The sequence below is a fragment of the Macrotis lagotis genome, chromosome 1, assembly GCF_037893015.1.
Source record: "Macrotis lagotis isolate mMagLag1 chromosome 1, bilby.v1.9.chrom.fasta, whole genome shotgun sequence".
In the NCBI taxonomy this organism is placed as follows: domain Eukaryota; kingdom Metazoa; phylum Chordata; class Mammalia; order Peramelemorphia; family Peramelidae; genus Macrotis; species Macrotis lagotis.
The window spans coordinates 782,604,492-782,714,658 of record NC_133658.1 but is presented as its reverse complement, the minus strand read 5'-3'; the positions used below and the strand labels follow the sequence as shown (position 1 = coordinate 782,714,658).

The 110,167-nt window shown below is 35.0% G+C and overlaps 1 protein-coding gene, 1 long non-coding RNA gene and 1 pseudogene across 5 annotated transcripts; 1 reads left to right on the top strand and 2 right to left on the bottom strand.

Moving 5' to 3' along the window:
- Window positions 1-26,308: 26,308 nt before the first annotated feature.
- Window positions 26,309-98,543, bottom strand: ELMOD1 (ELMO domain containing 1). Of its 4 annotated transcripts, XM_074216608.1 has the most exons (12): window positions 98,266-98,543; window positions 75,374-75,476; window positions 56,653-56,798; window positions 56,463-56,491; window positions 54,484-54,581; window positions 49,920-50,049; window positions 42,440-42,573; window positions 39,641-39,709; window positions 39,025-39,048; window positions 35,911-35,961; window positions 35,059-35,192; window positions 26,309-27,670 (listed from the first exon to the last, which is right to left on the bottom strand). In XM_074216608.1, the coding sequence occupies exons 2-12, from the start codon at window positions 75,388-75,390 to the stop codon at window positions 27,498-27,500; spliced, it is 1,005 nt and encodes a 334-aa protein (XP_074072709.1). In that variant the 5' UTR covers window positions 75,391-75,476; window positions 98,266-98,543; the 3' UTR covers window positions 26,309-27,497. The 4 variants fall into 4 exon arrangements, with proteins under 4 accessions (XP_074072709.1, XP_074072710.1, XP_074072707.1 ...); XM_074216609.1 differs by lacking the exons at window positions 75,374-75,476; window positions 98,266-98,543 and adding an exon at window positions 64,691-65,792; XM_074216606.1 differs by lacking the exons at window positions 75,374-75,476; window positions 98,266-98,543 and having other exon boundaries at window positions 56,653-58,092.
- On the top strand, window positions 33,727-102,121 carry LOC141508209 (uncharacterized). Its single transcript, XR_012474362.1, has 3 exons — window positions 33,727-34,197; window positions 84,882-85,027; window positions 101,868-102,121. It is a non-coding gene; the product is annotated as an uncharacterized LOC141508209 (long non-coding RNA).
- A 1,119-nt stretch (window positions 102,122-103,240) lies between these two features.
- LOC141488301 (small ribosomal subunit protein uS5 pseudogene) lies at window positions 103,241-104,083 on the bottom strand (annotated as a pseudogene).
- Window positions 104,084-110,167: the final 6,084 nt, after the last annotated feature.

The following is a 110,167-nucleotide window of genomic DNA, read 5'->3' as shown; positions in this document are numbered from 1 at the left end:
CTGTTCTAATTCACCACAGTGTGTTTATTTTTTTCAACCCTTAAGAATTCATTATTTTCTTTTTTATGTCATTTTTGTCAAAATGATGTGTGTGAGGTAGAAACTCAGAATTGCTTTAATACATATTTTTCTAATTACTTATGATTGGAAGTATTTAAACATTTTGTCATTGATAGCTTGAATTTTTTCCTTTGAAAACTACCTGTTGATAACCTTTGATCATTTATATATTGACTCATGTTTTTTTTTCTGAACTTGAAGCAGTTCTTTGGATATATCAGCATACTTCTGAAATAAGATTTGAACATTGAAATATATTTCCTTAAGGTCCTTTGAACTTACTTCCTTCTTTCCTTCTCTCTCTTTTCCTTCATCACCCTGACATTTCAGTTGCCCTAAATATGTTTACTCTAATAGCATGGGAGTTAAAACTGTCTTTAACTGGCACTCTTTTCAATCCAAGACTCTTTTATCTGCAGCCAATTGGCTCTCCAAAATAAATATGCATTCTTTCCAACTTCTTGAGCTACTGTAAAAAGTAAGTCTCTTAGTTTAAGATATACAAATACATGGGCATTAATCCACAGGATTCTGCAATAAAGTACTTCAATCAAAAAGTGATAGGATTTAGGCACAAAAAAAAAAAAGGAAATTTGAGTCCAACGTAATGGAATGCCAATTCATTGGTCATTTGCTGATTTATTGGCCATTGGATTTGCCATTTAAAAGGTCATTGGTTATGTTGGAGAAAGTAGTTTCAGTTGTACCATGAGATTGGAAGCCAGAGGGGTTTAGAAGAAAGTAAAAGAAGAAAATTTGGAGGTAAAAAGTATTAGTTTTTCTTAGAAATTTTGTTGTAATAGGGAGAGGAAATATAGAACAATTTCTTGAGGGAATGGTAGATTTGGTGGGGCCAAGTAATTTTTTTTAAAGGAAGTTAAAGAGTATAGATAACCTTTTCTTTTTTCTTTCAGATTTTTTTCAAGGCAATGGGATTAAATGACTTGCCCAAGGTCACACAGCTAAGTAAATATTAAGTGTCTGAGGTCAAATTTGAACTCAAGTCTTCCTGACTTCAGGGCCAGTGCTCTGTCCACTGTTCCACTTAGCTGCCCCTAGCTAGTCTTTTCTAGGAATTTGACTATGAAAGAGAAAAGGGATTCAGAATAATAGCTTGAGGGAGGTGGTAAAACCAAAATTTTTTTTTTTTTTTTTTAAGGCTAGGGGATAGGAATTATAATCTGTTTTCAGGTCTACATTCAGAGTTTTTCTAGCTTAGAAGAAACTTTCAGACCTTACTCTTAACTGGAACAGCCTCTATAATAAACCTTTGTAATTTCAAGGAAAAGTACAAAGAATACTAATATACTAATTTGGAGTCAGAAGATATGTGTTCAAATCTCAGCTCTATTATTTGCTACCTGTGTGATCCTGGACAAGTCATCTATTCTCTTTGGACCTCAGTTTTCTCATCTGTACAATGAAGGGACTAGATCAAGGATTCTTAAATTTGGATACTTGAACTAACTAGGTGATACTATGAATAATATCCCAAAGAGAAAATAAATAAGGGGGAAAGACCCACCTGTACAATAATGTTTATAACAGCTCTTTTTGTAGTGAAAAAGAATTGGAAATCGAGGGGCTCATCAACTGGGGAGGCTGAACAAATTATAGTGTATAGATGTTATGAAGTACTATTGTTTCCTGAGAAATCAAGAGTGGATGAACTTCAGAAAAGCCTAGAAAGACTTGCATGAACTGATGTTGAGTGAAATGAGGAGAACCAGGAGAATATTGTACACATTAACAGCAACATTGTGAGATGATCAACTATGATGGATGCAGCTCCTCTCAGCATTCAATGATCAAAGACAATCCTGAGAGTTCTGAAAAATACCATCCACATCCAGAGAAAAAAACCATGCAGTTTGGGTGCAAACTAAAATATATTATTTACACTTTTAAAAATCTCTTTCATGTTTTTTTTTCTTTCTCATGATTTCCCCCCCTTAATTCTAATTACTCTTTCACAGCATGACTAATATGGACATGTATTAAATACAATTGCACTTGTACAACCTATATAAGATTGTTTGATGCCATGTAGGGATGGGAGGGTGGTAGAAAAATGTGGAATTCAAAAACTTGCAAAAGAATGAATGTAGGAAATTACCTTTGCATGTAATTATAAAAAGTAAATAAAATTATAGACAAAAACCTCCTGTAATACTTCTCTTGGTTCTCCTCCTGGATACTTTTCTATTTCTTCTATACCTTTCTTATCATTTCTTTCTAACTATGTATTTCCCCCTAAATGCTCTAATCTCATCACCCTCTCCTTTAGTGAGGAAGTTAGGGCTTAGTGGAGAGATTTGGAGTCAGAGGACCTGGCTTCAGATCCTGCCTTTGATAAGACTGTAGATAAGGCATAACTTTTAATGCTCTAATTTCCTTATTTGCTAACCAGATAACTAGATACCTTTTAGATTCCCTTACAACTCTAAAACTACAATGTAAGCTCCTTGAGAGTGGCATTGCTTTTTTTTTCTTTCTGTATTTATTTTCCCAGTGCTTAGAACAATGCTCAGCATAGAATAGATATTTAATAAGTGCGTATTGATGGATGATCCTGTGATCTTAATTCTCATGGTTTCAATTATTACCTCTATTGGATGAAAAGCTACCTAGCCCAGATGAACTACATTCTTGAGTAATAACAATAGCAATGACAATGATAATATTTATAGAGAGCTTTAAGTTTTATGAAATACGTTAATGTCTCATTTGATCTTTATTACAATACTGTAAGGTAGATGCTATTATTATCTCCATTTTACTGACAGGGAAACTGAGACTCTAAATGGTTGTGACTTGTCCAGATTCACAGCCAGTAAGTATGTGAGGTTAAGATTTGACCTCAGATCTTTGTGGATCCTGAGTTCACTGCTCTAGTCATTATGATGCCTAAAATTACCAGATTTGATTGATTAAACCATCATTAGAGATCTTGGAAAAATTATGGAAAATGGAAGATTTAGTGCTGGATTGGAGAAGAGCAAATGTTGGACTCAATTTTTGAAAGCTACACAACTACTCAGTGTCAGAATTCGGATCAGGATCCAGTTCTCCTGGTTCAGAATTCTTAGATTAAGTTACTAAATGACTATGTTTGTTGTGGAGCTCATCTAATTGAACCCCCTCAATTTCCAAATGAAGAAATGGAGACTAAATGACTTGCCCAAAGTTCCATCACAGAAGAAGGAGCTGGGACAGGATGTCAAGTCTTTCCCTACAATGCCAGTACTTTTCATTTGCTTTTTTAACATCACCAGAGGACATCAGAAAATTGCATTGGTTGGAGGGGGAGGAAGAGAAGGGAGATGAATCTATCTTCACAAATTGCAGGTGCTAAAATTGTTAGCTAGTGGCTGGTTTCTATCCCCTGCCTCCCTTGCTCTCAAGGAATATGATCTAAATGCGAACCATTTGGAGCTCTATAGCCTTGGCCAAGCATGCTTCCCGGTGAAACAGTATCTTTCCCCTTAAGGAGCCAAAGAAATTCTTTCCACAGCTTCCCCTTACAGATGAGTGGAAAATGAACTTGACTGCCAGAATGAAGTCTCACCTCTCTGTTGACACTTCCCTTCCTTTCACCATGCAGAACCCAGGGATCCAATCAATCCTGACCCTGGCCTGCCCTTAAGCAAGAAGATAAGCAAGTAGTTTGGAGCAACCAAGATGACACTGAAACTCGAGTGAGGAAGGCCCAAGTTCATGTCTAACCAGACATTTACTAGGGGTGTGACCCTAAGCAAATTACTTAACCTTTGTCTGCCTCTGTTTCCTAACCATAAAATGATGGTAATAATAATTTTACTTCCCAGGATTGTTGTGAGAAGATAGTATGCACTGTCTAAATGCTACCTATTCTTGTTATTAATTAAGGACAAGCTTTTTTTGGCACAAGTTTGATAGGGGCAAATTTACCATTTAATTTATATATTAGAAAAATCAAGCTGATTTCCAGATAGCTTGGAATATACTTTCTGGAAACTAAATTTATTCCAATAAGCATCTTCTATGTCTAAGGAATTAAAAGACAGTATACTGTAGTGGAGCAGAAATAGTCTTCAGAATCTGGAAGACATTGGTTCAAAAATTCTACCCCAATCCCATGTTAATTGTTGGGACCTGGACAAGTCACTTACCCCTTAAGAATCTTAACTTGTTATATGATCCAGACGAGTCTCTAAGTTAGTGAATTGATGATTTACCTTGGGGGAGGGAGTTTCTTATATCAATGATATCAGAGGTCATATTCCCTCCAACATGTGGGTGGTACTGAGGATAAAAAGACAAAATGAAAAATAGTCCTTTTACAATTCTAATAGTTCCCAACCTCAAGGAGTCCAGATTGTATTGGAATGTAATTTTTTCACCTTGTTTTCTTAGGACTTTGCACTATTCTGTTTCCATCATGTCCAACTTTTTGTAAGTTCTTTTGGAATTTTCTTTTTGTTTTTTGTTTTTTTGCAAGGCAATGGGGTTTAAGTGGCTTGTCCAAGGCCACACAGCTAGGTAATTATTAAGTATCTGAGGTCGGATTTGAACCCAGGTACTCCTGATTCCAGGGCCAGTGCTCTATCCACTGCACCACCTAGCTGCCCCTTTTTGGAATTTTCTTGGCAAAGACAGTGGAGTGATTTTCCATTTCCTTTTTTCATCTTATTTTCCAGATAAGAAAACTGAGATAAATAGAGTTAATTTACTTACCCAAGGTGACACAGCTATTAGAAATCAGATTTGAACTCAGTTCTTCTTGACTCCAGATCCTGCCCTCTATCCACTGCACCACTTTGCAGTATTTACTTTGGACCTGTTTAACTCTCTTCTTCATGCTTCTTTTTATCTGTTTGCCTCTGTTCCACTTGTCCTGCTGGGTCTGAAAATAATCCTTTTCAAAGCCCTGTCACTCAGCTCAGAGAATGATTAAAAAACCCAAACATAAAAACAAAAGAACCCCAATCCTCTATTGCAGTTATTAACCTTCCTCTACTTCCGAGCTCGCACAAGCTGTCAATTCTTGTCAAAACAACTACAGGGAATCTGTCGTACAATTCTAGCAGGAATAAAGAAGAAAAAAAGAACTAGTTTCTGCAGAAATTGCAAAAAGTCTGTAACTGGGTCATCTCAGCTTCTACTTTTTGCACTTAAAGACACAGTATAGCTTTATTTTTGCTCCAAGTGCACAGTATGCCATTTTCACTAAAATTTTATCTATTGCAAAAGTATGAACACAGTATTTATGAAATGTTGTTCACAGAACACTGTGCTAGCTGTCTAGGGAGATACAATCTAATGGGATAGTGGTGTGGGAAGAGCAAAGGATCTCATGTGAAATAATCTTTCTTGGTTACCTCACCTTTGAGATAGTCATGTTTTCAGGTTGGATCTTCAAGAAGAGTACTTTTCTCCCAGATGCCATGTTTTAGAAGTACTCTATGGGTCTACATTCCTAAAAACTATAGTTAATGCACCCCTCACCATTATATTTATCTTAGTAAAGCAAAGACCTTTTCTAATAGATACATAATAAATCCTCATAAAATCGGGGTACACTTCCCTAGTATATTTGCATATATAGTAACAATTAGCCCAAAAGTCACAAATTTAAAATATACTGGTAGAGAGACAAATGCATAAGGAACATGTGTAGCCAAGACAATTTACTCCTCTGGCACTGAAGCAGCCCAAGTTTCTTTTCCCCTCTCATTCTGTCTGCAGATTGTTCCATGCTGGGATCGATATTTTTGCTTGGTCAGTCAACTGACTGGACTCCTTGGGTCTGCTTATCTCCACAGCTCTACTTTCCACTGCCAGGGGAAGAAGATCTCTTAAATCTAAAATGAATTATCTTCTCACACTCTCTTAAGCTGATGTCCACCTATGAAGCTCTGTGCTTAAGAAAGAAGAATTCATCCTATCTTTTTGGAAAAGGCTACCTTGAGTATTGCTTATTCTTAGCTAGTCAGTTGTTACCTGAACATCTCAGGGGCACAATGCATTGACCATTTGACCCTGGAGTCAGGAAGACCTAAGTTCAAATTCAGTCTCAGACTTTTAGTATCTGTGTAACCAGGCAAGTCAATTAATTTTTATTTGTTTCAGTTTTCTCATATCTAAAATGAGAATAATACTAATAGTACCTGCTTCCCAGGATTGTAGTGAAAATCTGATGGGATCATAATTGTAAAAAGCTTCATGTAGTGTTTGGCACATACTAAATACTATATAAAAGTTAAAAATTGTTATTATTATTATTATCATCATCATAGTTGTTCTCCAGTTCCATCAGAATTCTTATTTTACTTTAAATCAAAAATTTTGAAAAAGACATAATAAATGATTTGGAATCAGAGAGCCTGAGTTTGATTCTTGCACTATCTGAGTGACTTTGGACAATTCCCAATACCATTCTGAGGTCCTTTCCAGTTCTAAGTGCTATTGTAAATGTAAGTAAGAATTGAGTAGATGATATTTATGGGGTAAAGGAACTTCAGGTAGGGAGAATTCTGAGAGTAGAGATAGAGATAAGAAAGGTAAGAAAGATATAGTGAATAGCATAACTATTATATAACTGATAACATAACTATTATGTACTTCTATTAAGTTTGCAAGGTACAAACATATATTATTTGATTTGAACTTCACAACAACACTCTGAGGTATTCCCATTTAACAGGTGAGACTCAGAAGACTTATGTGATCTACCTAAGTTCACACAGCTAGTGTGAATGAGAAATAGACTTTGAATCTAGATCTTTTGACTTCAAGTTCAGGACTCTATTGTCTCTGACACATTAGACTAGAATATAAAGGACTCAAAGGGAAATAACAGGAAAATATTTATAGAATAGACAAAGAGCAGGTTTTGTAAAAGTTATATAGAGAATTTAGACTATATTTGGTGGATATAAGAGGTCATTGAAGAGTTTCAAGTAAAAGAATGATATGATCAGAACTATGTATTAAGGAGACTCATCTGGCAGCCATGGATGGATTGTAGGCCAGGAGATTGAAGAAGAGAGGTGAGTTGTAGTAGTTACTAAGGACTTGAAGAGATAGGTAGAATTTATAGCAATGGAAAGGAAGAGAGGAATCCTAGATGTAAAAACTGACTGGATTTAGTGGTAGAATGAATGTGAATAGGAAAGAGAGTATTTAAATTGTATTTAAATTCATTTGATCAAAGTTCATTTGAGCAATATAGATCAACCACATGGCTAATGGTGGCCATAAAATGTATATTTTAGATTGAATTACATGGATTAATTTGTTAAATGAGAAGTTGGTTAACAGCACATCGCCTCTTCATATTATTTTGCATGAACTAAAATCAGGTCCAGTCTACAGAAAATTGCGGTCAGTTAAATTTTCCTTAGTGTCACAACTTTCATTTTTTAACTTCTTTTCTCTGATTTTTAGTCCATTATCATTCAGGGATTCAATATCTCCTTACCTCTTCCTATATCTTTGTCTATTCCTCATCAAAGCCTGTGTTCATAGAGAACCTGAGAAGAGAAACATAATGGAGAATATTTGGGTAAAGGTCAAAGGTGGGGGGGGGATATAATTTTGTTATTAGTGTCTGCTATGACAATGACAAACCACAAGATTGATTCAAAAACATTAAGTAGTGATTAAGAAGAAACTTCAATTATCCAGTCCTCTTCTAGAGCTCTCTGTCAAAAACAGAACCCCTAATAACTCCTTGACTTGCATTAATGACAATTTCCATCCTTTAAAAAGGTAGCAGAACCAAGAAGCAGAAATTCTACTCAATCTGATTCTTGGCTACAAGAAAAAACTGATTGATGGAATGAAAATAATGAGAAACTTAGAAGAAAATAACTTCTTTATCCTGGAGTCTATGATTTAGAACCAGAAGAACTATGGGCATAAACATAGCTAATAAGGAAATATATTTTGAATGACCATCTAAACTATATCAAATTGCTTACTTTCTCAAGGAGGAATGAGGGAAGAGAAGGAGGGAGAGAATTTAGAATTTCAAAAATTTTAAAAACAAATGCGAAGAATTGGTTTTACCTGTAATTAGAAAAAAATATAAAACTTCCCTCCACCCCCCAAAAAATCTGGGCATATTGTGATATGTACTCTACATATTAGGGAAGCAGTTATCAAGGGGTTTAAAAGAAAGATAGGTAGAATCCCTTGGCCTAAATGCTACATGGTAAATTAGCTCAAGAAGAATGAGAGACAAGGGTGGCTAGGTGGCGCAGTGGATAAAGCACCAGCCCTAGAGTCAGGAGTACCTGGGTTCAAATACGGTCTCAAACACTTAATAATTACCTAGCTGTGTGGCCTTGGGCAAACCACTTAACCCCATTTGCCTTGCAAAAAAATAAAAATAAAAAAAAATGAGAGATGCTTAATGAAATTCTGAAGACACAAAAAAGAAACAATTCCAATGGAAAGGAAAAATCGGATTTGTCTGGGGAAAAAACTGATGTGAATGTCTAGGGAACTTAATAATCAAACCAGTTTTTAAAATTTTTTATTTATTTAAGGAAATGGGGTTTAAGTGACTTGCCCAACATCATACAACTAGGCAATTATTAAATATCTGAGTTCGGATTTGAACTCAGATCCTCTTGACTCCAGAGCCTGTGCTCTATCCACTGTACCACCTAGCTGCCCTCTTAACCAGTTTTTTTTAAAAAAAAATATGTGCAAGATATATCTAGGAAAACAGAAAATTATCAAAAGAGCATAGCCTGATATGATCTTTTAAAAATAGTGTCAGAAATGTTAAATCTTATAATAAGCTGAGGCTGTTGAGGGAATCTAAGGACAAAGCTAAGCTAAGGGTTAAGATAAAAAAAGAATCAAAGAAGGTATTAGAACTTTAGGTAGATGAGATGATGATAACTGAAAACAGAAAAAAGATAGAATTGCTTTATTTTTAATTTCCTCTCCAAAGAAAATAAAAACCTTGGTTGTTCTTTCCATCCCTGCTAACTATTTATTGTCCAATATCTCTTCTGTTGTATGTGACTGAACTCCCTGAAAAGGTCATCTACAATAGATGCCTCCACTTTCTCTCTTCTTACTCATGTCCTTTAACCATGTCTCACAGGGTTCTGTCCTTGGTCTTCTTTTTTATTCCTTTTCACATGGCAATCTCAGAAGCTCCCAAGAATTTAATTACCATCTCTAGGCTGATCATTCTTAAATCCACCTATCCTGTGCCACCCTCTCTGCTGATCTCTAATCTCACATTTCCAATTGCCTTTCAGACATCTCAAACTGTACATCCAACAAACATCTTAAACTCAACATCTGAATTCACTATCTTTCTTCCTTAACCCTCACCTTTCCTCCCTTCCCAATTACTGTAGAGGGCAACACCATCTTCCCAGTCCCCAGTCTTACAAGCTAGGTGTCATCCTTGATCCCTCATTATTTCTTGCCTTCCATATCCAAGTGTTGCCAAGTCCTGCTGATTTTACTTTGTAACATCTCTTGAATATGCCCTTTCTCTCTTCTGATACTACTCTGGTTCATGACCTCATCATCTCATTCCTAGGCTATATCGAGTTACGAATTTGATTCAAACTGGCATTTGAGCAATAAGTGTTTTCTGAAGACTAGTAAGAATTTGCATTTCTATTGTGCCATATGGTTTTATATACATTTTGTGATATAAGTAATATTAGCATAATTATTCCCATGTTTATAGATGAGACACTGAGGTTCAAAGAAATGAAGTGAACTAGTGACTTGAGTACGATTATCAAGGATATAGTACAGGTAGGATTAGAACTTGGGTCTTCCATTTCCAATTGGCGTTCATCCCATTATGTCACAAACAATCAGTTTTATATTCCATTTTCAGATTTGCAAAGTGTTCTAAGTATATTATCTCCTTGGATTCCCAAAACAACCCAACCAGGGAGGTGTTGTTTTTATTATTCCCATTTTAAAGATGAAGAAACTGAGGCTCTGGGAAGTTAAACAGCTCACCTAGGGTCCACAGCATGTGTTGAAAGGATAAACTTTGTCTCAAAGTATCCATTACACTTCTCATTCTTTCTTTCATGATACCTTGTTAAGGGGAAAGAATTATTTGGTCATTTTTAATCTGGAAAAAATATGGAGTTTTCTTCATTGTTTTTATTAGCCGATGTAAAATGTATCCTGAAAAAGTCAATGGCCCAAAGGTCATTCTTCTTTTGATGACTGAAATGCAATGTGAATTCCTTTGCCATTCATTTCTTTGATGATGATTGCTTGCTAACTTCCTCATCATTCAGTCCAAAAGCTAGTGTGGGGGAGATCTTAGAAGCATGCAATTCAACCATCTCATTTTAAATATAAGTACAATGAAACCCATAAAGTGATGTGATTAATCAAGAACACACAGTTAATTAGTAGAAGAGCAAGGATAAAAGCCCAGGCCTCCAGATTCCCAGTTCAGAGCTCTTTCTTGTGACCTTTCCAATGCTCTTATGTATAATACTACTGAACACTTAATTATACATAGTTTTCATTTGTCTCTAATTGGTTCATAGTTTTCTGATTATCTTCTTGTTGGAATTGAAACTAATATATACTAAATGCATATTTGTTGGTTAATTGATTCAAAGTGGAATAGGGTACCTCTGAAAATAATGTGTTTCTCATCTTTAAAAGTGTTCAAGAAGAAGCTATCTGTCTGAGATGTTGTAGAGCAAATTTTTGTTCAGATGGAGAAGGGTTCATTTCAGATTTGATAGTGACTTTTCTACTTCATTTCTTTTTTTAAGGTTCTTAATTCTTTCTCTTAGCATCTCTTTCCCAATTCCTAATCTTTATTTTGCCCTTTGTTTTGCTCTTCAGTTTGCTCTGATAATGGTGCCTCTGTCCTTCATGTGTCCTCTCCCTGCAAGTACATAATCTTGGGCAGTGCTTAATACTTAAATGCATTTTCCAGTAATCTGTTAAATGAATCCATGTCAATGTGATTGCATGTGCTAATGGGCTAACCTATTTTCAATCTTCATTATATATGAAGCACAGTGTAGATTGCAGAGAAGTTCTATTGTATAGAAAATTCCTTGGCAGGAGGGTACTAAAATGGAAGTTGGACATTGGATGGACTTTGGTGAATCTGACACTGCAGTTAGGGTTCTGAGCATCAAGGAGTCAACATGAAGACTCAAACAACTAAGAGTTGATTAAAAGGAATTGAGATAAAGATTCCAAAATAGAAGCATTTGGGTAGAAAAATTAATTAAAGTTATTGATAAAGTTATATATAAATTTATAGATATCATAGCAGTAGTTTTAAAGGGAGACAGGCTTATTTATTTATTTCCCTGGGAATCATTTGAGAAGTGCTATCTGAGAAGTGCCACCTATTGAGCAGAATGTAAAGATTTTTTCCACTACATTTATACATGTAGTTATTCAAGGGATACCCACAAAGTCCTACCTAAGATCTATGAGTGATGATGATGATAATAGCTTAGGGGTGAACCATAGCTTTGATGCAAGTTGAATATCTTTACAATTTGCTCTAGGTACCCATCTTTATCCTATTTCTCTTCAATTATGATTCCTTATCCTTATCTTCAAAAAATTGTTTTTTTAAAATTGCTGCATGAAAATAGCATTGTGATATGAATGAACACATATTCCCTAAACTTTTCCCCTGGAGATATTTCCTCTGACAGAGGAATATTCTGTGTGCAGTTATTATTATGAGTCACATTTGTGATTTTTTTTTTATAGTGAAAAGTGGGAAGACCTGGATTGGAAACCTTCCTCTATTTCTGAACAGCTCCATGATCATGGGCAAGTCATATAATAACCTCTAAACCTCAGGTCCCTCATCAATGAAATAGAAATGACAACAGTACATACTTCAACAGGGTTGTTATCTGGGTCAAATGACATAATTCATACTAAGGACTTTCCACATTTCAATTATCAATAATTATCAATTATTATTGTTACTATTCCCTTAACCTTAAAACGATCTCATGTGGACATTTTTTTTTATCTTCTAAATGGTTATAGCTTGCCAGGAAGGAAGGAAAGACACCAGCAGTTATGTAGCACTTACTTTGTGCCAGACACTGTGCTGAGTTTTTCAAATGGTATCACATTTGGTCCTCACAACAACCTGTAGGTATTGTCATTATCTTCTTTTTTACAAAAGAAGAAACTGAAGTAAACAGATATTAAGTAACTCACCCATGGTCACACAACCAGTGTCTGTGGCTGGATTAGAACTCAGATCTTCTGGACTCCAGGCCCATAACTACATGTTGTGCCATCATGCTGCACTGAACCACTCTTCTCCTCTAGATCTTAGAATTCATAGGAATAGAGAAGTCTCTTGATAAAAAAGCATAGAGCATATAATCTGAATGGTATATGAAGAGAGATGGATTTGAGGTCAAAAGGTCTGGATCCAAATCCTACTTTTGATAATTATTCCCTGGTGACCTTGGTAAAGTCAATTAACCTTTATGAGCTTCAATTTCCTCATCTGTAAAATAACAGAGGTTGGCTTAGATTGTCTTTAAGGTTTCTTCCAGCTCTAAAGTTTATAAAGAAAAGCAATTCTCTCACAAACCTGAAACCTATCTACCGAGAACAGCAAAATGACAGGGTTGAGCAGTGAGAAAGAAATGAATAGTCATGTGATAGAATTTGGAAGTAGTGCAAGTGGGAATGCAATAAATATTAATGATGTCATTCTTCATAGTGAGAGAGATGAAGAAATTGCTGGGTGAAGACTTCTCAGGATCTTGGGAAAATGACCTCTGCTCTGTCTCTAGAAATAGTATAAAACTGTCCCCTTCCTGAGGATATTGTAACAGGTCTTATCTTCACAGAAGCAGATCCCTGTAAAAATAACCTTACCCAGTCTTGCACAAAAACCAAAACAAAACAGGCCATGTTATCAAAGAAAGAATCGTGTCTTGCCTTATCAGTAGCTATAAATTCCTGGGCAGAAAGACCCCGATGGGTGATCACAAGATTGTGAGCTCCTGAAGGAGACAGAATGGGGGAACTGAGGAAATGCAGTCAAAACTTGTTTATCATAGTATAAAAATCTGTCTTGCTTCTTCCATTTTTGCCTCATTCTACTAGACTTGCTGGTGGAGGTGATGCCCAATTTCTGCAGAAATCGAATAAAACTGCTTTCTGTTTCTACCTTGAGAAACCTCTCATTTAATTAATTGGGTCGGTGGTCGTCTGTCCGACACAATAGAATCCTAGATTTTGAGCTGGAAGGAACTATCTCATTTTACAGATGGGGAAAATAAAGCTCAGAGGGTTTAAATGATTTTCCATGTTTACACAAGTTCTAAGTGGCAATGACAAGATTTGTAACCAGGTTGTCTGATTCCAAATCAAGAATTTACATGCACTTTTAAGTTTGCAAAGTACTTTACCAATACTAACTCATCTGGTCCTCACAACAACACTGGGACATAGATTTTTTTTACTATTCTCTTTTAATTGATGAGGAAACTGACACACAGTGATTTGCCCAAGAACATACAACTAGTAAGTGTCACAGGCTGGAACTGAATTCAGATCTTCTTGATTTCAGTTCCAGTTCTGTATTCAATGTGCCACCCACCCTCAAGGAGCTTGCCATATATTTTTATTGGTAATAGTTTCAGAAAAACCTAGTTGTCTCTGGAAAGCATGAGAGAATATGAGAGAATGACTAGTTGGAAGGAGGGAATTGCATGTCAAGCTTGTTTGGGCTGGTACCCATAGTACATCAGAAAAATTACTCCCTGAAAGTATAGTTAGGCCTTCTCATTCTTCTTGGTGACTGGGTCTGCTTATTTAAATCAAATTACTCACTTGTGTCAAAGAACCTGCAAGTATTCTAGTTTCTTAGTCAGTACCTCTCCTCCTTCTTATCCCTCACAATTAGTCCAATTTAGCCAATTATGTGCAGTGGACCAGAGTTTGCACAATCTGAGTTCAAATCCTACCCCAGATACCTAATAGCTATGTGTCCCTAGACAAGTCACTCAATCTTTCTGTGTCTCAGTTTGTTCATTTGTAAAGTAGGGAGAGTGATATCACTTACCTCACAAGATTTTTGTGGGGATTAATTGATTTAATAATTTAAAGTACTTTACAAACCTTAAAACATTGCATAAATGTTAGCTATTATGGTTTTCCCCCCTGGAACTACAAACATAAGCCAGGCCAGTCTCCTCTCAGACACAAGCCAAATCACATTTTTCTTTAAAGAAAGCATTACATAATCTTTGACAAAGGATGAGAAAATCAGAAAGAACTTAAGGCTTTATAATGAAAAAATTTGCAACTTCTTAAAAGAAAACAACATATTTGTAGAAGAGCAAAAAAACAACGTCCCCAAAATGTCCCTGGAGGATAAACAGGACCTTATAATAATTCTGTAATTATTGAATAAGCTGGTCTCAAATTTCATGACATATGTACTATATTTGTTGATTATCACAAAGCCCTTGATACAGATCCACTCTCATGGCTTAATAACAAAATGCAAGTATATAAAATAGATACAAGTGCTACAAGTATTCATTTGATGTCTACATGGAAAATTGTTCCATATATAAAACATACTACTAATATTATAATGTCAAGAACAATTCATATAAATTCATATATATGGCCTTCTTTAGGTAGTCCAATGTGGGCTAGTATTAAATCTATTATCATTTCTCCTAGATAGAACTAATTATGGTTTTTGAATATGAAATAGTGAAACCCATACCAAGAGTCAAAATTATGTAATATGTAGTATACTTGCCTGAAATTAGGAAAATATGGCTTCAAATTACATTGAAGATACTCACTAACTATCTGATTCAGAGAAAATCATTTAGACTTTTCCTCATCTTAGTTTTCTCACCTATAAAAATGAGGATATAAATAAATATATACATATATATTAAAATAAGAATATAAATTAAAAAAAAAGAGAATATTGTACTCAATGACCTCTAAGTTCTCTTAGATCTAATTCTGGTATCCTTAACTAGATGATGATTCTGTGGTTCTATTAAAAGGCAAATTAAATGCTGTGGAATCTTTCTCCAATTCTGTAAAATATCATTAGGACTCAAAAAAGGATGCAATTCTTAATTATGCAAAGAAAGAGATTGAAGACTTTATTCTTAAATTCACATTGAGATCATATTAAAACAGTAAATGAAGGTCCTGAAGACAAGCAATTTGACCTCCTCCAGGCAAGAGATAGCTAGCATAATGAAATATCAAGGAGAAGTTTGTGATGGTACTATTTTTTTGTTTGTTTGTTTTCAGGTTTTTGCAAGGTAAATGGGGTTAAGTGGCTTGCCCAAGGCCACACAGCTAGGTAATTATTAAGTGTTTGAGACTGGATTTGAACTCAGGTACTCCTGACTCCAGGGCCTGTGCTTTATCCACTGCACCACCTAGCTGCCCCTGTGATTATACTATTAAGAGACTAACTGACATGTAAGAATCAAAACTGAATGGAAATAACATATTCAAAGCTATTAACACATATACAATACTAGGCTTAATGTACATCATCAGAGCTGTAAAATGGTCTTCAACATATTTGGAAAGTATTTCACTAAAATTTCACATATTAGAAATATAACATAGTATTCATCTCTTTTGCAACAACTATGGAAAGAATAATACTTCCACTACTAAGAAAGAATGAAAATGATTGATAGAAAGAACTTTTTAAAGCATGTGACAAACAGGTCAAAATACCTTCAGGAATACTTTTGGAATAAGCAATACCAGTTTGCTTTTACCTTTTCAACCTTGGCACTCTTTCCCCTTTTCTTCTACCAAACCCCATTCCTGATTGGTGAGTACTTTATGTGGTCCTCCATATCTAGTGGGTCTCAGACTTGAGACATATTGATAACCATCGTGCTTTCTCATTCACAACCTCTCAATTTCCAGTTTTGGAATCATAATCATTATTGACATTTCTATAGCTCCTATAGCTCTATTCATCAACTCATAACTTTTCAAACAAAAGAACTCTACCTTGCCACCAGGGAGTTATCACCCCCCCCCCCCCATTGAGATATAAACTCTTTAGGAATAAAGAGTATTTCTGATTTTGTATTTTTAACTCTAACACTTAACATTGTGCTTGACACATAGTATGCATTTAATAAAATTCTTTTTTAGTAGTTCATTTATCCATACTTGCTTTCACTGAGCATCATGCTCTTGATCTGTCAAAGAAAGCCCAAGTGGTTATTTCCAGTTGGAGCCCCCAGAATTGCTAAGAATCAAGAAAGTCCTTTTTGAACAACATATGCATGAATTTATGGCCAAGAGGTTGACAATAGAAGCACTGAATATTTGGCTGAGTCATGTGAACTTGTTTGTAGAAATGGAAGTTTGTGATAGCAATTCAGAAAAAGGTCAATGCTATTAGAAATTATAGTAGTCCTTCTTAAGTAGCCTAAGCTTTGTGATCAGTGTAGATGGTTGGGGCAGTGCAAAATAGAGCTACAAGTTACTAAAGTTTAGTACTATCTAACTAAGACATGACCTGGTGGATAGAAGGAAACATCAGGAAGGAAACACTTGGCTTGACAAAGAAGTCAATACTTTAAATATAGAGTCTCAAAATATCTTTGAAGAATCAACTAATAAATTGTACTGGAATCATTCATTGACCAAAGTCTGTCTCATAATGACTACATATAACATTGATTCATAAAACATTAAATCCAATGTTTTTAATAGATTTTAACTCTCAAATACTTATAATCTCCAAGCTACTTAGAATGAAAAATTTTCAAAATATAGAGACTTGAAAGAGATCAATGTTATGAGAAAAAAGAATGAGAGGTATGGCATCTCTGTTATGCTATCTGCTACCAAAATTGTACTTAGGATGCTTTGAGTGAGTTTGTAGAGAAGGAGCTTGCATCTGAATACGTTTATTCAATTATAAAAAGCAATTTATTTTATCTAGCTGCCCATAGAACACTGAATGTAAAAGAATAATAACAAGATAGCTTACTGTGTACTATTTTTAAATGATCCTCACTGAAAAAGATGAGAAAAATGAGATAGCAATGGTGGGCATTTTCATAGTGTTTTAAATTTTGCAAAACACTTTAATATATTATTTCCTTTTATCCACACAATATTCCCCTGGGCTAAGGGCTACAGATATTGTGTTCTTTTTAAAGATGAAAAAAATTGGCTATATGGGAGAGGTCAAGTGACTTGTCAAGATAAACATAATAAAGGATTAAGGTGGGATTTGAACCCTGGTTTCCTGACTTCACTATATCAGACTAAAAGCAGTCTTATGCTAGAAATATATTTTTCAGACTTATAGTTATATAGTTGAGAAGGCACATACATTCCAACAATCTATTGTTTTATACAATATCCCTGTCGCTTCCCTTTTCATTGATAAGCTCTCCAAACAAACTGAATTCATTGTGTTTGTATGAGGTAAATGAACAAATGCTAAAGTCAGTTGGTTGTTGCCTATTGTTTAGCCAATTTCTCTATTGATTTAAGGATGTACTCTTCAGTCTCTAAATTTGCTGATTAATTCCTTAAAATAGAGCCAGAAAATCCATGACTGGATTGTGGGTGGGTATGCACTTGGTTCCACTGATCCTTTGGGTGTGTTCTTGAGAGTATGGGATCACAGGACTATCAGTTACAAACTTTAGCCCCTTAGAAAGTCCTCTTGATTTTAAATAGGACATCTATGAGGATGATCACAGAAGTTCAGTTCTGAGGCTTTACTCAAAGTTGTCAAAATGAAAAAAAAAATTAATTCCTCAATATTTATTGAATGCCAACCATTTTTAACACATTGCACATTTTGGGTAGGGGTTCATAGTGGAATGGTGTCCTTTTCTTGATTAACGTTGAAAAAGTCATAGAAGAGATGAGACTGTAACCATATATATATATTAGAATAATTAAAGGTATAACTCAATATATAGTTTGCCATGAAAAAAATGAGATAAAAGCTCTTCTCAATGGGATCAGAAAGATACAGGAAATCCTATCACCTTAGTTTCTGTAACTAAGCTCAACCATGCCAATTTGTGTTGAATATTCTTCAAGGAGAGGGGTAATTTTTAGGAGAGGGTGTGGGGTCATAAATTTTGATTTAAGAGATATGTACTCAAGACCTTAGTCTGCCACTTGCTTCCCATTTTCCCTTCCTCATCTTTGAAAAGGGTCTAATAATTCCTGTACTATCCACTTTAAAGCATTATTATGAAAATTTCAACTGAGATAATTTGTACAATGCAATTATCAGAAACATAAAAAAACTATACAAATATGAGATATTATCATTGTTCAAATTTATTAGAAGTCATGACCTCAAACAAACTGAGATCTGGGAAAGATCTCATTTTAAAAAAGTCAAAGTTTTCCATTGTATCTGAGGCCTTCACCAGTAGTCCTTACCTATGTCCTGGTCACTGAACTGACTCTGGAAGAGAAAGTGAGGCTGATGACTTTGCACAACCCTCCCTCATTTAAATCCAGTTCACTTGCAAGTCAAGACATCATCTTTCTCATGTCACTGTTCTCTTTGAGAATAAGAACAAACATTAGCAACAAAAAATGGAGAAACAGGTGGTGCTTAGAGTTTTCTACTTAGGAGCCCAACTCCTGACCCCAGAGGGGAAAGTTCATTTTTGATTCCTATTTAAGTGTGGCCTAAATTTGATTCCTATATAGGCATGAACTGGCTATAAATCAGTTTAATTTATTATTTTCTTAATTAGCTAAACTTAAGCAAGTGATGAATGATGCAGATTAAATTTAAGTGTGCCTGTATACATTCTTTTTTCTTGAGAATCATAGAAACTTATGCTCCTGATATACATGTGAATAGAGCACCAGCCCTGAAGTCAGGAGGACCTGAGTTCAAATTTGGCCTCAGACTCTTGACACTGATTAGCTGTGTGACCTTGGTAAAGTCACTTAACTATAACTACCCCATATCCAGGGCCATCTCTAGTCATCCTCATCCATATCTGTCCCCTGGACCCAGATGGCTCCAAATCCAATTTACTTGCTTGTCCCTGATGTCATGATCTTAAGAATGAAGAATAAACATGATCATCATCTACTGCATACCCCAAATTTTATCTAATAAATTTATTCAGTTAATACATATTTATCAAATGCCTGCTAGGTTCCAAGCACTGTATTAAGTGTTGGGGATGCAAAAAAACCAAACAAACATAGTCCCTGTTCTCAAGTATTTAGCATGTTTTATGGTTCTGTTATCTAGAACTCTTATTTGGGAATATCAGATTTCATATCTGTCGCATTGTGAAAGTTATCCATGAATTCAGGGCTCTCTCATTAGTGGGCCATGTTCCTAGAGAATGACTCACTACTTCAAACTTCTGGGCTGTGGTTGTCACAGGAAATACTTCATGAATGGATGCTGGAAGTAAAATTTGAGTCCTGAGGAGATTCTCAATCATGGTTTTAAGTTTTTGAATGAAGTTATCTGCCTTGAAATATTATGCTTAAAATAAAAGCCAAACAGAGCAATATTCACAGACCTGCAATAATCTTTCATCAAAGAGGAACCCACAAAGTTGAGAAAACATCTTAATTATTCATTTTTATTTCCTTGGTATGGTCTGAAAAATGAGATTTTCAGTAGAGGGGCTTTTTAGTACTTTTCCATCAGAGAATTCCCAGCTGTATTTTGGGTAAATGCACTGTGTTTTGAGTCACACCACTGAGGAGAAGGATAATTATCAATAATTCCATTAATTTCAGAAATGACCTTTCCTTGGGTTTATCAGTTTTGCTAAACATGGTGATAGGTCTTATCAAAGCCTAGGGGTTTAGGCTTTGGGTTGGACTTAACTGATGAAATTTAGGGACTACAAAACCAGGTGTACCTATTCAATTGTAAATTGATTTAACTACCAGAATTTCTTTAAATGAACAATGACCTTTCCACCCACCTTGTTCTCAGAGGTGCAGAGAGAGCTAAATAAAGTACATTTTCATAAAGGCACTAGACATTGTTCACACTACTCAGCTTTCAGCTCTCATCCCTTGTGGAACCCACACAATGATAGAGAAAGAAGGTGAAGAATTCTTTGAAATCTGATTTTATTGTTTTGGTTAGGCTTGAAGAAGGAACTGTGGATTGTAACCTGTAGTGAGAGCAGTAACACCCACCTCAGTGAAGGATACAACCCTTAGCTTTTTTTAAATTTTGAATTATTGGTTTCCTTGTTGCCAGCTTTGAACTTGACAAATGAAGAAAGGGGAATTAAAATGTAGATATGAAATTAAAAAATTTTCAAGTTCTGTGTTTGTGGGAATACTGAGAGTATAATTAAATTCTCCATGTTTTTTCCTCTCTTGACCTGATTTTAAGTCCATTCAACTCACTAATCTACATGAGGAATAAGTTTCCTTCCTGTCTTTTATTAAAATTCTCATTTTCACCTGGACTTTTGAGCAGGGAAGGATCATAACATCATAGATTGAAAACTTTAAGGTAGCTCTCTTCTCCCAATTTTTTTAATCCTCAAAATTATCTAAGCACAGAGAATTATGCATATTATATGTCACTTTTCTATGTATTTAAAGGACAATTACATTGGTCATGGTTAACAATTTCATATTCTGGGCTCAAATGTTGTTTTCTTTGTTTCACGTAGAAAAAAAAAATCTTCCATTTTCTGTGAATAGACAAATGGGTCATCATAGCTACTTCAGTGATCTATTAATGTTACTCTTCTGTGCCTTGTCAGATTCATCAGCATATATCTACTCAATGACCACATTAATCTCCAAGATTATGAATCTCAATTTCATTTGAAAGACTTCTGGGGGTACCTTTTTCAATATAAGTCAATTCAGTCAGTTTTGTTGTGAGAACATCTTACCTTGCTGCCATTTTGTCTATAGTGAGAGGGAAGTTAATCTAGTCTAAACCTTCCTGAAAAAAAAAAGGAATTCAATTTATTCACACTTATTGAGTGAATGCTGCTAAGGATAAAAATTTAGAACAGTTCCAGTGTCTAATTTTCCCCAACCTATACTCTTTTTAGTGGGACAAGTTTCCCAGAGGATGATGCACTACTTTGTTCCTGAGTTTTCTAGAAGTAGCTTTAAGAAGTTAGGGGCTATCATTATTCATGAACCACCATCCAATATGCTCTAATTGATTTTTTATCTAGAGTTATCTAAAGTGATACAGGGGAAAGATGAAGAGAATTGTGAATATAGAAATTGGGTAAATTGACTAGAAGTGGAGAATTATGATTGTAACAAACAATTTGTAATCTCAAATTGGGTGATCACCATTACCATTGATTCGTTGTTTAATGTAAAATTTGTATCCTGATCTCCTTAGGCTTTACCCTCTACTTAATTCCAGGTCCAGTATAGGGGAAGGGAGTTCACCTTTTGCCCTCTGGATGAGAGGCAAAACATAAAAACCTGGGTTGGACTAGAGCTCAGGGCCACCAGTCTCTCTGTCTCTCTCTCCTTAGCTCTTCCTATGTCTTGTAATCATTTAAATAAATTTTTGTTTTATTTCCACTTTTGCTTATTGATTCCTCATAGGCAGAACTGAACTCAAGTAACCAGCGGCTACAAAAGGGTATTTACTAGGCAGGCATAACAAGCTGCCATTTATTACATAATCATCCTCCCAAACCAAGAATACACTCTCCCCTTACATATCAAATTTCCAGGGAAGAGTGGGTCCAGACTTAGAAAGCACATCTGGCCAAAGGGTAAACTCATAGCGCCTGGCAACTGGGCATCTTTTTCTCCCTTCATTTCTCCCTTCAAGTTTCCTTTAAGTTTAGTTCTCTGCTGAGCTCTGAGTGTTGGAGCTCTTGTAGAATTCTGCAGCTGCCTTTCTTAGTGTTTTTAATCCTTCTGTGGTGTCTCTCAGTTCCAGATATAGAAACTAATACCAGTCACTCTTTTTTCTTTTAGTTTTTTTTTTTGCAAGGCAATGGGATTAAGTGGCTTGCCCGAGGCCACACAACTAGGTAATTATTAAGTGTCTGAGACCGGATTTGAACCCAGGTACTCCTGACTCCAGGGCCGGTGCTCTATCCACTGCACCACCTAACTGTCCCCTATACCAGTCACTCTTGCTCTGGAAACACCACTACCAACTCCCAATAATAATGGGAGCTATGATGGCTGCAAAGAATCACCTTCTTCCCCCCTCAGGAGGCTAGACTATTCTACCACTAGACTAATCTGGTGTTGGACTGTTTGCTAATGAACTGTATGGTTCTGTTAAAAATAGGGCTGGGGATATGTCTGATTTTTTTTCCCTAAGCAATCATAAGAAATTTCTCATGTTATATCATCTCTCTATATGCAATGACAAAAGTATCTCATTCCTCTCAAACTGATAAGGGATTGTTTGCATCTAATTTATATTTTTTATTGATCACTGAAGAAGTCTAGGCCTTCTGCATTTTCTTTGATTGGGGTGGGGGGTAGAAGCCATCATGCTTACACAGAGATAAAAAAGGATGCAGCCCAATATTTCAAGAAGCTTATAGCTCAATGGGGGTAGATGCAGCATATACTCTGATACAAGGTAGATGATAGGAGAAAATGAGAGCTCAGGACAAATGATCCAAAGAAATTTGGGAAACATTATGGTGCAATAAATTTGGAGTTAGGAAGTGCTGAGTTCCAGTTCTACCTCTGATACTCATTAGAGCTATGATCATGGGAAAAACACTTCCCTTCTCTCAGTCTGAATTTTCTCATCTATAAATGGGGATAATAACTAATACTACTTTCCTTACTGGGTTCATCCAAAATTTAAATAAAATGATATCCATAGAATTCTTTGTCATAAATGTCACACTGGCATGACTGGGAAGGCTACATGGAGGAGATGTCACCTGAATTGGGATTTGTAGAAAGGTAAGAATTTCAACTGAACTGGAAGGACATTCTATTACAAGAGATACTCTCTATAGGAATGCATCAAAGATGGGAAGGGACAGAACAAGATTGAGCAAGAGCTTGAAGACTCATTTTCCTACAATGTCATGTATAAAGGGGAAAAGCCCAGAATGAGGCTAGAAAGTTAGGTGGGAATCATATTGTGGAGGACCTTGGATGTAAAGCTTAGAGGTATGTATTTTATTCTATATAGCAGGGAACTATTGAAGGTATTTGAGCAATGAACTGATATAGTTAGACCTGTACATTAGGCAGACAGGAAGGAAACAAGAATTTATTGATACAATATAATATCCACGATGTAACATGTTAAGCACATTATAAATATAATCTCATTTTATTCTTTCTTTTCCCTATCTGGGAGATAGGGGCTATTATTAATCTCACTTCTACAGTTGAGATAACAAGTTATCTCAGCAACTGCTGGTAGTAGTTTCTATGTCTGGAGCTGAGAGACACCACAGATTAAATACACTAGGAAACCTTAACAGAGGTTAAGTTACTTGTTCAGGACCACACAATTAATTTTTCAGGCTAGATTTAAACACAGGTCTTTCTGGTGCTCTATTCACTGCATTATCTCACTGCAGGAAAATTAGTGTAAGATCATTTTGGCAAATATGTGAAGGAGATGTTGGAAAGTGGGAAGAAGGTTAGTTAGGAAGCTATTGCAATAGGACTTTCACAGAAGAAATGGACTGACCAGCAGGTGCAGAGGCAATTAGGGATACCACAGAAACCCAACACATGGCCAATTGAAATATCATAGTATCTATACGACTGGGTCTGAAATGCAACAGTTATTTTGTAAGTTCTTTGCCTCAGGGCTTGTACTGTACAGGAAAGAAAACTGAGGACAATCTGAAGTAAACTCTTCTCAGCTCCCTCTAGCCCTAGCAATATTACATGTTGATTTTCTGTTTGTGTGTTTGTGTGTGTGTGTGTGTGTGTAAATTAAAGTAGCATATAAAAGACAATTCCTGAGAAGTCCAAGATGCACTTAAGATTTCCTATGCCAGCTAAGCTGACTTGTTGATGGTTTTTATAAACTGAGGTGCTTACCTTTCCTAGACATTAAGGCAATTCTTGAGCTCCTGTAGGACCCTCCCTCTCACCCAATCCTATTGGGGTTAGGAAATGAAAAGCATCCTTCATAGAAATGAAGACACTCTGTTTTCTGTACATAGTATGGGTAGGCCAGCATTCAACCTAACCTGATGCCTGAGAAAATTGCCATATCAATGATAGGTGGCGCAGTGAATAGAGCACTGGCCCTGGAGTCAGTAGTACCTGAGTTCAAATCCGACCTCAGACACTTAATAATTGCCCAGCTGCGTGGCCTTGGGCAAGCCTTTTAACCCCATTTGCCTTGCAAAATCCTAAAAAAAAAATTGCCAAATCAAGAAGCCTACCTGTTCCCTTGCGGGAGTAAAGGAGTAGAAGGATTTTATTTGACCTGAATGAACTTACTGGGAAGCTTCATTGAGAAGGATTTTACTTGCTTATCTCCAGTGGCACAACTCAAGAACAAGTGAAATGATAGGCTGCAAAGTTAGTCACCAAGAAACCAAATGTGATGAATGATTACCGAGTTAGAGGTGTGGTGGTATATGCCAACCCTGCTAATGAGGAAATCAAGTCTGGTGAATCACTTTTATCCAGAAGTTCTGAATTGCAGATCTAAAGCTGATTTGATGTCAGTACTAAATTTGACACTAAAATTTTAAATCCCAGATAACAATGAGGCCACTAGGCTGCCTAGGAAGGAGGTGAAGCAGTATGGTCAGATCAGTAACTGGGTCAAACACTGAAATGGGTTAACTGGGTGGGACAGAAAGACCCAATCTCAACACCCTCCCCCAAACAAACAAATAAATAAGCAAGCAAAAACTACTGATAGGTTATTTGCTAAGCATATGTTACTTATTTTGATATTTGATGATTCTACACTGTCATAATGTTCAACAACCATGGGTCCAGATGAATAAAATGATCAATAGTGCCTGTGTTGGAGGCAGTGCCTCAAATCTCTACTTATATTTGTCTCTCTGCACATATGGAGACCTGTGGTACAAGGAGAACTTTAGTATAAGAACAAATGCATTCATCTTCCACAGAAGGAAATGGAATGTGTTTATAATATAGCCTAGGGTATTTGGGCAAAACTCTCCTCTTTTTTTTTGACCCATAATAAAAATTTTAAGTGGATTCCTCCACTTAGAGAATGTGACCATGGAATCAGAACAACCCTTTCAGGAGACTTGGAAAGAACAAAGTTACACATTTTCAATGCTTTTCACCTTTTACATTCTCCCCCTTCCTTCCCTTCCTTCCCCTCCCCCATCATTACAGGTGAAAATGCACATTCTCCAAAGAGGTGTGAATGAATTCTAATCATCATAATTATATATCAGAGTCAGGGTCTCCATTCATTTCAAAATATGCACAGCCCTGTTAGAGAACAATAGAAAGACCCCATTCAAAGAATCAGAGGAAAAAATGGGAATAAGCTAGAATCTTTCATCTCATCAGCTACAGAAATCAGAACAGAGAAAGACAAGAACTCGTTAAAGTGACAAACAAGATAAGAACCATTTCACACTGAAACAGGCCAGCAAGAAATTGGAAAGGACAACAAACACATGTGACTGTCAAGAGTTGAATATGTGAATGAAGTGATACCTTATTTCTCACAGGGAGTTTATGGGAACTAGAGATACTGAGGAAATGAACTCCCAGGATGGATCGTTTGCAATGTGCACCAGCTTTCCCAATTACTTCCATGGCTACTCAGGTATCAGTGCACATTACTGCCTCCTTCCCTTGCCCAGTCTTAGAAGATCATAGGGCAATACTAGATGGGATGAAAAATAAAGCCACCTGACTTTTTAATGATAATAAGAAAAGGATGTAAGAGACCTGGAAAAGGTAAAGTAGCTAGGTATTCATGCTCTCTCCCATGTGAGATAATCTGAGCAGGTACTAAGAAAAACAGACTGAATTCCAATCCTTCATTAAAACATCACCAAGCCCGGGTGGTAGTTGGAACAAAGAACTCTCTCTGAAACAAAGACATTTCACTTTTGAAAATTACTATTTGATATATAATCAGCTTCAAATTTTCTTCTTTTAAACCCACACCCACTTGCCCACATGTCTATCCAGAGATCTTGTGAGAACAAATGAACACAAAACAATTCCACTAAGTTGTCTTTTAGAATGACATGTAATTTATTTATATAACTGACAATTACTTGGTCAGTAATTCAAAAGTCATCTTCATATGCCAGTGATTACACAAACTTCTAATAATACTAAAATTGATAGAAGGTATAAAATACCATGGGTATGAAATGCCATGGTAAAACACCAGTTGACAGACTACACAGTCATCATTCCAAACTAAATAGGGGAAAAGTTTTTTTTTTTCCCCTAATGATTTTACTTTTTTCTTCCTTTTAATCCTTACCAGTTTGGGAATCTGTTTACTCCCCCTTTTAAGTAACATCCCATGATAAAGGATTAAGCTTTTAATTAAAAAAAAAACTGCAGAGAGGACTCTTTGGGGTTTCTCCTTTGCCACGCACAGTATGAGTGTGCACTCCCTTCCACCACGCATAGTGAGCTGTCTCTTCAGCACTGTTTCTCAAACACAGGTGTTTGGATTAGAACCAGGCTGTAGACTAAACCTAAGTGTCAACAGGAGTCAGGCAGAGGAAAAATCCTTTGGAAGGGATACGTCTTTTGTTAGAGTTCAGGCATCACAGATGGATTTAGGCCTCTCAGCAGATGAAGTAATGGGAGTAAGATAATTTAATATTTAGATATCTACGACATGGCTCATGACTAGGAGACATCACAATGGAATTCTGCCTTCTTTTGAAGGACGAGCCCCTACAAAAGCTTGCATCTGGTAATCATTACATTTTCATGAAGCGCAACTAAGCTTGCAGGGAAGTGTTTGGCTTATCATGTGTCTGCCTGCATTACATTAAAGTGATATACTTCATTGGAATGAGGCCTAAGCATGGACTTGGCTTGAAATGCCAATAGCAGCAGTCAAAAAAAAATATCAATAAGTTAAAAGGCTTTCACAGTACAAGATTCATCTAGTTATTTCACATATACAAAACACAGCTATAGAGAAATACAATTTTTTTTGTTGATGAGTTATGGGGGGGGTGGGGGAAATAATCTAAAAAAATAGAAAAAACTCTCTTCAGACCTGGATGTCAAGATGTAACACTGCAAATTGCCACAATATGAGCACAAATTTGATGACAGATCTGCCAGAAATAGAATCTGGGGATCTGATACATATAATAACCAAAATAGATAAAAATACTGCACCAAAAAGCATGCAAAAAATTGCTATGTTCATTCAGTATGGAAGTTGTGACTTAAGCAGAGCTCTAACACAATAAGTGAGGCAGTGTTCCAGTAATTTTCAGTAGAATAACAGTAGTTGACTACATATTGATTAAACCTTCTGAGGCAGAAAAGTGGGGGCATAATGCCATGTCTAGATTCTGCAGCTGTTTTAAAATCCTCTTGCGAAATTTTTCCCGCACACGATTGAACTCCATTATATCCATGGGATCCTCTTCAATCCAAAACTTATGAAATTCATGCATCAAATAACCTGAAAGAGAGAAAACAATGTTAAGAAAATGGGAAAAAAAATTCCCTCATTAATTTCTAAATCAAAACCATCTTGTGGGCTGGAAAAGAAGGATAACATCACAATGACAATATATATCTTTCATAGAATGGAACTTATTAATGTAATGGATGAGAATATAACAAAGAATAGGATCAGTTGGACTGACATAGGAGAGGTCCATGAATTCATCAGGATGGGTACTCTCCTTCTACATGTCTACCTAGGCTATACAGGTCTTATTCATGGGTTCCCTGTGAGTCCTCTAGAAAAACTTGACTAAATATATTGAAGGCCTTTTATTTAAAAAAAAAATATTTATTTAAAAAATATTTTGAGTTCTTAAAGGAATCTGTGATTTCAAAGACTGTGGGTAGTTCCTCCAAAGGTGCATACCTCAATTCATCCATATCTTTTCATCCTACATGACTTGACTATGCCCTTCCACAATTGAGCCATAGCATACTGATATCAGTGGTTCTCAAACTTGTTGGTCTTAAGACCTCTTTACATTCTTAAATTATTGAGAACCACAAGGAAATTTTGTTTATATGTGTTATATCTATTGATATTTATTACCTTAGAAATGTAAACTAATAATATTTTTAAAGTATTTTTAATTCATTTAAAACAACAATGAACTCATTCCATAATATATTTGTTAAAAAGAATGAAATTTACCAAAACCAAAAAAAAAAAATAGCATATGGCAGAGGGGGTAAGAATGTTGGACTTAGAATCAGAAATACTTGAGTTCAAATTCAGCCTCAGATACTTGTTTTCTGTTGACTCTGGGCAAGCAAGTCCCTTATTCTCTCTCAGCCTCAGTTTCCTTTTCTGTAAAATGGGGAAATAATAACACTTATTCTATAGTGTTGTTATAGAGATCAACTGAGATAACAAATATATGTAATGTGTATATATATACTATAGATTTACAGTGCTTTGCATATCTTAAAATACTGCTAGTTAGCTATTTTCATTATTATTGTAGTTTTGCAAATCTCCTTGATGTCTGGATTAATAGGAGATAGTTGTATTCTCTTATCTGCTTCTGCATTCAATCTGTTGTTAGAGTATTGATCTGGTTGAAGTATATTAAAAAAAAATCCTGGTCTCATATAGGTATGTAGTTGGAAAAGAGAAGGTGACATTAGTAGATAAGTATCATCTTAGCATTATTATGAAAATGGTATTGACCTTAAGGACTCCCTGAAAGGGCTTTGGAGACACATTAAAAACCATTGCACTAGACTATGTTGTCTATTATTGCATCACATTATCAGAATACTAATGATATTAAAAAGACGAGACTTTATTTCAGATGAGAATCTAAAGTCATTAAAAAACACTGTGACATTTTCTCAAAGCAATCCAGTCCGTTCTCCTCCTCATGTTTAATCTTGGGGGATCTTTACACAGTGCCTGCCCAAGCTATATGTACTGATAGAACATTTCTATGGATTCTCTATCCATATGAACATCACATTCTCAACAATATACACTCTTCATTCACTTAGTTTTTACTATATATCAAATTCTTTAGAGATCATGAATTTCAATTTAGGAAGCTCTGCAGTGTTCTATAATTTAATGCAATTAGCACATTTCCCACAAAAAAAAGTATTGAAAAGACTTTCTCACAGACAGGGAATCCTTCTATTTTTACTCTGAACTAGATATTATCCATGACAATAGCAAAAATTTCTGATGAGAAATTTTTCAAGGAAAATTGTATGAATCTTGTATGAATCTATGGCATATACATGGAGAGACTGTGACGGAAAGGGTTATATGCTATACAGACTTTTAATTTAATCAGTCTGTCTCACAATGACATGAGTTTTTCCTCTTAAGTCTTTATATCAGAATTTTAATGATTGGTATACTTATAACCCAAGATTACACAAGCAAATATATAAAACATCAGCATAGATAAAGTAGAGATAAAGAAGGAATGTCACCCAACAGAGGAGGCTCTGATAAACCTGGAAATCTGACTGGGAAGTCCTGAGATGTCACAATACAGCCTTTAGCATCTTGATTGGGAAAGTCCCCTCAGCAGAGCATCCTCTCCAAAGGGATGGACTTCCAAAGCCCACTTTCCCAAGTAAGACCTTTATAGTACTCACACAAAAGTGGCACAATTCAAGGGTCTATAGGACTAAACTCAGTGACCAATGGGCTTTTGATCAACCTCAATGATTCATGAGTTTTGACCAAAACATCCTCAGATCCTGAGTACAATCACTTTCTCCAGGTGTCACGTGGTAAACACCTAAGGATGGGCCAAGTTCCCAGGTGTGGATCCAAAAACATGTTTACTAGGAATATTCCCCAGTACTCCCTGCCCCAGAACATGTCTTGCTCAATCGTGCCTTGATTTAGCATGCTTAGGAAGTTCCTTCTCCTTGGACCATGACAGCTAATAGGAAAGATCTCAAGTTAACCCTTCACCCTTCAGAGGTCCATTTTTGGAGGATAGCCTTTTAAGGGGCTATTTTATGCTACACATTTTTAAAAAGTTGCCAAAAAAAATACCATGTGATCTTCTATTCTCTACACCTTTCAGTATATTTTGTAGCTTTAAAGATGTGGTCTATTGTAAATGTCATTTTCAAACATCTACTTATCCTTTTTCTCATACTTTTATTAAATGTTATTGATATGTATACAGATCACTGCCATGAAGATCTTATAGTGTGATAGAAAGTATGTATGTAGCTCATACTTAAGGATATCCTCTTGGCTACCCTTTTAAGGTAAAAATGAAGTCAATGATTTTCCCAAGTGTATTGTACTCTACAGCTCCATTTCAGATATCTTATGAATCATTTTCTCAAATCCCTTAAAATTTTATTATTTTCTCCCAATGACATCTAGCTGCTTACTTCAACTTTGCTTCCTTTCGTGGAAATTTATTTCCCTTAGTGAAAACTTCTCATAGATTGTGATGTTTAGAGTCCAGCTGTGCCAACCCCACTGTTATTGATGGTGAAATCAATTTGTTAGATAAATATTTATAGATCTTTCTAATATTATTTTGTTCATTATTCTAATTTCATTCTTGAATGCTTTCATAAAGAGCTGCTTTAATTCAATCTCTAATCAAGTTTTCTAAAACCATTTTTTTCCCTTTAAGCAAATAGTCTTAATTTATTAGTTTAAATTCTAAACTGGTGTTGCCCTTAGCTGCCACATGTCTGTGTTTGGCAAGGAGATAAAATGTCAGTTGAATGATGTAATTTTTGGATTTTTTGGTCTAATCTTTCTGTCAATTTATTTTTATCCATTTAATGTGTCAATATCTGTTTCATTTTCCATTTCCCATTTTTCATTGTCAATATCTTATTTAAACAGGCCAGATTACAGTCACATCACCTGTATGCCATATCTTAGATCTTTTTATATTATTTCTTCTAACTTGTTATTGATTTTAATCTCTACTCTAATAAATGGGTAGTTTTTTAGTATACCAACTGGAAATGAGTACCACAGTGGTAACCAGTTATTTCCTGTTCATTAAAATATAATCTTTAAATTTTTGTGATATTTGAGACATATTATATCTAGTGACTCCTGACTCTTGAAGAAAATATTTATGATATATAAGCATGAAGCTTCTGAATTATCCACAAACTTGCCCTCTCGTTTATTCCTCAAAAGTGGTTTTTAATGTATATTTCACTGCCCTTCCCTATCCCCATCTTTGATTGAAGTAAATGAGTATCAATGAGTTTATCAATAAAATTTAGAGATTCTTACCACATTTCTCATAGAATTTCTCTTTACCCTCTACATTAGATGTAGGTTTTAAACTACCATTTTACAGATGAGGAAATGAAGACTTAGAAAGTTTAAATGACTAGTCCAGGGTCATACACAATAATAGATCTAGGGCTGAAATGAGCCTCAGAGGCCTTCTAATCTAACCATTCATTTTACAGATAAGAAAAGGGAGTCCCACAGAGGTTAAATGACTTGCCCAAAGTTACATAAGCAGTAAGACACTGGTAGACAAAGGTAGTATGTGGGAGTTACCATCTGAACTCAAGTCTTATGACTGCAGACTCAGAATGCTTTCCATTGTACCATACATCATTTTACAGGATGCTTATAATGTATAAGAAAAGCCCATGGGGCGACTAGGTGGTGCAGTGGATAGAGCACCGGTCCTGGAGTCAGGAGTACCTGAGTTCAAATCCGGCCTCAGACACTTAATAATTACCTAGCTGTGTGACCTTGGGAAAGCCACTTAACCCCATTAGCCTTGAAAAAACCTAAAAGAAAAGCCTAAATAAGTCACTATGAAGTAATTATAGCTCATGCAACAACATTTGTTGAATATAAAGAGGTAGAGAAATACTAAAAAGAAAAGACCCTCTGGAGGCAGCTAGGAGGCACAGTGGATAGAGCACTGTCCCTGGAGTCAGGAGGACCTGACTTCAAATCCAGCCTCAGATACCTAATACATACTTAGCTATGAGACCCTGGGCAACTCACTTAACCCCATTGCCTTGCCAAAAAGAAAAGAAAAGACCCTCTGAACTAAGCCAATATATACATTGATATAAAAATAATAGCTGCCATTTATAATGCATCTTAGTAATAAGCCAAGTTCTTTATTCATTATCCCTCACAATTACCCTAGGAGGTAGATACAATTATTGTCCCTTTTTTACATTATAGGAAACTGAGGCAAACAAAGGTTTTTTTTTTTTTTTTAATGATTTGCCCAAGGTCACATAGCTAGGCTAGATGTAAATTCAGGTCATTCTGATTCCAGGCACAATCAACTGTTTATCAACTGCACCATGTACTTTACTGAGTAAGTAGGCACAAAAGAGATTAAAAAAAAACAGAAAATAAACTTAAAGATTAAGAAATGCAGTAGGTTAATGGATTTTAGATGATTTGGTTAACATTTAAAAACATTATGGACATGGAAATGAAGAGTATAAAAAGGGAAAACAAATTTGCAAAAAAATTGCTTGAGATCCAACTAAGCTGAAACATCAAAAAAATTTATAGATGAAGTTTGATAACAACAATGTAATCAATTTATAAGCATGACTTTAACAAACTTGTTTTTATTATTGACAACAACCACATTGGATCATTAACATCTCAATTTCTCATGTACTAGATGAGCATGTAGAAATGTTATCAAGGAAGTTGAAATGGAAAAAGTAACTGGAGCACACCAAATAAAGATAGAAGTATTTCATATTGGTGGTGACACAACTTTGACGGTACTGAGGGGATACATTTTCAATATATCAGAAAGAGGGTAAGTTAATAAATCAATGGAAAAATTCATAAAGGATACTATTATCTAACCACCAAAACACCTGAGTGCATAAATAAGTACTGACCTACATGAGAAGGGAACAGACTGAATTTCAGAAATGATGTACAATAGACCACAGTATGCATCTTTCCAGACATACAAGTGACTGATTGTAAGAGGAAAACAGCAACATCATACTATGTTGTTGTTTTTTTTTTAATTAGACCCAACAGCATAAACACAGCCTTAAAAGCTCTTCTCCAAAAAAGAACCTCCCATGTGTCTATTATGGTCACATGAGGTTCCTTAACACAACAAGAGTGATGATTTTGTTCAATAATCTTCTGATGACCAGTATTAGCTGAAGAATTTTTAATACCAATATTCTTCTGGTAATTCTATGAAGTTGTGAATCAAGGGCACCATAATCTCTAAAGAATAAAAATTTGGGGATGAACCAGAGGGCAGTGGAGAGAAGTAAAGTGCATATAAAAAGGTTATGCCATATAATAATTGAGTATTTATCTATAAGAGACAGAGTAAAAGCTATCTATGAAATATATAAATTAAAATGAAGTAAATTATATAGTAGCTGGGCAGGGGAGAAAAACCTTTGAATAAAGGCACTAATTTTACTAAAATAGTAATTAAATTATATAAAATGTTTCTAAACTCTTGCCATGATTTTAGTAAGGACCTTGATAAACTGGAGAGCACTCAGAGAAGGACAAACAGCATAGTGAATGTCCCTAAGATTGTGTCATAATGAAACTCAATAGAAAAACCTTTGGAGAACAAGATACCTGTCTTCAAGTTTTTGAAAGGATGTAATATGAAAGAAGAATTTCTTGTTTTGTTTATGTTGTAAGCAATTCATTTAAGAGCAGACATTAATTAAGACAGAATTAAGAGCATTGGGTACAGGTTAGTTAGTTGATATTTTTTGGTATCAAAGAAGACCATGACACTAGAAGAGTGGTGTTATGCCTTGCACATAAGACTGATTAAAGTAAGGGAGCGTTGTGCAAAGACACCATTCTCACTGTCCCATGTGAGACCAGTAAGATCAAGACAATGGATGACCTTGACCTTTTAAAGTCAGGTCTTTCTTACATCATCAAGGTTCTTTGGTGGTATGGTATCATGAGGAGACAAACTTTCAGCAGAACAGTAAAATTAACCTATCTCTGTCTAAAATCAGATTGGGCTATTTAGAAAGGTAAGTAGGTTCTTCCTCACTAGAGATCTAAAGCCAAAATCTGTATTACCACTTGGGGATGATTTGTAAAAGAGATTCTTATTGAGATATGGGGTTGAAATCAGAGGTTGCTGAAATGCCTTCCAACTTTTAAGATTCTGCAGTATAGTAATCACACAGATCTCTAGTCCAGATAAAACAGAAAATATAGGCAGGTCACTAAATCTCAGAAAGGCAGACCCTCATAAGCTTTCTGTGATTTGGAAGTCAGCTATTTTTCTGCCAAGAATGAGAATCAAGACAAACAGAGAAACTAGAGTTTTTTTTTTATTTGTTGTTTAGTCATTTCCTATCATATCTGACTCTTATATCTCCTTGCCATTGTCTATTTCAGGTCATTTTACAGAAGAGAAAACTGAGAAAAGCAGGGATAAGTGACTAACAGGAACTAGAATATCTTTCAAAAATACTTTTAGAACAGAACTTCTTAACTTGGAGTCTGTGGAATAAGTTTTTAAAATATTTAATTGTATTTCAATGTAATTACTTTCCTTGCAATCGTATGTATTTGAAATCTATTCATTTAAAAACAATATTCTGAGAAGGGGTTCAGAGTTTTCACCAGACTCCCAAGGGAGCTCAAGATAGAGAAAAAAAGAGCTTAAGAAATCTTGTTTAAGAATAAGAAAAGAAATTGAAGACTAGAGGTAATTAACGTTCCTAGTTAGAGGCCTCTGTTCCATTAGGAGCTACTTAAACCTGGTCCATAGTCCTCTGTAGTTTTAGGTTAGTGCACAATTTGAAGATTAGTCCTTGACAAATTTAAGAGCTTTAATAAAGTAGCAACAACATTGATAAATAGCATTAAAATAATCAACTTACAGAAAGTTTGCTGGAAGTGAGTCAAGGTTGGGGCTTCAGGTGCAACATTGTAGAAATGGGTTTTCAGAGCTCCGCTTATCAACAGGTTATATGCCAAATCAGTAATATTAATGCCCACAATGGCAAAAGAGTACCTATAAAAAAACCAAAATAATAATTATGTTACTTTAAATATTGTCCTTAGCCCATCAGAAAAGGATAGTGTGTTTTTTTTTCCTCCATTAAAAGCAATATAGTAAAACATTTCTCAGGTATACAGATTCTTCCTTTTGCACTATAGATTTAATAAACAGACCTTGTTCCAACATGCCTGCTGAGGACATGTTTTTGCTCTGTGGACTCTGTCTTTTTAAAACTAAAAGAAAATTAGTTTTGAGACCCTCAATTGTTCAATGATTATATCAGTCTTAAACAAAACTAAAAACTTTCACTTCAGAAATAACTTTAGAATTAAGGATCATTCCAAAGTCCTTGTATTCAAAGTCTAATAGCTGGGCAACCCCTTGAAATGAATATCTCAAGGAGACCACTGTGTGATTTATTAACAATCTAACAGTTCCATATTCAAAAAAGAGTGTTTTTTAAAAAAAATAATTAATGTACATCTATAACTTTCTATATATTTCTGTCTAGGCATAGAAGAAGGATAATATACTACTAAAATGTTTTCAAAACCTTTAAATGGACTTTTGTAATTCTCTTAGTTTCTAAGGATCAAGACCTGATTTTGAACTTCTTTTTACCCTCTTCAGTTCACAGTAGAGTGCCTTATACATAATAGGTTCTCAAAAAACAAATACCTGGTTTCCAGGTCCATAAATTGACAACTTTTGTACAAAATAACTGACTTACCCAATTGCTTTATCCAACCTTTTCTTTTCCCATTCTGCTTTGCTGAATTTGCTGAAAAATTAAATAGTCTCTAATTGATATATATCCTTTCCCAATGTTCTTCACATTAAATATTAACCAGAGTTCTCTTGTGGTATCTGCATTCCCTCTATGAAATCTTTCATTTTTCATTTGGAATTGAATGTACTTTAAAATTCATGATTAAATTCTATAGAAATCTATGAAATGAGATATACTTCACACTTCCAACATAGACATACATTCACTTTAAAGTGGGATTAAAAAAACAATTCTGATGTTCACCTATTAAGTTATTCTCTCAGAAGATGACAATCTGTTCCATAGCAGCTAATGGTGTGGTAGGCACATAATAGGCACTTGCCAGGCTTGATGACTTTCAACTGAATTGTTGTAGTTGAACAAAACAATCATGCCTAGCTTTTACTTAACACTGAGAAGGTTTGGAGTTGGTACTGTTCTCTGAAACATAAAACATTTCAACTGAACTGTTATTTCATTGCTATGGGCATTCCTTCAACCAACACTCAATAACCAATATGGCTTAATAGATGTTTTCATGAGTAACTTTGGCCAAAATAATTCATTACCCAATGCTTTCTTTCTGGTGATAATGAATCTTTTTTGGACTTAATTAGACTAGTCTTTAGAAGACAGGCATGTAGCCAGTTGTTGGGCATGTATTCTCAAAAATAATGAGATCATTGATTAGAGCTGGAATAGACCACTAGAAATGATCTACTACAAACTCATGGTTTTATAGAAGAGGAAACTGAGGCCTAGAGAGGTTAAAGTGACTTGCTCAGGGTCTCAAAGTTACTAAGTCCAAGACTAGTATCTGATCTCAGTTCTATTTATTCCAATTCTTTCCATTCTTTATAAAGCTTTTCTGGTAAAGGCTGTCTTAACCTGCATTCTTCTGACTCTGAGAACCTAGAGTCACCTCTATTGCAATGAGACCTTAGAGGAAGGTGCTAGCAGAATCTCTTAAACATCCTGCATTTTAGAACACACACATACATATACATTCACATACACACACATGCCCATATCCACATACATATCCACAAACACATATACACCCCCATACATACACACACGCACATAAAATAATGCAAGCACAAACCAGCAACATTACATTCTCAAGTGGTGAATAAAGCAATATTTTGTCACTCTACCTTAATGTATTCACTTTCTATTCCTGCAAGTGAACTGCTAACTACAATTTAAAGTTAATTTATAACATGTGTCAAAACAAGCTATAGCTTTTCAGAGCAGAAGCACCTACATCATAAACAGAAAATGAGCAAAGGAAGCTTCTAAGCTAAATAAAAAAATAAGATAAATTTTGGCTGAAATTTAGAGAAGCAACTTGGGTGAGGATTTCAATATGTGGCTTCCTTCTTCTGTGGCAAAAATCATATAAAGAAGCAGTGTGGCCCCCACCACACTTATCAAATTGAAGTTCTATTACCCAAGTTGAAAAAGTCCATTGTAAACTTTAAGATGTCACAAACCAAACTAGAGGGTCAGTCAGGAAAAAATGTCTTCTGATTTCTCTCATTCTATTCAGACATCAACCAAACAATGGCTAGGAGGAAAATTTCCTTTTGAAGGACATAAATCTATTACTCCCATTTCTGAAGTAACAGTAGAATCTGAGGGATGGAAGCAAATAATGCCTTATACAATGACTATTTATTAGGGATCACAAGCATTCAAAGTAATATTTTTTTTTCATGGCTAGACTATTGTTTGCCTGTCCAAAACTCTTATCAGTTGTGTTGACAGCCTGAATATCCTTATTTCCATTGTTAACAAAACTTCTATTTTGTATTTGTTCATATCTACACAATCTCTACATTATTTTCACCTGCAAGATTTCACTAAAACTTGAGGAGCAGAGAAGAGAGATCTTGATCAGAATGTAATATATATAACAGCCTACTGTGGCCTTAGGTAATATAACTGTGAGTGCCTTGCTTTGTGAATGACTTACATTCAAAACAATAAAACACAAAGAGGGATGTTTTAAAAATATGGATAATGCATTTCCCCACCCAGCGCAAAACACAAGATGTCCTTCATTTTCTGTCAGATATTCCCTTTGGCAATGCCACCCATGTGCTCCCCTAATTAGTTTTATCACTTGGTGATTTAGAATCCTTATGTTCAACTAACATGCAATTTAGAATATATTCTTTGGAAGTGGTTAGATCTTGGTCACATGAAATGAAGAGAAAGCTATATATTTTGTAGTGTTTGTCCTAAAAGGAACAGAAGAGAAAAAAAGTAATTTTCTGTGGCATTTTATATTTGTGAAATGCCCATATAATTTAACGAATGCTGGCCAGTTAGATCTATTAGTCAGACTCAAACTAAAATGAGTATAATACTGAGGAAATAAAAATACTCCATCCATCTACTTAGGAGAAAATGATATGGTATAATTTTATTTTGTTTAATTAACCCAAATTGTCACCTCCTTTAAGAAGTAGAGCAGGGAAAAAAATGGGTAATGTTGTGGTCATAAAACAATGGAGCCTCTTTTATATGTAGTGACCAGTATCTATAACCACATCTAGTCTCCATAAAGATTACTGAGACATTACTGGTAGTTACTTTGATGAATGTGAAATAGATTCAGTTTGGCCAGCTCTTGAATAAGAGAATTCCTTAGGGAGGGCAGATACATATAAAGGGTTATTTTTCCTTCATCTCTGCACTTTTTCTCACCCCATCTCCCAACCACCATAACTTTCAGAATTATTTCATTATTATCTATTGGGTTAGATGGCAGTAAGTGGTGGAATATTCCTTTTTCAAGGGGGTGATTTTAAAAGAATGTTATATTTCCTTTTGACTCAAGGTTGTGTAAAATATCTTTAACATATTTTCTGCCAGTCCCTTGAATTTCATCCTAAGCAAGCTTGCCAAGAATGCTAAAATGAAGCCCAAGAAAAATGTTAGGAAAGTCATTTGGAACTGTTTGTTTTTGTTAAGATTTTTAATCAGACAATCAAAAATATTTTGCTGTAGATAAAATTTCTAGAAATAAGAATAAATAATTCAACTTAAAATTCAAAGAAAAAATACCTTATTTCTTCTTTAGTGACCTCCCTTTATGTGTACAAGAAAAGAAAAATTTTAAAAGGTAAATTAAAAATATAAATGAACTGAAAATCAGAATATTGAATAAAATGAAAGCAAGCAAATTCAAGACTCTCTGACCCTCTTTTTGTTCCTCCACTCTCCCAGTCACTCTACTCTTTTTGTTTTATCAAAGTCACTTTTTCTCAGACTCTGCTGCTCCTTTCTTGTCCACCTCTGAGCTTCCTTCCACAACAGTTGGGACATTAAGAGCATTTCTTTACTTTTTCAGAAGGAGCTGTAGAAGCTCCAGAAGACTACAAAAGAGTGTCTACAGTTTACCCACTTTATCTGAAATTGGCCTTAAATGCTATTTCTGCTTAATTTTGGACCTCTCCAATCCCACCCATAGTTTCAGCCATTGTTATGGCTTCTGTGGAGGTAAATGAGTCACAGGAATCTATATACAATATCTACCTCTAGCTCTAGATAAATACATAATTTCAATCTTTGAGACATTAATTAATTTAGTCAAATGTATAAGACACACAAGAAAAGAATGACCAAAGTTGATAGTAAAATAATGCTATCAATTCCAGGTATCTTTGACTTCAAGAATCACCTGTATTTTGGATGAAGGGAATCAGAGAGCACCTGTTGAGCTGTTACAATGTCCCATTCGGCAAAATACCTGTTGTTGGGAAAAAACACTGAGTGAATGTTTATTTCACAGGATTTAAGAATATTTTAATTTTAGTGACTGATGTTAGCATTAGAGTTTCATCCATTTTAGCTTCTTTAAAGAATAGTTTTTTCAGGAGGACAATGAAAATTACCTTAAAACACAGTATTAAAATAGTTATGCTATGTGGGCCCCATGAATTTAGGAATTTCTCCAAAATCTTGAAAATTTTATTCCATGGAGATGGAAGGGAATTCATTTTACTCAGGTTTTTAGCTTAGACTAAGGGAAAGAGGACCAAGATTGAGTTTCATGTAATCCATATTCTTTATTCAAATTTCATGATGTGACAGAAACACAGAGTAGCCTTTTTTTGAACCTTAATTTTGAGAAGATGGAGAATATTTCTTGAAGAATATGTATTGATAATTTGAATTTTGTTTGGAATGAAAGTGGAAAAGAGCTAGAAACATTTAAAAACGTACACTTTGTGATGGGAGTGCTATTGTATTGAAACTTCATCATTTAGATCACTCAAATATATGAAATTCCTTCAGACTTCCAAATATTCAAAATATATGTTTCTAAAACAGATTTAAAAAATAAAACACATAGTATTTAATTCTGTGCTCCATAGCCGTACTTTTTTGTAATTGGGGGAGGAAGTAGATGAATTTTTAATATATGTATGTATATCTCTCATTATAGAGATCTATATTACCTCTTTTACATAGAGATGAAGCTATTTAATATATATTTCATATATATATTTAGCTAAATGAAAAAAGTGAGATATTTTTGAGTTTTCTAACAGTTGGAAATGATTTCAATATCAGAATTCAGAGATTTGATTCAAAGATTTAGCCTTAATGAGAGGATTTGTTTTACATCTCTCTCTCTCTCTCTCTCTCTCTCTATATATATATATATATATATATATATATATATATATATATATATGTATATATATAGATAGATATAGATAGATAGATGATAGATAGATGATAGATAGATAGATTTGTAATGGTTTTGGTTTTCTTGCCTTTTAAAGGGGAGGGGAAGCATTCAGATAATAAAATAATACTGAATTAATTAAAAAATATATAGACAGATGCTATATTGCTTTCCTTTCAGGTAATGAAGGAAAAGAACTGGTGATAGAAGATTATGAAATACAACAATTCAGAACTAGACTCAGAAAATAGGTGGCATTATATCATTCCCCCCCTTTCCCCCCCCCGCCAAACCTGATGGGTAGACCAGAAGGCTTTTTTTTCACATGTTCTTGTTAGGGAAGTAAGGGGCGAGGGAGATAGATTCACAAGATTACAAGTTTGTAGTGATAGTCTTGAACACCAGGGGGTGCCAAGCAGAATGCCAGCTGCTGTCTTTAGCAACTAATGTTCATAGGTGGAAGAAAGAAGGAGGCTGCATATGCCACTTGAGGCAATTTCATTCCTTTCGATTCCTGAAAGCTTGAGAGTAATATTCTCAGGGGGATATCACAGTGTGTATATATCTGTTTTTTGTAGACCATAGTCTGAAGACAGAGGGAGGATTCCTGGTGGGATGAGAGAATGAAAAAAAAAAAGGATTCTTTCCTCCCGATTTAAGGACTCCACCCTTGTCCCTTGTCAAACATCTCTCCTGGGTCCCAGTAATTAATATTTGTTCTATACAACCATAATACTAAGCAAAGTCAACTTTTACTTGTTATGGCTTTGGATATATTATCTCACATTAAAGTCCCACAGTCATCCTTTCATACCATTACATGAATTCTACAGATGGCAAAACAGAGAAGGAAACAGATGATCCTCAGAGAAATGAAATAATTTATCCAGGTCACACAACTAATTATGAAAGAGCATATACAGAAAGAGCGCCATAGCTAAAAATGAAACTGGCCTCATTTAGCAGGGATTTAAATAAATAATGATTTGGTTTTGTCTAGGTCCCCATTTTGAAGCTTTCCTGGGAAATTAATCTTAATAAGTAAAACTGATTATTATGTAGTTTAGTCTGATGGGGCTGTAGACTTATAGACACAGCCTGGTTGTGAATAACAGGTGATGCTAAGGTTCAGACGCTGTTTGATTTATACTTTTACTTTTGAATGTTAAAGTACTAAAAAATGAGTTATTGTAAAGTAGGATATATTTTCATGTCATTTTTTTCTGACTCCTTTGTTTCTTTTTTGTTTTTCCTATTATATTCTAAGCCAACATGCACAATTTACAACATATGATATATATATATTTATATATGTATGTGTGTGTGTATATATATATATATATATATATACATATATATATATATATAAATGATGGTAGATAGATGTCTATCTACCATCATTTAGAGAATTGAGAACTGGTCTGAAAATTTTGTCAACTAGCTGTGGGAACCTGGGTAGATCATTTGAGCTTTATGGGCTTTAAGTATTCTGTAAAATGAAAGGGATTGGACTAGATTGTTTCTAAGAATCCTTCTCCCAGTAAGATTCAGTGAATTAACAAAAAATCACATGGAATATGCAACAATATAGAAAGGAAAGGTATGGTCAGTTGTGCAATTAAAACAAAGGTCTAAATATTTTCCCATGTTCTCCAAGAAACTATTGTTTGAAATTGTATTAAGTATAACTTGAACTATTCAAGTTTCCTCAAGTAAAAAATGAAAAAGCTTAATAGTGGGGTCATCATTTTGTATTTAAATACATCTTAGCCTCCATATACTTACTCTAAATTATATAGTCCCAGAAGTCCCATTCCTCGAAAATCTGTTTTAGGATCATCACCTTGGAAACCAATTTCACACCACTGTTTAGTAATCCGAGCTTCCAGAGGAGTATCAGGTTTCAAGAGTTTCCATAACTGGGAGATAAGAGACCAATATAATTTGTGTTGATGAGTATATGTAACACAAAAATTGTTTAATGTCATTTAAAAATTTTAAGGGGAGGCTAGGTGGCGCAGTGGATAGAGCACTGGCCCTGGAGTCAGGAGCACCTGAGTTCAAATCCATCCTCAGACACTTAATAATTATCTAGTTGTGTGGCCATGGGCAAGCCACTTAACCCCACTGCCTTGCTAAGAAAATAAATAAATAAATGAACAATTTTTTTTTTTTAGGTTTTTTGCAAGGCAAACGGGGTTAAGTGGCTTGCCCAAGGCCACACAACTAGGTAATTATTAAGTGTCTGAGGCTGGATTTGAACCCAGGTACTCCTGGCTCCAGAGCCAGTGCTCTATCCACTATGCCACCTAGCCGCCCCTAATAAAATTTGTTTGAGAGAAGATGTATGTAATTACTTATATTCTTCTGGAGAAGAATTACTTTTATTTATTTATTTATAGTACTTAGAAAATGGGATAGGACAGAAGACTATAAATAGGGATAATTTTTATCTACAGATAAACTTTAAATCTCTCTTCAGTCAATAGTCAAAATTTTTAGGCTGAAACTATTAGTTGAACTGTAATAAAAATTAAAAAAAAGACTAACTTGATTTTTATTTCTGTGATGGAGTCAGGTAGCCAAAGGACAAAGGGCTGGGAGGTAAGGATAAGGAATAATCCTCAAATGATATACTTCCTCCCTCATATAAACAAGGATAGTAGAGAGAAACAATAATTACTCATTTTTACATTCATAAAAAATAAACTCCAAGAGGAACTACCATATTATATTTTAGATTTTTGTTAAGTGGGTTGCCCAAGGCCACACAGTTAGGTAATTATTAAGTGTCTGAGGCTGGATTTGTACCCAGGTACTCCTGACTCCAGGGCCAGTGCTCTATCCACTGTGCCACCTAGCTGCCCTCTACAATATTTTAAATGTGATTCTCTTCATAGTTTTATTATTTCTTAATTTTCTACCTTTTCCCCCTTTCATTTAAATTTTTCAAATTTTTATTTAATTTTAAACTTAAATTCAAAGTGAGAAAAGGAAAAAAATGTCATATACACACATAGCAGACCATGGAAAAGATTCAATATAAAGCAATAAATTTCTATTTCAAGAAAGCCTCTATATAATAAATACCACACGTGTGTTTTCAAAGCTTCCCAGCATTTTTTTTTGGTTTCCCTTTTGGTTTTTCGTTGTTCTCTGCTGTGCACTTTTTACTTTATTTTTTCCCCCCTCTCTCCCTCTACCCTAAAGAAAGTTGCAATTAAGCATGGAGATTTCATATATATATATATATATATATATATATATATATATATATGTATGTATATATATGTATGTATATATGTATACACATATATAAAGAGAGATACATACACACAATTACAGATACACACATATGCATTTATGTGTAGATGTGTACACATAGTTATAAACATACTCAAAAATACACATAAACACTCAAACACATATATGTAAGACTACATACTATGCTTATTTCTACCTGTCATTGATTTCTCTGAGGAAGGATAGTATCTTTTTAATAGGTTCAAATCTTTTTATGTTTTTTCTAAATCAACCAACTCATCATTTAATACAATACAGCAGTATTCTAACCTAATCTATGAAAGTTTTTTTCTCTGAAAGTTTTCCTCCATTCTTGGCTTCCCTCCCTTCCTTCCATTCTTGGCTACCTAGATTTCATTTCTACAAGAAATTTAAATTTAAAATAGTTGAAATTATCCTTTTTACTCTTCAACAATGCTCTCTCCCTTATAATTCAGTTTAAGGTTCTGCTACTGCTGAATCTACTTCATTTACATTTTATTTCTTGGCTTCTTTAAAGTTCTGACTTTCTGTTCTTCCAAACTACCTTTGTTATTTACAAAACTGAGCAAAATAATTTTTTAGTAATTTAATTGGGAAGACATTGAATAAATAGATTAGTTAAGTAAAACTGTCATTTTAAAAGTCACCGTGGCTTTACCTATCCATGAACAATAAAACATTACCTCAATTACTTTGATCTAAGAGTGTTCATAAAAAAAGTATTTTATGTTCATGTCCATGTGGTTGTGGCACTTTCATTTAAATTTAAAGACATGTTATCACATTTACAATGAAATAATTACAATTTAATGAACAAACGTTCAATAGAAAAATAGGAAAAATTAATGATCATTACTTTGAGGGTCTTGCTAAGCCAAATTAACTTTGTCCATCAAGGAAATCAAGCAAATTACAAAACTCAATATCTGATTAGTTCCCAAGGCAGTAGATCCAGACACAGTCTCTCCATTACCTAAGCTGAATATTTTAAAATTTGTGCACCAGTACAAATGAAAGTTTTTCAAAGCACTTCCCCATTCTGGTTCTCCTACCTTTCTAATCTTTCTCCCTCTTCCCTCTTTGCTGATCACACCCCAAACTGTCTCAGTGTGACTGAAGGTTTCATCCTTCACTCTCATCTCTTTACACTGTCTTTCATTGACCTCATCAACTCCCATGCATTTAACTATCTCTATGGTGATGATTCTCTGATGTCTAACTCCAGTCTCAGTCTCACCTCTGAGATTCAGCCTAGCATCCTCAATTACTTATTCAAACTGGATGTCTTAGATACATCTTAAAAGCAACATTTCCAAAAATAGATTCTTTTCCTAAAACTCTTCCTCTTCTAGGCTTCCTTACTTTTATGAAAGGTAATTCACATTAAAAGTCTTTCAGGTCTGTAACTTTGGTGTTATTCTAGATTCATTCTCCCCACGTACCTATCAATCAATCAATATATCCAATTAGTTTTCAAATCTTGCCATTTTAATCTACACAACTCTCATATCCAACCTATTCATGAGTTACAACCTTAGTTCAGAACATCATCACCTGTCAACTAAGATCATTGCAATGGCTTTCCAATTGGTCTCCCCTCCTCAAGTCCTTTCCCTTTTTATTTCATCCTCCACATGGTTCCTACAGTTATTTATCTTAAATGTATACTCATTATGTCACTCTCCTACTCAATATACTTCACTGGTTTTCCATTGCCTTTAGGATGAAACATAAACTCTTCTGTTTAGTTTTTCAAGTCTTTCAAAACCTGGCCTAAATCTCTTTGGCTATTACTTCCCTTCCTTGACTAAATGATCCAGTCAAACTGGTCTCCTCTTTTTCTTTGCTTTAGCACTGGCTGTCCAGATCTAGAATACATTCTTGTCAGACCTCCACCTCAAAGACTCTATTCCTTCAAGATAAAACTCAAAGCCACACCATCATCATGAAGCCTTTTCTGATCCCTGAAGTGCTAATGTCCTCACTTTCGAATTTCCATTTATTTAAATACTTTGTATTTATTTGTATTCATGCTCTTTATATATTCTGTATATACTTACCTAAATTCTTATAATCTTTCCTATTAGAATGTAAACTCCTTGTGAACAGGGACTATTTGACTTTGGTCTTTCTCTATTCAGGGCTTCTTGCAAGGGTCTGGCACAATATATGCTTATTGATTGAAGAAACATTTTCCCTTCAACTATTTATTGTTTCACAATCTCCCCCTCTGCTTCATTGCCAGACCACCTCCATGGAAATAATTATCAATTTTCATGTTAAAGTACAATTTCAAGTGCAAACTATTTGAATACTTCAAGGATCTGTGTATGGCCACTCCCTCCATGCTCTATGATTTTCTTAATAGAAAGAACTTCGGTGCGGAAATTAATTCATTCTCCTAAAGCCAATCTGGTAATGAACTCTGAAGTTAGCTAGTTTTGTTTTTGGATAACTGACATATATGACACTGGGTAAAACATATGCTTCATTAAAGGGTTCATAAGAATTCAGAATGTGTTCTACTGAGAGCCCTGATTACTATCACAAGGTGACATAAGAGATGCACTTTATATGGAAAGATCATAAGTAATTCTAATACAAATATCTTGATCTATAAGTGTGCTACAAAATCCTGGGACATGTATGTGAATTTAAATATGATATTTAACTAATGAAACTTCAAACAAAAATGTAAATTGTCCCAGTTATTCTGGGACCCAAACTAAAAAAAACTCATCTAATATAATATTTTATCTTTCTAGAATATATAGAAATATAATATGCCTAGAAAATATCAGAAATACAAGGTATTTGAAATAAAAGTTTTATCATGCTCAAGGGAAACTTTTGTATGTTGGTATGAGACCTTATTCACTTAATTACAATCTCTACAATTCACTAGTTTTTCACATTCATCAAAAGAAAAATTAGATTTCAGTTTAGTAGAGCCCTGAGGTTAGATAATTATTGAAAGTGATTTTTGATGCTCAGTTGTTTCAAGTTGTGTCTGACTCTTCCTGACCCCATTGGGATATTTTTGGCAAAGATGCTAGAGTGGTTTGTCATTATTGAATAGTCAGCCACTTTTGTTCCAATAAAAGCAATCTAAATTTCCCATCTATAAAAAACTAAAAGAATTAACTAATTACTCATCTACATTGGGAAAATAAAGTCAAACAGCAGTGAAGAAAATAAAAATGTGTGTTGTATTCAATTTTCTTAATTGTATTAAAGTGCTAATAGTCTAGTCAATCTTAAGATGATCTTTTCCCAAATGAATCAGTGTTTCTAAAACAGGAATTTATTTTCTGCTTGTAGCTTGAATGCAAAAAATATTTGTACTCTGAAGAACCCATGTTTACTAGATTTCAAAATAATAAGGGATTTATGACTGGAAGGGACTTTATAATAAAATCCAACATTTGCTTTGTGCAAATGAGGAAGTTGAAGCCCAAAGAGGCTTAATAACATTTAAGTTCATACAGGTAAAAAGTAACAGATTTAGGATTTGAACCCTTGCCCTTTTGCAGCTAAAAATCCATGGTTCAGAAGAAAGCAAGCTAGATTTGGCACTAGAGGAATTAGGTTTAAATACAACCTTTCTAGGTCTCAATTTCCTAAATATAAAAAATGAAAGATTGGTTAAATGACCTTTAAAGTCCTTTCAAGGTCTAAATCTATGACCTTTCAATGCTGACTATTATATGAATGATTTCAATCACACTTGAAATATGATGGTCATTTTTAAAATAATTTTTGAACCTTTTGAAGTTCTCTTTTGACAAGTTGTATCATTAGAGAATCTGACCTATTGTAAGTTGTCCTAAATTTTGAAGGCAAAACCCATCTTTACTTTATAATGAAACTGCTCATAAAGGCATATGGGTGTATTACAGACTAGAAATCCTTGAGTCATTTTTGACTTTCACTCTTTTTTATTCGTTAGATTCAATCTGTGCCAAAACCCTATCTATTCTTCCTTCAAACTCCCTCTTAAATTTGTTCCTTCCTAATGTTCAGGCCACTATAATGGATTATTGCAAATTGCCTTATTTTAATTAAATTTTTCTAACTCATTACTTTCATTACATTATTCCCATATCAAGTTCAAATAGTCAAAAATCCATGTGGCTATTGTCCTACCTATCAAATTCAAACACATCAGTCTGTTTTTCAGAAACCTTCCATAAGCTGACAATTCTTCCTAACAAGCCCTATTTTCTGAAAAATGCACTCTATATTTCAGTCAAGACAGTCTCTTCATTGTTCATCACTATTCCTTGCTCATTCCATTCCTCATCCCAACTCTGAACACGTGCCCCTCATTCCTTATTCCTAAAATGTGTCTAGAAAACCCAGCCTATTGTGGGCTACCTTGAATTTTTAAGGCAAGCACCATTTTTACTTTATAATGAAACTGTTTTCTTGAAAGTATACTTTAGTATTTCTACAAGCACTGCAACCTATGGCAGTCTTTCTCTTTCCTCCTATCCTACTGTACTTCTAGCTACCATGACACTGTTTGAAATGCTTCCTGTGTATTAGTATTGTTGCTTCAACTAGACTGCAAGGTTGTTGAGAGCAAGAACCACGTCTTACACTTTTTGCATCCTACACATTTTTGTTCAGTGCATTATGAGGGTATAACTAGCAAAAAAAAATCACTGAATAATTTAAAGAATTTAAGCTTAATAATCTGTAATACTTTATTTCGGATTTTGATTTATCTGCCTAAAGATAGTCCATTGGCAAAATCATTTATACCTCATTGAAGATGAGTGATTGAATCTCAGTGATTAGCAGTATAATAACCTGGAATCTGACAAATCAGATGGGGATGGATTGATGGAGTCAAATACTTGGTACTGTTCTCACTCTTTTGTATTGGGCATATAAAATAGTGTCAGTTGAAGAGATAGCATTCTTCTAGGGGACTCCACTGGATCCAAACATGAACTAGCAGCAAAAATCAGAAGAGCAATAGTCCTACTTCCAAAGAAGGAAAACCTGTGCATGCAAATAACCTTATTGTTCCATTCAGAAAAATCCAAAGGATTTTCTATAACAAAGAATAAAAGAATTGCTGTGCTATCTCCCAAAAAGTGTAAGTGAAACTCCTGAATCCCAGTTCCTGGGATAGTGCTTAGTAATTTAGTAAACATCATATCCAATATCATGCTAATTCAACTCTATATGATTACACACTTATATAGTCAGACAGAAGATTGCAAAAGGATAAATATGTCTTAATATTAGATTCTTATTTTTTTCAATTCATTACATTTAAGACAGGTAAATAAGCATCTTTTATTTTTCTCTTTTCACTATTTACTTTAAGATAGGTCATTAGGAGCCTAAATGCTCTGTTTACAAAAAAAAAATTAATTTGTATTACATATAAGCAATTTTCACAAGCCACACTTTACTTCTAGATAATCATTGTTTTAATGCAAAATTTAATATTTAAAGCATAATTTAGTTTCATATTATGCTTTCAAGTCATACATTGCTCAAACACTGTCCAATGCAATTTTGTACTTCTTTCTCAAATAGTTAAACACATCAGATACAAATTGTGACTTCCTCTTTTAATATCCTTTTAGTTGCATGAATAAATAATCACCATTAAGATCTTGGGTAATTTCCCAGGGGAGCTATTGCTTAAAGCAGAAACCAACTTCATCTTCTAGGATGTGTATAAAGAGTGATAAATGAAAATCCCAAGTCACTACTTGGCAAACAGATTTCTTGTTTTAACATCTAAAACCGTTTCACCATCCAGAGCTTCAGTCAAGTGTCTAAGACTCAGAGAAATGATTCTGGCTATTTTCTCAGGAGGTTTAACCATTCAGAACTGGATCATATTCTTGAGGAAATACATGGCAAAAATTTGATAAAAATAGAAGTCAGCAGAAAAATGATTGGAAATCATAAGAGGCTTAATATATCAGGGTCCAAATGCTGTCCAAGTACTAACCTTCAAAAGCATTTCTTCATGTTGGGGATTATCTGAATCATACGGCTCTCTACGCAACTTTTCAACCTCTGCAATGAGGTTTCGATATCCTACGATTTGCAGAAGACAAGCCTGGAGAGAGATCCCCAACCTAAAGTATTCACAAATAGAAAAGGAACAATAAAGAACAAGAGAGGCTAGTATCTTGGTGACATCTGTTCATTAAATTCATCTTCAGTGGGATCATTTTCATGGGAAAAAACTATCAGAAGTATTTTCACAGTTTGAAATTTGTTATTGTAATTACTTTAGCACATACAAATACTAATTAAAGAGTACAATTAATTTTGACTTTAATTTAAGCCAAGGTGTCTCAAATGATTGATCTTATAGAAAAAATTTTGAAAAATGCTACTGTTTGTATCAGAATTTTACACTAAAGATAGTTTAAGAAAGTCTGATATAGGCTTTATAGTATAACCATCTACCTGATGCAGAAATTTCTTGGATATAAACACGGCAGACATTTATCCAGGTTTTATGTGAATACTTTCAATAATGGAGAGTTTGCTATCCAATAAGATAATCTACAGCTGTAATAAGAAGAAAAGTTTTTCTTATGTTGAATAAAAAAATGACTTTTTATAATTCCTATTGATTGGTCGTACTGTACTTCTGCCCTCTAGAGCAACAGAGATATTGCTACATTTTATGTGACAATCTTTAGGTACTTGGAGATGGATATCATGTCTCACCTCAGTCTTTTCTTCTTTAGTCTAAAAATATGCAATCCTCATATTTCATAATTTTGCTTCTCCTCATCTTCCTACTCAGTTCCCTCACATGCTCTAGTTTGTCTCTTTGAAAATATGACTTGCAGAATTGAACAAGACTTCAAAATATGGCAAGCAGAAAGTAAAGTGAGACTATTACTCCCTGAGATTTTTATTAATGTAGTTCAAGATTTTGTAAGCTTTTTAAATAGCTATTTTGTTCACATCAATTAAACATATGTTCAATTAAAATTTCTATATAGTTTTCATGTGAATAGTTGCCAAGCCAGACAGATCTCTTCCATCCTGTTTTTGCACATTCTTTTTTTAAAAAATAGATTTGTATTGACATTTTTATTTGTACTTTGCTTAGTTTTGCCCATATCAAGATCTCCTTGCTCTCCCCCAACAAAGATTTTTAAAGAAAAAGAAGTAAAATATTCAGTAAGCTAATAAATTCACCGAGAAAATCTGTTTATATGCATTACTCCTTTCTCCTGGTACTCAAACTCTATAAAGAAGCAAAAAGTGCTATCTTCTTGTATTTCTTTAGGGATGAAGTATCAAGTATCCTTTCAGTATCTATCTTTTTTTCTTTCTTTCTTTCTTTCTTTCTTTCTTTCTTTCTTTCTTTCTTTCTTTCTTTCTTTCTTTCTTTCTTTCTTTCTTGTCAAGGCAATGAGGTTAAGTGGCTTGCCCAAGGTCACATAGCTAGGTAATTATTAAATGTCTGAAGATGGATTTAAACTCAGGTCTTCCTGACTCCAGGGCTGGTGCTCTACCCACCTAGCTGCCCCCCAAGGTCTTTCAATGAAAGGGTTAGCAAGGGATCATGAATATGTGTGTATATATATATATATATATATATATATATACATATATATATGTATATATATATATATATATATATATACACTGTTCTGTATTTATTGTCTGCCATTAGATTGTATTCTCCTTATAAGAACTGGTTTATTATTGCTTTTGTATTCTGAGGGTCTAGCATAATACTTTGGCACATAATGCAGTAAATATTTGTTTACTGATTAATTCATACAATCATTCCCATAGACTAGATATCATCAGGATAAACAATCTAATTTAATCTCTGTCAGATTTTATTGGACATTATCAACATACAGGTCAGTTATTGTCTTGTGTCTTAAAAAAATTTTTATTTCAACTTGGTTGAAAATGACTCGAGATCCTCCCAAATTTTTCCAAGGAAATCAGTCATGCAGTTTTAATATGGCACATACCACAATATGACAATGGAGGAAGGAAACAAGATTTAATTAAGTACCTATTATGTCCTGGGCACTATCCTAAATGCCTTACAAATATTATCCAATTTGATCCTCACAATAATCCTAGGAAGTAGATATTTTTCCTTTTTTTCATAGTTGAGGAAACTGAGGTAAACAGAGGGTTAAGTGATTTGCCCAGGGTCATACAGCTAGCTAAGGTCAAGTATTTATTGAAATTTGAATGAATTCTTTGAAATCAAGTTTTATTGATTCTAGATCCAATATTCTTTCTGTTGTTGTTTTTGTTCAGTCATTTCAGTTGTGTCTGACTCTTCATGACTCCATTTAAGGTTTTCTTGGCAAAGATATTGGAATGGTTCACTATTTCCTTCTCCAGTTCGTTTTACAGGTGAAGAAACTGAGGCAAATAGACATAAATCACTAGCCCCATGTCACTACAAGTAGAAGTTTCTGAGGCTGGATTTGAAATTTCTTTCAGACTTCAGGCCCAGTGTACCAATTAGCTGTCACAGTATCCTCTTATAGTGACATTAATTCAATCTTTATAAGTATGCATAAGGAAAAGGAAGAAAAGCAACATGAGGTGTATGTAGAAGGCTAGAATCAGGAAGACTTGTTCATATCCTGCTTGATGCCTACTAATTATGTTTATGATCATAAGTATTTTACTTCCTAAGTATTGTTCTAAAACTACAATTTGTGGAAGTATTGTCTACATTGGTAGCAGGAATTTCTACCCAAGGAGTTCCCTATCCAGATGAATAATAGATTTGGATCAGAAAGAATCAAAAAGGAAAAGGAAATGAATGAAATAAAGCAAGACCAAGCAGAATTAGAATTCTGTTTTTAAAAAAAAAAACAAAAAAAAACCCCCTCTAGGACAGTCAATAACTCCAAAATCAAACTCTTTTAAAATATGCTTTCTCATATCCATATAAGTTTTAACTTTTGAGTGTTGGTGGTTATTTTCCCTACTTTCAATTACTTAAAGTAGTACTGTCTGTAAATCAGAATAGAAAGAGATTCTAATTCGGCAATATTGGACTCTTTGTGAAACTGAAACTCCTTTTCCTAAATGTACTTGAGAAAATTTGTCTTAAACATCATGGAAAATGAAGGATTAATGGGAACTAATCAAGGCTGAGAATCAAGCCTCTTCCCAGGCTACATCTTTCAAGTGCTCCTGAAACATGAGAAGCTGTCCACCAGATTATCAGTTTCTCCTAACCTAAAGCTCACTCCAAGACAGAACCGAGAAGTCAAGCACATTGATAATGAGAACATTCATTGTTGAGGTGAAGAACACACCAGATAGAGAAGCCATCCATCTTATATAACTCCAGCTATATATGAAGAAATTTGTGTGGCATCTTTCTGTGCCATAAGCACTAGTGCTTATTCCAGAGAGGATGAACATGAAAACATTGATATATCTTAAGCTTTCAGCCTTAGAGAGCTGCCCAGAGCACTGAGATTCTAAATTATATCTATATGGGTTGAAAGCATGACTAGAAATCAAGTTTTCCTGACTTTATCCACTAGTTCATTGCCATTAGAAATGTGTTCATTTTTATTGGTTGGGTTGGGACATTTGATTTGAAAACCAGAGCACTGTGCCTCATCAGTGTAGCTTTAGGGGTGGAAAAATGGAAAGTTAATAGATCGCTTTTCTATCTTGAGAGGCAATGCAATATTGTGCAGTAGTGTTGAACTAAAAAAAAATGACAAAGGGATCTCTGTAGGTGCATATGGTCTTAGAAAAATATATGTTAATATTATCTGTTCTATTGTATTTTATCCATTATAATAATAATTTATTATTTATTTATTATCGTTATTATTGAATCATAATAATAATAATTTATTTAAATAATACCCAATTACACTTTAATTTGGCAGCAAGATGGATTAAATGAAGTCAGGGGACCAGGTTTTGACATATCTTTTGTTAGGGTATAAAATGGTAAATTAGAGAACTAGAATGATCTGAGTTTTAATCCTGTTTATGATGATAAAGGAATGATCATGGACAAGTTGCTTAGCCTGGATGAGCCTCAGTTTCCTTATTTATAAAATAAAAGATGATAAAAGCTGTAGCAACTATGTCACAGGGTTGTTGTGAAACTAGGTGCCAAAATGAATCCTGAACCTGATGTCAGGAAGATCTGTGTTCAAATAGAAACTGAGGCACTTCCTGGTATAACCGTAGAGAATTATTCAACCTCTGCCTGCTTCAGCTTCCTTATCTGTAAAACGGGAATGATGGCAACACCTACCTCCCAGAACTGTTGTGAGAATCAAATGAGATAATGTTCATAAAGCACTTGCAAACTCTAAAACACTATATATACACTAGTTAATATATATATAGAATATTTTGCAAACCTAAAGGTGTCACATATATGGTAGTTATTGTCTTGAGCATGAATGAAATAAATGAATAAATGAAAATATTTAAGGACTTTTCTATGTCAAATACTGCTTGACATCATTATGCAGATGAATATGGTAACCGTCTTTTACATTGCTGATACAACAAATGCTTACTGTGGATTTATGTCAGGATTGATTTTTTTCAGTTTCATGATGTCATCGACAGTCTTTTCAATTGCATCAGGGTGAACACTTACTGAAGTCTGCAATAGCTGGAAAGCATGTTGAAACCAGTTACTTTCCTTATAAACTTAAACAACAACAATAATTTAAACAATATTCATTTCAAAGGAATTTTAACTAGAAGGAAGAAATGGGGGGGTCTAGTCCAACCCCCTCATTTTACAGAGGAGGAAACTGATGCCAACAGGTGAAATTACTTGTCCCAAGGTCACAGAAAAATCAGAATTTGCATTCAAATCCTCCAATACCACACTGGTGGCTCAGTTTGGGCATATGAAATTACACAGTTTTAATAGCAAAACTTTACAACAAATAATCCATATGAATGTTAAGGAAGTTAATATCAGTGTAAGATATAATAGTATTTTCTCTAGAGAAAATTTATTGAAAATTCTCTAGAGAAATTCTCAAATGTAAATTTTTGTGATATTAATGATGAAGTCAGCAGAAAATAGTTTTATGAATTCTGATTAGAACTGCTTTTTGAGAATTCCCTCCCCTGTTTCTTTCTACTTTTGTTTCTATCAATAGATTCTTTAGTTAATAAATGAATTTCTCTAGATAGTAAGAGGCAGCATGGTACCATGGAAAGGGCTCTCAGTTTGGAATTAAAGGACCTGGGTTTTAATCTAGGCATAGCAATTGAGTACTTGTTAGCTTGAACAAGTCACTTCTTTTCTCTAAGCTTTAGTTTACCTCATCAGTAAAATGAGAGGGTTGGACTTATTTAGTCATTTTTCAATTGTTTCGGACTCCTTATAACCCTTTTGGGGGGTTTTCTGACAAAAATACTGGAGTGGTTTGTCATTTCCTTCTCCAGCTTATTTGATAGGTGAGAAAACAAAGGCAAACAGTATTAACTGCCTAGGGTCACACAAATAATGAGAACAGATTTGAATTCAGGTCTTCCTGCCTGGCACTCTATTTACTGTGCCATCTAACTGTCCTGAGGGTTGGACTAGATTACTTCTAATGTTCCTTCCAGTTCTAAATCCTGTGATCCTGTATTTATGTATACAATCAATTTTTCTGAAATTAAAGATTCATCTTCTAAACAAAAAGGACTTATATAACTATAATATTTAATGTTAAAAAGAGGCTTATGAGAAAACTCATTCAACAGATGATTAATTTAGAGAATAGAATTATAAAAATCAAGATTCACAAAGAAAAATAGAAAAGAATCAGAAGTCATCTTTTAAAAAGCAGTCATTGATTTCTTGTTTCACAAGGAGTGCTAAACTCTGAGTAGTAAAAGATGAGTGATTTATTCAAAGGGAAAGGATTTTATTACTATGAAATTCTGATCATATAGTGCATTCATTTGGATGTAAAGGAAATTCTAGAAAGAAGAAAAAATGATTTCAACTGTATTTCCCATTTTTCTCTTCACTTGCTTCTTTAAAAACAATTTGCTTATACTTTTTTTACATCGCTGTTATTTCCCAATGATCTCTCTCTTTTCTGGCTATAAAAACTTCTCCTGTTGTCAAACAAAACAACACATTTTTCCATTTCTACTAATATTTGTCTCATTCCACACTTATTCCATATCTCTCTGTAATAAGGTACATAGGGGAATTTTATCACCAGTCCTTCCTTTCTGTTGTAAAGAAAGCATTGTAAAAGCATTTTTCAGTAATATTACTTTTGTAGTTTGAAAAAATAAGCAAGAGGATAATCTCAATGAAGCCCTTTGTCCCTGTAGAGAAATGGCAATTAAGAATATAAGTTTCTCTAGTTGGCTGTGCCAAATATTTTGTGTGTTTCTAGAAAAAAAATCATGAAACTGGATATAGTGCTATGGTTTGAAGTGACCAACTGGTATTATATGCCATTTTGAAGGTGGAAAACAAGCATCAAGGAAAAAGTTATCTGGGACTCCATGAAGAGATCCAAACTTGACTCACCTTACTTTTTGAATCCCTCAATGATGATTCTGTTAAAAGAATAAATGAAAATGTGATTCAACAATGCTTTTGCTGAGATATCTTATTTTATGCACTTTAGGTATAAAATTACTTTACTTGAACATGACCTCTTCCCACCCTCCCCCTCTCTGTTGTGTCTTATGTCATTGATTTAAAAAAAATTACTTACCTATTTTCATGGTTCTGCCAGCTCCTGGCTTGTTATTATAACAGATTCTTTGTAGCTCACATCGTCCTGTTAGTTTCCTCACCACAAATTTCATACAGCGCCACAGGCACTTGCAGTAAAAATACACACAAACCTGGATCAGCATCCTAAAAAAGAAGAAAAAACCTCCAGACTTTGAATCAAACAATGGGACCATAATGATTGTTGTGGAAAAGCACTACCACCAAGTGGAAGACAAGCCACTACTACTACTAGGAAGGCCAAACATGAGACAGAATTTCTAAGCATGTCAAAGAGAAAGAATTCTTGTTTAAATGGGGGCAAAGTAACTGAGAATGACCTGGCCAACCCCTTGGCTCAGCAAGAGTCCCAAATACAACATATTGCAGCTTCAGCTTCAGCTCAAATGTGATGGGAAATCCACTACTCTTGGAAACAGTTCAACACAGTTTTGGATATCTCTAATTATGATGAATCTTTTCTTTCCATCACGCCTAATTCTATCTCTATCAAATATTAATTTGTTGATCATAATACTGTCCCATGAAACCCAACAAAATGAGTCCAATTCTGCCAAGCACTAAAAGACTGGTAACATGTTCCTATTCACTTCAGTTCTCCAGGCTAAGGCTCACAATTTCTTTAAATGATCCTCTTATGACACTTGTTCTTGAGGTCTTGAGTTGCATATTTTTCCTAGATGAAACCTTGAATTGGAAGGGACCGAAAATTCCACTTTCTACTTTAGTCACAAATCCTTTTACCACTCTTTGATGGTGGTTATCCAGCTTCCCAGGGAAGCTAAGTGGTGCAGTTGATAGAGTTCTAGGCCTGGAATCAGGAAGACTCATCTTTCTGAATTTGGTCCCAGACACTTAACAACTGTGGGACCCTGGGCAAGTCAATTAACTCTGTTTGCCTCAGTTTCTTCATCTGTAAATTGATCCAGAGAAGGAAATGGCAAATCACTCCAGTGGCCTAGTGGTATCTTTGCCAAGAAAACCCCAAATGAAGCCACAAAGAGTCGGACACAACTGAAATGATTCAATAACAGCATCAGGTTTCTGGCCTTACCTTTCTCATCAACGGTATGTCAACTTGTACAGCTAAAACCTCACCAAGTGCAAGATGTTAAAATCTTTATGGATACACTTGGCATACTAGTAACCAAGATGCAATTATCAATGGTCCAAGAGAATAAAGAACCAAATCAGTGCCTTATAGGAGTGAAGAATCTATCTGTTTAATTGAATTTTGCTGAATCAGAAAGGTTGGAGAACCAGTTCTGGTTTAGAATGTCTTTTTCTGCTAACTTTGGGATGGTGGTTTGTATAGAAAGTCATCACCATTAATAGATCAGCCATTTGTCATTGACATTTCATACAATGGTTAACTAATGACTGAAATATGAGATAAAAGGAAAATTGTATACCAAGAAGTATATCCCTCCTGCTACAATTACAAACTAGACAGTGAAAGCATAGTGTTTCTACTATATATTAGATGAAGATTAAAGAAAGGAAAAGCAGAAGAAATATTATAAAGGACTTTTAGTAGTGACCACCAAATCAGAAGAAAGAAATGGATGATAACTTGGGAGAAACATATGACAAAGTTGACACAGATATAAGTAGTGGTAGTAATAGGGACTAAGATCTGTGATTTCTTTGATATAGAACTCCCAGATGAAAATGTTCTCATGTAGGTCAGAGGCATATAGACTTATAGAGTTCCCTAGACCTTTAAGAGGTTAAACTAGAAGGAAGATCTGACTCAAGACTGACTCTCTAGCCACTATGCCAGAGAACTCCAATTAAGGATACAAATTTAGAACTGGAAGCAACTTCAGAGGTCATTTAACTCAATGAGATTAATTTTGAAAATGAGGAAACTGGGGCCTAGTGACATGCTCAAAATCACACAGTTAGCAAATAGGGGTTTGAACTCAAGCCTACTGATTCCAGACCCATTGTTCTTTCCACTGCATCATGCTTCTTCAACTGGAAATGTGCTAGATGTCTCTCCATTAAAAGAAGAGCAGTTAAGAAATTCTTGAAATAGTTGGGTGATTGTTTGAATGTTTAAAAGGTAAAAGAAAAGACGAAGTGCTATTCAGGACCTAATTCTAACCAATAAGGAGAATGGATTGTCAACACAGAAATGACAAGTACCTTTGGAAAAAAAAATGGCCATTTTGGAATTTGTGACAGGTCAGACAGGAAAGGCTGACAGTTGCCACAAGCTTTGGGAAAGCAATCTTCAGAATTTGGAAAAATAGATAAACAGGACCCCACGACCTGAGATTCCTCAAGGAAAATCTACCTACAAGTGATATACTCAAGAAAAAAATTCAGTTGACACAAATACAATGATCCCTATGAGGGAAAAAAAAGGGGAACCACATGAAAAGAGTCATATATAGCTAGACAATTAACTTGCTGGCCATCTTTAATTTTTAAAAAGTAGAGTCAAAAGATGGTAGCAGAGGCAAGAAATTTATGATGAATTTAAAAGGGTGTTATGATATTTCAAGAATATCAGAAATATCAAGACCCAGATGTTCTGAGGTTGATGATGAAAGACAACAAAAATGTCTATTCTTTTAAAATAAGTGGAGGGATGGAGAGAGGAAACTGAAGGAAGAAATAGGACAATGAAAATGCACAATAGGGGGAAGGTAGAATAACTCAACTCCTATTTTAGTCCTGTTTTTACTTAACAACAATAATGATCTTCAGGCTAGAAAAAGCATAACTAAAATCGTTCATAAGAAACTGAATTGATAAGTGAAAAAATGGTAGGAGAATATGCCCAGCCTGACTTCTGTAAAAGTTTAAATCATCAGGTCAAAGGTATGGTAAAAGGGCAACTAGGTGGCACAGTGGATAAAGCACCGGCCCTGGAGTCAGGAGTACCTGGGTTCAAATCCGGTCTCAGGCACTTAATAATTACCTAGCTGTGTGGCCTTGGGCAAGCCACTTAACCCATATGCCCTGCAAAAAAAACCTAAAAAAAGAAAAGGTATGGAAAGAATTTATAGCTGTCATTTGTTGGTCATCATATGTGTTTTTTCAAAACTCTGCTAACAAAAGAGATCGGATTGAACTAAAAGTAGTATAACCAAAAAAAGAAAATGTTTTCTTCAAACAAGATGCTGCTGCAGCATAGTATAAGGGACAAACTGTTTGGTCTTGGGGGTCAAAATAATGTGGGTTCAAATTTTCCCACAGACACTTAACTAGCTATGTAAATACAAGCAAATCATTTAATATCTTAGCTTCCTCACCCACAAAATGGATAATAGTAACAATAAGGTTTTATGAGAATTAAATGATATAATAGATGAAAAATGTTTTGCAAACTCTAAAATGCTATATAAGCTTGAGCTCTTATTTCTGGAAAATTCTAGAATCTGGGAACAATTAGAAAAGCAAGCATTTGACCTCTACTAAATAGCCTGAGATCCTCAATAATAAGTTATTACAATGTCTCCTTCCTTTTTTTACACAGGATCAGAGGGGTATAGATTTAAAGTTGGTTTGTTACTCTCTTTACAGATAAAGAAAGCCTTGAAATGACATCTCTTTTTTTTGTAGGCAATTGGGGTTAAGTGACTTGCACAGGGTTAGCAAGGTCTGAGGATGGATTTGAATTCCTGGGTAAATGCTCTATCAGCCACACCACTTAGATATCCCAAAGGTTGACATTTCTTCACGAAATTCTCACAGCGGGCAAGTGGTAGGTCCAGGAATGCACCTTGAATGTTAACCCAGGAAATTCCATAAGATAGATAACCTGGATTCAGCAAAGTCTTTGATAATCTTTCACAAGATGCTCATGGACAAAATAGAGAAATGTGACCTAAGAATACAAGCAGATGAATATTTGGATGTGAGGGATAACTAATTATTGAAAATTATTGAATGAAAGAATCAAATTCAAAGAGATCCTGGCTCCAATGTCAATTTTATATATATATATATATATATATATATATATATATATATATATATATATATATATGTATATATCTCACACCACAATGGAATCATCCAGTTACTCAGAGATCACCTTGTTTTCTAAAAGATGGAGAAAGACCCAATAAGGACTTGTACTATAGCAGATTCAATCCCATAACAAGACTCTGTATGTGTCTGTATATTGTTGACCTCTAATAACAAATATGACTTTCCCCATTGTATCAACAGTCACTAGGAGGCACCAACAGCCTGGAGGGGGAAGATTCACTACTTTTGTGGAGGTCTTAGTATAACTGATAAGGCACAAAGATTCTGAGTTGACTTCCAGTCATGTCCTCCAGTACCTCCTAGTAATGTCTGATGTCTAGCTCCATCCTGGGTTGATGGGACCACTTCTTTGATGGACAAACCAGAAGAAGCTTTTTCACATCCCACCTGCTGATAGTGGAATTGAATAAGAATCCTTCTTTAAAACTTCATTCTGGAGTCTGATTTTCTAGCCAGGTCCCCATGCATGTTTGTGTAAGCTTAGGAATTTTAATAAATATGTATGTTAACCCAATTCTGAATGGTTTTCTGAAGACCAGACTCTAGGGATTAATGTTCATCCCTTATTCAGACAAACTCTGGAGGTTAACACCATGTTTGATTTGATTCTTTACTAAAAGGCCAAACACAGGAAGCTCATCAATATGTATGTTTGCTTCACACATATATTGACTCATCATGTTACAGTAATACTCCACGGTGTGAGCTGACTAGGAAAAAAACAACAAACTAGCTAGAAAGATGACAATAAATTCATCTCTTTGAGTATGGGCCACATTTTATTTTTATTGACAAAATCTGATTTCAAGAGAAGAATGCTTTAAGTCATTGGTTTAAATTAGGTAATATATCTTTTGGATATGCTACTGGCTTCAGAGAATTGTAAATTAGAATAAAATACATAGACTCTAGCCCTTTGGGAGGCCTTGTATGTTTTTGGGGACAGAGCAAATACACAGGAAAGTAACTAGTGAGGAAGAAGGAAATAATGATTTTGCAAAAAACAAAACAAAACAAAACAACAACAGCAAATAACTGGTCTTCTTACCTATCCATACATAAAAGTTTCCCATCACTAAATCATTTCAATAAATACTGATGAAGTAGTAACTTTGTGCAAGGTTTTTTTTGCTATGAAGTAGGAATGGAAAGATGCAACAGTCCTTGTTCTCAAGGAACTCACATTCTACATTTACTAAGACAAGAAACTGAATTTGTCCTTTTCTATTTCGATAACCCCCTCAGACTGCCTTTGTGATTGACTTAACCCAATTTCATTTTTGTTTTGATACAGAGTAAACTCAAGATGGAGGTAATTGCTCAGCACTCCACTAACATTGGTCATAGATCCCTTTTGTAATTGTGACAAAATGATCCTCTTACTATTAATGTCTTACTAATTAATGTAATATCAGTATATGGGAAATGGCAGAATTGTAAAGATGGGATTCTGGGAGACCACTTCCTGGGGAGAAAGGAAGCATTTAACAGAAAAGGTATACACAATCTAGCCTGGAAAAATGGGCAGAGCTGTGACAAGTATTGGGAGTTCTTTTCTCTTTGTCCTAGACACATCTTGCCAACCTCCTCCATCTGCCTTTAGAATCTCTAGCTCCCTTCCGGGTTCAGCTTCTACAAGACACTTCTCCTGATTCCCTTTCACTAGTGCTTATTCTTTCCTGAAATTATCTTGTCTTTATTTATCTGCCTTTGTGTTGTATTCAACTAGGAGAGTGTGGGCTTCCTAAGGTTAAGGACTATTTCATTTCTGTCTCTTTTTTTTCCAGAACCCAGCCCAATGTTCATTGAATTTGATTACTTAGCAAAGACACCTTTCTTTGGCAAAGCAAATCAGCTCACTCTTCAAATGCCATTAGAAAGAAAAGTTTTTTTCCTTTATTATAGCCATACATTTCCTCCATCTGGATTTTTTAAGGCACACATATACAACTGTAGACTCAAAAGTAGTCTTGGACATGTAGTAAGAGGTGTTCAATAAATGCTGATTCCATTCACTCTTTTCTTTTTTCTACCTCCACTCTACACACTGATTGCACTTTCTAAGCATTAACACGAGACAACTGGCTGTCCCTTCTGGTAATGCTGTAATCGAACTTGGAACAAGAAAGATCTGAGTTCAAATTTGACCTCAGATACTTACTAGCTGTGTGACTCTGAGCAAGCCACTTCACTTTTGTCTGCCTCAGTTTCCTCAACTGTAAAGCAGTTGTACTTTCCAGAGTTGTTATAAGGATTAAATGAAATAATATCTGTAAAAAGTGCTTAGCCCATAATAGTCACTTTATATATGTGTGTATTTCCTTCTTCATTGCCTTAGTTCCCGCTTCTCCTCAGTCAGCTACATATATACACAAAAACATAGATAGTGTATACTATAGATAGTATAGATAGTTTACACATGAATCTGTGTGTGCAGATACAAACTTAGTTGCATGTGTATGTGTGTGTATGTATATATATATATATATATATATATATATATGTTCATACATATAATTTTAAGGTTTGGTTGTTTTACATTTCTCAATTCTAGGCTTAAGTTTCTTAGTTAAGATTCTCACTTAACTCACTAAAATATTCTATGTGATTCCCAGCATTATAAATAGGTACTCGAGGGGTGGCTAGGTGGCACAGTGGATAGAGCACCGGCCCTGGAGTCAGGAGTACCTGGGTTCAAATCCGGTCTCAGGCACTTAATAATTACCTAGCTGTGTGGCCTTGGGCAAGCCACTTAACCCAATTGCCTTGCAAAAACCAAACAAACAAACAAACAAATAAATAAATAGGTGCTCAATTCCATAGAGAAAATGCTTAACTGTCTTATATCACCATATAAAATACCTTATGGGAGAAGGCTGCTGTGGTAGAGTAGAAAGAGCAGTGACTTTTTGAATGTGAAGACGAGATTGTACCAACTCTGCTCTTTCCTAGCTTTGTGACTTTGGGCAAACCAACTTTTTAGATCTCAGCTTTCTCATTTGTAAAATGGGGATAAAACAATCTTATATTCATAAGATTGTCACATTCACCAGGTAGTGAATACAAAGCATGCTGTAAATCAAAAACATTATGTAAATGTCAGGTTAAATATATGTCAATAAAAAAGTTTTGCAATTTTGAGACAGTGCATCTAACCTATTATTTAGCATATGAGTTCCAGCAAGTTACCTGGTTGAGACAATATCAGAGGCTTGATTTGAACCCAGGTCTTCTTCACTCCAAGGCAGCTCAGCACCCTAGTATTACATGGTACTATTCATATTAGGGTTGGGACTTGTGATTGCACTCTTAGGGAGGAAACTCCCATTAACATTACAAATCAACAATTGTTCTAGCCCAAAGGATTATGAGAATTAGCTGAGGCGATGAGTATTAAATGACTTTTTCCAAAGTCACACAACCAGTATTAAAGATAGACTTGGTCTTCCTGATTCCAAGGCTGATTCTCTATTCCCCCTTGCCACACTGCTTACACATAAACAAAATAATTTTGGAAACCAGCGTTCTAAATGCTGCAACATTATTTTTTTAAAAAAGTACTACTGTCTGTCCCACAGGAGTTGACCTTAATTATGCATTAGCAGAGTCTTGATTTGATGTATTTTTTTAAAATCTAGGACAAACTCTGTTGGCATGGTTTGTTCCTGCTGTATATTCTCAGAAGGTGCATCTCAGTAAAGAAGATGACTTATGGCTCTATCAGGAGTTCCCAGCAGGGCTCTATGGTCATCATTATGTTCATTTTTTATTATTTAACATTCATCCTCCAGCTTGCACCTAGAATAGCTACCCAAAGCAAATTATTCAAAAAGGATTACATGACTACTACAAAATAAGAGGCAAGCTAATCTTCTGTAAGGCCCTTAGTTAAGATAGCATATTCTAAAGGAATGAGTCTGTTGAAAAGAAGAAAAGAGCAAAAGCAGGTCTAATAGCAAGAGTGAGGTTGGGGGTAGGAGGGTTAGGAGAGGGAAGGGAAGTACTGGTACCTGTAATGGAATACTACGCCTCCACTTTATGTGTGGGTGATTGACATCGCCTTTTGCGACATCAAAAAAAAATGACTTATTTTGAACAGTTTCAATAAATGTTCTAATGGATATTAACTCTTGCTTGAAGAAATCCTGTAATAAATAAAAAGTAAACTATTGAAGAGAAAGATTAACACCATAGAAACAACATATGGTAAAATGCAGATAACAATGAGAAATTTTTGTTTTGTTTCCATAACCACCAGAATTTCCTCAATGAAATCACTCTGTATGTTGGGGGCAAGAGAAAAATAGCATGCTCCCCAGGGTCTTCATCGTTTCCTACAGTGTTCTGTAACCACTGTTTTATTTCAGTACCAGGGAAGCTCTCTTCCATTTGAGTTCTTCATTAAGGGATGCTGGCAACTCAGCATGAACTTCTTTTCCAGTGTGAATCTAGCCCACTGCACCGATTCTAATGAGGTTTCCTTGTGAGGAAAGATGCTGGGAGAAGACTATGATATGAGTCTCTAAACAGAGCCCTAGACAGTGTCTCCTGGCAAAGGGTTGTATCATCTCATAAGGACAAGGAAGAGGAACTGTTTCACCAAACTTCTATATGTAGAAAATTTCTATTAAAATTTAGAATTCAGAGTAGTGGCTTGGAAAAGTAAGACATTCAAGTGGTTCTAGCTCAGACATTAATAATTTGTGTAAACCTGGGCAAGCCACTTACCAAAGGGAAGGAATATCAAGAATGAGTTCCAAAGACAATAGGAGGAATTTAGGGTATGAACCTGGGGAAGGTCAGTTTATATATTTCAGAATTATTTATCTAAGGACAGTGTGAAACCATCTTCATTACTATTACTATTTTAGTATTTATGATCTTTTATGGAGTTTTTGCCTCACAGTTTTAAAGTTCTAGAACTGTAGCAAAAGACTATATCACATACTATTGGAGTTTCCATAAGTTCATTCTATGACTATCAAAATATAAAGTTGGAAGACCAAGCCCCTTGTGAAGATCATAAACATGCACTTATCTAAATCTACACGTTTTCCTACCACATCCTAGTTCTTCCCTTTTTCTGCACTGATTGCCAAACTGTGGCACCATGACAAATGTTAACTTGAGTGATCTTAGTATACTTACCTAATGTGCTCCCAAAATGTAATCTTAAAATTTAACATTTTTTGTTTTATTAATTCAGAATATATTAAAATAACCTTGAGTTCACTTCCAAAAAAATTATTCAATACATTTTTAGTAAATATGAGTGTCTCTTCTTTTCCCTTATGGAGAGATACAGCACTTTTTTTCAAGGGAATCCCTTTCCAGTCAGTCAGTATAACTAACACTATGGGAGAGATTTTGTTAGATGTAAATTTTAAGGTTTCTTGAATTTATGATATCCACTATCTTCTCCAAGAAGTTTTATTACTTTGATAGTGGGGAAATATATGAAGGGTTAGTGAAAACTAATTTTGTATTAGGTAATGCAAAGAAAACTATGTCATAGCCACTTCTACCATGAGCTTTATGGCTAATATAAGATTTTTTTTTAATTTGTAGACTCATAATTTTAAAGTAACCTGATAAAGGTCATAAAAAATAAAAATTCACTAACCTTTCTTATCTTTCCCATTGTTGTAGCAATAATACATCTGGGGTAAGAAGATGGATTCCATAAATCACATATCAGTGAGCTTGACATTCATATATAGAACAATTCTACAATGGATTATTAAATGGAACACTTATAAATGCTTAGAAAGGAATGGTCATTAGGAGTCAAAATGGGTTTTCTAAGAAGTCAGGCCAGATGAACCTCATTTCCTTTTTTTTGGCAATATCAGTAGAAAATCAGAGGAACATTATAGCTATGGCTTATTGGGATTTCAGCAAAGCATATGACAAAAAAAACCCTTTTGGATAAATGTGGACTGAATTATAGAGGAGTGAGATGAATTCAAAATTGGTTAAATGACTGAATCCAAAGATTATTCTTTAATGGATTGATGTCAGCATCACAGCATATTTCTAGCGACATGCCACAGGGATAGAGTCTCTTTCCTATTCTTGCTAAATATTTTTATCAGTGACTCAGATGAAGTCTTAGGAATCAGTCATCCCTATCAAATTCCCAAGTGACATGAAACTAGAAGGGAGAGCTAACACTTTGGATGATGGAATCAGGATTCAACAAGATAAATGGACTTGAATAATATGTCAAATCTAACAAGATGAAATATAATCAGAATGAAATATGAAATCTTGCATTTAGTTTAAAAAATCAATGACACATGCTAAAGATGAGAGTGACAGGAATCCATGTGAAAGACTTGAGATTTTCATTCCTCATGACTGCTCTCCCTCTTGGCTTCTGGCTCTTAAAATTATTGACTTCCTTTAGGACTTGTCACTTGTCTCAAGTTCTGCCTCCTCCAGCAGGAGTTTCCTGGTCCCTCCATCTTCTGGTGACATCCTCTCTAAGGTTACCCCCCCCCAAGTATCTGATGTTTATCCTATATGTTCTACTTTATATAATCTCTTCCATTAGAATGTTAGCTCCTTGAGTACAGGGAACATTTTTGCTTTTTCTATATATTTCCAGTACTTAGCAGTGTGTTTAATAAATGCTTAATTGCTGAATGATTGACTACCAGCTTCCTATGAATCAATAGAAATGCTTTATTGTTTAAAAAGCTGAATCAGTGTTGAGCTGCCTTTACAGAAGTATAATGTCTACTGTATTCTGTCCTGTTTAGAGCACATCTAGAGTATTATGTTCAATTGCATATTTCCTGTTTTAATAAGGACATGGACATATCATATGTACTTCAACCCCCTGATTCACCAGGGGAGGGTGACCAGGATGATGTAGGACCTAAAAATCAATTATAATAATTATTTGGAGAAAGTAGGAAAGCTTATCTTGGAGAAAGACAGGCTTTGGGAATTCATGAGAATTCTTATTAAACATCTGAGGAGCTCTCACATGGAAGGACTTCTTCTATGTGCTTCCAGAGAGAAAACTAGCATCAATAGCTATAAGTTATGCAGAGATAAATTTCAGTTCAGTATAAGAATGTACTTTCTAGCGATTTAGAGGAGTCCAGAACTAGGATGAAGTGACTGAATTGTCACAGAATCCTTGTCCTTGAAAGTATTTAAGATGAGGTGGATAACCAATTGCCTGGGATATCTTAAAGAAATATTCATGTATTGACTTGAAAGCTTGAATTAGATGGACTCTTCCAACTCCCAGAGTCTATAAGCCTACTTTAGCAATGAATGCTAATCATACTAAAGATAAATAGCATTAATGTTATGGTTTGCATTTAAATTTATAGTTGCTCCCAACTGTCTTCTTTAAAGACTAGCCTTGCTTAGAAGCTTTGCATTCCTTCCAGATATAAATAAAAGCTTCGTAGAGGTCAAGTAATCATTAGACTCTTTAGATAATGTTGCAATTCTTTTGAGCGGAAGCCTGTGGATTAATCCTTCATGAAGTACCTGCTGAACACAGAAATGAACACCTGACCTATTCAGGATATAACTATTAGCCTTCCTTTTACGAGTTGTCATTGTTCAGTTGTTTTCAATTGTGTCTGACTCTTCATGACCCTATTTGAGGTTTTCTAGGCAGATACTGAAGTGATTTGTCATTTCCTTCACCTCATTTTACAGATGAGGAAACTGAGGCCAGCAAAGTTAGGTGAATTGCCCATGGTCACAAAATTAGTAAGTGTATGAGGTCATATTTGAAGACAGAAAGATATGTCTTCCTGACTTCAGGACCAGTGCTCTCTCTATTTTGCCATGCTGGTGTCCCTGTTGGGTATAAAGGTCAAACTATTAAATGGTAAGATCAATGCCATATTACCAGTTCTTGTTTCTTTAATTTTTTTAGAGTTCCAAAAACAATAGTATATATTTGTAAATACTTACTAATGCATATGAGAGGCAACTTGGAGTAGTAGATAGAGACTGGCCTCAGAACTAGAAATAGATTCAAGTTCAACTGCTGATACATATTAGCTTGGCAAGCCTGGGGAAGTCACTTAAACTTCAATGTTTTAGACAACACTGAGATTATAAGTTGTGGAGAAGGTGTTGACTTGAATTTGTGGGGGGGGCTACTTACTCAGATGTTCCATATGTCAATGTAATCATAGTCCCTATCACTCTTTGAATCCCATATATGCATACATTCATGTCTTTCCTGTTCAATAAGTATCCATAATAATGGGTTGTATTTATGTTACACTTTGAGGTTTGCAAAGTGCTTTCTATCACTTCATTTGAAAGTCAAAAAAAACTACAGTGAGGCAGATACTTTAGTCTTGAGTACATTTAGACATTTTATAGATTGGGAAACAGATTCAGATTGGATGAAATGGTCATTTGGTTGGTAAATATGAAACGTGAAAATTGATTCCAGTTGTCACTGGACCCCAAATTCAGCACACTTTGTAGCTTGCAATGCTGCATCTTTGTGAGTTGTGATTGAACATGTTGAATGTGCTCTAAATACAGTGTCTAAATTGAGACTCTTTTACCATTTTAATATAAATTCTTAATACAAATGCCAAAATAGCTCTTATTGTGCTAACCTGTTTTTCTTGTTCTGTGTTTTTAAACAAATAGCCATTTTCAAGATAAAAGGAAAAGAAATGGCTAAGGATAAAATGAGCTCATCATCATTCTTCCTGCTGGAACGTAGAGTATCACAATGATGGATGTACATTCACTGGGCCAAGATTAAATCATTGTATTCTAATTGGTTCAAATATATTGTGGTTTCCTGCTAAGGTACAACAGCAAATCTTTTCAGTTCAGCAATAGAAACTAAGAGTTGGAAGATACCTTATTTAGAGGTCAATTCGTTCTACCCACTCCCCTACCAGAGCAGTATTCCTACTACATGAATGAAATTATATTTCCTTTATTGTTTGTAATGTGAAAATATGTGGTATATTCAATGTTGATTTAATTATTAAATTTTTGAGGCTGGGTTTCCTGATCTTGCCCTGACTACCCAGGCTACTAATGTTCCAATCCCACTATTAATGAGCTTTGATGTGCTCTGACCTGGGTAGGTTTACCACTCCTTAGTTAGCCTGTCTTTCCTCTGTTATTGAAAGAGGGTTCCCCATATTGGTGTGGGTCTTAGGGCTGATATCTGATTGACTTAATCTTACCGAAGCTCAGAAATGCCATACTTAAATGATTTCCCCAACTTCATCCTCTCCAAGTAGCAGGAATTATAGGAGTATGCCACCCTTGCCCAGGTCAAAATTGATTAAATTTGCAAAGGAAGCAAAGAGGGAAGCAATTTATACAAGCACAGATGATAGTGCAATATCAGAGACAGTATAATTTAGTGGGGACAACACTGGATATAGAGTGGGGAAGACCTGGGCTTAAATTTCACTTTAGATGCTAACTACCATTGTGGCCCTGAACAAATAAATATCTTTACCTCTTAAAAACTATTTCCTCATCTATAAAATGGCATCTGCTTCATAGAAATATTCTGAGACTCTGGTATGATCACATAGATGAAGTGCTTTGCCAATCTGAAAGTACTAATGGTTAGAGAAACAGTTTTAAGTAAGACACCTTGGGATACAAAAAGAGTAAGATTGTATGAAAAAAGTTGAATATAATTTCTATCACTTTGCTTACACTGTGGCAGGCACATAGTAGGCATTTAATAAATATTTACTGCTGGGTTGATTGAATCCTATTGCATATAGTTGTGACTTTTTGATTTTGTGAAATTTCTTCTGGCACATAGCAGGCTGTACAGTGATAAACCCAGAAATCATTTTATAACCTTTGCTCACAAATAGATTGATTTCAAGGTGGCTGACTTTTAAAAGAAAATAAAGATTTAAAAAAAAACTCCATAGGAAAAGAATGTTTAAAAGTTTGTCATATACTTTGTTGATTGTCCTGAATTTAATTATAATCTCCATCTTTAGACACTAAAGCTTTCTATTAACCAGATATTGCCATGGAAAGGGACTAGGTTCACATTTAGAAGGAATTCAAAAATATCAATTTTTCATTAATATAAAAACCATCTGGAGTAATTATAACCAAAGAGCATGTCAGGGCATGGTCTACCCTTTTAAATACTCCCTTGATCATTTTTTTTAATTCTATTTTTTCCACAGCTAACATAATCAGATTGACATATGATCTGTTTAACAAAAAGAACCAAATCTTATTATTTGTTCAATAATATCAAAAGCAGTTCCATAACTCTAAGATTTTATAAACACATCAGAGATATCTTCACACTATAAACTAAAGCACTAAAGAATGCTGAAGGCTCCAAAGAGGCATAACATGAAAAAAAAACATGAAGGAATTAGGAAAAGGAATTCAAAAATAAAAGATATTGAAATAAATTTCTTAAAGTAATTGAGATCATCTCAGGTGCTTGAGTAACCTAAACAGGGCAAGGAAATAGTGTGTACATTGTGTTCAGGAATCTTAGGAGAAAGACTTTGACTCCTATCAAATTTTTTCTATCTTCTATTCTATGCCTAGATCAAGATCATCAATAATATGAGTTATGATAGGAAATTCTTCTAAAAGCTTTAGGAATGAGAAACTGCAAGACAGAGTCATTGAATCAAAAATGTTGGGATCCGGAGGCCTATACACATTTTTTTTAAAGCAAGGTGAATCAATCAACACATTCTAATTGAAAACCTACTACACGCAAGGTCCTTATGTGCATTTGGACTATGGATACAAGATCAGCAACATTTCAGTAGTCCAGTTTCTAAAGAAACTATGGTGTTCATTACATCTCTCAGCCCTCCTGCTCCCCAATCTCAGACCATTGCTGTTGAATACTGCTTTCCAAAGCCCAGGTCCAATGGTACATCCTCCAAAAACATTTCCTGAATTTTCCCATTAGGAAATAACCATTCCTTTCTCAAATCCTACAAAGAATTTTGTTTAATATTTTCTCATGCATTTATGTTCTATTTATTTCATAGTTTATTTGTGTGTGTGTGTGTGTGTGTGTGTGTGTTCTCTATTATAGCATAAATTCCTTTAAGGCATATATTTTCTATTTATCTTTAAATCTCCCCAAACCCATGTTAATATATTTGGCTTAATTTTTTAATAAATGTGTGGTCATTCTATTAGACTTTTCTTCAGTTTTAACATGATTGACTATGCCCTTCTATTAATTGGACATTCACTCTTCACTTAGTTTTAATGACACTAAATTGGATTGATTTTCCTGCTAATCTTTTAAACACTCCTCTGAGTGTTTTCCTAATGGTCTTACTTCTCTCTCTAGTTTATCATCTTCCATATTTTTTCCCTTGACAATTTCATTTATTCCTTCAGCTTCAGTTATCATCTTTGTGACTTCCAAATCTATATCTCCAGTCCTGGCATCTCTTTTAACATATATCCTCACTTTTACTACAAACTCAGTCTTGGATACCATACTAAAACTTCAAACCAAGTCTTGTAGAATGAGAGACATGCTAGATTACTCATCTCTCATACAAAACCCTGGTTTATAAAGGACTGAACAATAATTAAGAAATCCACTACAGGAAATTATTTCTTTTATTCCAGAATGGTGCAAAAATTCAGCCAGAAGCCTAAGAGAAATTTCCACCAGCAAAAGGTGCCACAAAGGTATTCCCAGGGTAACTTTTCACCATGAGCAGAGATAGTCGAGGGACACATGTAACCTCCAAGACCCTTAGACTAGAGGCAGAAAGATCAGAGAGCTCCCTGAGAAAGCCCCAGGGTAGGATCTTGGAAGATTTGGGGTATACCAGTAGCTACTACATCAATCTGCATTCACATTAGGAAATAATGAGTTTTGAGGTCCCTAACACTCTATCTTGAGACACCAGAAAGGACCTTGAAGATAGAGCATTCTGAAGTTAAAAGCGACATGGAAGCCTTATCTTAGGTGTTGGCCAGAAACTTAGGGGACCAAGACAAGATCAAGCACCATTCCACCAAAAGTTCAGCATGGCCCTGGCACAAAGCTTTATTTCAATAGTTAAAGTTATAGATATAAGGAAAACAAAGACAAGAGGATATAGTATAAAAAAATTGCAAATCTAGAGCTCCTTTGAAAGAAGGAACAAATAATTTCATAACAATTGTTAATTTGAAATCAATAGGAGGAAAAATTGACTTCACATAAGTTCTAAATGAATCTCTAGAAGAAATGAAGCAAAATATATAAGTGAAATAAAAGCATTAGAGGGAAAAGAACTAAGTGACTCTTCAGAACCTTAATATATTTAATGAGTATTGAAGAAATTAAATATGAAAAATAAAAGGATTGGTCCTATTTTGAAGGTTTGAAGAAGTCAAAGAAAAGGAATGATAAAAGGAATACACAAGTACAGAAAAGAGAAATAAGGGGGTGGAACTTGATATTTCCTGTAAGTGGGGCACATGATAAGAAAAATATACAAAAATAGAGGAATGGGATAGGAGCAACAGATTAAATCTTATTCTTATTGGAAATGGATAAAGGAATGTTGAAACGCACATTTGGAACAGAAATCAAACATACTCATAATTCAGATTTTCTGATCTAAAAATAAATTACAATAAAAGAAAAGAAATATGCTCTAAGGACTTGTCTAAGATTGACTCAGATATTTGTGAATTACTGTACAAATTGTGACATAAATTTAAGGTATTTGACTGTACAAATTGTGACATATAAATTTAAGAGATTTTTATTTTCTCATAAGAAAATTATGAAAGAGACACTTCAAAGAAGCCTGGATATTGAGAAAGAACACAGAATAAAGGGAGTAGAAACAAGTGAATAATTTATTCAGAGATAGTAATGATAAAAAAACTTTGAATAACTTTAAGGACTCTGATTAAAGCAATCACCCACCATGTCTCCAGAGGACCTCAGATGAAGCATAGTACCTACTTTCTCACAGAGAAAGGAAGGAATAAGATACAGAGAATGACATACATTTTTGGACATGGCCACTGATGACTATTACTTCCTTTATCTACACTTTTTTTCTAACAAGGATTTAAAAAAAAAACTTTCTCAGTTTTTACCTAGGAGCGAGGAGTTTAGAAATAGTAATACCTTTCTAAAAACAGAACAAAACAGAAAGCTAAAACAGAAAGAAATTCAAAAGGAATCAGAGACAAACCAGAGGTTTGAAAGTAATACTGTATATAGAATTTGACATACTTAAAAAAAAATCAAGTGACTTACATAGATTCACAGTTTCATAGAGCATTTTTTTGTGTGTGTTCTGTTACAGGTATACCAATACTCTTTATTGTTACTTAAGTTCAAAATTTTAAAATCTAAACTCTTTGTCTCCCTAATTAATCTTCTTATCTCCCCCCCCCTTAAACTTATTCTTCCTTCTGATTTTTCTATTTCTGTCTGTGTCACTACTTTTGAATCTTTTATTTTAACTTTCATAATCAATCAGCTCTATGGGTCTGGTCAACTATACTTGCCCAACTCTCAGCTATCCCTACTTCTCTTTTCCCAAAGTCTAATCTAATATAGAGCACATTATTAACTTCCTGGAATAATAATAATAATAATAATAATAATAATAATAATAATAATAATAATAATAGTATAGTAGTGTCCTTTAAGATCTTCATGTCTCCTTTCCAATCCAAATCATTGCCAGAATAAACTTTCACTGGCACAAATCGGTTCATGTTATTCCTTTGCTGAAAAGTTTTCAAAGAGCTTCTATTGACCTTCAGGTTGCCTGGAATTCAAAGTCCTCCATAATACTTTTCCATCTCTAGCTCATATTATTCCTTTTACCTCAGTGAAAGCATTGGACTCCCACTTTGTCTCATGAACACTCCCTATGCTATTACACAAAGCCTTCCCTAAGCCCCTCAGTAGATAATGTTTCTCTGAAGACCTACTATAGTCCTTTGTTGTATTTCTACTTTATTGTTCAAGATGTCCCGAAAGTCTTAGTGCAGTTTTAAGCTTTTAATTTTTAATTCTTAACCTTAATAAAAATTCAGTTTTTTATTATTAAAACTTAAAATTTCACTAAGACTTTTGGGACACCCTCTACAATATTATATATTTTTATTTTATGGCTAGACAGGGACCCCTTCTTTCACTTCCTAAAGTGCCCAAAACTTTGCTCAGGACAAAGTAGCCCTCCATAAATGTTGGTTGTTTAGCAAATTGCAGAATTGAACAGAAATAGTTATGGAATAAGAAGAAACCAAGAAAATCTTATAACCAAAAAGGAATATAATCCTAAATGTATTATCTATTAAAGTATAAAACCTAAATCTATGATTTAAATTGTTTAATTCAGGAAAAGCATTTTACATAAAACTTTACTGCATTTTACAAAGCAAAATATTTCCACTAATTTCCAGAGTGCCATCTTCTCTGAAATAGGATACATACATAGGACTGAGGTTTCACTGTCCTATTCCTTCATGTTTTTGATTTCTGCTCCTTCTGCTTCTCTTTTCATCTATAAAGATTCCCAGTGAGAATTAAAATAGAATTAAGGTGTGGTTCTATACTTTAGTGATAAAAATAAGTATTTCTCCAGAAATGCAATCTCATTTAATTTAAATATTGAGTTATCTAGTGACAAGATAACTGGAGTACACCACTGTGTACCATTAAGTTAAAAAGAACTACTTACCTCAGGAAGTGCTTCATTGTGGCGTTAATGTCTTCACAGATGCTATATAGAATTTTCTTCAAATAATCACTTGCCAATTACTTTGGGCAGAAGTTTATTTAAGCTGTAGAAATAAATAAGATGAGTTTACTAAAAGGGGAAAAACCTATTGAAAGGAGCTCTCAATACACACACACAGATCATATGATCTACTAATCATTAAATAAAAATGCTATTGCAATTGCAAATCCTTTTATCTATCTAAAAATATTCAGGTTTATATTTTTTTATTCCAAGTGGTATTGTTGTACATTCATGGAATTACTGCTATCCTCTACAGACCATAATATTATTATATTTGGAGTATTTTCACTGTAACCTGAGAAGCATGAAAGGCAAAACAAATAAAACACCAAATTCGAAACTTAAGGGTCAGTTCATTTGTAAATAAGATAATCTCTCAGGCTTCCAATTCTAAGATTCAATGGTTTTATATATAAAGCATTGTATCTGAGACAATAGTCTAGGAGTCCGAAGATTTGGGTTGAAGTCATTGCTTTGGCAGTTACTAACTAGCTGTATGACCCTAGACAAACCAGGAAACAGTAATTCCATCTGATGTGGGGATGTACTTTTCTGACCGCAAAGCACTATATAAGGGTGAGCTATTGTTATTATCTGGTCATAAGCAACTTTCCAAATTAGATGAAATGCAATCTGAAAGCAAGCAATAAAGCATCTAAAACCAACAAAAGTAACTTTTATAGAGTTCAGCAATTTAGTTTTACACTTAATGTTTTATTATTACTCAGAGGAAATGAAGCCTTAAACTCTACTATCAATTACTATCAAAGATGATAGAGGTAAACAGCTGAAATATAAAAAGCCTAGTGGTTCTGAAGAGATGTATAGAAAAGTACCCATCAGCAAAAGTCCTCATGAAATGATATGGCAATTGAATGTAGAAATGCTTATGCAGGATAGGATAAAGGGTTTAGTAAAGAAACCTGGGGTCATTTAAAATAGGGACAAAAAGTGTCTACCTTTGATGAAAAATTCCAAAAGTGGAAATGTCAAAATCAACTATCCCAATGATTTCAGAAATTTCAATAAAGGACATTATTATGCTCTCTATACTTCACTTGTCTTTGATTGAATAATATATACTATAATAACTGATTTTTACAATAATTCTGAGCCATTAAAGGACAAACATCATTCAATATTCTCCATTTAATAAGGCAAGAAAGCATGAATACATTTAAATTTTTTTTAATTTGAAATGATGAAAATAAACTTTTAAAATATAAAATATTAATTTACACTTATCTGAAAATAAAATCAAAGGTTCAGGCCCTAGCCTTAGCCCTATCCAGGAAATTGGCACCTTATAGATCATCATAATTTTTTAATTTAAATTTTATTCTTTTCCAATTATACACAAAGATAGTTTTTAATGTTTATCCATTTTTAAGTTTAGGAGTTCCATATTTTCCTACCACCATATCTGGCAATGACTAAGTTGTATATGTATTATCATATTTAACATATTTCCATATTAGTCATGTTGTGAAAGAGAAATTAGAACTAAGGAGAAAAAAACCGCAACAAAGAAAGAAAAAACATAAAAGATATTTTAAAAATTGAATATAGTATACTTTGCTTTGCATTTTAGACTTCATAGTTATGTTGTGGTTTTGTTTTGGGGGGATGTGGATGTCATTTTCCTTAAGAGGTCCCTCATGATTGTCCTTAATCACTGAACTATTGAGAGGAGACCAAGACCATCATGGTTCATATCATCATTGTTTCAATCTCCTCTTCATGTAGAGGAGTAAAGAGCCTCAAGGAAATTAAATGTCTTGCCCAAAGTCACACATTGTAGGCACTTAATGAAACTGCTGAATTGTTTAAATGATTTAGCTACAGAGTCCTGACTACAATGCTGATTTCCAGACTTCCAACCCTGGGACTACTTCTACCATACTGTAGATTCCTGCAGAATAGTGAATTTTCCAATTATGCTAAACAAATCCTGTCAAACAAATAGGAAAAGGGCATACAGAAGTATCCCTGTGCGTCTCACATTGACTTAGAAAACATGCTAATATTAGCTATGCTTTATTTTATTTTATTTTTATTTGTTAAAGATTCCCCAATTACATTTTAATCTGGTTTCAGTCTGCACTCAGGAGAGTTGTAGGCTGCAGGAGGCTGAATGTTTGCCATCCTGTGTTAGACAAATAAAACCCCTTTACGTTACTTCAATAATCATAGGATTCAAAGGCTTTAGAACTTGAGAGACCTCCTTCATTTCACAGGAGACAGATTTACACTGGTAGAAGCAAGCATTTGAACTGGGATTTAAATCAATTCTCCATAACTTCTAGTCCAGAATTCTCTCTATCCTACCATGATAAGGTAATCTCTGGTAAACAGAACTTTTGTCAATCAACACCAATAAAAATAATTATTGAATGTCTTGATTCACAGCACTGTCTAAGAAATATATCATGTTTAAATGCACTGAGAATACTCATCATTTTAAAGGAATGTTTAGTGAATTCTTCAATTAAATGAATTATAAAATGAAAGACTTTAAGATCTATTTAAGATAAATGCTTCCCCTCCCCCCAACCTTCAATTCAGTTTATTAAGTGAATACTAAAACCCAAAATAAAATACTTCTTGTCTTCAAGGAATTTATATTCTTCCAGGAGAGTGGGTGAGTGGACATACAACAGATAACATTCAAACTATATCATTTGCAAAGTAAATAAAAAGTAACTGGATCCAAGGAGGAATACTAATAACTGGGGAATCTGGAAAGAGTTGTGCAGGAGTTAGCACTTGGGCCCAGATTTGAATGAAGTAAAGTGATCTAAGAAGGGGATATGAGAAAGGAAAGCATTCTAGATGTGAGGACAACCTAAGCAAAGGCTTGTAGAAAGGAGATGCAATGTGTACAGGAGAACAACAAACTGGAAAAGAAATTGTATGAAGAAGAATAACTTGAACCTTGTATTGAGAATGTGAAGGGCTTTAATGGGACTAATGCAAGAATTGCATTAGGTATGGGGAACTCAAAGGCATGGAAATTTTCCCAAACCTCATCATAATTAATAGTCTTCATGAGTGACATTGAACAGCTTCATATCCATGTTAATGTAGCTCACACTTGTTAGAAAAAAAGGCTTGAACCAAAGTCTTCCTTATTCCAAGACCCAAATTCTTTTCTTTATGCCACACTCTATTTCCATAAACTATAGTATCTTTTAACAAATTCCAGTATATCTTTGTTGACCTTTCTGACCTAACTTTGAGTTGCCCCCCCGCAAGTGATACTGGATTTTCTGAGTCAAACACAATCTCTCATTGGCCTCTGTTTTGATCAACGGCAATATGATGAGATCTCTAGATATGCCCAGGAGTCCAATGTGAGATCACATAAGAGATGACTTGATTTTCCCATGAAGGTATCAAGCCCATGGCCTCGGCCTCATTAGCAGAGTTTTTTGATTATAAGATCTAACTGCCTTAGACATCACTGTCTTTTTAAGGGGCAACTAGCCCCATATAAATCCTATGAACTTCTTGTATAACTTTCTTATACATTTCACTGTAAAATGTTGATTTCTTTCTTTATGAGTACATCACAAAAATGCTAGGAAATTGAAAAAGTGCTTTCAGCTCAGATAAATGATAGCAAAGCTCAACCTTAACTAAACAATCAGAGTATTATTATAGAGCTGATAAATTGTGAAGGATTAGTAAAACTGATAAAATAAAAGGGTAAGACCTAGAAGGAATGCTTAAACCTCAGGGGTCACATTTTAATAGGATGGGGAACAAATAGTATTGCAAACCAATGATGAGATCTTACCTCAAACTTATCAATGAAAATATTTCTCATTTCTTTTTTTTTTTATTTTTTAAAATTTTATTTATTTAAGGCAGTAGGGTTAAGTGGCTTGCCCAAGATCACACAGCTAGGCAATTATTAAGTGATTTAAACTCAGGTTCTCCTGACTCCAGGGCCAGTGCTCTATCCACTGTGCCTAGCTGCCCCCTACTCTCTCATTTCTAGGTCATTCTCTGCTCTCTTAACATATTCCTGACAATTTCTTTTTTTTAAAAAAAATCACCATAAATACTATTGTTCTATAAGGAATAATAAGTGATTTCAGAAAAATCCAGAAAGACCTGCATGAACTGATGCTAAGTCGAGGGAACAGAACCAGAAGATGAACATAGTAACAGCAGCTTTGTGTAAGCACAATGATACACATAATTCTTCTTAGCTACAGTGATCAAAGACAATATTAAAAGCCTTGTGATGGAAAATGTCATCCATATCCAAAGAAAGAATTTTGGACTCTGAATGCAGACCGAAACACACTATTTTTATTTTTTTAATTTGTTTTTTGATTTTTTCTTTCTTGTGGTTTTCCTTTTTGTTTTGATTCTTTTTTTCACAACATGACTTATATGGAAATATATTTAACATGACTATGCATGTATAATCTATATCAGATTGCTTGTTGTTTTAAGGGTTGGGAAGGGAGGATGGGAGAAAATTTTACAAAAATGAATGTTGAAACTATCTACATGTAAATGAAAAAAATAAATACAAAGATAAAAAGAAAGCTTTTAAAAAAACCCAAATACATCACTATAAAAGGGAAAAAGTATTTTTAATAAAAGAGTAAAAATAAGGTCACAGAATAAATTCATTATATAATTATAAAATTTGCTATGAATAAAAACAAAAACAGAAAGTACTATATGAATTATATTTTCCCTTCCTATTGTTTGATCCTAAGAATTATAGACAATTTCTGAGGCAAACTACTTTTTTCCCAAAACGGAAAATTATAAGGATTTTTTTTAGTTTAAGGAACATGATTATACAGTAATTACCTAGAGTACTATTATGTGACATTGTCCTAAACTTGCTAAAATACTTTTGTACAGACTGGTAGTAATATAGTAGAGCAGACAATCCCAGAGATCAACTGAATGATACTTAGTATTCTATAGGATCCTTAGTCCTGCCTGTGTTTTTCCTACTCGATGGGGATTGAGGGAAATATTGAGGGGAAATTGCTTCTGAAAACTGCCCAGTGACTTGGCAACATGGAAATTTGTCCTCGTAGCACGATGGAGGTCAAAATTCTCCAATCCTTGGTAATATGTGACATTGGCAGTCAGTGTCTGAAGAGAGTTAATGCTCCTCTTGGCTACATCACACACCAGAGAATGAATTAGGAAGAATAGAAAGAATTAGAATGATTAGGAAGAATAAATACCTTTCTAGTATGAATCCCTAAAATAAAAATGCTTTTCTATTTCATTTATTACTTCATCTATTACTTAATACTTCGCTTATTACTCATTTTTTACTAATTCAGAATGACAGGTGAAAGAAGTCATGATCACAAAGAGATAGGATGGTTTTACAAAGAACAGATCATGTCATTATTTTTTTTACAATATTAATAGACTAGTATTTCAGGAGAATGCTATACTGTAAATATCATTTAGAACCTTGAGCCAAGAGTCATAAAATCCTGAGTTCAGATTTTAATCTCAGACCCTTATTTAATTGTGTGACCACAGGCAAATCATTTAATCCCTCTTATCTGTAAAATTAGGATATTATTAGCACCCACATCCCAAGTGTTATTATCCAAGGTTAAAATTAGAGAATCTTTGTAAAGTAATTGTAAAATTTAAAGTCCTATATAAATACTAGTTATTGTCCTTATGATTCTTCTATTATCTAGATTTTAACAATGGATTTGACACAGTATCTCATGCCATTTCTTTGAATTTATTTATCATATTTTATATTGAATTACTTTTTATTTGGATTGATGCAGCTAGGTGGCATACCGGCTAGAGCAATGGGCCTGGAGTCAGGATGACTTCAGTTTAAATCTGGTCTCAGATATTTTCTAGTTATGTGATCCTGGGCAAATCACTTAACTCTGTTTCCTCATCTGTAAAATGAACTGAAAGAACATAGCAAACCATCAAGTATCTTTGCCTGGAAAGGCCCAAATGGGATCATGAAGAATGAGATATAACTGAAATGTATGAACAAAATATGATCATTTGATTTGCACTTATACTTTTGTATGACCTTGCTGTTTCCCCCTTTACAATGAAAACTCCTTCAAGGAAGGAATTATTTTATTTATTGCATTTGTATCCCCATTGCCTAGAACGATTTCTGAGAAGTAGTAAGTGCTTAATAAAAGCATGTTGATGTGATTCTCATAGAAAAACTGAACTGATATGGTCTAGATCAAGGGAGTTAAACAGGCTGGTCCACTGGCAGCATGTGGCTACAAGATTTCCAAGTGAAGCCAAAACCATATGAAAATGTAGTACCTGTCTTGCCTTAATGCATGCTTATATTAATATATAAAGAAATATATAAATGTGTGTGGTTTTTTTAAGTCAATATGTGGCCTACAAGGCTCTTTGTGTATGATTTGTGGATCTCAGTTCTACTAGAATTTGACATTACTGGACTACATAGCATCAAGGCTGTAACATCACACATAAAAATAAAGAATAGTAATTAGTGATTCTATGTCAACTTAGATAGTCATTTCTAGAAGAGTTTCCCAGGGACCTGTGCTTAGCCCTGAGCTGCTGAACTTTTTTTATTGATGTCTTCGGAAAACATATTCATGAATATGTTTTAAACATATTTATGAAACAGCATATTTAGGAAATTGGCAAATGACACAAATCTAGGAAGTTGCTAAAAAGACAATTTAGATTTTTATATACAGGAAAACTTTTTGATAATTAGAAATCTTTGGATGCTAAATGAACTTCCTTGGGTGGTAATGGGTTCCCCTGCTTTGGAGGGAAACTTTGCCTATAATTAAGGGGTGAATAATAACTTATCAAGTATGTCATAGACATTATTCAGGCAGAGGTACAGGTTTGGTTCCTCCAAATACTGAGATTCAGGGATTCTATATGATTCTGTGATTGATTTGTGCTCCTGTCTTTTTGACAATTGAATCAAGGCTGTAACATCACACATAAAAATAAAGACTCATTACAAACAAAATATCCTCAGTGAGCAATTCTCATTTGAACTTCCATTTGTTTGATGTTAAAATACTCCAACATTTAAAACAAAAATCTTTAAACAAATCAAGCATATGTTTATTTTTAAACGAATGTTAATTTTTCCTTTTAAAATTAATTTTTTTATAACTTGAGACACCCCCTTAGAGATAGACCCATACCTAAAGATCAGAAAACCAGAACTGTGAACTATTAAAAATAAATTTTAGAACTGACAGACAAACAGTTGGAATAATCCTAGAATGTAAGAATTAAAGCAGCAGAGATTGTTGCAAGCAAATTTTAAATGTGGAACTGCTAGTTTATACCTGTGAATTAGTGGCAGGATCCAAGGATTAAGAACTATTATAACAATGCAGTAACCCTCTCCCTTTCACTAGAAAGAATAGGTTATTTTTTGGTGCACTGCATCTTGGGAAATTCCTAAATTCCTAAAACCAAAGTCTATGAGTTTTACATTTTCCCTTACTGTGGTCACAGTGAGCATGTGTTCACAATGGTGTTAATCTTTATAGGTATAATATTGAAGCAACATGGTTATGACCATAATAAACTTTAGAAAAGAAACCTCCTAAAATGCAAATTTGAAGCTACTAGGGGAAAGCAAGTATAATAATAGTATCTACCTCATATGGCTATTTTGAGGATCAAATGAAATATCCTATGTAAAATATTTCACTAAAAAAGTGAAATATTAATGCTAGTTATTGTGGCTGTTGTTAACCTTCTCTATATAAGGCATGGTGCTAAGTAGGTGTTCACTTTGCTGATGCTGACTAAAAAGACAAATAAAAAGTCTTTCTCCACTTTAAGTATAAAATATTAGCCCACATTCTATATTTGTAATTTATAGTTTCAGAGCCACTGAGAATTTAGTTTGGTGCCAACTGTAGACCTCAAGGCTGGGCTAGAAGCATATTTATGAGCTGAACAAAAGTACATTGGTTTTCCTGTCCAGGGAAATTGTCCATGTCAAGCACAAGTAGGTTCAAATATGTGATCTTCTATTTATGAGACACAGTCTTAATATTTTGTCCCTATACCAAGTATTGGCTTTCTAATAATATAATTATAACATAATATTATAATTATAGCATATTAGCATTTCAATATACAGCATACAATCTTTCCCTTTTAGAATCTTGTACAAATTGAACTGTATCTTATATTTTCATATATATATATATATATAAATATTTCTATGAGGTAGGAATGTAGAAATCCAAAAGGGTGATAAATATCCTTTTGTTCTTGCTATAGTGCTCTCCCTTTATAGCACAGAGTAGAAAAAAGAAGACAAATTGTCTTGAAAAATAGTGGTCTCAAAAGACCCTTCAAAGAGCTGAAATGTTGTCATGTGAAAGAAAGATTAGACTTATTCTGGTTTCCCCCCAAGGACATAATTATAGAATAGTGGAAATTCACAGGAATTTTCAAGGTACTAGCTGCTGACAGTTTTAACAAAAAATGTATGTCACTTTAGTCAGACTATAAACAGTTATTAAGAACCTACTATTTTTCCAGACATTGGGCTAATTCTAAGGTTCAAAAAGAGGCAAAAAAGACAGTCCCTGCTCTCAAGAGACTCATAATCTTGGAAGAAAACAAGCAAACAAATTATGTATGGACAAGCTATATACAAGACAAAAAAGAAATAGGTAAAAGAGGAAAGTCACTAGAATTAAGTGGGGTTGGAAAAAGTTTCTGAAAAAGAGGTACTCAAAGAAAGTCAGGGAAACAAGGAGGTAAAGATGAAGAGGGAAAGCATTCTAGGTCTGAGGTAACCAGAGAAAAGACCCCAGAGCCAAGAGATGGGTTGTCTTGTTCTTAGTGTGGTAAGGAAACATTTTTACTATATGGAAGAGTATTGACAGAGAATAATTACAAGGAGACTGGAAAAGTATGAGGAGGTTAGGTTGCAAAAGAGCTCGAATAGCAAATGGGATTTTGTACTTAATACTGGAGACAACAGGGAGGGAGTCACTGTAGTTTATGGAGCAGGAGGATTGGACTGGGCTTAAGGAAAATCCCTTTGGTGGTTGCATGGAAGATGTCTCCAATAGAAGACATGTTACTTCAAGAACCTCACCCCCACCCCCGTGGACAGATTATTTTTTCTTTTTAAAAAATTGCCATGTCTAGCTACAGGAGACAGGACTAAAGAAGGAGTAAGTAAGCCTACTCATATAGAGCAGATATGGACAGAAATGAAATGGGGCATTGACTGTAAAACTCAGCCGCAGAATATCCACTTCAAAAGACAGATCCCATTCATTAGGCATTATATATGTCTCATACTTCGTAACACCTACCAGTGGTCTGTTGTTCATCATTTCAGTCATGTTCTATTCTTTGTGACCCCATTTGGGGTTTTCTTGGCAACGATACTGGAGTGGTTTGCTGTTTTCTTTTCCAGCTCATTTTACTGATGAAGAACTGAGGCAAGCTTAGTTGTGACTGAATCTAAGTCTTCCTGACTCCAGGCCCAATACTCTGTTCATTACCTTGCTGCCTACCTGTGGTATATACTGATGTAATGCTTTTCTGGATGAGGAAATCAAGGTAGGTGAAGGATTCACATCTAAAAATGAGTGAGACAGCATGACCTAATGGAAAGAGACTAGAATTGGAATAAGGATTCCTTTGTTTCAATCCCCTCTCAAATACTTATTAACTCCATGACTAAGGAGATCACAAGTTCTTAGACCCTAATTTTAGACATCTGAAAATGTTTCATCCTCTCCTGTCACATATTAAACAGTGATGTTGATTATTATTCTACCTACCTTCAAGTGCTTTAGAAATATGACATTATTTTATGGGAAATCAAGGACCTATACTTCCCATATTTCACAGAGCTTGTCAGTATTCGAACCATAAATATAGTAATAATAATAATAGCATTTATATAGCATTTTAAGATTTGCAAAATGCTTCTTTCTGTAACAACTCTGAGAGGGAGATGTTACTATTACCTCCATTTTACACTTAGAGAAACTGAGGCAGAGCAAGGTTAAGTCTTGCTCAAGGTATGTGAAAGGTTGGAATTTGAATTTAGATCTTCCTGAAGCCCAGTCCAGTCCTGCATCCACAGTACCATCTGGCTTCCTGTCAAACTTTACCGCATGTTGAGCATATTCATCTACATGCAAAGAGTAAAAACAGGCAATAATTGTAAAATCTTAAAATAATGAATACACTTTTTAATCATCTATGCAAATTCTGCACCTGTTATCCAACCCACTCTATAATATACACATTCATTCTTAAAGAAGTCCCTAGGGCTACATTCTGACAAGCTCTCTGCCTCCTCAAGGATTTAGCCTGAAGAAAGATATTATACTAACACTGACTGAAAGGACAAGTAAAAAGTTCTCCCCACTGTACACATAAATTATCAGCCTAGGATCCTCTTTAAAATGTATGGCATTAGCAGCCTTGGGAATTTAGCTTGATGCCAGAAACAGAAATCAGGAAATGATTTGGAAACCTAGTTCTGCTTGACAGTAAAAGTACATAGGTTTTCTGGGTTTTCTGGAGGCTTTCCCCCTCCATCTTGTATCTTAGTCTCATGGGAGAAAGAAGAGAGAAGTAAATTATCTCTCAGACTCGAAGCTAAAAATAGCTCACCTGGCATGAAAAGAATTAAGGAAAGATTGTCTTCATTGGCACTAAAAACAGATTGCTGCATGTTTGAAATGAATTCATAGTGAAGGTTTCATGTATTGAACCTAATCTTAAAGGAATTTTTTAAACATAAAAATTGCAATAGACTATTTCTTTAGGGGTTAAAAGTTAAGTCAATCCATTTTTGACAGGATATTATGATATTTATGTATGTGATCTCTATCATAAAAACATCTGCAGTGAAAGTCAAAGGAAATTGTCATAAATGGTTGGGATCAACTCCTGTTTTAGGAGTAATATTCCCTTTTCATCCTTACTTCTTGTTCCTGGACAGTATAACAGTTTCCTTTGACTTTAAGAATTAGGCAGTGTGGATATAATGTGAAGACATTAGGATAATGGTTTTGACATCAAGAAGACCTAAGTTCAAATCTTGCCTCTGACATTGACCACCTGTGTGACCAAAGGTATATTACTTCAGCTAAGCCTCAGTTTTCTCATCTGTAAAATGTAATCTGTAATAACTCTTCTAAGTATGTACTTCACAGGGTTGCTATGAGGCTCAAGTGGATATTTTGAAAGTATATAATTGTCATTATTTTTATTAGGCCTATGCTATAAAGAATAGTGAAAAGTAACAACAAAAAAGCTCACATTGGAGCAAACATTATGTACATAGTTAGTTACCAATAAATATTTATAAATCACTAAATCTAAAGCCTAACTGGTTTGATATTCATTATTGGATAAGCAATACAAAAGTAGGACCATCCTGGTCCTGTATATACATGTGGAGTCCAGGACAAATTACTAGGTAAGTCTCTAGCATATGTATATGGGTGAAATCAGGATAGAACAAACACATTATGCATTTATTCATGTCCTGTGAGCCTGAGGTCTTTCTTGGCTCTTTAGGGAGTCACCTCATTTTCACCCACTGGCTGCCTGCCTAGGCACCTCCCAGGTGCCTAGTTTCTCTTCCTCTATGAGGAGGCCTTAAAATGTGGGACCTGGGGAAATGTGTTATACTGTATCCCAAGGCTGTCTATAAAGGTAAAAAAAGATCCTGAGGAACGTGGGAGGAAAGCATGGAGGGAAACTAGAAAAAATGCTATTTCCTCTTATGCTATTCCAAAGTAAGACAGTTATCCCTTGTTTTGGGACACAAAAATAGAAATAAAAATAATAGTATATATTTGCCAAAGATATTTTAGTTTGTGAAATGCTTTTTTGTACATTATCTCATTCAAAGCTCCCAATAGTTTTGTTAGTTATTATCCCCATTTTACAAATGAGAAAACTGAGATTTAGAGAGTTTAAATGATATGTTCAGGGTCATACAATAATTATGAGGGAGTACAGGTCTTTCTGACTCCAAGTTCAACACTTTTCTGACTCCAAGTTCAACACTTTGTCAGTCAATCAATAAGCTTTTATTAAGTGACATATGCTAAGGCTATATAGGAAGGTAAAAATGTGTTATTTGCCTTTGAGGAGGTCACACCCTAAAGGGGACCATGGCATGCAAATAACTATGTACCTACAAGAAATATAATTGGAGAGGATATCAGAGGGAAGAGGCACTAGCAAATGTAGGACTTACAGAATCCAGGGAATCCAGGAGGCAGAGGTGCAGAAGAGAGCCACAAAAATGAGATATTCTTAATAAACACAATAAAAAGGAAGTGGAAATAATGAAAAGCTTGAGAATATTTTAATAGATAATTTTCACCCTCTTGAGAAAGTTAGAAAATGCTTTTATCACATAGAAATAACTGTTGGTCCCTGGACAGCCCGAGTAGGATAGGATTAATTCCCAAGATACAACTCTGTGTTCAACTTCAATAGATAAAGGTTATCTTATTCAGGTCACTCTGGTTCAGATTACAATGGCTCTCATTTCTAGTGACCTTTGAGTTCCAGGTTATATTGCTTCTAATATTTCTTAGCCTAGCATATTAAAATGAAGCTATGGCATTAAATAGTGGAAAAGCAATAGACTTCAAAAACCCGGGTCTGACAATAGTCTCATCTTTCTAAATCTTTCTCCTCATCTGTAAAATAAAGGAGCTGAACTTCATGATCTACAGTTAAGGTGTAAAGGAGTGGGGGGGGTCCCTAAATGTGTCAGTACACATATATACTTATTGGTGCTAATATTAATGAAGTTATAAATATATGCAGTCTTGCTTTTTTTTTTATTTTGCAAGGCAATGGGGTTAAATGGCTTGCCCAAGGTCACATAGGTAGGTAGTTATTAAGTATCTGGAGTCGGGTTTGAACTCAGGTCCTCCTAATTCTAGGGCCAGTGTTCTATTCACTGTACCACCTAGCTGCCCCCTCCAGTTCATTCTATAAATGAGGAATTGAAGCAAACATGGTTAATTGACTTGTCCATGGGTCACACAGTTAGGAACTATCTGAACCCAGAATTGAACTCAGAAGATGAGTCTCCCTGACTTCAGACCAGGCACTCTATCAACTATGCCACCTAGCTGCCCCTACTGATATGGGAGATATGCTTAAATCAGCTATCTGTGTTGTCAGGTCATCAGAAAAAAAAAAGATTATAAAAAACTAGAAATACTAAAATGAGTAAAAGAAATAATGAACAATGACAAATCCAACCTAAAATATTCAAATAAATTGAGATTTTTTTTTAAAAAAAAAGGGAAATGGATGGAGGAACAGATAGAGATATAAATTATAATCATTTCCTAAAGAAATTTGACATAGAACAACTGCCATAACAAGTCCAAAAGAGACTGTAAACTACCTCATCTAGTCAACAAACATTATTAAATCCTTAATATGAGCAAAGCACTAAAAGTGAAAAAAGGGTGGGGGAAAGAGAGTAAAAACACATTTCCCTGATTCAAGGAGTTCACAACTGAAGTACAATATCAAAGTTTGTGAAATTCCTGTATAGAAAGAGGTCCTTGACCTCCTTCTGGGCCTTGAGAAATTCCTTAGAAATATAACTTGGGCTAGGCGTCTTTAGTCTGAAGATAGTCTGATAGGACCCTAGGGGTCATGGATATACCATAAAATTGTCTAAAGATTTACAAAGCACCCTTGTTAGCCTAATTGTCTTCTTGTATCTGTTAAATTCTAGGACTGCCTCCCCCTTCCCCAGACGCGACTGGAACCATAAGATAGTAAATTCCTGACTCCCCCATCTCAGAAAATATGTTCAATCAAAGACCCTGACCCCTTCTCGCCCCTATCCATACTGAATCATCTATTTACATATTTGTATTAGTATAACAAGATAATATATCTACCTGCTGACTTTGCCTCTGTATCTTGCTTGTTCTCTGTTACCCCCCCCCCCCCAGAAAACACTATAAAAACTCTATCCCCTTAACACTTAGGTACTGTCTGATTAGGGTACTCAATCCCCCAGACAGTCCCCAGGAATATTAAAGATCTCCAACCTTATCAAACTCTGGTCTCCGTCTCGCTCTTTGGGTACAACACAACCAAGGAGAGGCTTTTTATCAAAACTCAATATAAATATGTAATATAAATTCATTTGCAAAAAATGGGAGATTATTTTGCCTCAAAAACCAGTATGAAGCACTAAAGGTGAAAGCAAATTTAATGAAAGCTTGGTAAGATACCCAAATATCCAAAATAACCCTGAGGCCATTATGTCTTCTATACTTCTACACAATTCTTTTTGTTGTAGTTGTTTCTTTAGGTTTTTGCAGGACAAATGGAGTTAAATGGCTTGCCCAAGGCCACACAGCTAGGTAATTATTAAGTGTCTGAGACCGAATTTGAACCCAGGTACTCCTGACTCCAGGGCTGGTGCTTTATCCACTCAGCCACCTAGCCTCCCCCTTCTGCACAATTCTTAATCATGTTTATTCTTGTCTACTGTGAACTTTCTCCATTATAATTTAATATAATTTTAATTCTTTGGGTACTATTTATTATATTAGATCACTTGCAACCAGTTATCAAGCATGAATAAAAGGGTATGAATATCAAAAAAAAAGATGGACCTTTGTTTCAGGAAGAAGTTTGGGGTCAAAAAAATTAAAGTACTTTATTTCCCTAAGGAAATCTTGCCATATTATTCAATTTAGAGGTCAGTTCACTCTCTGTCAAGGGTGGTTGATCAAGCTACTTGTACAGATGAACTCTATAGATTTGTCCATAGAAATGCATGCCATAATTTCAACAATAGGCATTCTTTATCTACTTATCCATTTCTGTGTGATTAAAAAAGGTGGACCTTTTGATTATATATCTCATCTGTGAAATTCCTCAGCATTTTGTATTGATTATAATAAATACATGAAGTAGTAAAATGAAACACATAATATCAGAGTTAAAATTTCAACTTAAATATAAAACAAAATTTAATAAAAAGTGAAATTGCTAATGTCATTTTCTAATTATGAATAATGATTATAGATAATATACATTTCTTTTTAAACCTACTTGGATGTTATAACCTCTTAAAATAGTCATTTAAACTTTTTGTTTTGGAAAAGGTATCTGAGATATTCTGCCAACTTTGATTTTGGGGGATTAAAAAAGATTTGATATTGTTATCTTAAAAATAAAATCTTATAAAATTGGCTACTAAATTCTGAAAAGAATTTCTGAATTATTCTTTTTTACCTGAAAAAATAAGGAACCCACATTTTAGTTAATTCTAGAAATTTAGTCATTCTATAAATATTTATTATGTTAAATTGGATGAGAAATAAGGTAAATTTTAGAGCAGAGAATATTGTTGAAAAATATTTACAAAAATCAAACATCTATGGGGAATAAAGAAAATAATGTTTCAACAGTGCAAAATCACAGCATATTTTCATTATTTATACAAAAGAATATTCTCTATAATTATTATCCAATTTGGATAAATTCCTATACCAACCAGTCTAATTAACAAAACAACCACTCCAAGAATTAGCACTAATGAAAATTTTTTCACATTATATTAAAGGTTACCATCAAATGACCTTGAAATTTTGGTACATAGGCCTGTTGAAACCTTAAGCATCTACTTACTTCAGCATTAAAAGAACAAAAAGGCAAATGTAACAAAACACCATGAAATTATATGAAAAGGTTGTCTGAAGGACTCTGGGGAAGATGGATATCATTCAAACAATTTAATTATATTAAGGATGATGTTAGTCATATTACAAAGCAGCAGGGATTACAATTTATTTCATAGAACTAGACATGCCTGTAAATGGGTGCTTTAAGGGGAAAAAATGTTTTTCTTCCATTTTGTGAATTTAAAAAAGAGGATCTAAAAATAAATGACCTACCCAGGGTCACACAGAATATCTATACCTCATTAATTTTCTGACTCCAAAAATAAGTTAGGAAGGAAAAAGGAACAGAGCATTTTAATGCTATTTCATTCAACTCAAATATTTACCATTAATGATGTTTTCTTTGTATGCACCAACTTTCTTTATTCCTTCAAAAAGGATTTGAATTTCATTATACTGAGTTGGTCTTAAGTTAAATTAAAGATATCTTTATGCTAAATTTTGCTTTTGTAAAATCTAGAAAACAATCGAAAAATTTCTTCGATATATTTCAACACAATCAACAAACTGAACAAAGTAGTATGAAATCTTGGTTACTTTTTTCATTCAAGCATAACTAGATTATTTTTTACAATCAATTCATAAGTCATGAAAAGATTTTTCAAATTGTCTAGTCCCAGTGATAAAAAGTTAATTGCCACATGGGAAAGACAACTGATACAATCATGAATTAAGGTTCTATTTCTATTTTGAAGGAAAGTTATTTGTTAACTCAAGACCCTCCTTTTAACTTAATATGCTAAAGATATAACTTAAGATTTCCTTGAATATATCAACATGTGATACTTATAATGAATGAACATGAGTCCTTACTGTGAAATGAATAATTTATTGAAAATCAAATTATTAACTGTTGGGCACTAATGAAGTCAAAAGTGCTGAGAGTTCGAAGAGCTGAGATACATTAGAGTTTGAGGACAGAAATGTAAGCTGATGGCTAATGAATTTGCTAATTGTTCTTTCCTGCCTGGACAGTCATTGAAACTAAGCATTTTTGGAAACTTTGCTTCTCTTATCATCGAGTGACAAACAGCATGCTATTTTTTTAAAAGAACTAATTATTTTTATAGATTCTGAGTGGGTACTCTCTGGTACTACAAGCATATGCTCATTTTCACAAACCACTATTTCTACAAACCCTACATTGCTCCCCCTTTTCTACTATCAGTATCTTTCTTACAGGGAGCAGGACCAAACTGGAAATTTAGACTAAACCAGTGTCTCGTTTGCTACTGAAAAGACAGTACACCCACTGTCTCTGCTGATGGCAACATCATCTCTCAGGCACCCAGGCTCTCAATCTCCAACTGACTTTTTTTTCTCTTTTCTCTCCCCTGCATTCCCCATATCTAATCAGTTGCCAAGTCCTTTCCATTCTTTATCTGCAGTTTCTCAGATATCTTTCCTCTCCTTCCACTCATGTTGTCACTACCTTAGTTTGTGCCCTCATTACTTCCCATCTGGTCTACTGTAACAGCCTCTTGCTTAGTGTGTCCCCTCTTCAACCTTCTCACAGCTACAAAATAATCTTACTAGGACACAGGGTTGAACTTGACACCTCTTGTTCAAAATCCTTTAATAGCTAATCTCTGCATATAGGAAAAAAATAAATTCTTAAACCTGGTATTTAAGACCCTGAGAAGTTTAATCGTAACCTTCCTTTTTTTAAAAAAAAAAATATTTTTCCCCAATTACATATAAAAGTCAATTTTTCATATTTTTTTAAAAAATTAATTACAAATTTTCTCTTTTCCTCCTTCTTACCTTCCTAAGATGGTAAGTAATTTGATATATCTAACTTAACCTTTCAATTTACTTTTCTATACACACTCTGCATATTGACAAAGGACTACCAGATATTCCCAGATCTAAACATATCATCTCTCAGAATGTCATTGCAGGTCATCTTCCATGTCTAAAATTCACTTCCTCCAATCTTTACCTGTTGAAATCCTCTTCTTTCTTCAAAACACAGCTCAGATGTCACTTTGTCGATGAAGGCTTCTTTATTACAACAGATGAAAGTGAGGTCTAAAAATAACCTTCTTGAGAAATTTCTTAAATTGCTTTGTTGGACTCACCTTTGCACTAATTAATTTCTACTTTTTGTTCTTATTTGTGTATAGATCTTATCTCCTTTTTCTTAATTAAATTTTAAGATCCTTGAAGGCAGGAACTGTATCAGTCACCCTCACCCTAACTCAGAATTTGACCCAGTATGTTGAACAAATTAACCACTTAACAGATTTTTATTGATTTGGGGGTGGGCCTAGAGTTGGGAAGATTTGAGTTCAAATCCTAAATCAGTTGCTTACTAGCTATGTGACTGGACAATTTAACTCTATTTGCCTGAATTTCCTCTCTGTTAAATGGGGTTATCCCTATTGTAGCACCTATTTCTCAAGGTTGTAGTGAAAATCAAATGAGATATTTGTCAAATACTTAACACAATGTTTAGCACATAGTAGACAATATATAAATGTTTGCTAACATCATCATCATCATCTGATCATTAAACATACAGTTCATCTTGTCTCTGGACTTTTTAATAAATGCTATTCATTTGATCACTCCCTTAAATATCTATAGTATTATATTTGATTGACTTTCCCCTCCAAAATGCATTTTAATAAATATGGTGTGACATATAATATATATTTATTAACCTTACATTGTGAAAACTATTTTTCCTGTAGAAATAAAGGGAAGTTAATATCAATGTTTGACTAAATGAATCCATTCAAACACAATTGTAATGGTTTTAGCTATCCAAATTAATTCCAGATCAGCAGTGATTTCTGCTCCAGTCAAGTCCCTACAGTCTATCAATGACTTTCAAAGGAGGAAGGAAACATTTCTGTTGGATTGTAGAGACTTAGAATCTGATGAAGGAATATTAGGATACTGAATAGATTGTATGACAGTGCCTTCAAATAGAAGATTACTAGTGATTCATAGGTAGGGGAATGATCAGAGGAGGTCCTTGTTGCCCTTGATGAGTTATACATAGCTTAGGAAGCTTTTGTTTTGGGAGTCTGAGAACAGTGGAAATGGCCATTCTTACCTTGTTTGAGGTTATGACAACTCTTGGGGGTTCCTCAGATATTTTCCTGATCAACTTGATGATCTTACATTGATAAATTTTGTTGAATATTGCTGATGATGGGACTAAGAGAATACAGATGAATTTTGTAACTCAATCTCTTGTGGAACCGACTGTTAGGGGAGAAACTATCTCCCTTGTCCTAGCTATAAAATGGAAATTTTCATTCATAAACTTGGGAACTTTTCTAGGGTAAGACTGAAACACAACAGAAAGGACCTGAATTCTCTTGATAGTGACTTGTGTTAAGTGTGCTCTAAGAGTCATCTATGGCTACCTTGAGACACAGGCATATGAAAGCTGCATGGGGACAAGTGCCAAAAGGAGTTCTGGATCTCCAGTTCTTAGTCCTAGACTTGAAAAGTAAGTAGTATAAATTCTCAGTTCAAGAGATAGCAACCAGAGAGAGGAGAATCACATGGTCAAATGGCAAGAGTTCTTGAACCCTACCTTCTGAAGAAAAGAGGGAGAAGTTTTTGGAAATCCAGCTTGAAAAAGAGGGAGAGACAGAAAGACAGACAGACAGACAGACATGCGTGTGCGTGTGCATGCGCACACGCACACACACGCACACACACACACACACGCACACACACAAAGAAAAACAGACAGACTCCAGACCCACAGGTGTCAATCCCAAGATATGTAGTTCAGGGATTTAACTTTCTATAAAAAGAATAATAGGGGAGGCTAGGTAGCAAAGTGGATGGAGCACTGGCCCTGGAGTCAGGAGTCCCTGAGTTCAAATCCAGCCTCAGACACTTAATAATTGCCTAGCTGTGTGGCCTTGGGCAAGCCACTTAACCCCATTTGCCTTGCAAAAACCTAAAAATAAAAAAATAATAGTTCCTAAGAACCACAAGGCTACTAGAAAGTAAAAATAAGGGATCACACACATGACCTTTGAAGCTAAAGAAGCCACTATATGAAGAGAAGTTCTGAATGTGCTTTTGGTTCAGATTACATTATCTTGTTATCACAGGTTCAATGACAAAAAGGCTACTTTGTTAGCAACTACACAAATCATTTTCTTTCTGAGAAGGGTTCAGACCATAGGTTGAATAAGTATCCAACTAGAATAAAATGAGACTCATTGGGATGTCACCCTGAGTTTATTTCCCTTCCCCAAGAGTATTCTAATCCCTGAACTTCCCTGGGGGAAAAATAGGATTCACCTAAATGGAATTTATATTGATAGTTTATGGGTTTCTGTGAGTCCTTTATATGTTTTCTACATTTTCTATAAGGTGAAATAAAATCTATTCTCTGCCCAATGTATATATTGTTACCTTGAATGCTTGTATAGGGTCTGAAAATTCTTTTATCCACATATATAAAGACACGGGCATAAGCTATGTATGAGTTATATTCTGAGATTTCCCTCAGGCAACATCAAAAGAGACTAAATAAAACAGAGAAAGAAATATGATAGGAAGGAGGAGTTGGCCCTGAGATTTAACCCAATCCTTGTAAGTTCAAAGCCTGGGTTACTGAGCTATGGGTTACACAAGTAAGGAGTTGACCAGATGATAGAATAATCACAAGGACTCCAAGTAAATTGGAGAAAATATTTGGATTTGGGGGTTGAATTACTGGATTGAATCGGTTTGTTTTAAATGTCTTTTTTTAGAGACTGTAGCTCAGTGATGAAAGTAGCAGGCTCTGAATTGGGTGACCTGGGTTCAATGATCAGCTCTAATGTTTACTAGCTGTATGACCCTGGCCAGACTACCTGGTCTGTTTCCTCATCCATAAAATGGGGATACTAATAGTTTAACTGCCTCACAAGGCTGTTGTGTGGGGAAATATATTAAGGGAAAGGTTTTTGGCTAATACTGTTTAGTATGTAGCCCTTTCATACATGCACTGCTAATTCCACAAAATTCCTAATTCTCTCCTAGCTGCAGAAGAGAAAACAAGACTAAGATTTTTATCAACATCATTTTGAAAACCAGATATTTTATGAAATGATTAAAAGCACAGTCTTTTTTTTCTGGTAATTCTACATTGAGATGGCAGCCATTCATCAAGAATCCATTATTTAACATTTATTACCAATTTGGAAGATTCTTATTTTTAAAATTCATTTGAAATAAGACTACCCTAAGTATTTTCCTTATAGGAAATTATTTGGTCCCAATAGGACCAAAGCAGGATATTTTCATTTATCAAGACTGATGATCTATATTATAAATACTAACAGGTTGGGAAGAGAAAAAAGCCGCAAAGGAAACATCACATTTATTTACTGTGGTCTTTGTTGGGAGATGGGTCTCTTAATAAGAGAATCTGTAAACTGAAGCATTTCAGTTGAACTATTCATGGGCTGGCAGTTAGACGGAGCTATTGCTTTATTATCATATTTAAATGAAAACTTAACATCAAACACAACAGAAAAATTCTGCACAGGTCTCTGGAGACTGAAAGAAAAAACGAAGTCCTTTCACTGTAAGGTCATCATTAAGAAAAAAGCATCTGCATTTGCTTGTTTGCTAATTAATTCATAGCAATGGTGCAACGGAAATTAAGGCAAACAGAAGAAAATACCCTACAATCCTTTGTTTCTAACAAGAAGGTCCTTGGCATTAATTGGCCCTTCCTGCACTATTTAAACAGAACAATCCAGGCAATTACTGAGAAGGATGGCATTTCTCATTCCTGTCCAAATACATTTAGTCTCCGAAACCAAAGTAAAAGAGACTGGAGGAAAGAACCCTCTTAAGGTTCCTGTCTGGTTGACTGTGGACCAACTTCTGGGCTGACTATGACTTAGTCACATTGTTACTAAATGATATCAGAAGAAAAACATGCATGAAAAAGATGTTGATCCTATCAGCAGCAACAACCACACACTACCTGCTCTCCACCATGTTGGCAGCTCCTGTTAAGGATGGTTGTCAAGCTAGCAACACAAACACGCACACACTGCGGAGCTGCGGAGCAGCGCCTGGAGATCAGCCCAGAACTTGTCTGCTCTTAATTTGCCTATTAGGATAAGATTTGGAGGCTGGGACTACTCTAAGCAGGAGCCCATTGCCTTAATCTAGTTTTTCCGAATTCGGGGAGCTTAAAGCCCTGGGGAGAAGTTGATCCTTACTAGTCAGTGCAGAAAGATGGGCATAAATCTATTGATTAAACTCTTCGGAAGCCAGGAAGCCAGAGAGGGCGTTCCTGCAATATTTATAAGGTGTCTTCCGGGGTGCACCATAGAGGATTAGCAATTCCACTGTGAGTAAGCAAAGATGACACCTATACTTTAGAGATACGTACGCCCAACAATAAAACGCACCCCCTACCGAGCCCCTTTAAGGACCAGTGGTCCAGCCCGAGTTCCAAACCTTGTCCAATTCTAGCCTCCCTAGGAGAAAAGAGATGGCATCTCCAGCCAGGGGTCTTCCCAGCAGAGTTTCATTCTTGAAACTCATTAAGCAGATAACCTCAGAAACACCAGCTTGAGGGCCAGAAGCCAACCAGCGTCCCCGTTCCTCCCCTTCACCAGCTGCCGGCGAACTTGGCAAACCTCCGATGATGGGGGTCGGGAAAGGGGGTGCTGAGGGGCCCCCTCTGGCCACGCCCCCTTGCCCTCCTTTCACCCTGCTATCTCTTCTTGTCTCCACACCCCTCCTGCCCCTTCAGGATTCTTTAGTGTCCTGTCGCTAGGCGACCTGCACTCTGGTTGAGATGGAAACAACCCGGCACCCCAACCTGCAGACAGCATTGGGGAAGCGAAGTGCGTGCTCTTCGGGAATCTTCGGGTGCTCGCCAGGGCCAAGGAGCGGATAAACCCAATGCATTACCCCCATCTTTCCCACCCAGAACCCCCTATTATGCTTTCTCTCTCCGCACCCCTTTTGTATTTTGTGCTGCGCCCCAATTTTACTGCAGCTCCTTCCTCCTCCCCGCCCCCTCCTCGCCTTGTCTCTCCCGGGGGCAGTGCTTCTTTGGCCCGCAGCCCCCGCTCGGGTCCCCAGAGTCCCGCCACTCACCTGTGTCCCGGAGGCTGCAGCCGGTTGACCTGGTCCCACAGAGAGGCAGCCCTGCCTCCATCCCTCCTTTCCAGCCTCCCCGCCTGCCCAGCCTCCTGCCGCCTTCTCTAAGCAGCTGGCTCGGCTCTCCGCGGTGGCAGCCACAGAGAACAACTCTGTCCCCGGGCGCCCGAGGCACGGGAAGAGCAGCAGCCTCCGATGATGCCGCACCGGATCCAGACTGGCTGGGCGGGGGCGAGAATCTGGGTCAGGGAGGAGAGCAGCGCTGGGCTGCAACCTGGGTGGCTCCTGGCTGCGAGGGAGCCGACAGAGGCACCGGGAGTGCACAGGCTTCCCACTGGGCGACCAAAGCCTGCCCAGCTCCTGAGCATGCCCAGTCTGAGTGGGGTAGAGTCACTGAGAGTGCAGGATGCTCCAAAGAAGGAATGAGATAGACTATGACGGGGCAACTCAGCGATATTAAGATTTTATGCCTCCTTCCCTTGGTTTCTACATCCCAAAGAAATGGGCTAGGTGTCCTTGAGTAGGTGGGTCTGACTTTGGAGCCATCACTTGGTGAGATTCTGTTAGCACCTTAGAAGCACTGCAGTTCCTACTGGCAAATTACCCTGAAACTATGAAAACTACCCTAGGTAAAAACTCGGAACTACTCCCACTACCTACTGCAATTCCACTAGTTCCTGGGACAGAAGCTGGACATATTATTAGAGTGTCTTACCTGGGCCTGCCTCCCCTGGCAGCTGCCTCTGCACAGATTTTCCTGACCTCTTATGAAAACCTGGGGCAAGTAGGTGGTACAATGGTTAGAGCTAGCACTGGGCTTGGAATCAGGAAGACTCATCTTTCTGAGTTCAAATCTGATCTCAGATACTTTCTAGTTCTGTGACATCTGGGAAAGTCTCATAACGCTATTTTGCCTCAGTTTCCTCATCTGTAAAATGAGCTGAAGAAGGCAATGGCAAACCACTCTATTATCTTTACCTAAAAAAAAACTCCCAATGAGATCATGAAGAGTTGGATATGCCTGAACAATAACATGAAAGTCTATATGCCTATGTCATATTACTTGAAGGCCTTTTCTGCTTAATATCCCCCATGCCCCCATTTTAGTGCTGAAATGCTGACCATAGGGTTAGTATATTGAATATTTGTCTAGGAAACAACTTTTTAGTTTCCAAAATAACTATGGTGGGAGATTCATCAGTGAGTGGGAATGATATTGGGGAGGATAAGGGAGAGAAACTTTCAGTCTTTCTGAACACCTCAAAGCAGGTTACCTGGGTACTTTTTCCAAGGACAGTATATATACTCTGAAGTCACCCTCACAGTGCTTCAGTTTTTTTCACATGTCTAATAAAGGATTTGGAATAGAGATAGATTTGGTTCAAATCCCACTTCTCTTGTAAATTTAGCTTCCCTCAATAACATTTTTCTCAATTTAGGATGAAGAAGACTTGATGGCCTTGAAAGTTACCTTTGAGGGGTGGCTAGGTGGTGCAGTGGATATCAAACCAGCTCTGGAGTCAGGAGTACCTGAGTTCAAATACCACCTCAGACACTTAATAATTATCTACCTGTGTGGCCTTGGGCAAGCCGCTTAACCCCATTTGCCTCTCAAAAAAACCTAAAAAAAAAAGTTACCTTTGAGCACTTGGTCTTTTATCCTATGATGGTTAAGGTCCATTACGGTTCTACAACCATATAAAAACGAAACACTATCATTCTTGTCTTAAAAGCCTTTCTCAATTGGGATGTTCCTGACTTCCCTTAATCACCTTATTCATATTTGGTATATAAAATTTTCTATATATCAATGACTTCATGCAAGTCGTTTTTTTTCTCTAGGTCTCAGTTTTTTCATCTATAAAAAAATGGACTAATCTATTTCTGTCTCTTTCAGTTCTGAAATTCTGAGTTTCTTAAAAATATCTTATTAGTAACTTCTCTTTGTTCTTGTGATTGAAAATAACTGTACTTTAAAACATGATGCAGGGGGGGCAGCTAGGTGGCACAATGGATAGAGCACTGGCCCTGAAGTCAGGAGGACCCAAGTTCAAATCTGATCTCAGACACTTAATAATTACCTACCTGTGTGACCTTGGGCAAGTCACTTAACCTCATTGCCCTGCAAAATCCCCCCAAAAAACTAAACTTAAAAAAAAAACATGAAGCAAGGTGTAGCTGAATTGTTGTTGTCCTTCCTTTGTTTTGAAGAGGATTAATGACATTACAAGTGGTCTTGCATGAAAACTGAAGTGAGGTAGAGTTGCAAAAAGTCATCAGCCTCACTCTTCTAAAGTCATCCAAGTCCAGTGGCAAGACAAAAGTCAAGTAGACTGGTGATAGCCCAGGATACAGTGGATGATCTTCATATCTTTGATGTCTAACCAAGTTCTGAGAACTGCAGTCTCTTTACCTCTTTACTATATCCCAATATCATGCTACCTTTGAAAAATATAGAATTACATTGTTCATTTATTCAGTTTATTCCACACAGTGATCCCCAAATCTTTTTGCATTGTGGTGATTGCTGAAACCCACGTGCTATGTATTTTTCTTCTTTGTATCTTCAACTAATTTTTATTTCTTGTCTGATAAATTATTTCTCACAAAAAGTGCACTAGGAGTTTTATTCCTATTACTTTGTGATGGCAAAAAGTCCTCCCTCTAATTTTGTATCATTCTCCCAAATTAAACAGAATAATCTTAACTACCTCATCCAAGTAATTAATAAGAATAGTAACAATGTACCTCCTACCCCTGAAGTAACATGGACCCTGCTATCCAACCACATTGCCAACTTTGAGGTTGAGGTGAGAAACTGTTTCTATTCATGCACAAATACAGGTTGCCTAGTAACAGAAGGCTCCTGATCAACCAAGAAGGTAAAATGAGAACCTAAGGGTGAAAGACATGCAAGGGAATGGTCCTACCACAGAAAGACTACTCTCTCCCTCCTTTGCTTTGTCCATCAGGTCAAAGGGCTATGACAGAATCTGGACAAAACAAAGAAGTTTGTGAATGGCCCCAGAGTTTAGGAATTTGTTTATCTGCTCATGGTGGAAGGATTGAAATAAATGATTTTAGCTATGTAGCAATACTCTGTTAGCAAAAGATTAATTTATACAATGTAAATGAAAAATGTGACAGTGACAATGTAAATGAAAAAATAACTACAAGGAAGAAGAACTCTGAGTAACTGAAATACTAGTTAATAGTCCTAGAGAACAGACACAATACCTTCCACCTTTCATAATGGGTTACTGTGACTATTAGGGTGGAATGATGTAGACATTGTAGATATATTCACTGCATTCAACATTTTTGCTTAACTTTTTCCTCTTGCAATAGGGGACGTGAGGAAAATGGGGTATAAATGTGTCATAAGAAATAACTCTCATAAGAACAAAATTCATCCACAAAATGTCAATGCTCTTTATGGGATATAATTAATACTCTCCCATATCCCTATTTTGGTGCTGAAATGTTTTATTCGTTTTTTATAGATTGATTCTTTTAGTCATATATATATATATATTCATAAAATGTTACAGCAAAAGGGAACCTTGTAGCTCATCTAATGCAATCCTTTCATTTTATAGATGAGACAACTGGAGCCTGGATAGATGAGCAACCTGGAGAAGGCAAATGACTCATCCAAGGAAACACAGCTAGCTGGTGGCAGAACCCAACTGCCTGACTTTTAACCCAGTAATGTTTCAATGTACTGCATTCCCTTTCCCAATATATCTTCTTGCAGGAAACTAACAACACATCTGTCTCCTTATTTGTTTCTGCCCTTTTCTCCCCTCATTTTGAACTCAAAATATGTGGTAATATATCCATAACAATAATGTTGACACCTTCAAGTACTACCAGGGTTGAACGTCTGGACCAGGATATTTGTATCTTTAATAACCATGGGAAAGGGGATAAAGGGGGAAGGGAAGGAGAGGTCAAATTAAATTAAATTAAATTAAATTAAATAATCTCCCTTCCTAAAGGGTACTCTAACAGGGTGGAAGGGAATCTCTCTAGAACCTACATTCCACAGATTTTTATACTATAATTCTATTCATTGAATCCTCAGTTCTACTTTCATAATTTAACCACTTCCATTCTTCATCTTTTCATTCTCAAATAGACAATTATTCTAATAACCTTGCTATTTTCTACTTAATCAACCTCTGCTTCCCTAAATGACTTGAGCATTTCATTTTTTTCCCTTCTATCCATCCAGTCTTCTAGTCATCTTCTTCAGAACTTCCAATGTTAATGTTTATAGAGTCTCAGAATTCCCCTCATTCCTGGACTCTGATGTCTTTTCAATCCGGCCCACATCATTTGTTCACCAAAGGAGACACACCTTGAATGTAATTGTCACAAGATGCCTCTACCTCTCTGAGTTCACCAGTAGAACACATCATTCACTTACCTTTACACTTACATTCACAGCCATCCTTTCTTATCATGCCAGGCTTCATGAAGCCTGTTTTATCTATTCCATATTATCTTCCAGTTGACTGAGAAATGACACATTCCATAACAAGCAAACAAAAAAGCACATGGTGATCTCTAAAATATTAAAGAAAAAAATTATGTCTCTACTGCTTTAGAATGGATCCTCTATAAAGGATTTGTGGGAAAGTACAATCAAAAATTTCATAGCATTGAGAAACATGAAATATAAATTGATGCAAAATAAACAAATAGAACCAGGAAAACAATATGCATAATGACTGGAGCAATGCAAATGAAAAGTAACTGCAATAAATAATAAAAATTCAATGTCATGAAATTAAAGTGATCAAGCTTGGCCTAAAGAAGAGACATGAGCAGATACCTCTCCCACTCATTTGCAGAATTTGAGGAAATGGAGATGAAGTAAAGGCAAAAGGCAGCAATATATCTATTACTATTCTTTTTTTTAAGCAGGCATAGTTCAATTTATTCCTTATTTATAAAAAAAACAAATCTATGTGGTTGCCACAGCAGCTACCTGGGTCCTCTGAACAGACACGCCAGTGTGACTCTTCAAAAGATGATCTGTGAATTCCTGATAGGGAGATTTAATGAACACAGTCTCCTTCCACAGGCCTGGGGTTAGGTAGCTGTATGTTTTAGAGATGGCATCAAAGGTAGCTTTAGCAAAGTTGCCAAGAGTGGCAGTACAGCCTCTTGCAGAAGTGTAGCAGTAATCAATTCCAGCCATCATTAGGAGCTTCTTAGGTACGGGAGCTGAAACAATGCCAGTATCTCTAGGTGTGGGGATCAGGTGCACCAGAACCAATCCACATTGCCCAGTGACCTTGCAGGGTACTGTATGAGGCTTGCCAATCTTGTTCCCCCAGTAGCCACTTCTCACAGAAACAATGGAAAGCGTGGCCAGAATGATAGCACCATGAATAGCTTTGGCCACTTCCTTGGAACACTTGACACACAGACTAACATGACCATTGTAGTCGCTGGTATTATGTCCAACTTGTTTGTTTCTGAACAGGCATGATCTTCAGAACTTCATCTTTCAATGGAGATTCCAGGAAGAAATCTATGATCTCAGACTACTTGATAGGAAGGGAGGAAAGATAAATCTCTTCCAAAGACTTGATCTTCATGTTCTTGACTAGGTGGCCCAGCTTAGTGACAGGAACCCACTCCTTGTCTTTGGCCTTTCCTAAATGCCGCCACAGCCTTAACCATGGCTCTGGCCCTTGCCTCAGCCTCCACTGCTGAAGTCACCACAGAAGCCACCTTGGCCTCTGACTCCTGAGCTCCCGGGGCCTCCTGCTCCTCCTGCAGCACCAGCGTTGTCTGCCATTTGGTGTTTACTGGAACTAGAAGGCATCTATTACTATTCTTGTTCTATATGTACTATACATATGTGCTATTTCATATATTTATACATACATATGCATATTAATATGTTTCATTCTTATATATCATTTCTCACTTTTCAGAGATGTTTTCATGATTAAAGAATTTAAAAAGAAATTTAGTTCAGCAAAACTCAGTAACATATTAAAAGTCTGATGTTATACACATACATATATATATATATATGGATGCACACACACGTGTGACTATATCCACATATACTTGTCAATGTCATGGGAAGCCTAGAACCAGCCTTTGCAAAGAGGGCATTCATGTTATTGAAATTATAGATCCATAAATATTTCCACCCACTATATTATTTCTACCCACTATAACTCTTCCTTTTCTTTTTGCATTTTTCTATGATGAATTTATAAAAAATTATTTAAAAGCAGTTCACAAATACTCTCATTACTTTAACCCTAGAGTCTTACTTTCTTCCTTAATATTCAAATCTTCCAGATATAGACCACTATCTTCCTTCACTTGTATTAATGGTTTAGAGTATTGTTGAGAGGCCCTTCAAAATCTTAACTGAGGTGACCCTCTGTACTTTTATCCTTCAACTGTGCCCTTACTCCTTGCAAAAGCTAGGTGGCACAGTTGGGCTTATAGGCAAGAGTTCAGAATCAGCTTTAGGCACTTAGTAGTTATATAACTTTGGGCAAGTTGCTTACCTCAGTTTACCTCAGTTTCTTCAACTAAATGAGGATAATAATAGTACCTGCCTCTCAGGGCTTTTGAGAGATATTATAAAATACTTAGGACAGTTTCTGACAAATTGTAGGAGTTATATAAATGCTAGCTATTTATTCATGAGTATCCTCCTTAATCAAAGAAGAAAAAAATGACATCATGATTCTGAACTAGGGGTACTGAGGGTACAAATAAAAAATAAAATGAGTCTTGTTTAAAAGGAACTTGTACTTTAGAGATCTAGGGCAGCAGTTCTCATAGTTTTAGAGCTCAGGACCTCTTAACATCCTTATTATAGCTTTAGTTAATGTGGATTATAGGTATCAATGCCTATCATATTAAAAATTAAAGCTGCCAAAATTTTAAAATATTAATTAAAGCAATAATAATATAACTAAAATGTATTAATGTATGTAATGGATATTTAATGAAAATAACTACATTTTCTAAAACAAAAATATCACTGAGAAGAGTAACATAAATATTTGCAAATCTCTTCAATATCTAACTTAATAGAAGCTAATGATTCTCAATTTAATTTTGCATTCAATCTATGCATATCGATATATGTTGTTTTGGTTGAAGAATAAGAAGAAAATCTAACCTCACACAGATATGTAGTTGGAATGGGGGGGAGTATTTTATTAGGTAAATATAGCTTACAATTATTATGAAAATTGTTTTGACCTCCTAGACCCCCTAAAAGGGTTGCAGAGACCCCCCCAGGGATCAACAATTTAAGAACAACTGATTTAAGCATTGAGTGAAAGACTTCTAGCAAAATTTTCTGTCTCTAAAACATGTTAAACTACATTACTCTGTGTGTGTGAACTTCTTTCTCTCCTTTTCCTTTTAAAAATACAAGATTCTGGGGCAGCTAGGTGGCACAGTGGATAAAGCGCCGGCCCTGGAGTCAGTAGTACCTGGGTTCAGATCTGGTCTCAGACACTTAATAATTACCTAGCTGTGTGGCCTTGGGCAAACCACTTAACCCCATTTGCCTCGCAAAAACCTAAAAAAAACCCCAAATTAATTAAAAATACAAGATTCTTCTAGTTCTAAAGGCACTGTCCCTTAACTTTCTGTTGCTCCTTTAAATCAGACAAAATAATACTGCCTGATCAGTGATTTTTATGGTTGACTTTTTATATGCCTTTCTAAAAGAGTGCCCCAATTACCTCCTTTAATTTCTGGGCATTTCTTTTATATTTCAATTAATTAAATATTAAGTAAAGACCCTACAAGTTTTGAACTTGAAATCATAATTCTGGCTAGACTACTTCCTAACTTGGGTAAAGTACTTTGACACTTTGGGATGCTGTTTCTATTTCATCTGTAAAACAAGGATGCTGGACTAATATACTTTCCACCTCTAATTTTCTATAATTCTAGGATCTCTAAGTCCTCAAAGATGTAGGTCAACATTAATTTAAAGATTTTTTTCTAATTTTCTAATGTTTATCAAAAAGAAACAAAACTCAAACAAACCATTTTCTAACCAGAATCACAGGGTTAGAATGGACTTCAGCAGTTATCAAGCTCAATTGAACCTAAACAAGAAACCCCTCAATACCCCTCAAATTGATGATCTTTGATCATACTGCCTCTCAAAGTATCTCATTTCACTTTGGGATTGTTACTATATTAAGGAAATTTTCCTTTATATATATCACACTTAAATATATGTTTGGGGATCATCCCCTCATTATTCTAATTGTACTCCAATTCATCTTTACTGCCAAATAAAACAAATCTAAATCCTTCTGCCACATAATTTTTCAGAAGACAGCATTATGTCAATTTTATTCAACTCAAGAAAAATTTATTGATCTCCTACTATGTGCTAAACACTGATCATATTTCCTATTCTTCAGAATAAATATCCCTAATTATTTCAATCTAGTATGAACTGAAGATGTACGGAATGATTTCTATCTTCACTATCTTCATTATCCTTCTTGGTCAACTATTAAATTAGAAATATTTTAGTTCAACAACTATCTTCATAAAGTTTAACATCCAGAGCAGAATACAAAATTTTAGATGTGGTCTGACAAGAGTAGAGGACAGCAGACCCATTACCTCTCCTCTTTTGGGTACCCTACCTCCATTAATGTAGTTTTTATTGTTACTGTTCTGTCATGTTCAATTCTTCATGATTCCATTTGGAGTTTTCTTGACAAAGATACTGGAGTGATTTGCCATTTCTTTTTCATTTTACAGATGAGGAACTGAGGTAAAAAAAGGGTTAAGTGACTTGCTCAAGATCACACAGCTAGTAAGTATCAGACTAGATTTGAACTCAGGAGTTTTCCTGACTCTAGACCTGGCACTCAATCTACTATGCCATCTACCTACACCCCCCCCCACTTTAGGGAAATTTAAGGTCTCATCAAATGATTTGGCTTCAATGAGTCATTGTTTTTACAGACAATGTAGTCCCTTAAAACTCCCAGGTCTTTTGCCTACGAAAAGATGTCATACTTTCTGCAGTTTGTCCTTGGGTAATGATTTTGAACTCTATGTATGACTACTTTTATGCTTGTTAAATTTTATGTGGAAAGATAGCATGATGTAATGAAAAACATAAAGGACTTAGAACCAAGAGACCTGACTGTGACACTGATTATATAAGTAACATTGGTAAGTTATTTAACTTCTCAGAGTTCCCATTTTCTTTTTATTGTTCATTTCCTTTCTCTCATTATGCATTTTATAATCACCGACAAAAGTGAACATTTTAATGTTCAACAAACAACAAAATGTGCACTTTAATATGCAAATAACCAAAAAAGAAGATAATGTATGAAACATTTTATTTCTGCTACCTACAGTTTTAAGAGTGTATATTAAATTGAACACCAAAATAACATAATTATTCTCTTTATTTCTGTCCTCTGAACTATATTCTAGGTATTTAACAATGTTTTACTGATGTTATATTCTTCCTTTTTTTTTTCTCCATGACTCTTGTTCAATTCACTCCCCTTTACAGATGTCTTTCCTATTATCAAACAGTCAAGTAAAACAAATCAATATATATTAACCTTCAATCTTCTCTTTGATAAATGAAGGTAATAGTGAATGTGCTACCACCTTCTCAAGATTAATGTGAGGAAAATACTTTTAAAACCTTAAAGAGACTTATGAATAATATGTCATTACTATTTTTTTCATTGGATTTGGTGGAGGTCTTGTCTTGACTTAAAACTTTCAGTGCTGAACATTGTTTAATAAGGATTACTCTGACATAAACCTTAGATACAATAGAACACATTAAGGACATACAACTATACAGAGAATAATATGTTATGGATAGATTAAGCGCTAAACACAATTGTGTGGCAGTGACTTAGGGAGAGATATGTGTTTCATTATTGTCAATGAGTGGATTGGGGGTTATAAATCCAGGAAGATTTCATGGAAATTTTTCTTTTTGAATGAAGAAAGGGAAATAGTTTTTTTGGACATTTGTGGCAAAGGGCACTCTAGATACTGCTATAATCTGAAATAATGATCAGAAACAGGAATGAGATGATTAGTTAATAGGCTCATTTAGGAAATTAACTTAAGAGAAGCAAAGAAATTGTGGAAGAATTAGGAGAAGCTATGGGAAGTAAGATTGCCTTGGTGATGGAAATAAAATGGCCTTTGAAGCAACAGGTAAAAGATATTGGATCTAATCTGTGTGTAATGGGAACTACCACAAAGATTCAAAAAATTGTTGTTTTTTAAAATTTAAGTGAGGGATCCTTTTAGGAAATTATATTTGTCTTAGCATGAAGTGATTACGACCCAAAGCTTTATTTATAGAATGGAGGAGAAAAAAAAGATATTGTGATACATTCAACCATTTCTTCCTGTATTCTAATTTGAATTCCTACCATTCCATTATGGTTTACATAATCTGGGCATCTTTCTTAGTCAGATAAAAATGATTCCTTGCTCAGAAGAAATGTATTAATTGCCTCAGGGTTCCTTGAAGAAGGTTAAATTGAGCAATGGGCAAAAAAAATCTTGTTAGAAAATTTTGTAGGTGGAGTTGTAAGTGCTTTTTTTTATGGAATCACGATACATTATAATTCTCAAACTCCTCGGGCTTTGAGAGATGTAACTTGTAGAATTATGCTGAAAGTACAAAAACCAAAACAAACCAAACTACTCCTTATAATATAACTTCCTGATTATTTTATTAGAAATAAAAATTATCCTTTCCCAATTCCTGACTATTGATACCAATGCAAATATGCATATATATACATATATTTATATATATATGTTTATGTATGTATGTATATATCTATGTATTTAAATTTCCCAGGCTCTAACTTAATGCTTTGCATATAGTAGGCATTTAATAAATACTCATCACTTGCTTTTTGCATTGCTGGTGATTGATAAGGAAATTAGATTGGAAACCAAATACAAAATACTTATAAATAAGTCCCATATTCAAATTAAATATGTCTAAAACAAAACTCATAATAAATCTTCCTTCTTCCTCCCCTCTAATCCCTTTCTTCCTCTCAACTTTCCCATTTCTTTTTTTTAGGTTTTTTTTTTGTAAGGAAAATGGGGTTAAATGGCTTGCCCAAGGCCACACAGCTGGGTAATTATTAAGTGTCTGAGACCGGATTTGAACCCAGGTACACCTGACTCCAAGGCCAGTGCTTTATCCACTGCACCACCTAGCCACCACCTAGCCACACCCCCAACTTTCCCATTTCTACTGAAGGTATCAGAAGGTGACTTCAAGTCACCCAGATTCACTACTTTTTCCAGCTTGACATGTATATGAATCCCACTCATCATTCTAGACTTATTTCATATTTTCCCCCTTCATCTTGTTTATTCTAGTAAAACTTACCTACTAGCTCAGTCCATTCATGACATTCAAATTATAGTCTCAAAACTTTTGCACAGGTGGTCCCTGTGTCTGCAATATATTTCCTCCTTCTTCTGACTCTTAGGATTTCTGGACCTTTCAAATCAGAGACCTCTACTGGATATCTTTCCTGAACCCTCTCCCCATTGTTGGCGTTTTCTTTTTATTGGAATTATCTTAAATTATGTTCTATATTCTTTATAAATACTTATCTGTGTACAGGTTGTGCCCATCCAATAGATTTTAAGTTTCATAATTAAGGGTAATTAGGTTTCTTAACTAAATTCATTTTGTTTCTGATTCTGTATCTTCTTGTATACAAACCAGAGCTTTTCATATAATAGGAACTTAAATGTCAAATTTAATTGAGTAAGAAAGGTAGTGAGGATCAGTGTATGTTAAAAAATCTGATGGCAGAGAGGGCTTTTCCAGCAAGGGGATTAACAT

Coding starts and splice junctions, on each gene's coding strand:
- ELMOD1 (XM_074216606.1), bottom strand. CDS start 56,848: ATGGTCCCATTGTTTGATTCAAAGTCTGGAGGTTTTTTCTTCTTTTTT. Junction 39,710..42,439: donor CTGGGACTATATAATTTAGA/GTAAGTATATGG, acceptor TCCCAACAACAG/GTATTTTGCCGAATGGGACA. Junction 27,671..35,058: donor TCACTTCCAGCAAACTTTCT/GTAAGTTGATTA, acceptor TCTCTCTTTCAG/GTTATTTGATGCATGAATTT.